This window comes from Thamnophis elegans, chromosome 6 (assembly GCF_009769535.1).
Source record: "Thamnophis elegans isolate rThaEle1 chromosome 6, rThaEle1.pri, whole genome shotgun sequence".
NCBI lineage: Eukaryota > Metazoa > Chordata > Lepidosauria > Squamata > Colubridae > Thamnophis > Thamnophis elegans.
Genome location: NC_045546.1, coordinates 7,209,684 through 7,353,862, shown reverse-complemented (window position 1 = coordinate 7,353,862; position 144,179 = coordinate 7,209,684). Strand labels below are relative to the sequence as shown.

At 41.8% G+C, this 144,179-nt stretch overlaps 3 protein-coding genes across 7 annotated transcripts in view; 1 reads left to right on the top strand and 2 right to left on the bottom strand.

Moving 5' to 3' along the window:
- Positions 1-17,790, bottom strand: part of EED (embryonic ectoderm development) — an 18,125-nt gene extending 335 nt beyond the window's left edge. Inside the window, exons 1-12 of one of the 2 annotated variants that reach the window (XM_032220274.1) lie at positions 17,583-17,790; positions 15,820-15,972; positions 13,639-13,731; positions 12,428-12,493; positions 11,113-11,238; positions 10,390-10,471; positions 8,878-8,969; positions 8,533-8,666; positions 7,653-7,758; positions 6,741-6,899; positions 3,887-3,960; positions 1-875 (exon numbers count right to left, since the gene is read on the bottom strand). The exon at positions 1-875 is cut by the window's left edge and continues 335 nt beyond it. In XM_032220274.1, coding sequence (XP_032076165.1) covers positions 749-875; positions 3,887-3,960; positions 6,741-6,899; positions 7,653-7,758; positions 8,533-8,666; positions 8,878-8,969; positions 10,390-10,471; positions 11,113-11,238; positions 12,428-12,493; positions 13,639-13,731; positions 15,820-15,972; positions 17,583-17,738 — 1,368 coding nt within the window. In that variant the 5' untranslated portion in view covers positions 17,739-17,790 and the 3' untranslated portion in view covers positions 1-748. Of the gene's footprint in view, positions 876-3,886; positions 3,984-6,740; positions 6,900-7,652; positions 7,759-8,532; positions 8,667-8,877; positions 8,970-10,389; positions 10,472-11,112; positions 11,239-12,427; positions 12,494-13,638; positions 13,732-15,819; positions 15,973-17,582 lie in introns of both variants that reach the window. The other variant, XR_004255663.1, reaches the window with a different exon arrangement.
- Positions 17,791-39,337: 21,547 nt separating this feature from the next.
- Positions 39,338-112,219, top strand: PICALM (phosphatidylinositol binding clathrin assembly protein). Of its 4 annotated transcripts, none has more exons than XM_032219266.1 (20): positions 39,338-39,604; positions 62,932-63,074; positions 65,479-65,554; positions 66,207-66,309; positions 68,400-68,493; positions 71,026-71,137; positions 72,460-72,566; positions 72,974-73,015; positions 74,481-74,566; positions 76,662-76,785; positions 78,461-78,597; positions 79,145-79,245; positions 94,604-94,711; positions 95,776-95,907; positions 95,995-96,025; positions 96,767-96,866; positions 98,285-98,308; positions 101,447-101,506; positions 102,441-102,545; positions 111,031-112,219. In XM_032219266.1, exons 1-20 carry the CDS (start codon positions 39,475-39,477, stop codon positions 111,043-111,045), a joined length of 1,830 nt encoding a protein of 609 aa, XP_032075157.1. In that variant the 5' UTR covers positions 39,338-39,474; the 3' UTR covers positions 111,046-112,219. The 4 variants fall into 4 exon arrangements, with proteins under 4 accessions (XP_032075157.1, XP_032075156.1, XP_032075159.1 ...); XM_032219265.1 differs by having other exon boundaries at positions 98,282-98,308; XM_032219267.1 differs by lacking the exon at positions 98,285-98,308 and having other exon boundaries at positions 39,340-39,604.
- Positions 112,220-114,815: 2,596 nt separating this feature from the next.
- CCDC83 (coiled-coil domain containing 83) lies at positions 114,816-143,974 on the bottom strand. The gene is made up of 10 exons (XM_032220251.1): positions 143,854-143,974; positions 137,993-138,077; positions 135,018-135,186; positions 133,738-133,905; positions 132,263-132,354; positions 128,900-128,968; positions 123,943-124,064; positions 121,431-121,495; positions 116,044-116,222; positions 114,816-115,180 (listed from the first exon to the last, which is right to left on the bottom strand). The coding sequence occupies exons 1-10, from the start codon at positions 143,949-143,951 to the stop codon at positions 115,004-115,006; spliced, it is 1,224 nt and encodes a 407-aa protein (XP_032076142.1). The 5' UTR covers positions 143,952-143,974; the 3' UTR covers positions 114,816-115,003.
- Between the last annotated feature and the right edge of the window lie 205 nt (positions 143,975-144,179).

Here is a 144,179-nt window from a genome sequence, read left to right as displayed (position 1 = left end):
TTCAAAACATTTTAAATTGCTTTCATTAAAATGTTGCATATCTGTAAAGTACTTATCCCTGCTTCCTAATAATTTTTGACTGAATGCACAACTTTCAGAAAAACAAGGGGAGAGTGGGGGGAGTGAAATAAAAGGAGGGGCTTGTAAGAGAGGAATGAAATAAAATTGACCAGTCAATTAGTTTGTTTCTACATGCCAATTCACATTAAAATAAAAAACTGTATCCTTCACATTTATTTGCAACCTTGCTTGAATTATGGTAAACCTGTTTCAGTCAAGATATCTGACTTTTCAAATAACACAATGCTTTCAAGCAGGTTTTCATTGTTCAAAATTAGCTGCTTAAAAATAATGAAGCCCACATTTGAAGGAACTAGAATCCTGCATAACATGTTCTTTCTTTATCTTATCAAAGCTGTCTCTCTCACACGCACAAACTTTTTATCTGCTTGTCTTTTAGTTCACAAACATACAAAATGGCAAATATCTATTCAATACAGAGTAAGTCCTCCAGCTTTCAAACACCAAAAACTAAAATATTTTTTTTCAAATGTACAAAAATATTTTATTTAAAAAAGAGGGTTTTTTTTTTTTAAAAAAAAGGACACTGCTACCAAATCAAATGTAAACATCTCTAAGTTCAGCTGTTGATAGAGGCAAGAAAGATTACTTTGAAAGCGTTTACGGTATCGGCAGGTGAAAAATTATTATGGCAAAAAAGCAGTATAAGTCTCAGGGAGCCATTAATTTATCGAAGTCGGTCCCAGCGCCAGATGCTGGCATCATCACACACAGCTATAAGGATACTGCTATCTCTGCTAAAGCTGGTTTGTCGAATAGCAGCAGCACACTTTGGATGAGTAAGAGTTGTGCACCTATTAAAGAGATTAAGTATTAAGTTTCTTTGAAAGAAAGGAAAGCATCTTGCACAATGCAGAAAAGGAGCTAAGTGTTTTAAACTTCATTTTAGATGTCATCTTCTCACAAGCTCACTGAATACTATGCCCAAACATAAAAATAAATCAAAATTTAATGAATTTGAAAAAAAGGAATCCTGGTTTAATAGATTCAGATTAAAGACATGGATTTGTTCAAAAAGAAATATTTATCTAGACTAAAAAAAAAAGCTGATGCAAGAAAGAAGGGGAAAAATACTTCTACTCTGCTGTTGCATGTATGCTGTAAACTAGGTTTAAATTTTTGGAATTGTGATAAAGGTATGCTCTGGTAAATGGCTATGAGGGGGGTTATATCAGGTAAATCTATGCTGTCTATAAAGGTTCAGGTCCTGGAAATCCTTAATTTGTTACAGGGATATTAGAAAATCATGAAGTGCTGATTTTTACATCAGATGCTTGTTTAGAAATTCAGATGCAGTAGCCAAAATGTGTCAATATACTGTATGCTCCCATGCATTCATGAAGCCCATTCACGAATTTAAACACATATATAAAAGGTGAAAAATCACATGGACAAAATCCCATTCCCATTTTACATATGCATAAAATGGTAACCCTGCTTGAAATCAAAGTTAATGGTACCCTGATTTAAGAGACAGAGTTTCCCACCGTCAACTCGTTACAACAGGGGTGACAAACTCGATTTCATTTGAGGATCACATCAGGGTTGTGTTTGACCTCGGGGGTGGGTCCAGCTTGACGTGACTCATGTCAGAAATGGCTGTGGTGGCTTGAGCACTATGCCAGCGAAAATAGGCTCCTGAGCTCCATTTTCAGCTGCGACAGCCTCCTGCAACCTCTGCCAGGGAAAATGGAGCTCAGGAGGGCCGCAGGCAGCCCTCCCGAGCTCCATTTTTGCTGGCAGAGGCACCGCTGGCCGGTCCTTTGCTGTTTCCAGGGTGGCCCCCGGACCAGCTCTAAGCATCCCACGGGCCAGATCCAGCCCTTGAGCCTTGAGTTGACACCCCTGCATTAAGGTGAGGGTTTACTATACATTCTTAATTGGAAATAAAAGGGAGATCATACATAAGTTATTAAGGAGTGCAAATAGATACCTATATCCCAGTTATTTTATAGTGGCAACCCCCTTCATTATTAAATAAAAGGCATACTAATCAATTTTTCCAACTACAATTTTAAACATTACAATTTAAGAGTATACATGCATGTTTCAGTGCTTACAAGAACCAAAAATTTATACATACCGTATTTTTCAGAGTATAAGACACACCATTTGCCCTCAAAAAAAAGGCTGAAAATCTGGGTGCGTCTTATACATCGAATACAGCATTTTATGCCTCCAAAACCCCCGCCCCCTTCACAAAAATGACTCTGCATATCCTTATGGCGGCTTTCAGAGAGCTCCTGGGGGCTGGGGAGAGCAGAAATGAGCAAACAACGGGCCGTTTTTTGCCCCCCCCCCCCAGCCCCCAGCAGCACTCTATAAGCCTCCATAAGGCTATGCATGCAATTTTTTTGACCAAAACCGGGTCCATTTTCAAGAAATACGGGCCGTTTTTGGGAGGTGTATAGAGTGCAAAAACTCCCCCCCACCCACCCTTTGGAAAGCTCTTTGATTGATGAGAATCGGGCACGACAAAACCACGCTCATCAAAATAGCAGTGATAAAATCGCGTCGCTAAAGCCGCAACATCATCACCGCGCGTCATCACCGCCGCGACAACAGCGCGGCGACAGAAGGGCGCTTTAAAACAGCGCGGCGGCAGAAAGCGGATTTAAATTAAGGTAAGGGTTAGGATTAGGTATAGGGGTTTGTTTTAGGTTTAGGTTAGGTTTAGGGTTAGGTTTAGGATGCTGAGTACTTGGGAATGCGCGGATTTGCCCTCCGCGATTATGTCATTGTGGTAGGGTCGCGTTTTTCCTTAGCGCTTCGAACGGCGCGAATTAATCTTCACGCTTATGTCTCCGCGGATAAGGGCTTCGCGGATTTGTGGTGGAACCGATGAGAATTACATTGATCAAGTGATGTGCCAGCAGAAACACCTATCTACTGTACTCTCTATCCCTCTACCTACCTACCTACCTACCTACACACACTCTCTCTCCCTACCTACCTACTGTATTTCTCTATCTATTTTTCTTTCTCTCTATCCCTTTATCTACCTACCTACCTTCCTTCCTACCTACTCTCTCTCTAACTACTCTCTCTATCTACCATATTTCTCTCTATTTCTCTCTATCCCTCTACGTTCCTACACTCTCTCTCTCCCTACCTACTGTATTTTATCTCTCTATTTCTCTCTCTATCCCTTTATCCCTTTATCTACCTACCTAACTACTCTATCCCTACCCATCTACTGTATTTTCTCTCTCTCTCTCTCTCTGTGTTTATGTATGTAGTATATATATATATATATATATGTGTGTGTGTGTGTGTGTGTGTATATGTATGTATGCCTTTGTTACATTTGTGTGTTTATGTATATATGTATGTATGTATGTATGTATGTATGTGTGTATATATATATATATATATATATATATATATATATATATATATATATATATTCCCTCTCCCTACCTACATACACTCTCTCCCTACTGTATTTCTCTCTCCCTACCTAACTACTCTCTCTCCCCTATCTACTGTATTTTACTCTCTATTTCTCTATCCCTCTACCTACCAGCCTACCTACTCTATCTCTTCTCTTCCTGTCTACTATATTTATTGTATCTTTTTCTATTTCTCTCTATATATCCCTCTCCCTACCTACTTACACTCTCTGTTTCTCTCTCGCGCGCACTTTATCTACCTACCTTACTCTCTCCCTACCTACTGTATTTCTCTTTCTCACCCTGTCTATCCCTCTATCTACCTACCTACTTTTTTTTAAATTTGCCTCTTCAAAACCTTGGTGCATCTTATACTCCGACCCATCTTATACTCCAAAAAATACGGTACTTACTTTGCTTTATGTGGATCTTCTACTTCTAAGTCCCATACGTAGAGTTTGCCAACTTGATTGCCCAATGCCAGCATCTGGAAGATACATGCACTCAATCCTGTACCATAGACACAAGGATCAAAGGATCTAAATTGTATTGTTCAATATCGCAACCTACTACATTGGGTTACAGAGATGGTGTAATTCATACTTATTTCAATATATATTCAAACCCCTCCTATTCAGGCAACTCAATAAATGCCTGGAGCTTAATTCCTGCCCCAAATAAATTGTTCAAGCTGTATACTACATTTTAGTAATAGAATCAGCACTCCGCATTGGTAAGCATTTTAAAGAAATGGCTTTCTCCATGGTCCTGAACTATGGTTTAGTAATGTACAGGTAGTTCTCAACTTACAATCTTTTATTTAGTGATCAAAGTTATAGCAGCACTGAAGAAAGTGACTTATGACCATTTTTCACATAACCATTGTGGCATCTCCGTGGTCACGCGATCACAATTTGTATGTATTTATGGCAGTTGCCATGTCCTGGGGTCATGTGATCACCTTTCGCGACCTTCTGACAGAGTCAGATTCACTTAAAACTCATATTGCTAACTGAACAACTGCCGTGATTCACTGAATTGTGGCAAGAAAGACTGTAAAATGGGGCAAAACTCACTTAACAACTGTCTTGCTTAGCAACAGAAATTTTGGACTCAACTATGGTTGTTAAGTTGAGGACTACCTATACAAATGAAGTTTATCCTGGTGATGTCCCTTCTTCTCTAGTAAGGCTATAAGAATAAAATATTTTGGAGCATTGGATATTTCTAACAGAAGTCATTCATAAAACATTGTGGTTTAGATCACCCTTCCCCTGTTCAGTGATTTCCAAGTGTAGATTATTGCCTTGAAATTATAGCTTAACCCAGCTGTTAACACACCAGATTGGGCAAGAGTCTGCAAAGTGAAGAAGCCATTGTAATTAACACCACTTTTTATGGTGTGAATATACAGTTAAGTTACAGAGGCAGTTTGGTCTAGTGGTTCAGGCACTGGACTAGAAATGAGGAAGCCGAGTTCTAAATCTGCCTTGGGCATGGAAAACTGGCTGGGTGACTTTGGGTCCATCACCCTCTCTTGTCCTAACGGATGAAGCAATTGCAAACCGCTTATAAAAAATGTTGCCAAGGAAGCTGTAGAAACTTGTCAAGGCTGATTCAAAGGCTTCAACTATTTAAAACTAGGTCATCGTGTACTAATAAGGTCATCGCTTGCTACAGCCAAGCATGTTCTCTATTAAGAACATGTGTAGATTTCCAACTGCAAAAATCATTTACATTGTGTGTGTTCTTTAAAAAAAAAACTGGAAACCTCTAGCATTCTTCATTCCAGAAAAATTCCATTCCCCAGTCATGAAAATGTACCATACTAAGCTTTCTTTTCCATAGTGGAAATACTTAATAGTCATCCAAGAGACTGAATTCTTCGCTTTAGAAATACATGGGAAACACAGGATTGGCACAAGAGCAAGCATTGCTGATGAGTGAGAATGAAGTCTGACTGAATTATCTGTTGTCTTTGTCCAGCTGCCTCTTGAAAAAGCACCTTTGGGATATCCACTCTGTTGACTTAGTAGTTCTCATTCCATTGACGATATTATTTTAAACATCTGAATTGGTTTTCTTGTTTCCCAGAAAAATCATCTGAAGAGTTCTGGTGGCGCAGTGGTTAGAGTGCAGTACTACAGGTTACTTCTGCTGACTGCCTGCAATTTGGCAGTTCGAATCTCACCAGGCTCAAGGTTGACTCAGCCTCTCATCCTTCCAAGGTGGGTAATACAAGGTTGACTCAGCCTGTCATCCTTCTGAGGTGGGTAATTGTTGGGGGCATCAGGCTGACTCTGTAAACCGCTTAGAGAGGGCTGTAAAGCACTGTGAAGTGGTATATAAGTCTAAGTGCTATTGCTGTTACATCAGTGAGATTCAAACAGCCCCTCCTGCAACTCACATTTGGTCGGTGCCTGGCCTCTCATATCTTCTTGTTGCATCCCTGTGTTCCTAACCTGCAGCTCTCACTGCTTTCCTCTTAACAACCTGTGCTTCTCAGAGTTATGATGGCAACTAGGATGGGCTGGATTTCCGTAGCTATGTCAAGCGGTCATGTGACGTCCCAGTCCCAATCACCATCCTACCTTGAAGACTACCTTTAGTTCCTCATTCACCCCTATCACCCAGAGGCATTCAGTAATGAAGACCCCAGAGCACCATCCAATCATGACAGACTCAAAACAGATCTGAAATCTGAGGTATCACAGGTGTGTTACAGTTGATTGACTCAGTCACTGACCCTGAATTTGCCTGTTCAATCTTAATTCCTATACATAGAAGGGCTGTTTAATCCCGATGAATTAACACTCAAGGTGCTTCACAAGACCTTGCATTCAATTAAAGTCGTAGTTTACTCCATATACAGGTGGTCCTCGACTTACAACAGTTCGTTTAGCAACTGTTCAAAGTTACAATGGCACTGAAAATGACTTATTAATGTTTTTCACACTTAACGACCGTTGCAGCATCTCCATAGTCACATAATCGAAATTCAGATGCTTGGCAACTGACTCGTATTTATCACGGTTGCAATATCCCAGGGTCATGTGCTTTTCTGGCCAGCAGTCAATGGGGAAGCCAAATTCACATCAACTTAACAAGTGCAATTATTCACTTAACAACCGTGGCAAAAAAGATCATAAAGTGGGGCAAAACCCACAACAAATGTTTCACTTAGCAACAGACATGTTGGGTTCAATTGTGGTCGCAAGTTGAGGACTACCTGTATTATTCTACTGCCCAATCGTACATTATTTTTACCTTTTGCCAGAAATCCATAGAAAATCTCATATACCAAATATCACATTGGCTATAATCAAATCGCCCTAAAATTGTCACATTGGACTCGCTGGCCTTAATTTTATCAATGTTGTCTTCCATTTTGCCAGGTTTCCAGCACACTATGGCATTTTCACAGGACTGCAGAGAGAAATAGGGGGGGGGGGAGCAATATTAGTGACAAAAACGTTTTCACTAACCCAGACTGCAGCTAATATGGAACATTTAACATATACCAACAACTGTGTTTTTGAAAGAAATAGCAACAGGGCATAGATCCATAATCTACGATTTATTTACCTCAGAGAGTAAACTGTTTTTAAGCTGCCTTCTAGATATCAAAACTTACTATATTTTTTCTGAGTATGAGACGCACCAGAGTATAAGACGCAGCAAGGTTTTGAAGAGGAAAGTTTTTAAAAAAAAGTTTTTGCACTCTGCAAACCTCCCAAAGACGGCCCATTTCCCCCCCAAAAAAGGCATGGATAGCCTTTAGGAAGCTTGCAGAGTACTCTTGGGGGAGGAGCAAAAAAGGCCCGTTTTTCCCCAAAATGGGCCCATTTTTCATTAAAAAAAGGACATGGATAGCCTTTAGGAAGCTTATAGAGTACTCCTGGGGGCTGGGGGGTGTAATATTGAGCAAAAAACAGCCCATTTTTTGCTCATTTCTGCCCTCCCCAGCCCCCAGGACCTCTCTGAAAGCCTCCTGAAGGCTCTGCACGGCCATTTTGGTGAAGAGGACGGCGTTTCGGGAGGCAAACAATGCTGTATTCAGTCTATAAGATGCACCCAGATTTTCAGTCTCTTTTTTGAGGGAAAAAGGTTCGTCTTATACTCCGAAAAATATGGTAATAGAAACAAAAAAAACCTGTAATTTTAAAATGAAAAAAGTACCTTGGAAAGGATCAGATCACCCAGCCATCGCACACAATCTACATAATTTCTATGTATGTCTCTTGTAGAGAAGTCAGGAAAATGAATCTTTTGAGAAACAAAAGGCCTGCAGACAAAAATAGGGAGAGATGACAAAACAAGAAAAATTGGGAGAAAAAGCCTGCACTGAATGCAACAATTATTGGTATGTTTAAATACAATTATTGGTCACTGACAGGGGTGGGTTTTGGCTGCTGCTGCTGGTGGTGGTTCGCTCAGGGACGCGCTGCACGCTTTTGCTTCTGTGCATGCGCAGAAGCAAAAGAACAAGATGGCGCCACTGTAGGCACAGCTGATAGAACCGGTTCAGGGGCGTGGCAGGCTGAGTTACTACCTACTCGGCCGAACCAGTCTGAACCGGTAGGAACCAACCTCTGGTCACTGATTAAACACAACACATACAGGTAGTCAATTTACAACAGTTCATTTAATGACCGGTTACAATGGCACTATAAAAAATTGACTTATGACCGTTTTTCACCCTTACGAATGTTGCAGCATCCCCGTGATCACCTGATCAAAACTCAGATGTTGGCAACTGACTCATATTTATAACAGTTGCAGTGTCTAGTATAAATCCAGAGTCCTCCCCGTCCACCCCACAAAAAACCCTTGTAAGACAGAGAGACTGTGATTGGTCCAGATCCAACCAATGTAATTTTGTGGCTGACAATGGATAAATGTCCCTACTCCTAATTTAGGCCCGGACTCTCAGTTTTGAGATTAATCCATTTCTAAATCCAAGCACTTACCAGATTTTAGATCAGAGGATACATGATTGCATGTATCTTTAAGACTCAAAAGGGATCCCAATAACACTGGGATCAGGACTGTTTCTTACCTATTTGTTTTATTGGGGTTGTATTCATAGGATTCTTTGATGGCATTTATCATTCTCTTTGAATTGATTCGCCAAAGCTTTAGAGAGTGATCCATGCCACAGGACATTATCTTCTCACCAAGCAGGTCATAATCCTGCATGCAAAACATACAAAGGCATAGTTTTAAGTTCTGCATCCAATATTCCAATCGAAGAAAGACAACACCCTAGAAAAAGCTCTCATCTCCAAATAAACCTTATCACTGTATTTGTAACTGTTCAGGTTTTCTTTTATAAAGTTTGATTTTCAGTACAAAACTCAAAGTCAAAACAATTTCCAAATCCACAAAATAGTATTGGACTTACTGCACTTAAAACTTCATCTCTGTGTCCTTCGACCCCTCCAAATATCGCAACCAAAGTGTCTGTCTGAATATTCCACAAGCGGAGCGCATGATCTAGTAAAATCAAAGAAACCAGATTAGATTGTGTAATCCATATGTAACATAATCTTCATTTATAATTACGTATTATAGCGAACAACATCAAAGTTTAGTTGGAGATGCCAGAGAGATATAAATGCTTCATTAAAACAAATAGGCCAAGATCTCACATGAGATTTCAAACATCTAGGCTGCCTAAGAGCTTCCTTCTAACAGAGAGGAGGTTTGGGGTGTCTCTTCAGGCTTATTTAATAACCATAGCTTACTTCTAAAGAAAAAAAAACTTCAGTCGTATAAATCTTCAGTGCAGCTACAAAAAGAAAGCATCTGTTATCTCTCTGAAATAAAGCAAGCTTTTCAATAATTCCAAGTTTGACTTTGAAAAAAAAAAAGTAGCATTTGCTGTAACCACACAAGGTTCAAGGCTATAGTTCCTAAAGGACAGCAACTGACAGCTCTCTCCTGATATTGCTGAATACATATCCCCAGCATCCCTCAGCAGTGACTCTGCTTCCTAGAAAAATGTAAATAAGCAACATTTGGAGGATCCAGTGGCCTGCTGGTGGTTTTTAAAAAGTCAAGAAATTCACTGCCATCCCCAGAGATGCACCAGAGTGCCTCTAATACCTCTAGGCCCCACTACTGCCAGCTCCAGCATTATTGCCATTATCCTAGCCCCCAAACAGCTGATTGAAGTGCCAGGTATTCTTCTGTGGCTCGTTGTGATTTTTCATTTACCAATGTGGTCTTTTCTCTCTTACAAGCCGTGCAGGCCTAGAATATCATGTTTGTGTAATAAACCACAGTCTGATCATAGTTTAGAGTAGGAAACAAAATCCTAAACATTAAAGGGTGACACTGTTTTCTTGTGCCTTGCAATCCGGAAATCCCCCTTCTTTGTAAACTGATAAATTTCAAATTGTCTTTAAATGTTGCTGATCTTTGTACTGCTGATACAATTTAAGCCAGAACAAAGTAGAAGTGGGACATATCTATGTCAAATGAGAAAGAATTCCTTCAATTGTTTTATGCTTTCGGTATAAAGAGCCTGGCGGTCAATTACATTTTTAAAACCTGAGGCACCTCAATAATGTTGCAATACAATCTTTTATTGGACTAAACTAATTTCAAAGTCGTAAGAAACCTACTGTTCTTGAAAATCCTTAACCAGTGTTTTGTTTCACCTGAATATTCTGTTTTCTCACGTTCTAGCCAAAAATATATTTCTTTCTTAAAAGCACTCTTTATAAAACAATGGGTAGTATCCTTTTACTAATACAGTCTATCCAGCATTAGATTTAAATTTTATAACTTTTTAATATGATGCTTTGTTAATTTCACAGCCATCCTTGCTCTCCTTCTTGCTGGTACAAAAAAAGGCCACTAATACAGTATATTTCTCATAAAAACTGTTAATAGGAATTTATTCTCCTACCTTTGCTAACAGACAAAAGAAGATTTGGATCCCTCGGGTGAAATTTCAATTCATTTATTGCATTTCCGTGGCCCACATAATGCTGCAATAAAATTCAGAGATCAGTTTCCTCGTGGCAACACTTCCCATGCCAGAGTTCTGAGGCAACTAGTCCAGTACAGATAGTTCTGGATTTGTGACTGTTCCAGGTTATGACAGATCTCCCTGGGGATACTTACGATCTGGTTCTGACATTCCAATGGCCAGCCCTCCCACACACAGACGCACACACATTGGCCACTCAGCAACAGGCCTGAATTTACAGTAGTTTGCAGCATCCCAGTCACATGAGCACATCTTAACAAATGATTTGCCAAGAACCAACACATACTTCCAGTTTTCAGCAAAAAAATAGCCCATAGTAAACCATTGGTTCACTTAATGATTGTGGCAGTCACTTTACCAGCGCCTCAAAAAAGGGTATAAAATAGGTCAGTCATGGAGGTGACTATCACAAATTATGACTGTGACGTCTCCATTATGGTTGTAACTCAAGGACTATCTGTGGTTAATCTTGAAGAGTTTAAGGCAGGATTATTTCACAGATTTCCCCGGAGAGGCTGAACTTCAATCCCTTACATGCTAAAGGATGACCTCTCTGGTCCCCATCTCATCCTACATATTTTCTACTAAGAGGCCAGAGACAATATTCGAACCTCATATTTACCTCTGGGATCAACTCACCTTTATACACTGCATCGTAATGGGGTTAATTATTCGAATAATGCCTCGGGAGCCAGCCACTGCCAGAAGAGGATGGCTTGTATTACTGTCATAAGTCCATGCACAAGTATAGAAGTTTTCATCTGCCTGAAGTAGGTAGTTAAGTGCAATACACACAACAGCGGACTTTCCACTGACAGAGCTAGAAAAAGGCTTACACAACTCCTTTGGGAAAAGGGGCAGCTTAAAAAGTATGTTAGTGGTAGTTTATTCCTTCAACAGTTTGCACAAATGATTTGCCATTTGACATCAAAATCTGTTACAAGCCAAAGGACGATTATGTTCAATATGTGCAGCAGCCATTAAAATATTAACAGCCCACAGCTCTGCAGCAGCTTTCTCTGGCTTAGTTCTCTCCAGATGTTTTTGGAGAACAATTCCCATAAATTCCCTGCATAGTTACTGATTTGATGCAAGGACACCAGATGGAGGCGGCTAGTCCAGGGAGCTAAAAGAGGAGGCAGAGGAGTTCATATGAGGTGAAGGAGTGGATAAAATCTGGAGGCAGCAGAGGATGGAAAATGAGTGAAAGGATTCCTAGAAATTGCAAAACAGCTATTAAACTGTTCCCTGGGTGTCATTTCAATCACAGAGCCCTCATCAGAGCCTTCTGCAGACTCAAGGTCCATGTTCCTCCCCAACCTCCTCACTGTCCAAATCTGCTCCCAGCTCTGCTGGCCACTGGCCGGCCACAACACTTAGGATCATTTATAAATCACAAATATATATCAATGTTTACTTTTCCCCCCAGCAATACTCTTAATTAGGTAGATGCTTTCCTCCAAGAAGAAATGTTTTGGCAAAGCATTCAAAATACTTAAATAGCATCTTGAATATAGAACAAGTGATAGCATATTTCCCATAGTTTGTAAGCCATTATCTTATTACTACTAAAGAGCCTTATGAAGGGACCTGTTCTTCCAGGGGATTTCAGAAAATGTGATGTGCTCAAAACCACCCTAAGAAACCATAATAGAAAACTACAATTCCTTTGGAACCACAACTGATACAAAGGAAACCATCCGTCATTGAGAAATAAGAAAAGGGGACAAAAGGGGGAAAGAAAACATACATCATTATGCAGTTGGGACTAATAACAGTGAGATCCAAAATCCCACAGGACAGAGCATCATTTTATTTCACACACACACACACACAGATTTTTTTTTTGAAAAAAACAAACAGATCTTGTGATATGGCCTAATTTTTAAAAAGAGAGATAAAAATATGATGCCTCCCTGAAAACAATTCTAGAAATGTATGTAATGAAGGATACATCAGCATCCACATAGGATTGCAATAACCGTATTTCTCCTTGGGAATGGCATTCATATAAAGTTACCTGCAGATGGACAAAACACAAGAGTTTGTTAAAGCTCCTGTTTCCAAAGTGAAGCCCTTCCATACCAAAGTTGAAAACTTCGAAGTTACCTTTCCTCAGCAGCAGGAAGGAGAGAAAAAGTACACAAACAGCTTAATTTAAATAAGCCCACAATGTATTTATGCAGCCATAATCTATTTTAACCTGTTATAGATCTGCTCAGCTCTAACAATGTAACCTTGAATATCTATTTGCATGTGTTTAACCAGTGGTGGGATTCCCTACAAATGTGAGCACACATGCCTCGTCTGCACATGTGCACTTGCTTTCTGCACATGTGCAGTGTTCACACATTATGTTGGGACAGTTGGGCGGAGCCTCCTGCACCCCCACCCCCACCAGTTCACTCGAACTGGAAAGAATCGGCTGAATACCACCTCTGTGTTTAACAACAGACACAAAATAAGGCAAGCAAACTTATGATACAAAATTATATCATACAGTATAATAAAAACACACAGAAAGTTAACTAAAACAAGACAGTCAGTTTGATCCAGCAGTTAAGATACCAGATACATTTGCCACCTTGAATTACTTGTAAAAATGATTTTAAAAGATGGGATTGAAATAAATAACATGTCATAATTCAATCAGCTTCGTCTGTATTTTTAAACTCTGGTCAAATTCTCTGCTTCCCATATCCCCAGTGGAACAAGCCCGCTGCTTTTCATTCAAAAGTCTATGCTTCTGAGGCATTGCGTAGGCTGCGCTCAGAAACCACTGCCAGCTTGGTTCCCTGCTGCCTCAATTCATCACAGATTCCAAGAGTCAACTCATGAACTCAAAAGCACTGTTCAACTTTTTCAAAAGCGGCACTCTATAAGCTTCAAAGGTGGGACAGCAGACCCTCAGGAAGAAGAAAAGTTGTGGAGTTTGTTGTGCTCTCTGAGCTTGGTTGTTTGCTTGCAGGCGTTTCATTACCCAACCAGGTAACAACATTACTGCAAGAGTGGGGTTTGCTACTGACTGATCTTACCTAGTTGAATAATGAAATATCTGCAAGCAAATCATTATGCTCAGAGAGTACCAAATTCCTCCCTAAGCTACAGATAATCTATTCTTTTGGAAAGAAAGAAGCCCAAAACAAATTTTAAGAAGCTACTCACTCGGTTGCTGCCAACAGTGGCAAACACCAGGGGATCACCTTCCTTGCTGTGCCAATTAAACTGCACCCCAAATAATGGTTGACTGTGATCCTCCTGAAAAAGAAATCACAAGACAGGTTCCAACCGTAGCATTTCATCTAGCATTAAAACAAATTCAGTAGGGACAGGAATAGGCTTAACAAAATTATTGCACAGGTGGTCAAATTATGACAATTTGTTAGGAACCCTTCAAAATTATGCGGGCTGAACAAGGGGGACTTACGACCAGTCCTTGGTGATCTGGCCGTCGCAATTATGTCATTGTCGTGAGCTGCAGTCACCGGATTTCCATTTGTGTCCTTTCCTGTTGGCTTCCCACAAAGTCCTATGTCTCTTCCAAGAGGCCCCACTATGGAGTATGGGATTCAAGGGACTACATATTCCATAGTACAACTCCACCTACTCCTGCTCCATAAGTGCTCCCACCGGCCTTCCCACACTCCTTACTGCTCATCCTTGCCCTTCACGGGCCTGTTTATCCTGAGTAGAGAGTCTGCCTGCAGTACTCACTCATCCACCCTCCCCCAACTCTTACCCGCTGGCCTGCTTGTACAGGACTCCAGTCACATGAGGACCTCCCTTAATGACCTGCATGGTTTCTGGGTTATGACAGGGGAACTAGGGTTATGAACTAGGGGATACCAAGGCAGCAGCCTTTTTTGAGGCAAAGAAGAACATCCCGAAGAACAGCAGTGGTGAGCTAATTGCAAACTCTATAGATATGTTCCTGAAAGGCCCGAGAGACAAAGTCATCTTTAGGGCATTTTAATAGTATATAAAACTCTTAGGTAGCATTTGAGGAACGGGAAGAAAAGGTTTAGGAAAAAGAGGCTAAAATGAAAAGAGTAGGCAGACACTGATCTCAACAACTGAGTCTAGAAACAACTCCAGAATTTGTTTTGATTAAATATATTTTATTCAAAATAAAAACAATTGCTAAGGGTTCTCTATTGTGTATGAAGGCTAGGCTTCTACAGTCCTAAGAATATCGGAAACCCAAGTTATGTTCAGCTGCTGTTCTTATCCAATCCCCAAAAAGGACACCCTTCAATTTCCTGTCAACAGCTAAAATATAATTTCCTGTTGTTCCAGTTGTATCTAGATATGCCTCTCATAACAGTAAATGCATCTGAACTTGTAACAAAGGATTTTTTAAAAAAACCTATGAGATGGATATTCTGAAAATGAAAGTTATCTGGTATAACTAAGTTTAGTACTTGGAAGATGTATCTTGAATAATTTTATTGTCTCACAAAGAGAACACACTATGACAGTGATGGCAAACCTTCTTGGTACCGAGTGCCCAAACCGGTACCAAAGCTTGTCTTTGGGTTTCCAGCATGCACGCCGGCCAGCTGGTCTTCACAGCCCAGAATACCAGAAACCCGAAGACCACCTGGCTGCTGTGGCCTGCCTGTTTTTTGGCCGTTTTCAGGCAGTTTTCTGGGCCACTTTCAGGTCGGTTTTGGGGGGCATTTTCGGGCTGCTTTTCGGGTTAGGGTTAGGAAAACGGCCTGAAAACAGCCCAAAAAATAGCCTGAAAATGTTTTTTGGCTGTTTTTCGGGCTGTTTTCTGGCGCTCCAGTGCCTGCGACGACCAGCCAGCCAGTGTGTATGTGCGCACTGGAAATTAGAAGAGCAGATGGAGATGGTGAGCGTGCCCACAGAGAGGGCTCTATGTGCCACCTCTGGCAGCTGTGCCATAGGTTCGCCATCACGGCACTAGGAGTACACTAATAAAAATTCTTTTAATGATTGTCTTAATTTTGGGAGCATGAGAAGCTACTTTCTACCAAGTTGGGCCAGTATCCATTTTAAGGAGGTATGGGGGAATCAAAAGCCCTGTTTCGTGGTGATGGAGCTGACCCTCTGGAATGACCTTCTGTTGAAGATTCATTTGTTTCCAACATTGCCTGTCATCCGGAATAAAGATGAATATGGAACTTTGGAAGAGAGCTTTGGCAAGATCTGATGCTGTACATTACTTTTTAGCTTTTACCTGTCTTATGATTTTTGTATTTATTGTGTTTTTATACCTTGTTAACCATCAAAATATGTTGTGACATACAAATTTGATTAAAAAATAAACAATAATTAATCAAGCATCAGCAAACTCCATAAAATACTTAAGCCTGGAAATACCTTGAGGCTGTTCACACATTTAAATGAATATTTGCATTTCTTTGACTTCCATTTTCCTTTCCCCCAACTTTTCCTTCCTGGTGCATTCGGAGTGTTCGTAGGGGTATCAGGGCGTTCAGTATTAGTACCACTCTCTATACTAACAGCATCGTCCTGGAAACAAAAAAACAAGATGGATTTCATAACAAACCAAAACCAGCAACAGCAATGTCTGAAATGCAGAAATTTTCCAGAATGATTGGAAAAAAACAAGTTTCTGAATTAGCTAAGAGTATTCTACAAACACTAGATACTCCGCCTTTTATAATTCTGCTTCCTAATACTGGCACTTATAAACGAACAACTGAAAATAATAATACACCCAATAGGGACTAAGATGTTTGCAAACAGCTACTTTTTGTTTCATTTTATAAAACATTCAGTATGGCATGCTGCAAGTTTAAGCAATAGGTTCCAACATTTTTTTCAGACTCTGGGCACCAAGCTTTTGTAGAAAATAGAAACAATGGATGGCTTTGCTAGGACATATGCATCAAGAAAGAAAAACTAGGCAAGTGTTGTTTTTTTTAATGTATTTTAGGAGAAAATATTTGAGGGAGATTAGTTAAGATGATAATTTTTTTTAAAAAAATTATCAATATCCACATGGTGTGCAGTGTTTTTCAAACTAGGCAAATTTGAGACATGGGACTTCAATTCCCAGAATTCCTCAGTCAACATGAAGGCTAGGGAATGAAGGGATTACGGTTCCATCTTCTCTTTCCAGGCCTATCATTCCCAGCCAACATAACAAAACTGGGAATGATGTGATTTATAGTTCCACCTTCTCTTTCCAGCCCTATCAACCCCATCAACACAATAATGCTGGGAATGATAGGGTTATAGTTCCACCTTCTCTTCCCAGTCCAATCACCTTGCAATCCCATCACAAAGCTGGGAATAATGAAGTGGGAAGTCCCTTTTTTGTTCTCCTGGCCTATCATCCCCATATTGGCGAGGGGGGGGGGATTTATAGTTCCACCTTCTCTTTCCAACCCCATCATTCCCAGTCACCATAACAAGGCTGGGAATGATGGGATTTACAGTTCCACCTTCTCTTCTTTCCAACTCTATCCTTCCCAGTCACCATATCAAGGCTGGGAATGATGGGATTACAGTTCCACCTTCTCTTTCCAGCCCTATCATCTCCAGCCAGCATAACAAGGCTGGGAATGATGGGATTAGAGTTCCACCTTCTCTTTCCAGCCCTATCATCCCCAGCCAGCATAACAAGGCTGGGAATGATGGGATTTACAGTCCCACCTTCTTTTTCCAGCCCTATCATCCCCAATCAACATAACAAGGCTGGGAATGATGGGTTTAGAGTTTCACCTTCTCTTTTCAACTCTATCACCCCCAGCCAACACAACAAGGCTGGGAATGATGGGATTTACAGTCCCACCTTCCCTTTCCAGCCCTATGAACCCCACAATCCCATCACAAGGCTGGGGATAATGAAATTGGAAATTTTTCACTCTCCTGGCCTATCATCCCCATATCTGGGGGGGGGGGGAGTGATGGGAGTCAGTTGGCATCCCATCACTCCCCCCCCCCTCACCAGAGATAGTCTCTCTGAAGAAATATCCCCAGCATCCCCCCAACCATGGTTGCTAGGAGACGGGTTAGGCCCGGGCCCCCACCACCTTGGACCTTTCCAAGGAGGCCGGGAAAAGAAAAGCCCCGTGCGGCGGCCAGGCCAGCTCCTCAGCGGCCTTCTCGCTCACATTTTCGTCTCCCGAGAGGTCTCCGGGGTTGCTGTTCTCGTCGCTGCTGAGCTTCTGCTTCTTTGTCTGCATCTCCGTTGCCGGTGCCGGTGCCGCCGCCGCGGCTGCTTCAGGCGCCTCATTTCTCCCGCCGCCTCCACGCCTCCTCTCAGACATCTTCCCCGCCCCAAGCGCGCCGGCCGTAAAGTGCGGTCGAGGACCCGAGGCGGGAGACCTGCCGGGCGCCTTGTGGTTTTTCCCGCCGTAAACGGCTTTTCGCCTCTTCTGCTGCCGCAAAGCTCGCCCAAAAGAGAAGCCACACCGTCGGAAAAATGTCCGAGGCGGCCCCGTACGCATGCGCAGCGGCCGCGAGTTGGCGGCCCGCCTCCTGCTCGCGTCCCCTTCATTTAGATTTTGGAGGGGTTGCTTTCTAAGAAAGCGTTTATTTGGGGGCTCATAAAGAACAAATCCTGTATTTGTCAGTTCTAGGAACTGATATTTGGAAGGATTTCTTTTAAAAAACATGGAATGGAATGGAATAGAATATGGAAAGGAATAGAATAGAGTAGGAAAAGGAATATAGGATAGAAATAGAATGGAATAGGAAAAGGAATAAAGTAGAATATGAATATAGGGTAGGAGGGTAGGACAGGATAGAATTAGGATACAATAGAATATGGAAAGGGAATAGGAATATAGGAGAGAAATAGAATAGAATATGGAAAGGGAATAGAAATATAGATAGAATTAGAAGAGAATATGGAAAGGAAAGGAATAGAATAGGAATATAGGGTTGGAGGATAGGACAGGATAGAATTAGAATAGGATAGAATAGAATATGGAAAGGAATAGAATAGGAAAGGGAATAGGAATATAGGAGAGAAATGGAATAGAATATGGAAAGGGAATAGGAATATAGGAGAGAATTAGAAGAGAATATGGAAAGGAATAGAATAGAATAGGAATATAGAGTAGCAATATAGGCTAGGATAGAAATAGAATAGAAAAGAATTCTTTATTGCCCAATTGTGATTGGGCAGACAAGGAATTTGTCTTTGGTGCATATCCTCTCAGTGTACATAAAAAATTACATTCAGGACCCAGAATAATAAGATACAACACTTAGTGATAGTCATAGGATACTAAATCAGCAATCAAATTATACTAGGAACTAAATTAAACAATATATATATATCATAAAGATGCAAGCAACAAGGTTATAGTCATAAGTAGAAAAGAAGATAGGAAGGATGAGAAGAATAGTATTATAGTCTTACTAAATAGTTTGACAGTGTTGAGGGAATTATTTGTTTAGCAGAGTGATAGCAAAAATTGTCCTTGTGTCTTGTTCTGGTGTGTACTGCCCTATAGCGTCGTTTTGAGGGTAGGAGTTGAAACAATTTATGCCCAGAATATAAGGAGTCTAGATATTCTCACAGCCCTCTTTTTGACTCGTGTAGTATACAGGTCCTCAATGGAAGGCAGGTTGGTAGCAATTGTTTTTTTCTTCAGTGAATGGAGAGAAGTTCATTATGCATCTTAATTTACCAGAAAAAATAAAAAATAACCAACATCAAGGTGCAAAAGATTAGATCCAAAAAGTAGCGAATGGAGGGCATTTTCTTTCTCTGGCTCAGGAATAGATAAAGATGGACTTCCTGCTGAAGAAATTCAGAAGAGATTAATCTTGAAGAAGACTGTGATAGATTTTTAGAACATGATTAAAGCAAAGGACATTTTCAAACATAGCAAAGATCATGATAGTTCAGTCAGTGGTTTTTCACCATCCTGTATAGTCGTGAAAGCTGACATTGAAGATAATAATAACCATAAAGAACGCAAAAATGGTACTAATAGGCATCTCGGCTGCAATCTCAAAACATCTGGAGCACCACATGGACGCTATTGGCATTGACAAAATTGCCACCAATGATTAGTTGCAAAAGGTAGTTTTACTTGGAACAACTTACATCTTCCAATGATACCTTTAATGGTGTTAAACATCCACATCTGCCAAACCCACATCCTTGGGAAGGACTTGATAGGCAGACAGAAATACCAAATCCAGTCTCAACATTTGCAATTTGGCAGTTTTAATATCACCAGGCTCAAGGTTGATTCAGCCATCCATCCTTCCAAGGTCGGTAAAAGGAGGACCCAGATTGTTGGGGTCAGTATGTTGACTGTAAACTGCTTAGCGGTATATAAGTCTTAAGTGCTGTTTCTAATGCTGTTGACTCAGCCTTCCAACTTTCCGAGGTAAAATGAGGACCTGATTGCCGGCTGCCTGCAATTTGGCAGCTTGAATCTCACCAGGCTCAAGTTGACTCAGCCTTCCATCTGTCCTAGGTCGGTAAAATAGGGATCCTAAGTGTTGGGGGCAATATGCTGACTCTGTAAACCACTTAGAGAGGGCTGTAAAAGCACTATGAAGCAGTAGATAAGTCTAAATGCTATTGCCCTTCCTTCCTTCCTTCCCTCCCTCCCTCCTTCCCTCCCTCCTGTCTGTAAAATGAGGACCCAAAGTGTTGGGGGCAATATGTTGACTCTGTAAACCACTTAGAGAGGGCTGTAAAAGCACTATGAAGCAGTAGATAAGTCTAAATGCTATTTCCCTTCCTTCCTTCCTTCCCTCCCTCCCTCCTTCCCTCCCTCCTGTCTGTAAAATGAGGACCCAAAGTGTTGGGGGCAATATGTTGACTCTGTAAACCACTTAGAGAGGGCTGTAAAAGCACTATGAAGCAGTAGATAAGTCTAAATGCTATTGCCCTTCCTTCCTTCCTTCCCTCCCTCCCTCCCTCCCACCTTCCCTCCCTCCTGTCTCTAAAATGGTCTGTAAAATAGGGACCCAAAGTGTTGGGGGCAATATGCTGACTCTGTAAACCACTTAGAAACAGTTGTAAAGCACTATGAAGCGGTATATAATTCTAAGTGCTACTGCTGTTGCTATAATTTATATTCATTTAGTAGTGGTAGCTGGACTTCCAGGCACAGGCCTAGAGCAGTAGATCAAGTGATGAGTGATGCTAGATGTCCCTTAGCGAGAAAAAACTCTGAGACTTTTCTTGCCTGTGGCAAAAGACAAGATGTGCTAGAAGTTATGTACTGAAAGCAACCTGTTTGGCCTGCATTGAAAATGTGGCAGTGGTATCTTCCATTATACCTGAGGGCAGTGAGTTTTAGCCAATGGGCTTATATAGATGCCACACGTTAGCTCCCTGCTCCCCTCATCACTGACCTAAAGCCCACAGCATTCGCTATTTTTAAAAAAACATCTCAACAAGGATCGGTTCCTTCTTGCTCTGGGATTTAGCTTGCTGCAGAACCTGACAAGGCATTTGTCATGCCCCCGTCAACAGCTGACAGAGAGTGGGAAAGTGGCTCCATTGGCTGTGGAGGAAACTGGGGAAGGGCAAAGTCAAGCTGGGCAGAGCAAGGGAGAGGTAGAACAAGGGAGAGGGGGTTCAGATGAAGACCAAGGACCATCTCCTCCTCATCCTAGGGCACATAGGGAAGAACAGAGAAGAGAGCCTCCCTTACGAGGGAGGAAAGGGCCCCTGATTCCCTTCACAAGGCTCACCTGGGGGATGGAGTTTAAAGGAGAGGCAGTTGTCGGGAACAAATGCTGAGTTCATCTGGTGTTAACTGCTTATCTGAGTTCCTGGCATCCTCCCAACTGGTTTGATTTACTGCCCTGCTACTTCACTTCTGTCAAGGCTTCTTTTATAGGCACTTGGGTGAAGAGGGATATGACATCAAAACGCACGAGTAGGTCGCTGGGTTGTAGGTTTTGTTTCTTTATTGTTTCTATGAAGTGGAGTGAGTTTTGTACGTGTGAGGTGATGGATTCTGCGTAGGGTTGGAGTTGTTTGGGGAGGAATTTGGCAAGATTCTGTAGAGGTGAGCCTATGGCGCTGACTATGGGTCTGAGTGGTGTTCCTTCTTTGTGTATCTTGGGGAGGCTATAGAGTTTGGGGCATCTGGAAGATTTCTCTCTGGGGATGATTCTTTGCTGGATCTCTTCACTGATGGCAGAGGCTTTTATTTTGGATTTGGTGTTTTTTTTCCAGGTAGGTGGTGGGGTCTGTGTTTAGAGGTTTGTAAGCATGGTCTTGGAGTAGGTTGGATAGTTTGGCTTGGTAATCAGACGTATTCATCACCACTGTGGCGTTACCTTTGTCTGCTGGGAGGATGATTATGTTGTTGTTGTCTTTCCTCAGGTTGGAAATCTCCAAAACAGAACACTTCAACAAGAGAATAATTATGGAAGCTATTGAAATAGAGAAACACCCACACAACATGAATAAACGTGACGATACCTCCCGCCTACCAGACATCTGGAAACCAGCCCTAGTCAACAAACGAGCCCCATCCATCACTCAGGCCGTTACAACATGAAACAACAGTAGACACACAGCCAGCACCAATCAGCACCAATCTACCAATCATGATACAACCACACAACCAATCATTCCACTTACTGAAACAAAGGGTCTGCATCAGCCTCCTAGTGCGGGGCTTTGGGTGAAGGGTTAGGGAAGTGCCGCTGGTGGCAAAGAGCCGGAGGGCCTTGTTCCAGTAGGACTGCATCATGGCCTGGAATTGGCTAACCATCTCAGCCTGCTGAGCCTCCAGGCGCTGGTACCTGGCCTTGCAGTCCCACAAGTTTTCCCTCTGCTTGGAAAGTCTATGCTTATAGTCCTCAGTGAGGTGCTTCTGCTGAGCCTCCTTCTCGGTCAGATCCAATTTGATCTGAGCCAGCTGTTTTGCCAACTCTTTCTTGTGGTGGCTGCTTAGCTCCAACAACTGCTTCCTGTTGGGGCCCTAAGGAGCCCGGGTGGGCAGGTGAAGAGTGGTTGGGAGGGGAGGGGTGAGTAGAAGCTGGTGAAGTGCCCCTCGGCGTGAGTGACCTCGAGTTGGCCATGCCCACCCTGTCACGTGACCACCTAGCCATGCCCACCCAGCCAATCATTAGGGAGATCATATTAGTGGTCCACGGGATTTAAAATTATGAATTTAGTGGTCCCTGAGGTCCAAAAGGATAGGGGCCCCTGGTTTATAGAAGGATTCAAAGGGATCTAAAAGAAATAGGGGAGGAAACAATTATCTCTGATCAAGTGCAGTGAAGAAACTATAACTGGTGCAAAAATAAGAACAAATCTATATCTGGATTTAGATATGACATAAAGTGGTAGAGTTGCTTGGAAAGCAGCACAATACCTGAATTTTCTGATTCTTGTGTTAAAAAAACAAACTTGTACTTTCTTGGGAACATACAGAAATTGAAACTGTTATATAGACAGAAGAAGCTAGCAGGTGATTCTTTCTACTTGTGAATTTAGAATGGAGCAGGAACACTTAGATACATGGTCACGACCATAATTTGTTCCATAACTTTGGTTATGGGTTCCATAACTTCCATACCTTTGGTTCAGGGAAGCCTCCGGAGGGCGAAAAACAGCCGAAAAGGAAGGCCAAAATCAGCTGGCCAGTGCGCGCATGCGTGCTGGAGCTGACAGGGCAATGCCTCACATGCCCTAAGAAATGGCTCCATGTGCCACCCATAGGTTCGCCGCCATGGACCTATACTATATGCCTTAATTAGAATTTGTCATCTTAAGAGTAATTTTGGAATCATCTGGGGTTTTTTTTCCCCCAAAAAAAAGTCGTATTTAATACTATACCTCTTTTTTTTTCCTGCAAGGCCCACTCCAAGGCACAATTAAAACAGGATATAAATACTAAAGCTCCTGGTTTCGCCGGAAAATATTTATTGAGAGGCCTCTTTGTAAAGAATGCAAGCCGTAACATAGTAATTTAAGGTCTTGATCTCCTTCGGATGTGATTCAGAAAGAGACACATTAATTGCCCAGCTGTTCCCCAGCAATTTGTAAACTGCTGCCTTACTTCTGAAATCTTCTTCGTTGGAGGTCTGCAATGCCTTTTCAGAACCTTATCTTTTCAGGGTCTAAGTACAAAACTGATTTCTCCATAAAATTCATGAAAATCAAAAGAGGGTATCAGCTATGGGTATGTTCCGATCTAGGCTTCCCCAGCAGCACAAAGCTGAGTCCTTGTCCCGATAAACCCCTTTTATTTAATGTATAGTGAATTCCTCTCCAGCAAAGTCTCGGCCCCCAGCCTTTCAAGATAGTTCACAATTACTGACCTTTGCCAGGCTTGGAGAGTGGCCAGGTCGATATCTTTTCAGAAGCCGCGATACTTGGCAAGAATGCAGGAATGAACTAATGGTCTCCTGCAAAAACCCTTTTGCTCCTCTTTTATTCCCTATGGGAGGCATTCACTGTCTACCTGTGGTCTTACTCCCAAGTCGACCCTTGTTCTTTAGCTGTTCCCTTTGTCTGGCAACTATGCGCATGGGCACACTGGGAACAGGCTCCAGCTGTTCGTCTGCCTCACTGATGCCTGACTCCAAAGGCTGATTGTCACACAGCTGATCATTGGAACCAAACAGGCAGTACAAAGAATGGTACTGGTTCAGCCGAACTGGTAGGATTTTTTACTACTGGTTCAGACGAACTAATCCGAACCAGTAGCATTTCACCCCTGGGTCATATGTGGAAGATTATCTGTATGCAGTTGTTTAAAGATGCAAATTAAGAAAACTGAACGTATTTAGAGTGTGAGTGACATTGGCGGTCTCAAAATGTGGTATCTAATCACATTTTGAGACCGCCAATCTCACACCATAAATATAGCAGGAGAAAATGTTTTACCCTCTCCCAATTTAATCAATACTGTGTAGAATGTCCTTGGACAGAAATATAGCTTTCGTACATTTTTGGTAGCTAATAAAGAATCTTTCGGGTCTTGCATTTAGAATTATTCCTCATCGCAGTATGTATGTATGTATGTATGTATGTATGTATGTATGTATGTATGTATGGTTACAACCCCTGGTATGCCCAAATATGGGAGGAAGTCCACTGCTTCCATTCTCTGTCCATCGGCTCGTCACAAGGGACCATCCAGACAGAAACCCAATATTTTTACTGTTGCCTTTGTTACATTTGTGTTGTATTTGTGCTGATAAATAAATAAAGGGAGACTAGTATAAATCTATTTCAAACTATTTAGCTCTCATCAGCTAGCCATACCCTTACTGGGATTAGAACCTGTGCTGTATTGCCTCTTAGACAGATGTGTTAACCACTAAGCCACAGGATTCTTCTCCTTATCAGCTGAGCCAGGGAGTAGGTATGTAATTAGAGTTACAACCCCTGGTATGCCCAAATATGGGAGGAAGCCCACTGCTTCCATTCTCTGTCCATCGGCTCGTCACAAGAGACCATCCAGACAGAAACCCAATAGTTTTACTGTTGCCTTTGTTACATTTGTGTTGTATTTGTGCTGATAAATAAATAAAGGGAGACTAGTATAGATCTATTTCAAGCTATTTAGCTCTCATCAGCTAGCCATACCCTTGCTGGGAATCGAGCCTGTGCTGTATTGCCTCTAAGGCAGATGTGTTAACCACTCCCTTTATTTATTTATCAGCACAAATACTACACACACACACATATATATATTTCCATTCAAATGTTTCTGATTCTTGGAGACTGTTTGGTCAAGTCCTTGCAGTTTTCCTGGCAAAGTTTTTCAGAAGTGGTTTGCCATTGCTTCCTTCCTGGAGCTGATAGACAATGAATGGCCTATGGCCACCTCGCTGGCTTTGTCCTAAGGTGGAACTAGAACTCACGGTCTCCCTTTTTCTAGTCTGATGCCTTAATCACTAAACCAAACTGGCCGAATTCTTGATATTACCTCAATTTGGTTTTCTTCCTCTGAACATTTTACGACCTCATTCATTCAGTGTGAGTTGACTTTTTCACCGTTTCATATGTGCCTTCTATTTTATGGATATGACCAATTTTTGAGGGGGAAGCTCTGTTTGTTTGGTGGGTCTCCCAGATCTTGCTTGACTTCAATGTTTCCATGTAATTTCCGCTTCTCGCTGAAATTTCTGGCTAGAAGCACCAGCTTTTTAAAAAAAAAGAATGATAAGGGTGAATTATTTTCATTATTAAATTGTCAGGCCTGCGGTTATATCCCTTTTAGGATCTTTAGCCTGCCACACACTCTCTTATTTCATTACGCTGTTTCATTAGTGTAGTAGTTGGGAGGGGGGAATAGAAAGGAGTAGAATTGTGGAATGTGTTGTTGTCATTCTTTTCTAGAAGTCCAAGGTCATCTTTTGTCTCCGCACCTCGGCACCTGACCGGAAGCAGCTGGGCGAAGATGCCAGCGTGGAAGAAGAAGATTGGACCATGTGATAGATTTGTGGGTGTGGGGACAAGATCATGAACTTTCAACTGGGTGGGAATCCTAGTTAACTTCCAGAATTGGGATTCCACAGCTGTTGCCAACATGTCTGTCTTATTAAATTGGAACTTTTAAGGATAGATCTGCCTTGGACTCTGATTTAATTCTGCATGGTATTTGGAACGCTGACATAAATGGCCTGAAAGTAAATAAAGCCAATGCGGGAGATGCATTTTCAAATTTACTCAACATGGCCCTTTGATAGCTTAGCTTGGAAAAGCTAATTATTTCACAGGACAAGAAGCCTCAGCATAATATTTTGAGGCAAGGCATTGAGGTGAGATGAGGCCACTATGATGTAATTAAAGACCAATATTGGAGTTTTCACAGCCTTCTGGTGCCATGTAAAAACTCACTGAGGAATGAGAAGAAAATGGATGTTCTTAGGTGAATGTCTTTTTCGTAATTCTAATTCTAATGCAAGGAGGTGGTGGTAGTCCTTATAGGGTCTTCATTGCTGTCCTGTTGGATCTTAACTTGCCATAGTTGTTAAGTGAATCATTACAGTTGTTAAGGTAGCAACACGGTTCTTCAGTGAATCTGGCTTCCCCATTGATTTTGCTAATCAGAAGGTCGCAAAAACTCATCATCAGAATCCCAACACACTGCAACCGTCATAAATATGAACCAGTTGTCAAGCATCCGAATTCTGATCAGGTGACCATGGGGAGGATGCAGTGATTGTAAGTGTGAAAAACAGTCATAAGTCACTTTTTTTCAGTGCTGGAACGTTGAACGGTCGCTAAATGAACTGTTGTAAGTCGAGGACTACCTGTAAGCCATGTTTGCAATCTGTTTGACTTATATAGAAAGTGTTGTTGTTGAGTACATGCGTTGTATTCCACCACCAAAGAGTCCCAGCCAGGGTTTTGACAATTGACAATTAAAGAAGTTTTTCCAAAACACAAACAGTAGCCCTGAATTCTTGCTGCACTTTTAATTTTGCAGAGTAAACACTGGGCCCCATCTGATGGGACAAGTGTAAGGAAGGTAGCACCCACCCTTCTAGAAGAATGAAATATTCTAGGAAATATTAAAAAGTCAGAATATGATATTTCCCTGGACGAGAAATGGAGAAACATGTTTTTTAGGCAGGAAGCAGACTCTGTCAGCATTCCAAGAATCATGCAGAATTACATCAGAGTCCAAGGCAAAACAATCCTTAAAGTTCCAATTTAATAAGTCAGACATCTTAGCACTTCTGTGGAATCCCAATTCTGGAAGTTACCTAGGATTCCCACCCAGTTGAAAGTTCATGATCTTGTCCCCACACCCACAAATCCATCACATGGTCCAATCTTCTTCTTCCACACTGGCATCTCCACCCAGCTGGTTCCGGTCAGGTGCAGAGGTGCAGAGACAAAAGATGACCTTGGGCTTCTAGAAAAGAATGACAACAACACATTCCACAATTCTACTCCTTTCTATTCCCCCCTCCCAACTACTACACTAATGAAACAGCATAATGAAATAAGAGAGAGTGTGGCAGGCCAAAGATCCTAAAAGGGATATAACTGCAGGCCTAACAGACTCACTCTTAATAGCCCCCACCCTCCTCAAGAGCCCACAGCAGATGTCGCAATTAAGAGATAAAGAGATAGCTAGGTCTATTCATAGGGAAATGCCATCACCCAAGATCCCACTAAGATAGGATTAGCTCTCTACCCATCTAGCAACAGAACTCACCGCATGGCACTTGGGAAGATTACATCACCCAGCAAGGCTCAACCAAGCTTGGGACTCAGGACACTACACAGTTACCCCTGCATGGCCCCATGGGAGTCTGACAACCAATCAGAATGCATTTCTTACACAGGAACAGGAAGCTCCAAGGCAGGGCCCAAGAGAGATTATAAATCTTTCTGTCCCTCTTTCTCCCACACATGTGCTTTTTCTTTTGGCCAGGATCTCAAACTACATGGTCCTGTCCACCATTAAACCATCTTTCCAACTAGCTTCCATGTTTTCATTGTCTTTTCTTCCCACTTGGAACTGAACCCAGAGGGACAGGCCCAGTTCAACATCCTAAAATGACAGGGTTGTTTTGAGCTGAAAACAGAAACGAAGGCAACAAGATATAATCCAGGAGAGAACAGATGCTCTCTCTTTTTTTAAAATCCTGTCCTAATACCACTTGGTTTTAGGGATTTCCTAGTACATATATTTAGAACTCCTGCCTTAATTTCTTGGCATAATTCTTAGGATAAGACTGCACACGTTCTATAGAATGGCAAGGATCCAGCGGCCATCTCTAATCCTGTCCTTGGCAGAGTGATGTCGCTGTCACCCTTGCAATTCTCATTAACTTAAAAAAAAAAACCACCAGGAAACCAAGGTTATTATAAATATTTGCCAGCGCTGGAATGCAGCCCATTCTGTGGGAGGAAATATAGCAGACTTGCTTCAGATGTCAGCAATTTTGCATAGAGTGTCAAGGATTAGGAAATGGAACATCACACTTCTATAATGGCTAGGGAAACCTGGGAAAATTGCAGCCTTACTAAAAATAAGGGGCTTATTTTCACGTTAGGTAAGTGATAGAAAACAATATTAAAGCTCCAAATGTTTTGCATGTGTCAGGATGCAATATTTTGGTGCAGAATATTTCCCCTACAAGGGAGGTAGAAATCCCCCCCCCCTGCTTTGTCAATGAGTTATTAAGGCCTAAGCCACATAAAAAAGATCTACCTTCAGGCAGAGCTATAGTAGGAATTGCCCAAAGCCCTCGCCACATGGCACCTGGGAAGATTACATCACCCAGCAAGGCTCAACCAAGCCTGGGACTCAGGACAGCCTACAGAGTTTCCCCTGCATGGCCCCATGGGAGTCTGACAACCATTCAGAATACAAGCTCAAATTCAAAAGCCCAGAGAGGGTATAAAACCCAGGCATTCTTAGCATCTCCCCTCCTTTCCCCCCAGGACCTCAAACCATGTGGTCCTATCCATAATCAATAAATCTTCTTTCCAAGCAACTTCCATGAATCCAGTGTCTTTTCCCCCACTTGGAATTGAACCCAGATGGTTTCTTCCAACACTAACACCAAACTTTGGCTTCTGGAACAGGAAGCCTCAATCTTTTAAATACAGCAACTGGTTCTGCGACCTGAACGTTTTTGAAAACGGAAGCTATAACTTAAAACACTGAGGGATTGCATCATCTCTTCCCCGTAACAACTCTCTGAAGCAGGAGGAAGTCCAACTGGCATTTTAGTTACGTCTCATGTTTGCAGAACAGACAATCATGGCCTGTGGTTTCATAGTGTAGGAGGTTAGCACCCACCCCTCTCCTAGGAAAATGAGATATTTTAGGAATTATTAAAAGGGCAGAATATTTTCCCCTAAAAGAGAGGCAGAGACCCAGCTTTGTCAATGGGCCATTAAGGCCTGAGCCAGTCTATTCTACATAACAAAGATCTACCTCCTTTAAGCAGAAGCAATAATAGGAATCTCAAAGCCCTTTCATTACATCATCACCCAGCAAGAGTCAACCAAGCTTGGAACTCAGGACAGCCTACAGTTGCCCCTGCGTGTCCCCATGGGAGTATGACAACCAATCAGAATACAAGCTCAAATTCAAAAGCCCAGAGAGGGCATAAAATCCAGGCACTCAACATCTCTGCCCCTTTTTTTCTTCACCCAACATCTTCAAGGCACATGATCCTGCCCAACATTAAAACCATCTGTCCAAACACCTCCATTGTTTCCAGTATCTTTCTCCCCACTTGGAATTGAACCCAGAAGGACATTTCTTCCAACAATAGAAAAGTGCAAAGGAGGAGGGTTTGAGTTGGTCAAAAGATGGTGACACAATATCCTAACTATGTCAGAGAGAGAGAGAGAGAGGGAAGGAGGGAGGGAGGGAGAGGAAGGGAGAGGGGGAGAGAGGGAGGGAGGGAGAGAGAGAGAGTGTAAAAAAGAAAAACTAGAGAAAATTGTTTCCAATAGTTGAAAATAAAAGAAACCAGTGTCGCTTGCATGCAAGAAAATATATATATTTTCCCAAGTTGCAAATAAATCCGTTCAAAATCAGAAGGCAAATGACTCAATGATCACCAACAGTGGTCCTAAGAAAGGCAGAATGAGGGGACAAGGCAGAGCTGCTTCCAAAAGGGAGCATAAACTTACGCAGAAATGCCCTTCAGAGCTTACCACCTCTTGCACGCAAAAAGATATCCGAAGAAATTTTAGCCACATCTTATTCCTCGTGACCTAGTTTTCGGTGTCTAGAATTTCCTATGGGGGGCCATTGAATAAGAGTGAAGTTGTTCTGCCAGAGAAAGATACAGTACACTGCGAATCAACTCTAAAAGATCAACTCTAGATCAATTTTATGTCCAGAGACCAATGTTTTATTACTATATAATGAGTTTATAGCACAGGGGTCATGTTTAAGACATGGGAAGCTACTAATATTCCCCCCCCCCCTATTAGTATGATGTTATTTGGCATGATTCTCCCGGTGGTTTTTTTTTCCATGGAGGGGACCCGGAGCATATGCGTCCTCTTTTCCAAAATATAGACTTTTGGAGAGCCAGTTTGGTCCAGTGGTAAGGCCTAAGCTACAAACCAGGAGACTGTGAGTTCTAGTCCTGCACTTAGGATAAAAGCAAGCTTGCACACTCCTCTCCCGGCCACCTGTTGGAATGACCTTGGTTCCCATAGGAAATTTTTTTTGCTTTGACTGCCAGCTAAGTATTCCCCCCCCCCCCCGGTCCCCTCTACTGCCTTGTGGCAACCCTGAAGCCACAAAGATGGCCCCAGCCAGTTCAGAGGTGGGTTCCTACCAGTTCGCACCTATTCGGTAGAACCAGTTCGCCAAATCTACTGAACCGGTTAGAAGAGGTTCCACCAGTGGACCCAGAAAGCAGGCCACACCTACAGAAGAGGTTCCAAATTTTTTTGAAACCCACCACTGGTCCTTGGATATGATTATTCTACACTATCATGCTCATATTTATGAAATTCAGTGCCTCTGTGAAAGGTAAGGATGACTACTGCGTTTGTGGTAGAATCAGAACATTGCGTGTGTTGAAGTTGTTTTAACACAAACCAAAGATGCCTTTTTAAAAACAAGTTTACATCATATTCTTATGCATGCCAGTGCTGTGTGTGAGATGGTTCTGACAAGTGTCGTCGGCATCTTCATATCCGGTCACATGGGCGGCAAGCCACTCCCATCTGGTCACATGGGCGGCAAGCCACTCCCATCCGGTCACATGGGCAGCAAGCCACTCCCACAAAGGAGGCCACACCCACAGAGTAGGTTCGAACAATTTTTGAAACCCACCACTGAGCCAGTTCCACTTCAGGATTGACACTTGCCTTAGGCATGAAAGCCAGCTGGGTGATTTGAGGTCATTCACCAAGGTAATGGTGAGTTTTAATCCTGCCTTAGGCATGAAAGCTGTCTCGGTGAACCAGATGACAAGCGTCTAAATTTTGATCACGCAACCATGAGGGTGCTGCAACAGTTGTTGAGTGTGAACAATAGTCCGTGGCATTGTAGCTTCAAACTAGGGGTGAAATCCACTTACCTTTTGGTACCGGTACAGTAGCAATGTGATCACGCTTGCACGCTCCCACGTGCCACCTCCGTAAATGCACAGGAACTTCTGCGCATGCGCAGGGCATGCCTGCCAAGGTAAACAAACAGCGAGGGGGAGAATCTGCAATGCCACACAATTTATATCCTGCTTTCTACCTAATATAAATCATGCATCGCAGCTGAACGTCGGAAAAAAATGGTTCGCCCAAACCGGTAGCATTTTTTTTGACTACCGGTTCGAGGGAACCGGTCTAAACCAATAGCATTTCACCCCTGCTTCAAACGGTCGCTTTAGTGAATGGTTGTAAGTTAAGTACACCCTGTACCGTAAAACACGACTCTTTTTGTCCACGTAGCGTAGCCAGAGGTCTTTGGCCCCAAATGACGGACAGCTTCACATTTAAATTCTGAATCAGTACAGTTGAATTATGGATATGTCACTTGGGGCTGCTGACAGCATCTTTTGTTTCTGACTCAAAGCCTCTCCCAACAACTCTTGTCAAAGCAACCTTTGAAGAGTTGTTTTCCATCCGTTGTTCTGCACCATCCAGATGTTTTCCCCAAAGTTACCACTTCGGTTGCGGAGAAGTGGCATTTTCAATAACAGTGTGTTGGCAAACCTGGGGCACACGGAGCCCTCTCTGCGAGCATATGAGCCGTCGCCCCGCTCAGCTCCACCGCGTATGCGGGCGGGCCTCCTGCTGGCCAGCTTATTTTTGGGTCTCTGCTGCACATGCCGGAGACATGCGTGCACGTGTGTGGGGGGTTGCGCGCGCATGGGGTGGGTGGGGAACGGTTTTTGGTTTCAGGAGGCTTCAGGGAAGCCAACTAGGCCCAAAATGGGTGTGTGGGGGGGTTGCAGCCCCCCACGGCCCATTTTGTGTCCCAGGAGGCTTCAGGGAGGCCAGCTACACCCAAAATGGGTGTGGGAGGTGGGTGCAGTCCCCCCCCCCAGGGCCCATTTGTTGTCCCAGGAGGCTTCAGGGAAGCCAGCTAGGCCCAAAATGGGTGGTGGGGGGGTGCAGCGCCCCTCCCCCCCATGGCCCATTTTTTGTCCCGGGAGGCTTCAGGGAGACCTGCTAGGCCCAAAGTGGGGGTGGGGAATGAGTGCGCCCCCCCCCCCCACGGCCCATTTTTTGTCCCAGGAGGCTTCAGGGACATATTGTGGATTAAAGTTAAAAGATAGTCTAAAGAACTTTTACTTTTTCCCTAATTTAAATGGGACGGATTGTTCTTAAAAAAAAAAAAACTCCTACATACTACACATAATTTATGCAAAGATGATAAAGGCAATCAATCACAGCTGGATTTGCACAACAGACCAAATAATAAACCATGGTTTCAAAAGTATAGTTTATTTACACGATCTGCTTCTTTCCACTAAAAGCTAAGCTACACTTCATGGCTACACATTATCTGATCTCTTCCTAATGTTAAATTCTGCTAACATTGTCAAGTACTGTTTTTTTCAGTATAACACTGGGAGGGAAGGAACATAAGACTGCTGGACCAAAACCACCGTGGATTAGGCTGAAGCCAAAGCAAATAGGAAAAAAATGTTCTTTAGCTTTCAATACTCATATTTTTCTGCTTTCTTTTTTCCTCTTCCTCCCTCTCCCTGTCTGTCTTTTGACCAGCACAATATTGGGAAAAACATCTCATCAGAAACCTGCTTATAATAACTATAGAGTAGTCCAGTGTTTCTTAATCTTATTTTAAATTGTGTGGACTTTGGTTGCAAGATTTGAGCAAGACAATACAGGGCCCACACTAAGTTAGAAGTATTCCTCCCCAATTACCATATTTTTCGGACCATAAGACGCACCGGAGTATAAGACACACCAAGATTTTGAAGAGATAAACAAGAAAAAAAAGTTTTTTTTCTCTCCTCGGCCCCCAGGAGCACTCTGCAGGCCTCCCAAACTTTCTGTGTGTCCCATGAGAACCCGGATTGTTGGGGGCAATATGCTGACTCTGTAAACGGCTTAGAGAGGGCTGAAAGCCCTATGAAGCGGTATATAAGTCTAACTGCTATTGCTAACTGCTATTTTTCGCAAAAACAGGGCACACAGAGGGTTTAGGAGGCTTACTGAGTGCTCCCGGGGGCGGGGAGGCCCAAAACACGATGCGTGTGGGGTTTGGGAGGCAAAAAATGGGCCTGTTTTTCACCAAAATGGGGTGTGCAGAGAGTTTGGGAGGCCTGCACAGTGCTCCTGGGGGTGGGGAGGGCAAAACACCCATTTTTGCAAAAAATAGGTCTGTTTTCTGCCTCCCAAACCCCCCACGCATTGCATTTTCCCCTCCCCAGCCCCTAGGAGCACTCTGCAGGCCTCCCAAACCCCTACACGCCCCGTTTTTGCAAAAAAAACAAGACTGTTTTTTGCAAAAATGGGATCTGTGGGGCGAGTTTTCCGGAGGCCAAAAATGGTTGTATTCGGTGTATAAGACACACCAACATTTCCACCCTTTTGGGAGTGGGGAGTGCATCTTATACTCCTAAAAGTACAGTATTTTTGAAGTGAGCACAGCCCTAAAAGTAATACTTTCTTAGCTTGAAACTTAGCCAAGTCTTATCTACCCTGACTGGCAGATCCCCAGTGTTGCAGATGGGAGTTTTTCATATCATCTGCTACCTTATTTATTTTTCAACTAAAGATTCTGGGAGTTTCGTTCTGGAATCTTGCCGGAGCCAAGCAGGTGCTTTGAGCTGTTGCCAAGCTGCAAAAAATTTGAAGACTGAAAGCTGACAGATAATAGCTTGATGTGCATAAATTGGCAGGCTAAACCTAGGAATGGTTATACCCATTATTTGCATGGCATTCCAAAGACTACATATACAAAACACCCACACTGCCAAATACAACAGCAGGATATAAAATTGAAATTTGTTTCCTGTGTAAGGAGACTTCTGTTTTCCATAATATAAATGTAAATCTATGTAAATATTATGTTGGGAATTTGGGAATGGAATTAAAATTATATACAGGACACATCGCCCCCAACCAGTAGTGGGTTGTAGGCGGTAGGGCCTGGTACAGGCGTACTGGAGCCTGCCCGGAACACCGGATACCGTTCCGATACAGTGCTACGGAGGACCCACCCGCCTGCCTGAGCTCCTGACCAGTCTTTTAAGTCTTCTGTGCTTCCGCGTACCCGCATGGCACATATAGCACCTGCGTGATGCTCCAGGAACCCACCCCTGGAATCACTGCAGTGAGTCATATGGTCATTAAACAAATCCATTCTCCCACTGATTTTCCTTGTCTGAAGCTGGGTGGGAAGATTTCAAATGGCAATTACATGACCATGAGACCCAGTGGTGGGTTTCAAAAATTGTTCGAACCTACTCTGTGGGTGTGGCCTCCCTTGTGGGAGTGGCTTCTCGCCCATGTGACCGTATGGGAGTGGCTTGCCACCCATGTGACCGGATGTGAAGATGCCGACGACACTTATCAGAACTACCTTAAATTACCTCACACACAGCACTGGCATCCATAAGAATATGATGTAAACTTGTTTTTTAAAAGGCATTTTTGGTTTGCGTTAAAACAACTTCAACACACCCAATATTCTGATTGCACCACAAACGCAGTATCATCCTTACCTTTCACAGAGGCCCTGAGTTTTATAAATATGAGCATGATAGTGTAGAATAATCATATCCAAGGACCAGTGGTGGGTTTCAAAAAATTTTGGAACCTCTTCTGTAGGTGTGGCCTGCTTTCCGGGTCCACTGGTGGAACCTCTTCTAACCGGTTCAGTAGATTTGACGAACCGGTTCTACCGAATAGGTGCGAACTGGTAGGAACCCACCTCTGATGGGACCCTGGAAAACATTATAGACACATGCCGTGGTGAAGGGCCCACATTTTGATCACATGACCAGCGGGATGCCATGACAGCTACAAGTCTGAGGACTGGTTGCAATTCACTTTTTTTTTCAGTAACTTCAATCAGCTGCTAAACAGACGGTAATAAGTGAAGGACTACAGCTAGTCCTCAACTTACACCAACAGTTCATTTAGTGACCATTTGAAGTTACAGTGGCACTGAAAAAAGTGACGTGATCCTTTTTCAGACTTACGACCTTTGTAGCATCCCCACGGTCACGTGATCAAAATTCAGACAATTGGCAACTGATTCATAATTACGACGGTTGCAGTCACGTGCATGGACACGTGATCCCCTTTTGCAACTTTCTGATGAGCAATGTCAACGGGGAAATCAGATTCACTTAACAACCATGTTACTAACTTAACAACTGCAGTGATTAATTCAACAAATGCGGTGAGCAAGATCGTAAAATGAGGCAAAACTCACTTAACTGTCTCAATTAGCAACAGACATATTGGGCTCAATTGTGGTCGTAAGTTGAAGACTCCCTCTACTACATTTAGTAGCGACTGGAAATCCTTCTGAACTTTTTGCTGAAAAATATGGAATTTATAATTTATGAGTTTCCTGATTAAAAGGGTAGATTATGGAAAGAAAGAAACTTACATGGAACCTTAAAGAGATAGATTAAAATAAAAATGTACGTATTATTGTTGTTAAGATTAGAAGCTACTTATTTATTATTCTTTTCTCCTTTTTTCTTTCTCCTTTTTGCTGTACCTATACATTTAATGAAATCTATATCAGGGGTGGGTTCCTGCCAGTTCTAACCTCTTCTATAGAAGGTTCCACAAATCTACCGTGCCGTTTAGAACCAGTTCCAGCTCCCTCCCCCCGCCTGTCCGCACCAAGCTTACCCGGCCCGCCACTCACTGATTGGCTGGCTCCCCAATCGCCCCGCCCACCTGTAAGAGTCCTATCTAAACCTTAAAGTCTTAAAGCTGTCAAGTTTGAACACCCCTGGGTTTTTTTTCTTTTTCTAAATGGCTAGGGGTGGAAGGGTCTTGTAACATGACAGCTTTAAGACTTGCGTGCTTCAAATGCCAGAGTTTCTGAGCCAAAATTTTGGTTGCTAAGCAAAAGCGTTGTTAAGTGAGTTTCACCACATTTTACAAGTTGGCCACACCCACCTAGTCACATGACTGCCAAGCCACTCCCACTCAGTCACATGGCCAGCAAGCCACTCCCACAAAGCAGGCCACATCCACAGACGAGTTTCTAAAGAGTGTTGAAACCCACCACTGACATATATATGTATGTCTTTGGTTATTCGGGTTTTATCCCGCGTAAAATTGGAATTGTCTTGACGACGTTTCGACGAAATCTCACTCATCATCTTCAGGCTAGTTTGCTCCTGGAAGCACGAAGCCAAGCAAACCAGCCTGAAGATGACGAATGAGATTTCATCGAAATGTCGCCAAGACAATTCCAATTTTACTCGCGAGAAAACCCAAATAACCAAAGACCTACATACAAACACCCGCGAAAATCTCAGAAAACATATATATATATCATATATCATTTATATATATATATATATATATATATATATATATATATATATATATATATATATATATATAATATATATATATATAAATCTCATATATACATATATACATACATATGGCTCTGTGTGTGTGTATGTGTGTATGTATCTATGTATGTATGTGTGTGTCTGTGTGTTCCAGCATAACTCTGGAATGCCTCGAGCAATTTCAACCAAACTTGATACACAGATGACTTACTCTCTAGAAAAAAAAATACTGTGGGAGTAAGACACCTCTTACACCCCTCGGTGTGTGTTTGTGTGTGAGAGGTGGTTTTCAGCAGGTTCTGACCTGTTCTAGAGAACCGGTAACGGAAATTTTGAGTAGTTCAGAGAATCCGTAAATACCACCTCTCACTGGCCCACTGACTGTTTCGGTGACTCCATCCAGCCACCTCATTCTCTGCCATCCCCTTCTTTTGCCCTCCATCATTCCCAACATTAGGCCCTTCTCCACTGAGTCCTTCCTTCTCTAAAGTCTTTGAGGTTCCTCTTCAGGATCTGGCCTTCTAAAGAGCAGTCAGGGTTGATCTCCTCTAGGACTGACCGGATGGATGGCCTTGCAGTCCAAGGGACTCGCAGGAGTCTTCTCCAGCACCAGAGTTCAAAGGCCTCCATTCTTTGGCGCTCAGCCTTCCTTATGGTCCAACTTTCCCAGCCATACATTGCAACTGGGAAAACCATAGCCTTGACTATACGCACAATACAGGATTAGAAAAAATAAATACCTGGGCAATTCCGGGTATCAGCTAGTAGATCAGAGAAAGCCAGCTCTTCTTCTCTTCCTGAAGTTTACCGAGTAATGCTAAAGAAGTTATTTCCTATGTCTATTCTGGAAAAACAAGTTCTTACAATCTTTCCCTGCCTCCCTGGGATTTCCCCGTGGTCTCCCTTTCAAGTACAGAGCAGAGCAGATTCTTCTAGCGATCAACCAACTTTGTGCCAGATGCCAGAAGGCATGATTAAAGATGAATGGGAATTCTCTGAAGCAACGCTGCAGCCTGAACATCAAGTCTATATTTATCTCAGGAAACTCCCTTTAGGACTGCAGCAACTCGTGCAAAAACCACGTTAATTGGTTTACACAATGTGAACGAGGCGCTCCTGTTCACACGTTCCACCTTTCCGTCCATTTTTAAAATACAGGTAGACCTAGACTTAATTTAGTGGCCGTTCAAAATGGCACGGAAAAGTGACTTATGACTATTTTTCACACTTATGACCATTGCAGCATCCCCATGGTCAGGCAATCAAAATTCAGGTGCTTGGCCACTGACTCATATTTATGACAGTTGCAGTGTCCCCGGGATCATGTGATCCCCTTCCGACAAGCCAATGTCAACGGGGAACCCAGATTCACTGAAAAAAACGTGTTACTAACTTAGCAACCACAATGATTCACTTAACAACGGCAAGAAATGATGCAAAAATCCACTTAACCATCTCACTTACCAACATACATTTTGGGTTTTCTCCCCCTTTTCTCCGTGTGATTGATAGATGGCTTATTTAAGCTTAGGAGTTTAGGGCGCAAAGAAATGTTATTTATGTTTAAATGAATTAATGGGGAAATGCAAAAGGAATATGAAATGAGATAAATATTGTTGAAGTTGGAAGAATTTCACCTACTATTTGTATTGTTATTGTTAATGTTGCCCAAAAAAGATTTGACCCGTCCACAAATTATATATGTTTATTAATGGAAAATTTTAAAAAAAATATTTGGAAAAAAAAAACAGCCACCTAAATTTTGGCTCAACTGCGGTCGTTAAATCGAGGACTACCTATAGTGGAAAAGGCAGGAAAAAACACCCAGGGAAGGCAACGGCCCACGAGAGATTTCTCGCCCGCTCCCACCCCTCAGGAATGCCGGTGACGTCATCGTCCACGAAAGAAATGGGGGGGGGGAGACCGGGCAGAGGAGAAGGAAAAAAAAAAACCCGCAGCGCTCCTCCACGCTGCGTCACCGCATTCTTCCTTGTGACGCAGCCCCGGCGGGGCGCCGCCAGGAAAGGGGGCGGGGCGACAATGGGGTGGGGAGGAGGGATGACGGCACGTCACGTGCAGGGGCGTCGGGGGTGTGGCCCCGCCACCACCACCTCCACCCCCTCCTCTGCCTTCAAGGCGGAGCGCGTCACGTGGGCTAGCAATGTTTTTTTTTAAAAGGAGAGGGCGGGCCGAGAGAGGCCCCGTTTAAAGAGAATGGTGCCTGTCACGTGATCCGGGCGTCCCGGAAAGACCTCGGAGGCGGCTTCTTCGGCGGCCATTTTCCCGCCTGTGGTGGCGGAGTCGGGGGTGGTGCTGGGGGAAAGGAGGAAAAGGCGACGCCCACTCGGGCGGGGAGAGAGCAGAGGCGGCCTTTCTCCCGGGTGACGAGCCAGCCCGGCCCTTCAGGAAGGCGGAGCTCGCAGCTGGGGCGTCTAAAAGGGCTGGGTGGCGGCGTGAGGGCCGGTCGGCCGTGCCTGCCCGCCCTCCTTTTCCTCCTCCCTCCTCCTCCTCCTCCTCCTCCTGCTCCCTCTTTCCCATCCCCGCTTCCCCGCCAGGATCAGCCGCGGCCGCCGCGCCTGGGAGCTGGGCACCATGTCGGGGCAGAGCCTGACCGACCGCATCACGGCGGCGCAGCACAGCGTGACGGGCTCGGCCGTCTCCAAGACCGTCTGCAAGGCCACCACGCACGAGCTGATGGGCCCCAAGAAGAAGCACCTCGACTGTGAGTCCGACGCCGCTGACGCCGCCGCCTCCTCCTCCTCTCGGGGCTGCCTTCCTTTTCCCCTCAAGCCGTTTTTCCCCCCCTCAGGCCGAGCCTCCTCCGCGGCTTTTCTTTCCCCCCCGCTCGGAGTCGAGGGAGGAAGGGGCGCCTCTTCGGGGCCGTGGAGCCTAAAGGGGGGCGCTTTCCCTCAGGGCTCCTTCCGTGACGAAGGGTGGCAAAGTTTCTTAGGGCAGCTTCTTGTCAACCCCTCTGGGTTTCTTTTCCTTCTTATCCGCCGCCTCTTTTTATTCTCCCCCCCCCCAAAAAAAAAACTTGGAGGAATTTGCCTTGGAAAAAGCGCAGCGTTCCTGTTAATTTGGCCGTCAGGAATATGTGGCTCCTTCGTCCTTCGTGAGGCATTGTTTCATAATAATAATACTACTCATAATACCACTAATAATAATTTTTTGAATATTCAGTTGACTGAGTTTCATGTTTAATGAATAAGGTATATAATAATAATAATAAATATATACTTTATTCATTAAACATCAGTTGACTGAGTTTCATGTTTCATGACTAACATATACAATAATAATAATAATAATAATAATAATAATAATAAATTATTATTATTTTAAGAGGGTACTTGGTTGATACCTAGGCCGCTGGCAGCAACCCTTATCGACCATTAGCACTACTCAGTGGCATTTGACACATTCTTAAATGTTCAGTTGACCGAGTTTCATGTTTCATGAATAAAACTTTATAATAATACATTTTTAAATGTGTTCAGTTGACCGAGTTTCATGTTTCATGAATAAAAGTATAATAATTATAAAATAAAATATTTGTGATGCATTTTAAATGTTTAATGGGCTGTTTTATTCATGCTTAATGAATAAAAGAGACAAAAATAATAATAAAGGTCCTTTCAGCACCATTAGGCTGATTAAGTCCCGCTCCCCCCCTCCCTCTGATGCCACGCTGTTCCTTGGGCTTTCTGCGGTTTTCCTTCGCTGCTTGACGGGGCTGCCTTTTAATTTTGGCTTTTAAATGAATTTTTCCTGTGCTTCCCCCCCCCCCCCCTTTCTTCTCCTCCCTGATGTCTGAAATCTGCATTTTTGTGGCAGCTTCTTCCGGGAGTATTTCTAATTAAATCCTGCCCCACCATCTCTCAGGTTTTTCTGATTCGGAAGTTTCCCCTCCTTTCAACCATTCGGTTCTTTTGACTCTTGTAGGTATACAGGTGTGATCTTCAACTAGGAAACCAAAAGCAAGAATAGTAGTCCTTGACTTTCAACAGTTTGTTTAGTGACCTTTTGAAGTTTACAACAAGGCACTGAAAGAAGTGACTTATAACCTATTTTTACACTTAACAACCACTGTGGCATCCCCATGGTCACGGGATCAAAATTCAGATGCTTGACAACCGACTGCTATTTATGACGGTTGCAGTGTCCTGGAGTCATGTGATCCCCTTTTGCAGCCTTCAGACAAGCAAAGTCAGCGGGGAAGCCAGATTCACTTAACCACGATTAACTTAACTGCACTGATTCACTTAAGTGTGGCAAGAAAGGTCATAAAATTGGGTAAAATTCACTTAAGAACAGAAATTTTGGGCTTGATTGAGGTCATAGGTTGAGGACTATCTTTATAGAGTTGCCTGACGGCGAGATAGGCTACCTGTAAGTTTAATAAATAAATATTGTGGGAAATTTAACCCTTTTTCTCCTCCCTTCCATAATTTTAGTTTAGCCTTGGTTGTTTGGGAAAGTTGAGAACCTGAAACCACTTTTCTGGTTTTGCCCTGGTCCCCGCCTTCAGCACAATAGGGATAAATTTGAATTAGGTGTCTCTAACCCTAATTGCAAAGGCAAAATTGCAAAATGATAATTTAATATTTAAGGGATTAAGTAGCTGTTTAGGAAGCCAACAGTAGTAATTCTTCACTTATTAGTGAGGCTTTCCTCCGAATTGAATATTTTATTGAAATATTTAGTAGTTTTTAATGTAGTCATGTGGAAGGATATGATCTATATAGTGGGTATCCATTAACATGAGAGGAAGGATTTTTGACATCATATGATGACCCTTGCTGTTACTTGTATTGCCCCTAAAGAGTTTGAATGCAAAAATGTATTTTGTTTCCCTTTTCATCCCATTTCATAACCTAAGCTGCACTGCAACATTACAATAATTTCATTTCCTGCACTCTCAAATTAACAAGTGTTGCTAGTTAGCTTTAAGGGTTTCTTCCTGTTAATATGTGGGATCAGTCTTCAACTAAATGGTTACATGTGACAAGGAAAGTTAGCATTTAGTAAAACCACATTTTATTGACTGACTTTTCTGGCTTAAAATTGACTATCACAAACTTGTTTGAAATTGCCTTGTGGTGTTATATAAAGTAGATATTTGCATTCCGAGAACTTAATTGCAATTCAGAACCATCTCCAGCATTTTTTGCTCAATTTATAGTCTAGATCTAACTTGAAGAATGATTTCATATGATTAATTTTCCACAGATTCCATGTTTATAAAACCTCTGTTCTGGATTTATAGTTCATTGACCCCAAACATGTTATTTCCTTCACTTGGTTTTTTTTGCTCCTTATAAAATGTCTGAAAAATGAGGAGAAATAGCCTTTCTGGCAAATAAAATATTTTGACCTATGTTTCAGGGTTTTTTAAAAAAATGTTCATTATATATAATTGTCAGTAAACGCTCTTAGGTGTTGGCTTAAAGTAATGTTTCTCAACCTCAGCAACTTCAAAATGTGTGGACTTCAACTCCCAAAATTCCCTAGCCAGCAAGGCTGACAGGAATTCTGGGAATGGAAGTCTGCACATCTTTTTGCTGAGGTTGAAAAACACTGGTTTAGAGAATTCTTGGAAAAATCTCTTACTATTGGGTACTTTTGTGTGGTACCTGATAATCTCAGTTTTATGCACGGTTAAACACTAGGCACATTTTCTGAAAAGAAAGCACTCTTCTCAATATCTCTGTTGAACATAATTCTTTAGTCAAAAGGAGAGCTGAAGGGTTTTTTTCCTGCACTGCCTTCATTATTTTGAACTATAATTTAGAGCTTTTTGCATTGAGAAGAATACATTGATTGCTCTCCTCAGGATTCAGTGATAGGGAACTGAGCCTAATGTTTTGTGTTTGACTAATTCATTAAGGAAGCAAAGAAGCAAATTTGTGCTCTAGCTAGAAATAATGAAAGCAATAACTTTAGATCTCTTACATGCCACAATATTTATGAGGAAGGCTAGATTTTGTTAATGCATGTGGTCTTACAACCCTATCTAATGCCAGAAAGGAACTTTCAGCTAACTCAGATTGGCAAGCAAGTTAATAGAACAGAGTCGGGTCTTTACCATATAATTTGGCCTATTGAAGCATTGAAAGCTATTTGTACCATTTGTTCAAGATGCAGTTTCATTTATCTTCTAAATGCTGTTTTTAATCTGCCAAGTGGTTCTGTTCTTATGAAAGAGTTCAGAATACTTAGCCTCTTAATCCCCATTCAAACTGCTCCTTTTCCCCACCTATCATCCATAACTAACTGATTAACAGAATAATAGAGTTGGAAGGGATTTTCTAGTCCAACCCCTTACTCAAGCAGGAAACCCTACACCATTTCAGATAAATGGTTGTCTAATCTCTTAGAAACTTCCAGTGATGGAGCACCCACAACTTCTGGACGGAAGCCATTCCACTGGTTTATTGTTCTCACTGTCAGGAAATTTCTCTTTAGTTCTAAGTTGGTTCTCTTTTTGATTAGTTTCCACCCATTATTTCTTCAGGTGCTTTGGAGAATTTGCTCTTTGTGGTAGTCTTAACCCTTAGATATTGGAAGACTGCTATTATGTCACCCTTAGTCTTTCTTTTCATTAAACTAGACATACCCATTCCTGCAATTGGACTAATAAGGCCTTGGTTACTTTATTATATAAATAAAAGCCTGGATTCAACATTTTCTCTGCTAAAACTTTAGATGTAATTTTCAGCTTTATGCCTTATCACTTCCCAAGCTAATATATAGTTAATTACAATAGGGAAAACCTAGATTTTTTTTAAACATAGGTTAAATTTATGCTGTGTCGATAAGATTCGGGGAGAAACACCTGGAATTTTGAATGCTGCAGCCTTCAAATGCTTGATTGCATCTGTCCTTCTTGTGATTTGTCTACTTGTTTTCTGTGAGCCGCATCTGTATACTAAATCCTCTAACTGACATTTATTTGACACTAGGAACACTGCAGCTTTCCAGTAATGCTTTTACCATATGCTCTGCTGTCTTTGGAATCCCATGACTGAAAAAATCCCCTGCTATGCTATTTTATAATTCCCAACACTCGTTCTTTTTTTATAACTCATTAATACAATAAAAATAACTATACTTAATCAGTATGTGCTCACATTGTTGTAATGCCAGTTATAATTGCCTTGTGGGTTGGACTTGAACAATATCTCAATCTGGACAAGATAATCTCAGGGAGACAGGGCTGTAGGAGATGACCAGGCTGAAGCCGGAGGGAGGGGTCAAGTACATCATCAGTCTCAAGTGCCTACATGAGATCTAAATCCAGATAACCTTGAATTCTTTTGACTCTTATCTGCTGCCAATTTGTTTTTACTATTAGTTCAGATTCTTGTTGAATGTGTTACCAATAACCCAGTTTTCATTGAAGCTCCCTTGATTCCTGATTTCCTGTGCTTGAAAAAGGCTTTGACTAAGACAATTGCATTGGCAAGATCCAACCTGTTTGTTTCACAGGGCTTTTCTACAGTGAAGGCCAGATTTGAACTATGTGCAATTTGGTTGCAGCTGCTTGCTGCATGGATTGTATAAAGTGAGACCTCCAACTAAAGCATGCAGAGTGATTCTGAAGTTCTTATCATTTTCCACTTAGTGATTCTGATGCTTTCTAGAAGGCTTACAAAAACTGATGTGCACTTTTGAGTAGCTTTCAGAGTTTTGTGATGGTTTTGTACTTGAAGATGCCAGCATGTACTTTAACCAAAATGCAGCCTCATTGGTGAGATATGTCTTTAATTATTCTTTACAGGTAGTCCTTAATTTACAACCACAATTGACCCCAAAATTTCTGTAGTCTAGCAAGATTGTTGTTAAGTGCGTTTTTCCAATTTTATGACCTTTCTTGCCACAGTGATTAAGTGAATCACTGCAGTTAAGTTAGTAACATGGTCGTTAAATGAATCTGGCTTCCCCGTTGACTTTGCTGGTTAGAGGGTCACAATGGGGAATCACATCACCCTAGGACACTCCAATCGTCATAAATACATGTCAGTTGCCAAGCAAACTGACTGAATTTTAATCACACGAGCATGGAAATGCTACAAGGTGGTAAGTGTGAATATGCTCATAAGTCACTTTTTTTCAACAGGAATGGTCACTAAACAAATGATGATAAGCTGAGGACTATCTGTAGCTATGCTGTGTGAAATGATTAACTGTTCTATGGAGCCAATGTCATTTTTCAGGTCAAGAATGATCTAGGAATATCCCAGTTGGTGTATCTTTTGCATAAAATTGATGCTTTGCATATCCCCAAAATTCCATCTTCATCAGTTGCTTAAGGCAGTGTTTCTCAACCTTGACAGCTTTAAGATATGTGGACTTCAACTCCCAGAATTTCCCAGCCATGTTTTGGATTTTCTAGATACTGTTTTCTTTATTGCTTTTATAGCTTTGTGGTAATTTTGTAAACCACCCTGTTTATTCATGGCAGGTGGCATATATATCCAATTAATAAGTGAATTGTTTTTCCACGCTAGGACTATAGTTAATCAATTTCTAACCAGTATTGTACACCTACGTGCTTAGGTGCTCTATTAAGCATTTCCCTAAATGAGGTCATGTAAAAAATTTTTTTGCAAGCTTGATTTCTTTAAAATTGAAAATAGAAGTGCCTCTCAAATGAGCTCACTTGGGGATTGAAATCATTTGGAACAAAGTTGCTGCAGTTGAATCACCTTGTTTTGAAGACTTATTTACACATCTGGGTTGGAATTTGTTTTAGAAATTCTGAAACAATTCTCCACTGCTTAGCAAATTGTGCTTCATCACTTCAATTTGTGTTGACACAAAAACCAATTTATTTCATGGGGGCCTGATTTCAAGGAATATTTGGACTGTTTATTGATGCTGGACAAACAGCTGTCCACACCAGTTTCTCATCCAAAGTAGAAATAAAAATAGCCACCCGGTATTTTTATGTGTGTCTATGCAGCATTGTGGAAATCTGTTTGCCGATTAAATGTTCTGACTGAATGTTAAGTTTTAGTGACCGCACATGAACGATCGGCTGTCTGTAGAATAGTCATTCCACCTTGCCCTCATACATTATGTGGGGTGCTTCTTATTTCTAACCTTGACATTAAATTTTTTGTCTTCCTCAAAACCTCTCTTTCATCCTAAAATAGCTAGTTTTAGGACGTCTGTGTTTTTCATAAAATAGCAACTGTAATTTCAAAATGGGTTTTGTGGCATTAATAACAAGAGACTAAAATACCTTTCGCCTGTGTTTTAGATTACAACTCCTTTCATGTATTATCAGTGCTGCCTGACATTTATGGAGAATTTACTGCAATCCTGATATCTTAATTGGATGAGATTGGTATGTTGTGTTAAAAAGGAAACTCCAGTTAAAGGGACTTGCATACTACAGTTTTCCTATTATGCCAGAAATAGATGTGCTTGAGCGTAAAGAGTGACCAGCATTATTGGTCTCGCACAGAAATCTTGAGCAGAGACATTAGAATTGTATTGTTTTTATCACAGTGTACCTGCTGAATAAAGAAATACTATGATATTTTTTAAAAAGCTAATCCTTCTTTGAACTTTAGGATGACAAACTGGCTTTCACATGGATGGAAAGTCCAGCTTTGCAATCTTGAGGGAGAATTAGTATGATTTATTTATTTATACTTCTTTTATTTGTATCCTGCCTGTATTATTTTTACAAAAAACTCAAGGTTGCGAACATATCCAACCCACTTTCCTCCTATTTTCCCACAAAACAATTCTGCAAGGTGACCCGGGCTGAGAGAGTGATTGGCCCAAAGTCATTCAGCTGGCTTTTGTGGCTAAGGCAGGACTTGAACTCCTGGTCTGCCACTTTCTAGGCTGGTGCTTTAGTCGCTAGAGCAAACTGGCTCTCTGATGATGATGATGCCAGTAAAAAAAAGCATGAATGAATAATTTATGCAAAATGAAGTTGCTTGGCATCTTGCCTTGAATTCCTAACTGTTGTTCAATTTTAGATATTGTTAGAATTTTAAATTAATTTTTATTTAGTTTGAGACAGATTTCATCACAGTAATTGGCAGATATTCTTATTCTTTGTTTTATGTATGTATGTAAATAACTCGAGGTAAACATATATAATACTGTACAGTACTCCTTCCCCATATTTTCCTTACAACAGCAATCTTGTGAGGTGGGTTTATACAATATAATAGCAGAGTTGGAAGGGATCTTGGAGGTCTTCTAGCCCAACATCTTCTTAAAGACTTCCAGTGTTGGGGCATTCACAACTTCTGGAGGCAAGCTGTTCCACTGATTAATTGTTCTAGCTATCAGGAAATTTCTCCTCAGTTCTAAGCTGCTTCTCTTCTTGATTAGTTTCCACCCATTGCTTCTTGTTCTACCTTCAGGTGCCTTGGAGAATAGCTTGATTCCCTCTTCTTTGTGGCAGCCCCTCAAATATTGGAAGACTGCTATCATGTCTCTCCTAGTCCTTCTTTTCATTAAGCTGACAGAGAGTGATTGGCCCAAATTCACCCAGCTACCTTTCATGTCTAAGGCGGGTCTACAATTCATTCATTTTGTTTTTAGCCTGATTCCTTAATCACTATATCAAACTGGCTGTCAGATATCTTAGCAAAGTTTATAATGAGTATCGGGATTTCATTTGACTTTTGTTGAAGTACAAGAAGCCCACGATTTACAATTTATTTAGTGACCGTTCAAACTTAACAACAGCACTGAAAGAAAAACCTCATGACCATTTCTAACATGACTATTGTAGCATCCCCTATGGTCACATGAGCAAAATTCAGACGCTTGTAACTGATTCCTGTTTATGACAGTTGCAGTGTCCTGGGTCATGTGATCCCTTTTTGCGACCTTCTGACAAGCAGTGTCAATAGGGAAGCCAGATTCACTTAACAACTGTGTCACTAACAGTGATTCACTTAACTGTGGCAAGAAAGATCTTAAAATGCGGCAAGATTCACTTAACAACACTAACTTAGGAAAGAAATTTTAGTCTCAGTTTGTAAGTCAAGGACTATCTATAATTCAAATTATTGTTCACATAATATAGTCAGTTGCATAAGAATCCCTTAAATCTGAGTGTAAAGTGTAAAAAATTCTCAAGGTTAGAATTATGTAGTAATCCTTCAGCTAGTCACCTAATCTTGTTTAATTTTTTTAACATAATAAAGAGATGTGAATATTTATCCTCACCTTTCCAGGTATAGTAATGCTAGGTCTATTATTTAGAATTGTTGATTGAACCTTTCTTTCAAAAATATACATTTCTAATGTACATTTGCTCTCTTTTCTCAAGAACTCTTTGCTGAATATTTTTTTCCTTTACTTCTTCTACTGTGGCACTTATGTACCTAAATCTACTTTGTGATATGATTGCTCACATGATTGCTTACTGCATAATGTGTTTAATAATATCCTGTGATCAAATGTGCAGTTTCTGGTCCTCTGGGGCTATGAATCCCTTTTAAAATTGAATTAATGGATGCCAGCTAGAAATATTTTGATATTTAATTTATTCTTGCATTACAGTATTACAGCTGCAATTCTTTTTTTCCCCTTAATATCACATTTTTATTACCCCATATAATCTAGAGGCCCGGATTAGTTTTTGCTTGATCCAATAAAATTGGACAGCCTCGTATCAGTGTATGGTACCGTGTTTCCCCAAAAATAAGAGAGGGTCTTATTTTCTTTTGACCCCCGAAATAAGAGCTTGGCCTTATTTTTGGGGAGGTCTTATTATTTTTGAGATGTGGGAGGCGGCAAGCGTGGTCACCTCATGGCTGCTGCTGTGTTGCAATATTTTCGGGGAGGGCTTATTTTTAGCACATGCGTTCAAAAGCCCAATTGGATTTATTATCTGGGGAGGTCTTATTTTCAGGGGAAACAGGGTAGATTTCACTGGTACAATCAGTGGAGTTTTAGATGCCATTGCATCTAAAATTGAATCAATCATAAATATGTGGAGGTTCTAGCATTCTGTAATAGCAATGAAATTGATACTATCTAGATAGCTTCCTGTTGCTTTTACATTGATGCATGGATTGATATAAATTGCAGTCATTAAGAGTCTGCTCCGTTGTGTTCCACAGGTTAGTGTTCTTTTATTTTAAGTCATTTTTTTCTGAAATTTTAGCATTGGGATATATAATGTATGTGTAAAATGTAATTAGAACTGGGCTGAAGCTTTTAGTATGATTAAATAACACAGCTAAGGTCAGTTCAAAGCTTTAGTTTATATAAAAAAATAGTATTGTCGGCATCAGTTACTCTAATATTGCTAGACAATGCCATATTGTCTATAATACTGTTGGCCGTCTGCCCTAGGATACTTCCTGAAACTTACCCATTAGCACGCAAAATATCATTTCAGAAATTCATTCTGAATAATAATGCTTGCATTGTTCTGTACTATCATCATTTAAGTAATCATTCAATTCAGAATGGTCAATTAGCAGTTCTTTTCTCTTGTTGTAAATAGCAATTACCTGATATCAATAAATAAGGTTTATTGCACAGAAAATATACTTTCGTGTAGTAATGTTTTGCTTGGTGTATATATAGTTGTTTTAAGTATAACATACTAAGTCTTCAATTGTCTTATTACAACTTTGGTTTTTTCACTGGGAGCACTTGTTCCAAGAATAAATTGAGTTCTCTTTCAATTATTTTTCCAGCACCATTTCTATGTCACTCTTTTCAATGAGAGCTCTAGGTTTTTAAAGATGATTGATCACTGGTGCTCTCTTTGAAATTTGGAATAAAGTATTGATCAGCAGTCAGATACTATGTCCTATGATTCCTACAGTACTCCTAAATGATGCTCAAAATTAAAAAATAACATTTTAATGTCACAAATCTCAAGGTATTGCCAATACTGTTATAACATTGGATCCCAAAAATATTGAGAATGAGATGTACAAATTCTGTTGAGTTTTGCTGATGTTTTAAAAGGATGGAGAGAATAGATATGCTATCATACAGTAAGCAGCAAATGCTACTGTATGATAGCATATCTATTCCCCCCACCTTTTCTACTGGGAAAAATTGCTGAGCCTCCTAAAATATTTATTGGAAATATATGAGGCATTTATCTCCAACCAGTCACATTCACAAAGCATGTGTTCTTTTCCTTCCTTCCTTCCTTCCTTCCTTCCTTCCTTCCTTCCTCCCTCCCTCCCTCCCTCCCTCCCTCCCTCCCTCCCTCCCCTGATTGTCCCTCATACAAGCCTTTATTGATCCTACTCCTCTATATGATATGACACACACTGATATCACACTGTCTCAGTTTTTGATCTTGGCTCTGTTTTATGGAGTTAGATGCCTGTGTAGTGTTATCTATGGTATCTCTAATCTAAACCAGTTAGTGTTAGTTACAGATAGTTGTGACCTTGGTGAGGCGATACGGAATAATTTTAGCTCTGCCTATTACAAAACAAAAAAATGTTTTGTATCTTCAAAATCTACAAATAATACCTTATTTACCCTGTTTAACAAGCCTAACATAAATGTGTCGAGATTGTGTAATTGTGTGTGATACTAATGATAATGAAGCAATATCATGCAGAATATGCTGTGAATCCATACACATCTTTTAGATTATAAAGACCTTTTGTTTCAGGCTAAGCACCTTTATGATTGCCACTTTGATATAATTCCAATTCCTGTTATAGAACAAAGCAGGATAGGTTTTTTCAAAATGTATAGTCAAATTTAATCTCTTTGATTCTTTCTAATGGTTGATTCCAGTGATACTTATGGCTTGCAGCTTTATTTGCCAAATATTGTTCCAGCTAGTTAATATTTCAGTGATCCTCAAGAAAATAAAATTCTAGGATTGTGCTTCAAAACTAATAAGGGAGGGAAATATGTGGGTTTGAGTCGACATGTTACATAGCAGCCATTTAAAGAAAACCTGCTTGTTTCATAAAAAAATATAGACTATAAAAATATAGTCTGTGGTACTATTCCGGTTACCTATAATTAACTTTGAAATATGTCCACACTAGCAGAAGAGACTTAATTTTCAGTGAGCTGAATTGATACCCATGAATACTCTCTTTAAAGAGGTGGTTACCTACTATTTCTCAGAATTTATATCCTGTTTTTGGACAGTAGGTTGAGATAAACAACTTGATAGTTTGCTAGGTTTTTTTACATGTATATTCAGTCTGTGATAAAAGTTTCAGAAAGCTCAGCTCAGATGACACACATTTGAGTCTGTCTGAAAATTCATTTCTCAGGCACATGGATTGCTGACTACAGTGGGTTTTCCAATAATTATGTCTACAGCTTTTATGTTTAATGCAAATTGGGATTACTGATGAGATGCTGGTTATCTCTTGAGAGAAGGCTCAGAACACGTTGATTATCTCCAATTTCAAAAGTACTTTTTGATATTTCCATATAAAATGAAAAAGTGTAAAACTAGTTAAAACCAGTTCTTTAAGATTCTTACTTCAATACTTTATTATAATAAACTATTCAATCGTGTGCTTTCTAGTAAGCAGTTCACAATGGGAAAGATTACGTGAGAACTAACTGCAGGCAACTGAACCAATGCCTCATTCCCTTTCAAAATTGTATTTAGATTCCTTGCTAGAGAAGATGGAAGCATGAGTATATGATAATCAGGAGGAGCGGTCACTGCAAATATGGTTTCACAACTTTGCTTATAAGACTATTGAGTGCAAAAAAGTGTCATTCACTAGGACTTCTACATAATTGTGCATAATACTATAGAAAACATGAAATGGTGAGTTTGTTAAGTTCATATTTTTCAGTGGTGATTTATTAAGCTATTCCTGTAAAAATAACATACGAACTTAATACAGGATATTGCATCAGTGAGAGGGTCATTTATCACATTCTTTTCAGTTGTACTAAAGCTCTTGAATGAGAGCTTGGCTAATATTCTTCTATCGTTGACCCTTGGCTCCACAGGATATTTAAAGAACAAATGGAATTTTTTTTAAAAAAAAAGACAAAAAACAAAATTAGATTTTTCCAGATAAGGACATGAATCTGAAGTGGAAATGTCAGGAGATCTCAAACAGTAGCCTACAAGATATATTGCTGTTGCAGCTTAACTTTCTCTCAGTTTCAGAGCTTCATACTTTTAAGTTGGTCTCTATAGTTAATCCTAGGAAGCATTATAGTCCCATTACAATTTATGTCAATAAAATTGTACAGTTAATGTGTTTATTTTATGATATTGGATACTATCTGAAGACCAAAAACAGACTTGTGAGCCTTCACTTCAGTTTATATGACATTTGAGTTATTTCAGTAATGAGGTAGTATTTAACCCTTGACAATTTCTTGGATGACTGGACCCTATGCCATGAGGGCTTTATGGATGACAACCAGTAAATCAGTTTCTTGAATTACATCAGGGAACTTATTGCTAACCGTGCAGCTTGCAGACTGGAGGTTGTTACATGGGCACAATGAGACTTGCCCATAACTGCTTGTATTGGCATATGAAATAGTGTAGAGTAGGTTATTGCCTGCTTTGGATAAACCTATACAAGAAACCTTGGAAAACATGGTGTAGTATATTATCACTGAAAAGGGAAAGTTTTTAATAGAGGCATTTGGGTTGCCTTGGATTTATGGATCACAACTCTTATCAGTGAATTAATTACAAGAGGTAAATAGAGTCTCTTACATTCAGAGATGGTGTGTGTACCTGGGAAAAGTAAGTGTAGTAAACAAATCAAGGTTGGCAACTGGCCACTTAGCGAAAGAGAATAGGGATGTGGTTCTTGCTTTAATGCATTCAGAGCATCTGCAGTAGAGATGAGCAACCTTAAGTCAGTTGGGACATGCTTCTAAATAAGATTTTTGGCCAGATGAAGACCACAAGATTTCCACCCGCAGTAGTAAACTAGAGATAATTGCTTTCTGAATGGCTGAAGTCAACAGAGTCACAATCCTCTATGCCAGGGATGTCAAACTCGATTTCATTGAGGGCTGCATCAGGGTTGTGTTTCACCTTGGGGGGGACATGGGGGCGTGGCTAGCTCAATGTCACTCGTGTCGGGGGCGCCTGTGGTGGCCTGAGTGCTCTGCCAGGTAAAACCTGAGCTCCATTTTTGCTGACAGAAGCACTACAGGCCAATCCTTCACTGTTTCCAGGGCAGCCCCACAGGTCAAATCTAAGTACCTCGCAGGCTGGATCCAGCCCCAGGGCCTTGAGTTTGACACCCCTGCTCTATGCTGTCCATATTTTATTTCCCTGTAAATTCATAATTGAGCTTCCCCTCCCCTCTGATCCCCATCTGCTGAATGCTTGCATTTAAGAAAGTTCATGCTGTAATAAATGCATTCTTTAAGCCGCTTTGCAATTTTGCTGCAGTACATCAAACTGGCTGAAAAGTCCAGTGGAATGAGTAAAGTACACACTTAGTTCTTTTAAAGCCCACTGGTTCTCCGTGAGGCTCTTATAATATCCTCCTGTTGCTCTCAGTTACAGCTGGGTTTCATTGCAGTGATGGGAATTTGAATCCAGGCTTGGCGGATCCTGGTATGGTACAGTGCCCATTGTGCACTTAGAGGGGCATTGCATGCCCCTCCTCCATGAGGTTCTGCCCCTTGGGCACATACATATTTAAAGCAAGAAATCAAACTGCGAAGTAAATTGAAGGAGATCAGAGGCAGTAGCATTCTTAGGAATAGGAATAGCTTTGCCCCCCATCAAGGCTTCCAGCGTTGGCTTTGCAATAATTAGCAAAAGCAGCTTTGTTTTAGAAGGCCTTTGGTTCTTGATGGATGGAAATGATTGATGCCAGATATGTAGATCTGTTACAATATTCATGTAAGTGAATCAGTTTCCCCATTGACTTTGTTTGTCAGAAGGTTGCAAAATGTAATCATGTGACCCCAGGACACTGCAGCCATCATTAATATATGCCAGTGGCTGAGCATCTGAATTTTGATTGCATGACTACCACCTGAACGGTCACTGAATGAATGGTTGTAAATTGGGGACTACCTACATTTCTGTATTGACCTTATTGTCTAGGTCCCACCTACAGTCTGTTTAAGACTTGGACTGTTTAGAAATTTTTTAGCAATAAGTAATATATAAAAGCAAACATCAGATCTTGTGCTCGATACAGTGAAGACTGCTTAACATGCCTGCTGAGAATATGCAGGATGATAATTAGCAGAAAGGTTATAATTACAACTAAGGCCTTTCTTTATCCCCTCCTTTTTTAATAACAGGAAGAAAATGTAACTTTGATCAGCTGCATGCTTTGCCATCTTAAGCTTCTGGTGCTTTTAGAACTTTTGATTTCCAAACATGTATTTTCTCTTAATACTTCACTTGTGAAAATATTTTTGTCATCTATAAAATTTAACCTGAGCTTATATCTGGTGACATATCATTATAGGGAATGTGTATTGTTGTATACCTGCAACAGGCTGCTGAAATACTAAACTGTTAGGTTTCCTTTCTTTTTTCCTTTACATTTCTGTTTGGGGATTATTTTTCTTACTACTGGTCTTGTTGAAGGGATTGGAGTACAGTGACACAGTTGATAAATCACATAAATCACAACTTTGTATTATATTAATAACAGGGAAATGCCTTCCCAAGGGCCATTATTCCTTTTATGTGTCTCAAAGACAGAATTAGCTACACTACATAATTTTATTTTAGGATGCTTTGAACTTCTAAGATCCCTGGTTCATGCAAAAATGACATTGTGGTTTAAATTCTAATTTACTAAACAAATCCATATTTAAGACTGGTTTCTTTTGTATTTTATTATACTTTTGCTTTAAATGATAATTCCTGCTTCCTACCTAATGACAAATAGGAATCTCAAGAAAATGTATATTATAATTTGAGGATAGAAAGATCATCACATGGCCTGTTGCCATTTTATTTTAAAAGGAAAAAAAATATTCTTACACACAGCACAACAAATCTAGTGATTTTGAACTAATGCATATTATCTTTTGTTCAGTTACCTTTGCTGGAATAGAAATCTGATCCAGATCCAAGGTGGGCAAAAAGACTGGTAATAAAATGGAAGCTGGCTGCCGGAAAGAAGGCCTCTGTTTATTTGGTTTTCCAGAAACTTGTGACAGCAGCATGTTTCTGGGGTGGCTGACCAAATGGGGTTGGGATAGGTGAGCTTTTGTACATTCTTTGGAGCTTTGTGATTGAGATCTTGTGTAAGAAGAGTGTCCTTTGATATTTTAATGGCTGTTGTCACATTCCTATGGGGTCATGTAGGGGTCATGGCTGGCTCATCAGGCAGAAGGGGAAATGCAAATCCTAGGTGTTTTGTTTGTCTGAGCTAATCTTGTCAGCTTACCTAATTGTGTTGCTTATTTGGAGTCTCTTTGCTTATGACTAGATTGGCCCAGTCTTTCTGAATGGATACAAAATCTCCATTCCATAAAGACCAGCCTCTAACACAGGGGTCCCCAAGCTATGCTGCCTGGAGAATTCTGGGAGTTGAAGTCCACAAGTCTTAGAGTTGCCAATTTTGAAGACCTCTGCTCTAACATTCTGCCTTTTTTAAAATTCCCCCCAAATATTTCATTGGGGGTGAGGGGCTTCCCATACCCTTGAGTGAAAAGAATGGTAACTAAAAGTTTCCTTTAAGTTGAGCTGACTGATAACTTAATGGACATGTGAATGTCATTATCCTGGCAATAATATAAAAGTAGTTACTGTCCTTTTTTAGGGGCATTATTTGATTTCCCTCCCCCCGCCAGGATATGATATTTCTAGTGGCATAAAGTCCAATTGTACGTGTATTTTTCTATTTTGAAAATGGTTGCTGTACTTTATGGAGTTGTTACTCTTGAGCAGCTTGCAAATATTTGTACTACTTCATGTAATTCAAATATTAACTACATTTCTTTATGAGTAATTGCTTTCATTTGATGCACAATGTGCTCTTTGTTAACGCATCTCCATTTAGTATTGTATCACATCCTTTTAAAAAAACATTAGAAACCTTTATAAAAGGATATCACTTTCCATTACTACGTACTTTCCAACTTTTATTGGTTGTCTGATGAATAGTGGGAATTAAAGATTGAATATTTGAGACTTTTCTGCCGAATTACAGTTAAAACACAACAGTAATTTATTGCTAGATTAAAAAAGCAAGACTTAAAAGTTGCAACACAAATATTCCGGTTCACAGGACAATTGCTGTTACCCATGTTGTGTGACCTTTGTACATTTCATCTTGCTCCCAACTCATTCTGCTGGATACCTATTTACAAGTCTAGTGAATCCTGTTCAAATTGGATTTTTATTGCTATATTCGCCTCAGGTGGACCCAGACTACTACGGTAGAAAATCAGTATGTGTTTCATGTAGACTGAAAATTTACTTAGTTTCGTCTTAATGCTTATCAGCAAGAGTGCACGGGGAAAAAAAAAACCCTGCTGAATCAGACTGACATTCCTCCAAATCACAATTTTGATTTCTAATGCCCAGTCAGAAATGGTTTTAAGAAATGGAGAGGCATTTTGTGAAACTAGTATTCGGAAGCACATGGCCTCACAGTAAGGAATATTTAATCCAGCCATGATAATAATGTTGATGGCAAGTATATGCTTAGAAGGATCTTCTGAAATTCTAAAAGGAGGCGGTGGCTCAGTGGCTAAGATGCTAAGCTTATCGATCAGAAGGTTCGGCAGTTTGAATCTTTAGTGCCGTGTAACTGAGTGAACTCCTGTTATTTGTCCCAGCTTCTGCCAACCTAGCAGTTCAAAAGCACGTTAAAAATGCAAGTTGGAAAAAAAGGAGCCACCTTTGGTGGGAAGGTAACAGCATTCCGTGTGCCTTCGGCATTTAGTCATGCCAGCCACATGACCACGGAGACATCTTCGGACAGTGCTGGCTCTTCGGCTTTGAAACGGAGATGAGTACCTAGAGTCTGGAATGACTAGCACATATGTGTGAGGCAAAACTTTTACCTTTACCTTATTGAAATTCTAGCTAAAAGTATGTCTTAGAAAATGTGCAGTAAGATAAACGTGCTGTATATGACAAAAAAAAAAAAACTGTTATAAACTTACAATAGACTCCCCGAATAGACTCCCCGAGAAAGATACTTATACCCCAGTTCCGTTGTTCCTACTGCATTTCAGGTAACTGGCTCACTTTTAAGACCGGTCACAGCATTCTGTGGTCATATGATGCAATTTATGATTTTATTTTTAGTGGAAACTGGCCCTTTTAGCTGGAGTCAGCAAAAAAAAATCATAGGGATGCATTATCTTGTTTAATAACCATGGAATTCACTTAACAACCAAAGCCAAAGAGATTATGAACCAGGAGTTAAGAAATTGGGGTAAAAACCAGGCGTTCTAGAGGCTCCATAAACACAAAAAACACCCCCAGATGGGTGACTTTGGGCCAGTCATTTTCTCTTTGTTCCCATCTTTCCTCACAGAACTCTTGTTATGGGAAAATTAAGAGGAAGGAGAAGTATTAGGTGTGTTTGCTGCCTTGAGTTACTTCTAAAAATAATAACAGCAGGGTATGAATGAATACAGTTGGTCATGTGGGTGCTGAACTTAATGTTTCTCTCATGACATGATGGAAATTCTGGGCTCCTTTAAGGTCAGGATTACCTGTAATAATAAAGCATCTATTCTATTCATATGGAAAAGTTGGAAATTTGTGTGGTTTTGACCACTTTTTGCATCTACCCTTTGAACAATTGGAATGTAAACTTGTACCGTGTTGCCTGGCTTAATGATTACCCTCGGATGATTAAATGTTCAGATAAACTTTAAGGTGTAAGCAGATTATTAGGAGTCATGAAGTTCCACAGAGAAAAAGGCAGTGATAAGTGAAATGGGTCATCTCAGTTTCCTTCCCTTGTTCTAGATTATTCTGTTGTCACTCTGTTGGGTTAAGAAGAAGGAACAGACTATTCCTTTCATGCCGAATGTTTCTGTGTGCAGAAACATTTTGAATTTGTACTATTTCAAATGCGCAGAGCTTCATTTTGAGTTTGAAGCAGCTGTTTTGCATCTGGAGGGGTGTGCTTTGGTCAGCTTGGAAATATATTGAATTATTTCATCATTCCACTCATTTTTGTTCATTAGTATAAATCCACACTCTTTCATGGCCCCATGGCCCCTTTCTACTGCATTCAAAGCAACATTGACACACTCTATGTCCATTTTCCATCCATTCCAATGGAAGGTTAATTTTATCTTCTAACTTCTTACAGAAGACCCTTGTTCCAAACCATTTAGCATGATCTTTCCCTGTATTTCATTTTGAATTTGGCAGTTCAAATCTCACCGGCTCAAGGTTAACTCAGCCTTCCATCCTTCCTAGGTGGGTAAAATGAGAACCCAAATTGTTGGGGCAATATGCTGACTCTGTAAACCACTTAGAGAGAGCTGTAAAGTACCATATAAGTCTTAAGTGCTATTGCTATATGCAGAAAGCATAACCACAGCTTGGTTTTATCCCAAGCGTGGCCATGCTTTTTTTTAGCAAGCTTGAGTTCTAAACTAGAGACTATCTTAAAAACCAACATATACTGTTGCTTAAGAACAAACCCATGAATTGCTTTGTCCGGATGGTGCCTTGACAGAGAAACAAATGCAGGTTGAGTTTGAGATGTTCATTTTAGTTTTGAATTATTGTAAGACCTTACATTGCAAGCTAAAGAATTTCAGTTTGGTTTAATTGAAATTAGAAATGTAGTTCATAATCACTTTTTTTATAATCTAGCCCAGTGATGAGCCAAGTGCTCAAAGTGTGTGCGCGCACCCCCAAAACGCAATGTGCCCACCCACACATGTTCCCTGCCCCCCACGCATGCCCGCGTGACAGCCCCTGCATGTGCCGCACACCCCTGCATATGCAATCACCTCACATGTGCCCCGCCTCCCTGTGTGTGCCCCTCCCCTGTGTGTCCCCCACGCATGCGCGTCAGAGACCCGAAAACTAGCTGGCCAGTGGGAGGCACATGCGCATGTGCGGCAGAGCTGAACAGGGGCGACGGCTCACATGCCATCAGAGAGTGCGCTGCATGACACCTCTGGCACACATGCATTAAGTTCCCCATCACGGACCTAGCCTAAACCAGAGAAGATAGGAAACCGAAAAGCCCAGTTTAAATTACTCTTTGGAAACTAATTGCATATTAAAGGGTTTTTCTTTAAGCAAGTCTTTGCTGGAAGCAGACATGGATGCTAAAGTTCTGAGGCATACTGGATATAATGCTTTTTATTCATTGTGTTTTAATATGTTTATGTATCTAATTGTGTTTAATAATAGAGCTCCATTGTTTGGTTAGTCTTTGAACATATTTGGAAAAAAGGCAGGATATAAATTCCATAAATGAACAAAGCCAGTCTTTTCAATGAATTGTGTGGTTGACCATATCGAAAGCTAGCATTTAGTCATGAGAATCAAGAGGCAGGAAGCAATTTGGTCTCATTCAGGAAGTGGGGACAATATATATTTCCAATACTTCATTTGTGGAAACAAAAATCCTCCACATAAAGAAATTTCATCCAAATAAGATATTAATAATAAGGTTTTCCTCTAAATAGTTGCATATGCATATTTCCTCCTTTTCCTATTAAGTTGCCTTCTTTCTACTCCTCCCCCCTCCCTTTTTTTTCTCTGACATTAAAACCATTAAACTAAATTTGGCAGTGAAACTGTCTTAAATGTTTGTAATGCTTTTTAAACATTTTTAACCAGCTCAATCACTTAAGTGGATCGGTGGCTGTAAGTCTCTAACCTTGTTATATGGCAACTTAATTCTTCCTAATGGTCTTGGCATAAACCAGCTTAATTATTCCTAATTGTCAAGACTGCTTTTTCTCTACTGGTCTACTTTGTGAAGGCAGGTTCTAGTAGAGCCACAATACCAGTGGTAGGTTGCAGGCGGTACGCCCCGGTACCAGCGTACTGGAACCTGCCCGGAGCACCGGATTCCGTTCCGGTATGGTGCTCCGGAGGACCCACCCACCCGCCTGAGCTCCTTACCTGTCTTTTAAGGCTTCTGCGCACATGCGCATGGCGCATACAGTTCCTGCACGATGCTCTGCGGAACAGCCGGAGCATCGCGAAGGTGCTAAGACGCATGCGCGCATCCATGACACAGCTGGGCCCGTTCAGCTGTGGAATGGTTGGAATGGGATCCAGAACCCACCACTGCCCAATACCCATGGATAATGCCGAGCAATTTCATAAACTAGAAGTTACTAATACTGAGAACATTAGTATTAGGGTCTGAAGCAAAAAAGCACTTTGGAGCGGGTGTGAATGTGTGATTTGCTGCATTTGTCTGCACATCCTTAAGGTAGCCATGACTTTCTCCATAGTGAGGGGAGGAGTATCCAGGATGGGTTGACCTTATCTTCTCGTTGATTGGACTGAGTCAGGTAAGCTCTTGGTATACATCCCTGATCCACCAGGCACCGCCCAGTTATCGACTCAGTCCCTCAACTGGATGGTTTGCCATTCTGGATCTCTGATAATTTGGAAATAATTTTAAAGAAAGAAATAGAATTAATTCTTCTCCCTAGAGCAGTAGCCGCAAGTGAGCTGGACAGCTCCCCGAGTGGCAAGAAAGCCTGCCAAAACCCCCCTTGGGGCGGCATGCTGCCCAGTGAGACAAGTTTCACTCAGAAAAAGAAATCTGCTGGGCAAGCAGGAAACAAATGGCACAAGCCTTCCAAAGGCAAGCCTTGCTGCGGAGGCTACAGCGGTACCGGAGTGCTCCGCCGCTCCCCACACTTCTCTGTGTCTCATTCCAACCGGGGTCTCTGGGCAAGAAGGTGACCTCCACCACCATAGGCAGGTGGTTGAGAACCTGCATTGCTACGGCCTACCAGTCCCAGGGCACACAGTCACCGAGCCCCATCACAGCACACGCCACACGAAGTGCGGCCACCACTGCGGCCTGGGCAACACAGGCCTCATTGACAGAGATATGTAGGGCAGCCACGTGGTCTTCCCCCTCACCCTTCGTGAGGAACTACAAGTTGTATACCTTTGCCTCGTTTGGTCGCAGGGTATTACGGGTGGTTCACAGGACGGGGGACACACCCCACCAGGCGTAGTTTGGCCATGGGCCCTCAGTATGTTACCCTCCCTAGGAACGTGTTAGATTTGGTACGTCCCATCCTGGATACTCCTCCCCTCACTAGGGAGAAAGGGTGTTGATACTTAACTGATACACCTCTTCTCATAGTGGGGGAGGAGTATCCAGACCCTCCCTGTCATGGTAATGTAACATGTGTTATGATGGATGTTGCATTAATATGTTCAAGTTATAATTCAATAAAGAACTTGAAACCTTAACAAAAGTCTGGAGTGGATGGCACAACAGGTTGGATAGAGTTTCGCCAATAACTGGGTGGTGCCTGGTGGACCAGGGACGTATACCAAGAGCTTATCTGACTCAGTCCAATCAACGAGAGGATAAGGTCAACCCATCCTGGATATTCCTCCCCCACTATGAGAAGAGGCGTATCAGGTAAATACCAACGCCCTTTTTCTGGCCTTGCGTGGGAGCTATATGGAACCAGAATGGCAGATATTTAAATTAAAAATTAAGTGCTGACAGAGGGCCAGAAACCTGTTTTTTTAACTATAAGTTGCTAACAAGGCACTAAAAGGTGATTGCCTCCTTAGACCTACAGTTAGCCAAAGGAAGATAGTTCCACAATGGATCAAAAACTCTTAATTCTTCTTCTACCTTCTTGTAAATGTAATTCTCTGTTTTCAGCCACAAATTTTTCTAAGCAGATGCCTGAGTGAATAATTCACTTTTACAAGCAGTAGCATGATAGATGTTATCATAATAGATGTTAAGATGTCTAAAAAGCTGTCTTTTGGTGATATAAATTCAAAATAGTCTTTTAGGAAGGTGTTGAGAAATTATGTGAAGATAATGATCTTCACATAATGAAGATAATGTTGAGCTTCCTGTTTGAAACCTATTTTCTCCCTGTGAATTTCATCAGTAGTTTAATTTAGCAGTAAAAAATTAAGAGTAGTACATGATTTTACATAATTTTTGTTTTCCTACTATTGCAGGCAGAGCTCGATTTACAGCAGTTCATTTAGTGACTTTTTGAAGTTACAGCAGCACTGAAAAAAGTGGCTTATGATCATTTTTCACACTTGCAACCTCTGCAGCATCCCCCATGGTCACATGATTTACATTCGGGTGCTTGACAATTATCATATTTTTCAGAGTATAACACACACCTTTTTCTGTCAAAAAAGAGGGTGAAAATCTGGGTGCGTCTTATACACTGAAGACAGCATTTTTGGCTTACTGAAACCATGCCTCCTTTGAAAAAATGGCCATGCATAGCCTTTAGGAGGCTTATAAAGTGCTCCTGGGGGCTGGGAAGGGCAAAAATGAGAGAAAAATGAGCCATTTTTTGCTTGTTTGTGCCCCCCCCCCCGCCCCCAGGAGCACTCTAAAAGCCTCCTAAAGGCTATGCCTGCCCCTTTTTTTACGAAAACAGGCCCACTTTCACAAAAAACCAAGCCATTTTGGGGTGGTCTGCAGAGGGCAAAAACTTCTTTTTTTAATTTGCCTCTTCAAAATCTTGGGGCGTTTTATACTCCGAAAAATACATTAACTCGCATTTATGACGGTTGCAGTGTCCCACAGTCATGTGAGTCCCTTTTGCCACCTTCTGACAAGCAAAGTCAATGGGAGAAACCAGATTCGCTTAACAACTGTGTTATTAATTTAATAACTGCGGTGATTCACTTAACAACTGTGGCCAGAAAAGTTGTAAATGGAGTAAAATTCACTTAACACACTTCGCCACAGAAAAGTTGGGTTCTATTGTTGGTCCGTAAGTCGAGGTCTACCTGTAGAGGAATTCTTTGGTGTGGGATCTAGAATGTATTCTATGGAAGAGGCATGGTTTAAATCCAGATGTGCTCTTCTTTCAGTGGCTCATGGGACCCTGGAGGAATAAGAAGCTTTTCCTAATGGAATGCAGCTTGTTTGGCTTGAAATATCAATATGCATTTTCCTTCTTTTTCAGATTTAATACTGTGTACGAATGACATGAACGTAAACATCCCACAGTTGGCAGACAGCCTATTTGAAAGGACAACTAACAGTAGCTGGGTAGTAGTCTTCAAATCTCTCATCACAACTCACCATCTCATTGTTCATGGAAATGAGGTAACACCTGCTTCTCTTATAACTCTAATTAATGCCTGTGAAACATGTTAGATCCCCCTTTCCTATAATTACCAGCAATTGTGGCCGGTTGCTAGGCTGGGGAATATTGTTTTGGAAATACATATGGGTCTTTTTTTCTCTCTCTCCCCGGTGGCTTTCTTTTTGATCAGGGAGGGGAAAAAGATAGTTAAAAAAGAATAAAAAGATAAAGGACTAGCAAATACATGTTGAAGAGCAAAATACCAGAATATATCTCACAATCCAATTTACATACAAAGGAAGACTGGTGTATTTTGGTGTCACAAGTGTATTTGCACCTCAGCTTAAAAGTGCTAAGTCTGCTAGTTTCAAAACAAAACGCAGTCTGAAGGACATTGTATTTTAAATGATACTTGTTAGTTATTGTATGATAAACAAAAGAGGGAACAGGGTTCCGGGGGTGGGGAATTCTATACAAATTCATCTGAGAAAAAGATGTGTGTTACACTCCTTGGCTTGAAGTATTTCTGCAGGCTGCATATTTGTGTCCATGTACAACATGCATCTGTGGTTCTTGGTAAGAGGTCCCTTGTCTCTTTATCTCTAAAGGAGATACTTAAATATACCCTAATTTTGAAAGCCAAACTGGTAAAACTTTATCATGGGTGCTTTAGGTTAATTCCTACTTCCATTCAGTTTTTATATTTAGTTCATATGCTGTAAATATACGTGTGTGTAAATGTAAAGGTTCCCCTCGCACATATGTGCTAGTGGTTCCTGATTCTAGGGGGCGGTGCTCATCTCCATTTCAAAACCGAAGAGCCAGCACTGTCTGAAGAAATCTCCATGGTCATGTGGCTGGCATGATTAAATGCCGAAGGGTCATGGAACACTTACCTTCCCACCAAAGTGGTTCCTATTTTTCTATTAGCATTTATACATGCTTTCAAGCTGCTAGATTGGAAGAAGTAATGAGTATCGGGAGCTCACTCTGTTATGTGGCGCTAGGGATTCAAACCACCGAACTGCCAACCTTTCTGATCGACAAGCTCAGCGTCTTAGCCACTGAGCCACCATGTCCCTCTGTGTGTGTGTGTGTGTGTGTGTGTGTGTGTGTTCTGAAATTTCTTAATGCTACTATAGATAGTCCTCAACTTACGAATGTTTGCTTAGTGACTGGTTATCATTATAACCTACCTGAAAAAAGGGAATTATAACTTGGTCCTGAAGTTGCAATGGTCATGTCACACACACCCCGTACAGTCATGTTACTACATGTTTGGCAACACGGCCACATTTGCAGCATCCTATAATTGCATGACTTGTGTTTTATGATGGTTTTGCTGAAAATTGACAGCTGTTTTTGGTTTTTAGCAGAACCATGCCATAGAAAACTCTGGGTTTCACATAATGACTGCCATGTTCACTTAATGGTTTCACAAAGAAGGTCATAAAATAGAGTTGATCACGTTACTGATCTGTTTTAGGGTCATCATGGCATACCATCTTAATGGGCAGGCTCCGTTATGATTGTATGTTGAGTACTATCTGTATTTAGAATCTCTTCTGAAGTGTAATGTGAATTGTGCCTTTCCCTGAGTTTTGGCTTCCATTCTCCTAAAGAATAATGTTTTCTTAAACCCTTTTAGCTAAAAACAATTTCCAATTGTCCCAATTAAAAGTAGAACAATACTCCAATTATAATCCTCCGCTGTGAGCAGAAACAATGCTTTTCGGTTTGCCTATTTAATGTTGCCTGTACTAACGTGTCTCAGGTATATAATTGTCCTCGCAAAAAGGGTGGGGCAGACCAGTGTATTTACAGAACAATGATGCTATATCATTCTGACAAACATATCCGGAGTATTAAACTAGCTCCTCATCTCATACTTCTATACTACAATACTTTTATTTATACCGTGCAATTCATGTCTTTGGCATTAGTGAGAACTTTATCAGTAAAGAAACAGGAAGCTGTGGGCTAGACAAGACTGAGAAATTAATGGGCTAGATATGAGTCATCCCAAATGAGCATCATTAACCATATGGTTAAATCGTGACTGATTAAATGACTGAAGTGCCTTGCCATACAGTTGTCTGCATTGTTCTAAGTAGGCCAATGGTGAACCGATCCAAGTTTTTAAAGCAAATTAGCCGTATCTCTTTAACTTTCAGATAAGGTTTTAGTTCCTCTGACAAGATTTGCAATCAATGTCACTTTTTATGGGATGATAGGCTAGTAATTTTTCTCGTAATAATTCATTTCCAGAGAAATCTGTTGGCTCACAATGGTTTTCTTTAACCTGGTGAACAGACTATATTTATATACTCGATTCTCGGAATTTTAAACTCCATTTCGCTATGTGAAATATATTGAGCCATGTACAATTCCAGTTGAATAACTGAGTCATTTTCTTCCTTCCAGCGTTTTACCCAGTACTTGGCTTCCAGAAACACATTGTTTAACTTGAGCAATTTCTTGGACAAAAGTGGATTGCAAGGTAAATTCTTCGATCTGTGTCAAATAATCCCTAACTTTTTCTTAATAGTGTTTTGCAGTTTTATGTCCAATGAAATAGTGCCTCTGCGACGCTCCGGCTGTTCCACGGAGCATCGTGCAGGCACTGTACGCACCATGCACATGTGCGCAGTCTTATGTCCAATGAAATACTCTAACAAGAAAAGCTAAATTGCACTATGATAAAAACTAAAAGCCCCCCTTTTGCCCCCCCTGAAGAACACATGTACATGTTTACAAATATGTTTACTTCATTAGTTGCATTGAGTGCTTGTAAAAAATGGGTTGGTTACATGGGTGACCCACTTTACAAGTGTTACAACTTATGACCGTAATGGGCAAGTCTATTACAATTATAAGTTGAGGACTATGTATATTGCAGTTTTATTCAAGCTGATCAATAAACCACTACTCGCACTCCCAGCTTTGACGTTAATAAGCAAAATGGGGATGGAGTGGGGGAGCCCAAGGCATAATATCTGACGTGATTCATAGCAAAACATATATGCTGCTGATAATTAACAAACTGATTCAAATACATAAATTTGCCAGTGGGCAATCCTTTGAATGTCACCTCTTTAATATTAATCTGGTTTCACATAAGAAATAACTTGCTCTCTCTTTGCTTCCTTTAGGATATGATATGTCCACATTTATTAGGAGATATAGCAGATATTTGAATGAGAAAGCAGTTTCCTACAGACAAGTAGCTTTTGACTTTACAAAAGTAAAAAGAGGGTAAGTATTTCACACAGGTGAACCCATCACTTGTTTGCAGCGTCCGCTTTAATCATGCAAAAAAAATTTAGGATCTAAAAATTCAAAGAAAAATTCATTTTCAAACCTTCAAGGATCTGATCCTTTCTGGAAACTCATATAGAATTTGCTTAAACTATTTAAACATTAGTACTATTGTAGATAACTGTTATATTACCCCTGCTAAATCCACCCTGATAATATGCAACTATTCGAAAACAAAGCAATAACAGCATACAAGCAATGAAAATCAACAACAAAATTAACCTCCTAAAATTAATATACAATGAAACGTATAATTCTTGCTAAAATGGGAAATGGAGACAAACAAATAAATGGACCAGGAATTTTGGGCATATTGTTGTAATGGGAAAAAAAAGTAAAATTATAATAATTATTGTATTTTTAAGAGTATAAGACTCACCTTTTTCCCTCAAAAAAAAAAAAGGCTAAAAATCTGGGTGCATATTATATGTTGAATACAGAATTTTTTGCCTCCTGAAACCCTGTCCCCTTCACCAAAATGGCCTTGCATAGTTTGTAGGAGGCTTTCAGAGAGCTCCTGGGGCTGGGGAGGGCAGAAATGAGCAGGAAATGGCCTGTTTTTTGCTCAATTTTGCCCCCCCCAACCTCCAGAAACACTCTATAAGCTTCCTAATGCCCCCCCCCTTTTTTTTTTGACAAAAAACAGGCCTGTTTTCACGAAAAATGGGCCATCTTTGCTTGTTTTTTTGAGGGGGGGGGCGCGTCCCTGCCAGGAACACTCTACAAGCCTCCTAAGGGTTATTCATGCCCTTTTTTGGGGAAAAAGGGGGGGGGGGCATTTTCACGAAAAATGGGCTGTTTTGGGAGGTTTGCAGAGTGCAAAAACTTTTTTTTTTTTTTTTATTTGCCTCTTCAAAACCTGGGTGCGTCTTATACTCCGAAAAATACGGTAAGTGGCTTTATGACTTTCTTATAAGCATAGTCAATGGGGAAGCCAAATACACTTCACAGTCATGTTATTAACTTAACTACTACAGTGATTCACTTAGCATCTCTGGCAAGAAAGGTCATAAAGAAGGGCAAAATTCATTTTAAAAATGTCTCAATTAGCAACAGAAATTTTGAGCTCAGTTGTGGCTGTAAGTTGAAGACTTCCTGTACTACATTTAGTAGCGACTGGAAATCCTTCTGAATTTTTTGCTGAAAAACATGGAATTTATGATTTATGAATTTTCTGATTAAACGAATAGATTATGGAAAGACAGTAACTTATATGGAGCCAAAGAGATTAAAGAAAAAATAAAAATGTACATATTATTGCTGTTAAGATTAGAAGCCACTTAATTATTATTTCTTTTTTTTTTCTTTTTTCTTTTTTGGTCTCTATTTCTTTTTTCAGCTTTCTATTTTTTTCTTTGTTTCACTTTAGCTTAAAAACTATTGCTTTTGCTCTGTGGATAAATTTATTTCATGAAAATTTTAAATGCACATACCCAACAAATCAATATAGAATGAATACAGAGACTTTCTTTTTAAAGTTGTGGTGTATTCTATTAAGCAGTGACTCAGTTGTCAAGCACTTTCATTTTTCTTGTGATTGCTTCAAGGAAAGTAAACACTTGTTTCAGAGAAAGTAAAAAAAACCCACCGTTGATGATTAGGTTCATTATGTACTGATCCAGGTAGTTGGCACAATTGATCTGAAAATAAGTGGCATCAGGCAACATGCATGTGCAAACTTTAGACTATTGCAGACTAACAGCCAGAACTTCTAATTGGATGGAAGTTGAAGAATGTGGGGGATAATTCTTGAAAATCTACTAGCCTATCTGGTTCTTAAAACCCCAAACTAGCTCCCAGTTTGTGTATTTTAGAAATTCCAAACTACATAACTAAATAGTTTTAATGGGGATAAAAGGGTAGTTCAGGAATTACTCCCAGTCCAAATCATTACTTTGATGTGCATACCTGAGAAAAAGGAAGTGGAAAAAAAACATAGCAGTCTTAAACCTCTGGAAACATCTGTGGCAGGTATTATACCAAATCCAATTACTTATCTTAACAAGTTTTCTTTTATTGTTTAATAGAGCTGATGGAGTCATGAGGACAATGAATACTGAAAAACTGGTAAAAACTGTACCAATTATACAAAACCAAATGGATGCACTGCTTGATTTCAATGTAAGTCATTTTAGCTACTCATAAAGGAATATTAGAGAGGAGCTTTTACATGATCAGAATTAATCTTGTGGCATTGGTTTCAGCTTACTGAATTAATCTTGATTTAATTTATGTCTCATTAATGACATCTAAAAACCTTGTTAAATTTGCATAAGGTAGTAAAAACCTATGTTTGCCTACAAGTAGCGTATTGTCTTTTATATTCTTTCACTTGTTCTTCCTATATATATCTATCCTATCTTATCCCATTCCATCCATCCATCCATCCATCCATCATAGAACGTACATATTTCATGACATAAAAATATGTATATAGCTAAATATATTCGTGAAGTATTTAAAATACACTGTTGTGTTAGAGAAAATAGATTTTGCATCGACAGTAGTTCAGAACTAATAGCTGGGTTGAAATGTACTCAAACGTGGTTTGTGTTACCACTGTTTAGAATCCATACCCTGGTTTGAAGTTCAAAATGTAAGGTGTGGATCATTCTTACAATTCCTTCATACCTAAAATGAAGTAGAAATCCAGAACTGTTAGTAGGCCAATGTAGCAAGACCAGACTTTGTCCCACTGAGTTCTTCTGTTAATCGTACAGATGAAAACAATCAAAGCTGGGGAATGTGATTACTCTGGGCCCGTGTTTTTCAAGCATGACAACTTTTAAGTTGCGTGAACTTCAACTTCCAGAATTCTAGGGGTTGAAGTCCACTTATGTTAAAGTTGACAAGTTGAACACCGCTCTGGAAACATTGGAGGCCCTTTAGCAGTTAGCTGCTATGCCTGCCTTTTGTTCATTAGAACCAGATTTGAAATTGGGGAATGAAACTCACTTCAATTTTCTCTTGGCAAAATAGTCATTTCTAACCTCTAACCCAAAAGAAATGCCCTCGTTAGTTGGTGTTAGATAGCAGTCAATCCGCCTGGCTAAACGATACAGAAAACAAAACCAGATGGGCTAAATCTACTTTATTGTAAGACTTCATCAAACAGAATCTTGCAAGTCTGAAAGTACGAACTTCCTGCCACCAACTTTTAAACCGCCTGATCAATTAGGGTGGGTCCTTCCTCAGTTTCTTCCTCTAAGCATTAAGTCTTTGGCAGCTTCCCCTTCTCTTGTCTGATTGATTCCAAGGCAACATCTCTTTCTCTCAGATTTGTTTGTATCTCGCCTTTATTGTTTTTACAAACAAGCCATGGCAGCAAACATACGCAACAACTTCCTCCTCTTATTTCCCCACAATAACCACCCCATTAGATAAGTTGGGCTGAGAGAGGATAACTGATCTAAAGTCACTCTACTGGCTTTCATGACTAAGGCTGGCCGTAAACTCACAATCTCCCATTTGTTATCCTCGTGCCTTAACCATTAGACCAAAATGGCTCTAGCCCAAGGTCCCCACACACTCCATTACTACAGTAGAATGTTGACAGAACCACACACATTTATGAGAAAGGGATAGACTTTTTTCCCCCTCTCTCTTTCTCCATACATTGTACATAGTTGCATTACTCTGGATGAATAACTGCAAATCAGTTTCCCAATGTGGGATAATATTTATGAAAGGATATTTTAATGTGATTTTTGTTGAATTGCAAAGTTTGGGAAGGGCTACAAGTAGGAATGCAAGTTTGCTGTTTTATTTTCATCAGTAAAGTAAAGGTTCCCCTTGCACATATGTGCTAGTCGTCCCTAACTCTAGGGGGCGGTGCTCATCTTAGTTTCAAAACCGAAGAGCCAGCACTGTTCAAAGACATCTCTGTGGTTATGTAGCCAGGATGACTAAATGCTGAAGGCGCATGGAGCTCTGTTAACAATTTATCTTGCTAAGTGAGCAATTTGTTAAGTGAGTTTTGCCCCACTTTATGACCTTTTTTTTGTGCTACATTTGTTAAGTGAATCACTTTGGTTTTTAGCACAGTTGTTAAGTGAATCTGGCTTCCCCGTTAACTTTGCTTGTCAGAAGGTTGCAAAAGGGGATCGTATGAGCAGTTGTAGTGCAGGGGTTAGAATGCAGTATTGCAGGCAAATTCTGCCCATTGCCAGGACGTTCGATTCTGACCGGCTCAAGGTTGACTCAGCCTTCCATCCTTTCGAGGTCGGTAAAACACAGATTGTTGGGGGCGATACGCTGACTCTGTAAACCGCTTAGAGAGGGTTGTAAAGCACTGCGAAGCGATACTTAAGTCTAAGTGCTATTATTATATTGGGGACATTGCAACCGTCATGAATACATACCATGGTCAAGTATCCGAATGTAAATCACATGACCATGAGGAAGTTGCAACAGTCACTAAGTGTGAAAAGGGTCGTGTCCCTTTTATTCAGTGCTATTGTAACTTCAAATGGTCACTGACTGAACTGTTGTAAATCAAGGACTACCTGAATGAGTTTATATGCAATGTCAAAGGAAGAAATCTGTATCCGCAATATGAAGTAGAAGATAGTTTGGATGTTTTTTTTCCCCTCAGTTTGCTTAACTTCCCTCTTTCTCCCTCTCTCTCCTTCTCCTCTCCTTTTTTTTTAACAGGTCAACAGCAATGAACTCACAAATGGTGTAATTAATGCAGCCTTCATGCTCCTTTTCAAAGATGCCATTAGACTTTTTGCAGCATATAATGAAGGGATTATTAATTTGCTGGGTAAGAACTTTCTCAGTCACTTACTCCTTATACTTAGTAAGGTTGTGAATTTCATTTTCATTGTTTTTCAAGATAATTTCAGATCAGACTTTAAGAGCGGCTTTCTTTACATATAAACAGAAATAATCCTGAATACAAGCTGATTCAGAATAATTTTGACACAGTTGGTTCTTTAAATTATAATTTTTCTGTAAAACCATTCACCACACATCAAATTTTTTCTTTGTTCCTTCTTTATGGAATGTGGCAATGTTGGCAATAGATTTCATGTTAACTCAAGTTTTGTTGTCATAACTTATGTTGTTAGAGTTTTTTAAGGATAGATACCAAGACCCTGAGTAGAGTAAGCAGGTTACACATTTCCATTAATAGATAATACCCTCTACACACTGTATTAAATGTAATGTTATAATCAAAAATTCATACTTCACTAGTCACTGTGAATCAACTCCATGTAAAGACGAAATGAAGGCTAGAAAATATGACAATTTGTAGTTTGTCTCATTCTTGATAAGTTGAATTTCTAATTTCTGCTTTTTAGGCTACAGGTAATTGACTTACTGTAATTGTGCCTGCCGTAAATTGGGGCATCCCTATTTACGGTGGTAGAATGGGATGCCCCATGACCTGACCTGTTCTTGCAACGTTTTTTGCAATGATCAAAACCATTGTTAAACAAACCTATTATTCACATATGGCTGAACACCACCAGTTCTGGCTAAAATGTCGTAAATCATGATCATGTAACTGCAGGGCACTGCAGATGCCATAAATACAGACCAATTGCCGAGTTTCCAAATTGCAGTCACAATTGACAATTAGCAGGGTGCAACTTGCAACTTCAAAACTGGGTTGTAAGGGGGGAAATGTCTTGGCCAAGACACTTCCAATTTTACACAGGAGAAAACCCAAATAACCAAAGACACACAACACACACACACACACACACCACTTTATATATAACAAGGGTAACCTTCGTGATATTTTTAGAGCAGCTCAAATATACATTTATGCTGTGGGATTTCATTTTAGTATTTAGTATAAACACAGGCTTTTTTAGAATTCTAATTTTAAGTAATTACCTGTTTGAATTTAATTCCAGCTGGCATCCCACTCGTTCTTATTTTGGAACTGTTGTTGGTGTATCAGACCTTCATAATACATTGACAGGTTGCAAGGAAATGTTTGTGATGTTTAAGATTTAATAATGTGAACAGTTGTGAACATCTCTGACCTTTGTAACTGTGTAATACACAGATTTTTTTTCTGTAAACAAGATGATTATCATGACTGTTGTCATTTAAAAAAATTTCCTTCTGCAGAAAAATACTTTGACATGAAAAAGAACCAATGCAAGGAAGCCCTTGACATATATAAGAAGTTTCTAACTAGAATGGCAAGAATTTCTGAGTTTCTCAAAGTTGCAGAGGTAAAAATTGCTTAGTCCCTAAAGAATATTCTTACTGTTTTATTATCTACTATATTTTGACTGGATATTATTGTCAAGAATTTATGGAATGTTTAGACATTTCATTGAAAGCTTACTTCAGTGCTTTTGAATCTTGGCCATTTTAAGATAGGTTGACTTCAATTCCCAGAATTCCCTAGCCACGGCTGGCTGGGGAATTCTGGGAATTGAAGTCCATCTATCTTCAAATGGCCAAGATTGAGAAACACAGGCGTAGATTAAACCACACTGAAGAGAAGTCCAATGGGAGGATTAATATTGGTGCAGATATAGATTTTGTGAACATTTCATTCAAGTTGGCTGCTTTCCAACACTGTTGATACACAATACTGAGGCCTTTATCTCATTAAATCTCTTTGTTCTTACAGCAAGTGGGGATAGATAGAGGAGACATACCAGATCTTTCTCAGGTAAATTCATTATGATTAATTATTATCTTGGTTTACATGCCATCTTCAGTTGTCAAAAAGACAATTTTGATGGAATTTCATCATACTTACAGAATGGATTTTTTTTTTGTATAAAAACCATAAATTTAAAATCTGCAGTTTTCCCCATGGTTCAACTTTTGCACAGACAATTTTTAAATTCTTCAGGATTGATCCTTGATAAGCTTGAAAGTTTTTATTCTTGTCTTTTCCCTCTTTAGGTTTATATTTTGAGGCTTTAAGCTGTTGATATTTTTGTTTCATTTTAAACCTTTGTTGCCACATAGAGTTACTATAGTGAGAGAGATGGGGATATATTTATTTATTTTAGAATTTTCCCTTAAAGTGCTGTGTTCTTGAATGGAAATCATATTTTGAATTTTCGTATCAAGCTAAAAAAAAGTACCTCAGTATAGCACATGATTGCCAAGAGCCAAGAAAGGATGACAAAGATTTATAGTAATTAATACACTGATTTGGCTTATAGTAACTGCTTTAAAATTGTATTCCTTGGAATGTGGAATCAATGCCAGCTCTTAAATGTACCAAGGTATCTGCTTTTTCCTTAAATTTATGATCGTTTTTTAATCTGTGTCTGACAATATAATGGAACCCCATATGCTACTTAATACATTTTAATCACTGGAGAATGATAACTTTATATTGCTGCCAATCTTGCAATTACAATTAGGCAGCAAGTATAGGGTTACAAACTAATAATCCTGAAGATTATGTTTTATGTTTTTTTAATGGTTTTTAATGCTTTTGATTTTTTTCATTATTTTTGCTAGGTTTTTGGTCATTTCTGTACCATAAAAAAGTATACAATCATAACTGGCTTGTCATTTCCCAGGGAACAACCCAGATCTCCAAGGACTTAAATAGCAATAGCACTCAAACTTATATACCGCTTCAAAGTGCTTTACAGCCCTCTCTAAGCGGTTTACAGAGACAGCATATTGCCCCCAACAATCTGGGTCCTCATTTTCATTGACCTCAGAAAGATGGAGGGTTGAGTCAATCTTGAGCCAGTCAAGATTGAACTCCTGGCAGTGGGCAGGGTTAGCCTGTAATACTGCATTCTAACCACTGTGCCACCATGCCTGCCTGCCTTCCTTCCTTCCTTCCTTCCGTCCCACCCTCCCAATAACACCTAGACTTATACTGCTTCACACTTCGATACAGCCTCCCGCTAAATAGTTTACAGAGTCAGCCTATTGCCCCCAACAATCTGGGTCCTCATTTTACCAACCTTGGAAGGATGGAAGGCTGAGTCAACCTTAAGCCGGTCAGGATCAAACTCCTGACAGTCTGCAGAATTAGCCTGTAATAACTGCATTCTAACCCCTGCACCACCACAACTTACAAAATATCCACAGACTTGAGGCTGGGAAGGTTAACATTAAATATTTTGGATTTTCTAACCAATTGATGAATTGTCTTGTAGGCACCAAGTAGTCTCCTGGATGCTTTAGAGCAGCACCTGGCCTCCTTGGAAGGAAAGAAAATCAAAGATTCCACTGCTGCTAGCAGGTATGTGTCGGAGGCTTTTTGTAGCAAGCTGGGCATTGGGTAGCATGCAAGCTTCTTTGGATATGCTTTGCATATTTTGATGATTTTTGTAGCCAGTTCCTTTGCCTGACAAAATTTCATACCAGCTGATCTGCTTTGTGAGAACAAATGGAAAATTATATGTGACGCTCTCTTAGAGGGCAAAACCAGTCTTGGTCCTTCTGTGTTTGTAAATATAAAGAGGTTTTGTGGACCTCTTAAACATGAAACTCTGAAATGGTGTCTTGGGGAGGTTTACTCTAGGAAAAAGTGGCTCAATTTTGTTCCCAACAGCAGAAAATCTGTGGGACAGGTTTGACAACTGGTCGAAGTGCACCCTGTGAATATTTATATCTCAGGGTGGGCAAAAAACTGGTTTCCCCAGGTTAGTCCAACACCATAATGCCGTGATGGCAAACCTATGGCACGCATGCCACTGGTGGCATGTGGAGCTCTCTCTCTCGGCATATGAGCCGCCGCCCCAGCTCAGCTCCACCACGCATGTGCATGCCTCCCACCAGCCAGCTGATTTTCATGTCTCTGCTGTGCATGCAGGGAGAGAGGGGCACTTGTGGAAGACATGTGCCCATATGTGGAGGGGTCATGTGTGCATGCGTGAGGGCAGAGGGGAACGCGTTGCGATGTGGTGCACCCACCACCACCCGTTTTTGGTCCCAGGAGGTTTTAGAGAGGCCTGCTAGGCCCAAAACGGGGTGCAAGGGGGATAATGCATGCATGTGCAGGGGGTGTGGGGCGCTCACATGCACAGGAGGATGGTGCGCACATGGAGTGTGTCATGCACGCATTACATGTGTGGGCAGGTGCTTTTGGTACACAACAAAAAGGTTAACCATCACTGCCATAATGGCTACTAAATCTTTCATAATTTATTGCATATAAACAGACCCTACTCATGGTCACTTATGCCCTAGTCACTTCCTGTCTTGAATATTGCAGCAGGCTCTACATGGGACTGCCCTAGAAGAGCATCTGGAAGCTCCAGTTGGTGCAAAATGCAGCAGCCCACATGGTTTTGTGCAGGCACCGGTGCACACATGTATAGCCTCTCTTGCAGGAGCTGCATTGGTTGCCAATTTGCTTCTGGGTGCAATTTAAGGTGCTGGTTGTCACCTTTCAAGCCCTTCATCACTTGGGACCAGTTGATCTGAGGGACCGTCTCTTGCTGGTCACATCTACCTGGCCCATCAGAGCAGGGAGGCAGGGAATGTTGCGAGTCCCAACTCTGAGGGAGATATACTTGGTGGGACTGAGAAGAAGGGCCTTCCCCGTGGTGGCTCCCTCTCTCTGGAACATCATTCCCCCAGAGATTAGAATAGCCCCCACTAATACTCTTCCAGAAGGCGCTGAAGACCTGGTTCTGGCAGCTGAGCCTGGGGAACCCAGAGCGGGATGAAGCCCATTAAATGGCTCATGTGATTGGCTGTCATTGGGGCAGGAGATGGGGGGGGGGTGATTTTGTTATATTGTACTATATTAATTTATTTGATTCTTTTTGTTCATTTTTATTGTTGTAAGTGGTTTTACATTCTGTAAGCCGCCTTAAGTCGCCAAGGGCGAATAGGTGGCAATATAAATAAAATAAATAAGTAAGTAAGTAAATAAAACCCAAACAAAACAAGATACATAAAGTTCTCAAAGCTGGACTGATGATTTTGCTGTTTTATCCCCCCGAAGCCTCGTGTTATTTTGAATAGCTTAAAAGTCACGCCTGTGAGGCACATAATTGGGAATGAACAAAGCCTAAATCAATAACCAGTCAATCTAGTATAAAATGTAATAAAAACTTCAGTCCCAGCATTGTGTTGAAGGAATTATTAATAAATGCATTGTTTGTTGCTTCTCTCGTCATCTTTGTAAAAATTAAGATCTCCAGGAGTATATAAATCTGTTGGGATTCAGGCAGAAAAGCCACTCAATTCTAGGCCACAGTAGGTCCATCTGGTCAGAAAAGGGGAGGAGTTTCCATTTGGAATGCTGAATAAATGGAAGTACAGCAGAATCCCTTTTCCTATCTACACTGTATAACAGTCGGTTTCCTGTTGTCCTGTTTTCCTAGGGCTACCACGCTTTCCAATGCCGTTTCTTCCCTCGCAAGTACTGGCCTCTCGCTCACCAAAGTCGATGAAAGGGAAAAACAAGCTGCATTAGAGGAAGAGCAGGCCCGCTTAAAAGCTCTAAAGGTTGGTGTTTTTTTTCCCCTTCCTTTAGACCAGGGGTGTCAAACTCGATTTCATTGAGGGATGCATCAGGGTTGTGTTTGACCTTGGAGAAGGAGGCGGGGGGCGAGGCCAGCTTGACATCACTCATGTCAGGGGCACCTGTGGTGGCCAAGTACTAAGGACTTCCCTCAGACCCTTTCTCTCATTATAATCTTCCTTCCTTCCTTCCTTCTCTTCTTTTCCCTTCCCTGTTCATTCTCCTTTCTTCTTCCTTCCCCTCTTTCCTTATTTTCCCTTCCTTGATATCTTCCAAATCTTTCCTTTGTCTTTGTCTTTCCTCTTTCCCTTTCTCCTTTACTGCCTCTTCTTGCATGCTCAAATGTAAAAGGGGAAATATTTCTCTTTTTGATTTGCTTTTAGTTTGTTTTGCTAGTCCTCTGCCAATAAAAATGGTGCTTCGGGGGCGGGGGCTCCTGCAGCCACCCCAGGTCCATTTTCACCTTCTGCAACCCTTGACCCTCCCGAGCTCTGTTTTCACCAGCAGAGGCATGCGGGCCAGTCCTTTGCTGTTTCCAGGGCAGCCGCACGGGGCAGATCCAAGCACCCGCGTTACATTTGACACCCCTGCTTTAGACCAATGTGTCTCAACCTTGGCAAATTTAAGATGTGGGGACTTGAGTAACTCATGCTGGGGAATTCTGGGAACTGAAGTCCGTGTAATTAAAGTTGCCTTGATTGAGAAACACTGCTTTTTAAATCAGTTTCTGTATGTTCGATGCCCCTTGGATTGCAGATCATAAACAGGTTGCTTGGGCCTTGGTTTATTTCATGTGTTATTGAAGCCAAAAATGACTTGTTCTTGGGCATCAAGACAATAATAATATAATAATACAATAGCAGAGTTGGAAGGACCTTGGAGGTCTTCTAGTCCAACCCCCTGCCTAGCCAGGAAACCCTATACCGTTTCAGACAAATGGTATCCATCTTCTTCTTAAAGACTTCCAGTGTTGAGCCATTCATAACTTCTGGAGGCAAGTTGTTCCCCTGATTAATTGTTCTAACAGTCAGGAAATGTATCCTTAGTTCTAAGTTGCTTCTCTCCTTGATTAGTTTCCACCCATTGCTTCTTGTTCTACACTCAGGTGCCTTGGAGAATAGTTTGACTCCTTCTTCTTTGTGGCAACCCCTGAGATATTGGAAGACTGCTATCATGTCTCCCCTAGTCCTTCTTTTCATTAAAGTAGACATATCCAGTTCCTGCAATCGTTCTTCATATGTTTTAGCCTCCAGTCCCCTAATCGTCTTTGTGGCTCTTCTCTGCACTCTTTCTAGAGTCTCCACATCTTTTCTACATCGTGGTGACCAAAACTGAATGCAGTATTCCAAGTGTGGCCTTACCAAGGCCTTATAAAGTGGTATTAACACTTCACGTTATCTTGATTCAATCCCTCTGTTTATGTAGCCTAGAACTGTCTTGACTTTTTTGGCAGCTGCTGCACACGGCTGGCTCATATTTAAATGGTTGTCCACTAGGACTCCCAAGATCCCTCTCAGTTACTACTATTGAGCAAGGTACCACCTATACTGTACCTGTGCATTTTGCTTTTCTTGCCTAAATGTAGAACCTTACTCTTTTCACCATTGAATTTCATTTTAATCACCTGATTTTTTAATTCTGGTTTTACTTTTCCACTAGGAACAGCGTCTAAAAGAGCTTGCCAAGAAACCCCACTCGTCTTTAACCACAGCCTCTTCGCCCGTGTCTAATGCTGCAGGAAGTATAATGACCACCCCAGCTATCGATATTTTTTCCACCCCCAGCTCTTCAAACAGGTAAGATTCAGAAGAGGTGGGTTTTTTTCTTTTTGCCAGGTGTTACTTTGAGAGAAATGCCACTCTCTTTCTAACGTCAGAGCAACTTGACAGACAAACTGAAAGCTCTCAGCCCAATTCACCTCACAGGGTTGCTGTGGTAGAGACAATAGGACGGGGAAGGTGCATTGGATATGTTTGTAGATTGTAAAAAAATAAAAATGGGGTATGAATACATAATAAATAAAAAGAGGTCATAATGGCCCTGTTAATACTCCAGCATCATTCCTCACCCTGAAGTACATTGCAGGAAGAGGTTTTTGGTCCAGAGGGGGATACTAAGATGAGGTTCTGTAACATAGAGCTACTTTGGGCATGGCAGCCTCCTTTGAATTGGATGAACTGCCTCTTTTAAGTTCCAGCTTTGGTTTCTCAAGAAGTAAATTCTGAATCCCTGCTTCAGTCTGGGTATGTTCCCAGGGGCTGTTCTGAAGGGGTTCTTAAATGGAACAATGGCGCTCTTGTTTAAATATTTACGATGCTCTTCTGTGTGTTATTGTTTCTGTAGTTCATCAAAGCTGCCAAATGACTTGCTTGATTTACAGCCAGCTTTTCACCCAGGTGTGAATCCGATATCCTCCGCACCACAAGTGGGAGGGACCTGGGCAGGTAAGAGGACTTGTTGTGATTATTACTTGGCCACTTTCACTCTTGATAAAAATGCACAATTCCTCTCTGTATTTGGTTGATAAAAGTCATTATTTTAATACTTCTAAATATGTGGGTCACATATTTCTTTAAAGCCTTAAAATTTTCATGGACCAGAACAAGTTTTTTGTTTTGAATTCCCATCACAATTATTGAATTGCTATTCATTTTATTGGGCTGCGGTGTTGTGTAAGTTACGAACAATGTCCATAATCGGTTGATTTGCCTCTGTTCTTTGAGCCATATTTGCAAACACAGGTGGGATTTCAATAGCAGGACAAAATATATGGCTAATAAGAAAAAGAAAAACAAACTAGCATCATGTCAGCTTATTTCCCGTCTCCAAACTGTGGGCTCTGAGTTGAGCTGTACTGATGCTTTAGGGCAGAGGTCTTCAAACTTGGTAACTTTAAGACTTGTGGACTTCAACTCCCAGAATTCTCCAGCCAGCTGGCTGGAGAATTCTGGGAGTTGAAGTCCACAAATCTTAAAGTTGCCAAGTTTGGGGACCCCTGCTTTAGGAAGTGATAGATAAGACGCTGAGATTGTCAATCAGAAAGTTTGGCAATTTGGCAGTTCGAATCCTTAGCACCGTGTAACAGAGTGAGCTCCCGTTACTTGTCCCAACTTCTGCCAACCTAGCAGTTTGAAAGCATGTAAAAATGCAAGTAGAAAAATAGGGACCACCTTTGGTGGGAAGGTAACAGCGTTCCATGTGCCTTCGGCATTTAGTCATGCCGGCTACATGACCCCGGAGACATCTTCGGACAGCGCTGGCTCTTTAGCTGTGAAACAGAGATGAGCACCGGCCCCTAGAGTCAGGAACTAGCACATATGTGCGAGGGGAACCTTTATCTTTACCTAAGCAGAGACTGGAATACGTATGTAGGTGTTTAGATACCTAAATTTATAGATTAAAATTTGAGAAAGCGTCTCTCAGACTTGAATAAAACAATTTTAAACTAATTCAAGGGAATGGCACATAAGATGCAGGTTATGCATCACTGTTAAGGAAGTTACGCTTAGCTCATTACAATTCTATTCTAAGACATAAATGTGTTACTGGTATCTTCCCCATTTCCATTTCCCAGTAATGATTAGTCTTCATTTTTGCATCAAACCAGAGGGAGTAGGGCTTGAACTGTTAGATTGGCTTTAACAAGAGTAATAAGTAGGTTTCAGTCTGGTTTCAGTCTATGAATAGAAAAAAGATTATTTGTAGAAACACTTTGAAGTACGGCAAAAACAGGAAAATTCCCTATTACTATATAAGGGTTGATCCTTTCAAAATCCAATTTTAGGATACTAAACTTAGGTTCTTTGTGGGCTGTTATTTCATATAAAACTTTTTTCAGCCATATAGTCTATTATTCATGAAACCATTTGATGTTAACATATTATGTCCCATATTTATGTATTTGTTGCATTTGCCTTTCCATCAGGAACTCAAAGTGACATTCGTACTGTTTCTCAACTAGTAAAGGAATTAGATGTAGCTCTTCCACCATGCTTTTCCAGGAAAATTTTTAAAATTTTTGCCTCATTAAAATTCAGTCAACAGTTACAGTATTTGGCTACTGCATTTTAAATGTCTATTTTTTCTTAATAAAACGTGCATTTCAGTGTATAAACACAATTATTAAACTTCTGTAAACTAAATTTAAAAAAATGCAGTCAACAGACTAAGCCACTGTTTTTTTTAAAAAAAGCAGAATTCTCTGCAAGAATAAAATCTTGAATATGAACTTGATATTGTAGCTTTCCAGAATTTAAGAATTTTTTTAAAACAACCGTAAACATCATGATTCTGTTTTGTATTTGCTGCTTTGCTGTTTGAAGGGAATCGTGGAAGGTAGAGAGAATATTAAAAGCTCTTTACGTTAGGATTTCATTTCCTCTTTCATCTGTGTTCTTTTTCCCCCTAGATAACAATGCAGATCTTTATCCTGCTTGCTTTTGTTATCTGATCTGCCTTTCACATTGCAACGAGATTGTTATGTGCTTTCTTTTAAGCACTAGTGTATTATGTGATCTGAATCAGAGTAACCATGTTTATATGGTAGCTGTTCATTAAGACGGGAGGGGGCTGAAGCAACCCCCCCTTTTTTTTATTGTGATAGCCAAAGTAGCATCCTATCTAAAATTGTTAAATACATGGAAGAAAATCTGTATGAAGGCCATAATTATAGTTCTGAATGTTTTCCTTGAGAAAATGATAAGCCATTGTAAGGTTTCTACTCAATCTATCATTTGATGCACATGTTCAGCTTTGTCTTCTATTACCTACCCCATAATCCTGTGCTAGAATGGAGCTAGGATTATGCTCACTGAAAATTATGGAAGTTGAAGTCTAACTCACCTGGAGAGAACAAAAAATTTGGAGAAAGCTGTGTAGCTTTTTGACAGAAAGCTGCTTTTGGCCTTGAAGAAATGGAGAAGCTCTGGATGAAAATAGATTTTATTTCATTTAATTTTAATTTTAAAAATTGTTCAACGCATTTAATAGGATTATTCCACTTTTTTTGTTTCTATCATGCTGAAAGTATAATTCAATAGCGACCCCAGGGGTCCCGAGCCCCCATTTTGGAAGAGGCACAGGCCTCTTTGAAAAGTTCATTTCTGCTCTGAGATTGTGATTGGAAGCTGAACCAAAGGTGCATTTTCAAGGGGCAACTGGACTTCCTTTGCTTTTCGTTGAAGGCGTTTTGCTTCTCATCCAAGAAGCTTCTTCAGTTCTGACTTGTGAATAGAGTCAGATTGAGTCAGAACTGAAGAAGCTTCTTGGATGAGAAGGAAAATGTTTTCAAGGAAAATCAAAGAAAGTCCAGTTGCCTCTTGAAAAAGCACCTTAGGAACAACTATGACCTGGATGACTGAGAATCTCCATAGACTAGGGAGTCAGCAACCCACGGCTATGGAGCTGCATGTGTCTCTTTCATCCCTCTGCTGCGGCTCCCTGTCAGCGGTTGGCTCCACAATTGATAGGGCTTTCGGTTAGGACAGGTAGAGGAGAAAGGATGCTGCACTAGAAGAAGACTCTATGGTGGGGAAACCAGACCCAGTCGGCTCCAGAATTGAACCAGGGTGGGGTGAGGCTTCTGGTTAGGACCTTTGTGACTCTGAGTGTTTAAGGTTGCCAACTCCTACAATAGACATTGGAAGTTGAAATTAGAAATACTTACTAGATGGCATTAGAGGGTTCCTGTTTGCAATTTTGTTCATAGAGGAGAAAGCTAAAAGATAAAATCTCCCAATTTTAGGCTTGCTTTTTCCGTTACCTGCATTTAGTCTCCATATTGAACCGAGAAAACTGATCTCTAACCTGTAAAAAAGACTAGAAAGAGGCTTTTAATTTTTACAGGCTCTTATTATGCTTTGATGATTTTTTTTTTTGATCAACCATCAAAGTTTTTAAGCCAACAGTGTAAAATAATACAATACAATAGCAGAGTTGGAAGGGACCTTGGAGGTCTTCTAGTCCAACCCCCTGCCTAGGCAGGAAACCCTATACCGTTTCAGACAAATGGTATCCAACATCTTCTTAAAGACTTGCAGTGTTGGGGCATTCACAACTTCTGGAGGCAAGCTGTTCCACTGATTAATTGTTCTATCAGGAAATTTCTCCTCAGTTCTAAGTTGCTTCTCTCCTTGATTAGTTTCCACCCATTGCTTCTTGTCCTGCCCTCAGGTGCTTTGTAGAATAGCTTGACTCCCTCTTCTTTGTGGCAACCCCTGAGATATTGGAAGACTGCTATCATGTCTCCTCTAGTCCTTCTTTCTATTAAATAGACATACCCAGTTCCTGCAACCATTCTTCATATATTTTAGCCTCCAGTCCCCTAATAGCAATAGCAATAGCAGTAGACTTATATACCGCTTCATAGGGCTTTCAGCCCTCTCTAAGCGGTTTACAGAGAGTCAGCATATTGCCCCCAACAATCTGGGTCCTCATTGTACCCACCTCGGAAGGATGGAAGGCTGAGTCAACCCTGAGCCGGTGAGATTTGAACCACTGAACTGCTGATCTAGCAGTAGCCTGCAGTGCTGCATTTAACCACTGCGCCACCTCGGCTCATCTTTGTTGCTCTTCTCTGCACTCTTTCTAGAGTCTCCACATCTTTTCTACATCTTGATGACCAAAACTGAATGCATTATTCCAAGTGTGGCCTTACCAAGGCCTTATAAAGTGGTATTAACACTTCACGTGATCTTGATTCTATCCCTCTGTTTATGCAGCCTAGAACTGTGTTGGCTTTTTTGGCAGCTGCTGCACACTGCTGGCTCATATTTAAATGGTTGTCCACTAGGACTCCAAGATCCCTTTCACAGTTACTACTGTTGAGCAAGGTACCACCTATACTGTACCTGTGCATTTTGTTTTTGTTGCCTAAATGTAGAACCTTACTCTTTTCACCATTGAATTTCATTTTATTAGATAGTGCCCAATGTTCAAGTTTGTCAAGATCCTTCTGTATCTTAAGCCTGTCTTCTGGAGTGTTGGCTATTCCTGCCAGCTTGGTGTCATCTGCAAATTTGATGAGTTCCCCATTTATTCCCTCATCCAAATCATTGATGAAGATGTTGAAGAGTACTGGGCCCAAAACAGAGCCTTGGGGTACTCCACTGCATACTTCCCTCCATGAAGATGCAGTTCTATTGAGGACTACACATGGAGTGCGGTTGGTCAGCCAGCTACGAATCCATCTGGTAGTGATGCTGTCCATCCCCCATTCTTCTACTTTATCTAGTAGTAGGTTATGGTCTACCTTAACAAATGCCTTACTGAAGTCCAAGTTAACTATGAAACATTGTACTGTGAGCCACTCAGAATGTTAGGAAGTGAAGGAACAAAAAATCACTGAATGAACGAATGAGCTCTATGGAATTCATATCCTCAATTCATAACCATTTCCGTTGTATACATGATGTACAATGTCAATAAAGGCTATGCTATATCCAAAATCCTTAAGGATCAGAATGAGCTACTGATTTATTTGCCTTTGATCTCAAATAGGGTTCTCTGATAATTGCTGTATAAAGTGTTTGAAAGAGGTAAAAATAAAAAAAATAAATGGTGATGCCTGTGATGGAGAGAAAATTGCAAGTTCAACCAGCAACTGAGAAGAATATTTCATAGAGTTCATAAAATGGGCCCTAATCTTCAGAGTGATTCATACTCTAATACATTTGTCAATCTTTAAGGAGATACAAGACTCGAATCAGTGTTCTATTTGACAATAGAAGCTGGTTGTACAATGAACGACGACAGTACCATTATACAGTTTCAAACAAAAGGTGCTTGTGTTGGACATACCAGTTCAGTATCTAACCCACTGATAGGAGAGTTGGCAAAGATTAATTGCATGCACAGATGGTAAAAGTCCAAAGTGAAAGTTGACTCCGGGACTTTCCTTCCAACAGTGATGGAAGTACACAAACCTCCACCTTGAAGAACTGGCATTTCCTTTCCATTTATTGATTGACTCGGTAATCCAGTCCCATCAAGTCACTGTTGACTCTTAGAAACCACATAGATAGATTCCATTTCTTACTTCATTTTTGAAGCTTTTTGAGATTTGCTTGGGTATTAGTAAATGTCTAGATTAAATAGATAACTCTATATAGCAATGAAAGGAAACTTTTGCAGTGTTCTAGCTCAACTTGGAGATAACATCTAGCCAATCTCAATCAACTTTGAAAAACTAAGCCTGGTCAGACCTGATTAGTGCTTGAGTGATAGGCTGTCAGGAAATCCCTAGGCTATAAACTAGACTGGAAAATTTGGAAGAAAAAAAAATCCACGGAAAGAGCAAATCACTTCAATATTGTTGTCACGAAAATCACAAAAATATGTTCATGAAGTCATCACCGGAGTTGAGCCGGACTCTGAAGGGACCTGTATATACACTGAACAAATTAACTAATTTAGCTTGATCAAGCTAGCTATTTTGATTTGAAGACAAAAGACATGATTCAGAGCACATGGGGTTATGAACACAGCATCCGTTTGCAGCTCTTAAAATCATTTCCCAGAATTGCTGAACAGCGATGGGGGCTAGTCACGCAATCTCAGGAAAAAAAGCATAGCTGTTTATCTGTTTGGAAAAAAAAACCCAGATAAAATAGCAACTTGTTAAGATGTTGCTTTCCTTTTGTAGACAATGCTTGGGTATTGTCTACGGGTAGTCCTCGATTTATGACCACAATGGAGCCCAGAATTGATGGCGCTAAGTGAGAAATTTTTAGTTTTGCCCCATTTTATCACTTCCCTTGCCATGTTTGTTAAACGAATCCCTGCAGTTGTTAAATTAGTAACGTGGTTGTTAAGTGAATCTGGCTTCCCCATTGACTTTGCTTGTCAGGAGGTCACAAAAGGGGACTCTGTAACCATCATAAATGTGAACCAGTTGTCAAAGCATCCAAATGTAAATCATCTGACCATGGAGATGCTGCCGTGGTCGTAAATGTGAAAAATGATCATAAGTTGCTTTTTCCAGTGCTGTTGTAACTTCAAATGGTCACTGAACGAACTGTTGTAAGTCGAGGACTACCTGTACAGTGCTCTGAGTTTGATGAATGCATGCACCATCTCCTTGTAAGTGTAATTAGTAGTTCTTTTCCAGCTAAGGATAGTATGCAAACAACTGAGTGGTCACATCTTCTATTAATCAGTGTTCGAAATTCATAATTGTAGCTTGACAGTCCACTTAACTAGACATAGCAGCCATTCTGCCCGTTATAAAAGAGTGGCTGATCTTTATTCAGGCCACAAAGTAGAACGAGGACACAGACTTATAGCATGCATTAACCAGAATAATTTAATCTATCAAATGTGCCCCCAGGTTTTATCTAGATGCAAGCTTGTTAGTGGATATTGAGAGTTCATGACTGGAGGAGACATGGCAACAGGGTCAGCCAACGAGGGCTGTAGGGAAACCGAAACAGTATTTGGTCTGTGAACAACAAGGAGGCGGCAAGGAGCCTGGGCGTGGCTTAGTTAAACTGTTCTGTATTAAAGCTCTGAGTCTGCTGAGCTCTAAACGAGTCAGCTGCTCTGAACTGAAACTGAAACTGTTCTCTGCCTGTGTTTGCTTGTATTTATTGCCACATTGGAAAATCCTGTTTGGGTATTGTCTATTTACTTCATGCGTTATATTGTATATAAAGAGAAGTTAATGAATCCTGCTGAATCAGTTACCTGTGTGTGCTTTCTGGGTGTGATTGCTGCTGCAAACTCTGAAGTCATATCTGCTTATGTTCTTCCTGAATACTAATGCACCGCTAATTTGGTTCCCCTTCCTTTTCCTTCTTGCTCCACCTGGATTGTTGCAGATCCTTTCGCATCCACTCCCGATGCCGTTGACGATGCCCTTCCCAACTTAAATCCTTTTCTCACAAAATCTAGCGATCACCTCTCTGTCTCCTCTGATGTACACCCTTCTTTCACTTCTAGGACACCAACCCATGAGATGTTTGTTGGTAAAGTACTGGCTGGCTAGCTGGCTTTTCTTTTTCTCCGATGAGACCGGTCAATCTTAGACCAATCTGAGGTCTTTCAGTAGGAGGGGGGCAAAAAAGAATCCATTTCTGAACATCTTTCTTAATATCTGCCAAAGATTTAATTCAGAGGTCTCCAAACCTGGCAACTTTAAAGACTGGTGGACTTCAACTCCCAGAATTCCTTGGCTGAGTCTTAAAAAAAAGTTGCCAAATTTAGAGACCCCTGATTTAGTTTAACTGCAGGTAGTCCTCGACTTGTGACCACCATTGGGACCGGCATTTCTGTCACCAAGCAATACGGTCTTTCGGCAAGGCATCACCTGTGATGGCTGTTTTTGCCATGTTTATTAAGTGAATCACATTGTTGTTAAGGGAATTGTACTGTCGTTAGCCAGATTCAGCTTCCCCAATTGATTTTGCTTAGCCCGCTGGGGAGATTGCAAATTATGCAGCAACCACCTTGACAAACACTTGAATTGCAATCACATGATGGCCTCTGGAGTGGTACGACAGTGTAACTTTGAACAATTGTTAGCAAAGACTTGTAAGTTGAGGGCTACCTGTATGATCGAGTTTTGAAGAGGAGTGAGTGATGGGCAGAGGTTACGTTACATTCCTTTCCACCTATCTGTCTGTCTTCTCTCTGATTGACTCCGTATCAATTAGTCTTTTTCATTGATTTTTCCCTGTGGAAGATGTTAATCTTTGCTTCAGTCAGTCATTAATATTGTGGTGCCAGACACATAAATGGTCCTACCATAGGGAGTGTCCCAGTGATCTGTACCAGTTCATACTCTGCTTGGGTATGAGTTCTCATAGATCCCCAAAACGTCTTGTGACTTTGGTCAGTAAATTAAGGAAGGCGCAGTGCTATCTGATCTCAGAAATGTAACCCCTAAATCTTTTGTGCCCAAACCTGTGACTTTCAGTTTAATTGTTCTGGTTGTCTAGAATGACTTCAATCTGATTTTTTAATCTGAACCCCCTGGAAACACCCATTATAACCATCCACTACAGGTAGCCCTCGACTTATGACCACAATTGAGCCCCAAATTTTTGTTGTTAAGTCAGACATTTGTTAAGTGAGTTTTGCTACAGTTGTCAAGTGAATAATTGCAGTTGGTAAGTTAGTAACCTGGTTGCTAAGTGAATCTGATTTCCTCATTGACTTTGCTTGTCAGAAGGTTGCAAACATGACCTAGGGACACAGCCACGGTCATAAATATGAACCAGTTGCTAAAACATCTGAATTTTGATCACATGATCATAGGGATGCGTCAAAGGTCATAAATGCGAAAAACGGCCGTAAGTCACATTTTTCAGTGCCGTTGTAACTGTGAACGGTCATTAAACAAACTATTGTAAGTTGAGGATTACTTGTAATCAGCTCTCCCACTTTACTTTTTCCCATTTTTGAGATATAAAATGTAACAATGTTCTGTCTTGTCTTTGGATAGAATAAAACCTTTACTATTTAAGAAGATCCTATGTTTCTCTGTCTGTGTGTTGGATGTCTTGTAGTTATAGTCTTAACTTAAGGTCTGAATGTTTGGTTAACCATATAATAGTGTGCACTGTATTTTTTATTCTTTTCTTTTTCCATAACATTCCTTCTTTGCTCTTCTGCTTCATATGCTTCTATCAGATTCTTTTTGTGGCCCACAAGCTTATCCTAATGCTTCCCATTTCTGCAATGAACCCTCAACTGTAGCTGGTCTATTTGGAGGTAGGTAAAAATTTTTAGCGCACAGGACTTTGATTCCTCATGCAGACGGAGGAATATAGCTGTATCACTTTCAGAATTCCTACATTTTTAAACCGTCGGGGAATAAATTGTGAGTTCTAGTCCTGCCTTAGTCACAAAGCCAGCTGGGTAACCTTGGACCAGTCACACACTCTCAGCACTAGGAAGGAGGCAATGGCAAATCACTTCTGAAATCTTGTCAAAAAAAACCCAAAACACAGGGACAGGTTCAGGCAGTTGGCAAGAGTCAGCGCTGACTCAAAGACATTTAAAGAAAGGGAAAAAATAATTGATGTTCTTTAAGCATCAAAGGGCATTTTCATTCTCTTTTTTGAAAAGCAATAAATCATCCAAAATGTTATAAATTCTGTTTTTTCCTATTAGTTTCCGCTGTTGTTGAGTCATAGATCATAATTGTATGTCTTCTGGTGATATTCCAAAGGTGCTTTTTAAAAAAAAACAACTTGGACTTTCTTTGATTTGCTTGAAGACGTTTTGCTTCTCATCCAAGGAGCTTCATCAGTTCTTCTTCAGAACTAAAGAAGCTTCTTGGGAGCGAAGGGAAATGTCTTAAAGCAAAGCAAAGAAAATTCCAAGTTGTCTTTTGAAAAAAAGCACCCTTGGGACAAGCATGACTTGCATGACTGAGAATCTCCATAGATATTCTTCTGGTGATGGTTTTCCTAAGTAAGCCTTTATAAATTTTTATTTATTTTATAACCTTGAGATAAAAGTTCAGCAAGTATAAAAAGGCATTCTGGTTGGTGTTTTCTTAAATAGGAAAACTGACATGCAGTTGATATCAGTTTTGGTTTTATAGCAGCTTTAAAATGGAGAATGTGGGAAACAGTCTGCACTATTTAAGTAATGCTGAGGAAAAGTGTGATGGTTTTTTCCCCCAGACTGATGCCAGTTGTGTTAGAAGCTGCTTAGTACAATGTCCTTATCCCATTTGGAAGAGAGTACATATAGCAATAGCTCTTAGACTTATATACCGCTCACAGTATTTTACAGCCCTCTCTAAGCAATTTACAGAGTCAGCATATTGCCCCCAACAATTTGGGTCCTCATTTTACCCACCTCAGAAGAATGGAAAGCCGAGTCAACCTGTATATAGTTATGTTTTGAGTTGTTATCAGCAATGATAACGTATGGATCACACGGTTCTGTGGAAAAACATTCTTTCTTTGGATTTTTGGATTGTCTGCCGACCTAAACCTCTTAAAAACGTAACAGGGATTGAAATGAGCAGCTCATGCTAGTAAACCTCAGTTAAGGATGTGAAATAATTTGCCATGTACCGTAGGAATGGACCAGAATTCTTTACACAATCAGAAATTAATCCTCAATTACAGAAAGCATTGGATGCAATTACCGTATTGTAGCTAGAGGTGGTGAATTACTAGAGTTTCTGGATCTAAAGGGGTGACGACTTCCTATTACTCAACAAGGGTGTTACATGTTCTGTTGGATTCTTCTTATGTATTAGTAACACAAGGATTAGTAAATTTAACATTCCATACAAAGATGTAGAAAAATTAGGAAAATTCAAAGCGGAGCAAATGTGTTTTGTTTTCTTCATAGAAGTGTATCAGGATTCAGGAACATTGTCAGTGTTCCAAGTAATAGACCCGTAGCAAGCAAAACGCCAAGGCGGGTGGATTCCTCAAAGAATAGCTTTATTGGATATATCATATTGGCACAGATTTGGTGAAAACTGACTCTGAAGGTTCCAGTGGTTTTCACCTACTATACTTTTCGGAGTATAAGACGCACCAAGATTTTGAAGAGCCACTCTACAGACCTCCCAAAATGGCCCATTTTTTGTGAAAACGGCCCCATTTCCGCCCCCCCAAAAAAGGGCATGTATGGCCTTTAGGAGGCTTGTAGGGTGCTCCTAGGAGGTGCCCCCCAAAACGAGCAAAAAACAACCCGTTTTTTGCCAAAATGGGCCCACTTTTTTTTTTAATTTAAAAAATGGCATGCATAGCCTTTAGGAGGCTTATAGAGTGCTGCTGGGGGGGCAACATTTCTGCCCTCCCCAGGAGCATTGTGAAAGCCTCCTAATGGCTATGCACGAACATTTTGGTGAAGGGGGCGGGGTTTCTGGAGTGGGAGGGAATGCTGTATTCAGTGTATAAGAGAGACCCAGATTTTCATCCTCTTTTTTGAGGGAAAAGGGTGCGTCTTATACTCCAAAAAATAAGATAATTAAAAGTAAAAGTTTTCCCTCAACCCCAAGCAGTGACATGGTCCAATCAAGACACTATCTGATTGCCTGGTGACCTCACTCTTCCTTCCTCTGGCCAGGTGTGAGGATGTCCTTGGTTCCCAAGAGAAAGTATTTTGTTTTGGCTACAAAACCCCAGCTATCTCTAATCCCCCCTCCCTATCTCTCAGCTCCAGTCTGGCAGCACTGAAGCTCCAAGATGGCTTCGGCCAGGCCAGCTTCAGGGTTGACAAAAGTTAAGAGCCACTTTAATCAGCTCAACAATTCATCTTGTCCTCCTGGATTTGCTGGAAACGCCCTTCATTATTTTGTTTATAGAATCTTACTCAACATCCTTTTACAGTTACTACCGTTTCTGATTAACAGCAAGCAAATTTTATCTTGGTAAGTGAATAACTGGGAATATCAATCATTCGTTATTATGGCCATAAACTAGCATAATGGGATGATTTACAGTCATAATAAAAGAAGCATAAAATGTATGCCAGACATAAAAGTGAAAAATCTGAATAATACATGCACATATACACACACAGAGGGTATAAAAGCAATAAGGTAAGACTCCAAAAAGGTATGGGAGCCTTAGATAGATACAGGAGAGAAAAAGGAGTTACAATGAGGAAATCTATAAAACACCCCCAACATAAAACACAAAACACCCCCAACATAATAAATTTGGTGCTTATTGATTTAAATTTATAATGTAGGCTGCTACAAAGAAGAGGGGGGTCAACGTATTCTCCAAAGCACCTGAAGGCAGGACAAGAAGCAATGGATGGAAACTAATCAAGGAGAGAAGCAGCCTGAAACTGAGGAGAAAATTCCTGACAGGGAGAACAATTAATCAGTGGAACCACTTGCCTTCGGAGACTGTGGGTGAAGGCGCACCCACAGGTTTTTAAGGAGGGGTTGGACCACCATTTGTCTGAAATGGTATAGGGTCCCCCGTTTGTGGAAGGGGTTGGACTAGAAGACCTCTTAAGGTTCCAATTTTGTTATCTTGATCCCTAACATATGCCAGAAGTCTGAATTTTGATCAGTGCTGTACAATTTATCTCCAATTGCAATGTGGTATAAGAAGCCCAGTTAGGAACTTGAAGCTCTTCTATGATTGGGAGTAGAAGAGTATTAAAAAGTTTTTTTCAACAGAGGCAAACCTTTAGATGGAATTGAAACTGATTGGTTAATTAGTTAAGTTAAGGAAATACTTGGAAGAAAGATTCTGATTCCCCCCCCCCCTTGTTTTCTGTGTTCGCTTTTCTGCCTATCTGGTCTTCCTAAAAATAGCAAGCGGTCATATTTTGAGTTCAGGAGCTTGTAATAAAATTCTGAATTCAGAATCTGTTTTTTTTCTGAAGTTCTGTTTCCTGAATTTATTGCTATGTTTTCATTTAATGATTTCAGATTTTGGATCAAATACATTTGCCTTTTTTGACATTTTGGCACTCTATGGCATACTATTATGACTATAAATAACTATCCGTCTATCTATTTTCTAACCCCAAAAAAGGGTCACCACCTCAAACTTCTTTTCCAAATAAAATGATTATGTGTAAAGTTTTAGTTCTTGTATGCCACTTCCAGGTCTACAAAAACAATAATACTTTTGAGGGTTATACCTACAATACAAGCTGTCTGTTTCCATGCTGGAATTGTATTTTCTTTTCTGCTTTCGGTCCCTTGCTTTGCTATTTCCAATAACACATTTATTGTTGTCACTATTGCAAAATTTGCCTGGCAAAATTTCTTTACATTCAAGCTTTACCAAAACTGTACTTGCAACAAAAGGAAACAAGTTTCAATTTACATGACATTGTATATACAGACAGTCCTCGACTTACAACAGTTCATTTAGTGACTGTTCAACGTTACAACAGCACTGAAAAACGTGACTTAGGGCTGTTTTTTTTTTCTCACGACCATTGCAGCATTCCCAAGGTCACATTTTCAAAGTACAGACGCTTGTCAACTGTCTCGTATTTATGACGGTTGCAGTGTCCTGGAGCCATGCGATCCTCTTTTGTGACCTTCTGACAAGCAAAGTGAATGGGGAAGCCAGATTCCATTAACAACCGTGTTGCTAACTTAGCAACTGTAGTGATTCATTTAACAACTGTTGCAAAAAGGGTCATAAAATGGGACAAAATTCACTTAACCAGTGTCTCACTTAGCAACAGTTAAGTTACAATTAACAATTTCTGGGCTCAATTATGGTCGTAAAGTGGAGGGCTACCTGTATTTCTCTCTTAATATTGTCAGCAAACTCATAGCACTTCTATTTCACATTACGGTCTTGATTTATCAGTTGAAATATCAGTAGATTCATCAGTAGATCCAGCATACAATAGCAATAGCAATAGCAATAGCAGTAGACTTATATACCGCTTCATAGGCCTTTCAGGCCTCTCTAAGCGGTTTACAGAGAGTCAGCATATTGCCCCCAACAATCTGGGTCCTCAAAAAGTGGCATAGTTATTTCTTTAAAAATTGGTCCTTGATCCCACCCAATTTTTTGGGTGGTGGTTGTTGCAAGAGGCTTAATAAAAGACAAGTCATATGTGGATAGGCGGATATCTGTGGAAGATGTAGCATGACTGCTTGATGGAAACGGAGTGTAAAACATGCGCGGCTTCAATGGCTGATAAATATTTGTGGGACATTAATTTAAAAACCCAAGGTTGAGGTAGCTATAATGTAGATTCTATATGTCATTTAAATGTTTGTGATTCAAATATAGGAATCTTTATGGATCGGCCAGCGGTAGAGTAGAAATAAGTCAGGAATCCTATTCAGAGGAATTCTTGAAAACTGTTTTACAATCGTGACCCGTCAAAACCACGGACGACAAAATCGCGCTCGACGAAAGCGCGTATTTGACGTCATCACAGTGCGACGAAAAAAATTAAAAATTGAAATAAAATTAAAATTAAAGCAAGCCGATTCACATAAAGGTAAGGGTTAGGGTTAGGGTTAGGTTAAGGGTTAGGGTTAGGTTTAGAGCGTTAGGGTTACGTTTAGCGTTAGGTTAAGGGTTAGCGTTAGGTTTAGCGTTAGGTTAAGGGTTACGTTTAGGGTTAGGTTTAGGGTTAGGTTTGGGGGGGTTAGGGTAAGGTTTTTGCTTTATTTTTACATTTTTCGATCACAGCGCAATGTTTTCGTCGCGCTGTGATGACGTCAAATGCGCGCTTTCGTCGAGCGCGATTTTGTCCTCCGCGGTTTTGTGGTGGAACCTTTTACAATAACACCAGCTCAGTAGTAATGCTAAAATTATTTAAATCACGGGTCTCCAACCTTGGCAACTTTGAGACTTGTGGACTTCAACTCCCAGAAGTCCCACAAGTCTTAAAGTTGCCAAGGTTGGAGACCCTTGCTCTAAAGTACATAAAGTACATAAAAATATATTTTAGTATGACAGACAGATAGACAGGCATGGAAAGGAGGGTGGGAGGGAGATTACCTCAGGTCATCTGGTTTCGGGAATACATGTCAAACAATAAACAAACGTATTCCTTCTGTACTTCTCTAGATACGAAAAATGAACCTTGCAATATTTCCATATTATTTTTGCTGTCAAGCAGAAGTTGAATGGCCATCTGTTAAGGATACTTTAATTTGCATTTCTGAAATGGGCAAAGTGTTGACTCAGTGACCTCTAGGGCTGCTTCCTGTTCTATGATTTTTCTGAATCATGGAACTGCCCTCCAGTTCCTGATTTCTCATCCAGCATCTGAATGTCTCAACCATCACAATAATTTATGGCAATATTTCTCGTCTGCAAATTGAGGCAAATTGAGGATATGTGTGTATACACACACAGACAATCTATCCCATTTTTTTTTTGGCAGGGTTTACACCATCTTCTGTTGCTCCATCGCAGCCATCAGCAGGCCTTAACGTCGACTTTGAGTCTGTGTTTGGAAACAAAACTTCAAATGCATCAGTGGATTCTGGTGGTAAGTCTTTTAAGTAGCCCTTATTTAACCCTGTTGTGATAAAGGAGAATATTTTTAGATCGGGGTTGAAATTAGGGGTTTTGGTGCTTTCTGAGTGGGGTTGTTTTCTTGCAGACGTTTCATTACCCACCTAGGTAACATCATCAGTGCAGTGGTGTGCATTAGCATTGATCATGTTACCTAGTTTGGGTAATGAAACGTCTGCAAGAAAACAACCCACCTCAAGAGAGGACCAAGGGCCCCTTAATTCAGAGAGTAAAGAAAAATGGCACACAGCTGTATGAAGATCTCTCTTGAGTTTTCCGAACAGGAGTCTTTTAAATGCCGTGTTTCCCAAGGATGAGCAGATTGAATTTTCTCACCCTCGGTGAAGCAATTTTTTGTTGTTGTTCACCAAGGCTAATTCTGGAAGAGCTTGTAAGGTATAATCAACTTTTTCGGCTGCAAGATTCCTTTTACTCTTGTTTCAGGTTTGATCCCAGACTTTCTGGAATTGTCAAGTTTATTTTACAGAAAAAAGATGGCAGTATTCTAGTTACCTTTCTTTTTGTCCTTTGAAGGATAGCAGCAGAATTCCTGAAGTGTTTTTAGCTATACAGATAGTCCTCAACTTCATTTAGTGACTATTTGAAGTTACAACAGCACTCAAAAAAGTGACTTTATGACCATTTTTCACACTTAATGACCATTGCGGCATCCCCATGGTCATATGAGCAAAATTCAGATGCCTGTCAAATGCCTCATACTTGCAACAGTCACAGTGTCCTGGAATTATGTGATTACCTTTTGCAGCTTTCTGAAAAGCAAAGGGAGCGGGGGAGCCCAATTCACTTAACAACCCTGTGACCAACTTCAGTGAATCACTTAATAAATGTGGCAAAAAGGGTTGTAAAATGGACAAAATTCACTTAACAAATGTCTCAGCAACAGAAATTTGGGGCTCAATTGTGGGAATAAGTCGAGAACTACCTGTATTGTGCTAAGGTTTTACAATACTTGTGTTGTTATCTGCTAAGATAATTGAAAAAGTTCTGTGACATTTAATAATGTGTCTTATTTTTAAGGCTTTGATGAATTAGGTGGACTTCTAAAACCAACAGTGGCTTTTCAGAACCAGAATCTTCCATCTTGCAAAGCGCCACCCAATAAGTTAGTATTAGATGACTTGGATTCATCTCTAGCCAACCTTGTAGGCAGTAAGTATTTGTACGGGACTTATATAAAAATCAAAATTTAAAAGGAATGAACTTTTTTTCTTAACAATTTTCTTGTTTTGTTTATAGATTTGGGCATTGGAAATGGGACAACGAAAAAGTGAGTTTTTTTAATAGGTTATTTTCCCTTCTAAATATATGTTCACAGCAGCTTTACATGACTTACCAAATTCATATTTTAATGGTATGGATAAGGATAGTGTTGCTGATTGGGCGAGTACTGTAAATAAGCCAGTTGTGACAGAGCAATATTTAGCATCTTCCATCTACCCCAATAATATCCATGCTGTGGATGGCTACTCGTTCTCTGCTCTCTACCAATCCTCCTCCTCCTCCTCCTCCTCCTCCTCCTCCTCCTCCTCCTCCTCCTCCTCCTCCTCATATACAGGTAGTCCTTGACTTAATTGAACCACAAATTTCTGTTGCTAACTGAAACAATTAAGTGAGTTTTGCCCCATTTTGTAAGCTTTCTTGCCATAGTTGTTAAGTGAATCACTGCGGCTGTTAAGTCAGTAACAAAGTTGTTAAGTGAAGCTGTCTTTGCGTGCCAAAAGGTCGCAAAAGCTGATTCATATAATGCTCCCAACTGTTGCAAATATGAACCAGTGGCCAAGCGCCTGAATTTTGATCACTTGACTATGGGGAGGGTGAAGTGGTGATAAGTGAAAAACGATCATAAGTCACTTTTTTCAGTGCCATTGTAACTTCGAACCGTCACTGAACAAATGGTTGTAAGTCAAGGACTCCCTGTAGAGACGAAGGATGCAAAATCTCATTCTTTGGGGTGGCTTTTCTAACATGCATACATGTGAGTTTTAATACCTTGAACATTTATTTATAGTGATGTAAACTGGACCCAGCCAGGAGAAAAGAAATTAACAGGCGGTTCCAACTGGCAGCCCAAAATCGCACCCACCACTGCTTGGAATGCTTCAACCATGGTAAGCAGTTGTCATAAGGCAGGAGTACCCAACCCCTCGGCCGCAACCCACTATCAGGCCATGGCCTATTTGAAACTCAGCCGTGCAACTGGCAGGCCGGCGCGCATGCATGTCCGTGCAGCTTGACTTGCGTGAATGTTGTGTGAGTGTGTGCCAGCCTGCCACCCATGCAGCCCAGTTCACTCCCCCCTGCCCTCCAGTTAGGCCACCAAGCGCAAAAGTTAGGGACCACTGTCATGCGCAGAGCATCAAAAACGGGATGTGATTGTCGTCCGGGTGGGTGGGTGTGCACCCGAACCGGATAGAACCGGCTGAATTGCATCACTGCATGGGGTTGTTGGAATGGCTGGTTGTAAGTACCACTGGTTCAGCACTGTCAGAAGTTCAAATGCTCACTGAAAGAGTGGCCGTTAAGCAAGGACCAGCTGTTTCTGAATATTCTTAAGGCAGTTTTTGTTCTAAGAATACAATATAGTATTTAATGAGTAGAACAAGGAAAGAGGAGTCAGAAAAAACACAAGGCATCAAGAGAATCATGAAAGAACACACAATTGTCATACTTCTGTTTTAATGTGAAGGCTAAACTAAACAAAAAACAAAAAACACCCCACCTTCCAGGCATGTTTTGCTAAAAAAAATATGAGGCTGAGGTTTGCGGAAATCTGTTTCCCTTGACCTCCCTAACTCTTGGTCAAGAAATATTTCTAAATCATTTCAGAGAAAATTAGCTGTGGAAGCAGTCGTGATACACCCTTCCAACTTCTCTGAGTCAGGATCCAGTTCTTATAGGACTTCATACAACAAAGAAATCCTTGTGACCATTACAACATCTATCACTACCCTAATTTTTCATACCTGAGTGAAGACTAAGGCTTCCAAATAAATTGTGCAATAACTTTAAATTTAAAAACCAGACTTTTTCTATAAAAAAAGTCCCCAATATTCTTACAAATCTCATATATGGGAATGACAATTTTGAAATGGGTGTCTAGGAAGCATGGGTGTAATCAGGAGATTTTGGTTTTGTGTTATACCGTATGCAAAGTTTTTGAGTTTTTGTGATCTATTGGAATCTGAAAAAGTAGTGTTTTGCTTTAATCTTCTGCTTTAACACTAAATGTTGTCTCATTTTCTCGTCAGTGTTTTGTCATAAATTACTGAAGTCCAGTATGTCAGAAATACATGAAGTGTGACAAATGTGCCTACAGTAGATTACGTTATATGTTTTGTCACAGACTTAATGAAATCTTGTTAATTTTCTTTGTCGCTCAACGTCTTACTGGTTTACAAGAATGTGTCCTCGTGGTCGTTAAGCACACTTGTAACCAAAATGCTTTTGTGTATATTCTGTTGTGTAAGCAATCATTTCTAATCCAGTGTTATTGCATTGTGTAATTGTTCTTCCGGGGGAAAAGCAGAATGGCATGCATTTTCCACAATACGTAAGTGAACAAAACTTGCAGCCTCTATTTTTTATTTTATTTTTTTGCAATCAGATTGGCATGCTGATATTAACCACTACAGCAGAATCTCATAATCCCGCTACTCCACACTTCTGTTAAGATCTTTTGGGCATGATGGAAATTTTGAACAGCTTCTAATACGTCCAGATTTTAAGGACGCCCTTTTGAAGCCACGAATGGCATGAAGAAATATTCACAATTATTTTCCTGCTTTCACTCTTGTCGTTTGCTGCCCAATTAGCTGGCGTGTCGCGTCTGCATTGCCTTTTCAAATGCATTTGAATTTGAATAAATGAAATGAAAAAAGGCGTCCGTGCGTACAAATAATTGCATGAAATCTCACAAGCTTCTTTCCGCTCCCACTTACCATAGAGTTGATTTCAAAGAGGGAGAGACCAATACATTCTAAAATATTACTGAATGGAGTGATATTTCTCATGTTGGGTCAGTTGATTAAAAAAATGTCTGAACTGCAGTGCTATCTCATTCCACTAAAATAATAATATTTTTTTAAAAAATCCGCAAATGGCCTAATTGTTCATAATTATTGATAAGAGCTAAAGAATGAAGTCTCCAAATACTTTATATTCTTAAATACCTACAGGTAGTCCTCAACTTACGATCACAATTGCGCCAAAAATTTATGTAGCTAAGCAAGACAATTGCTAAGTGATTTTTGCCCCCATTTTGCGACCTTTCTTGCCACGGTTGTTAAGTGAATCACTGCAGTTGTTAAGTTAGTGCCACGGTTGTTAAGCAAATCCGGCTTCCCCATTGACTTTGCTTGTCAGAAGGTTGTGAAAGGGGATCACATCACCCTGGGACACTGCAATCGTCATAAATATGAATCAGTTGCCAAATGTCTGAATTTTTGATCCCATGACCAAAATGCTACAAAGGGTGAAAACCGGTCTTAAGTTGCTTTGTTCAAGAATAAGGATATAAGCAATAAGGAAATAGTAAATCACTTCCTTATTATTGCCAAGAAAATTATGAGGTTGTCCATGAAATCCCCAGAGATTGAGATTTGACAGAAGGGAGAATTTATAATGTTATTTACCAAATTTTGATGACATGACCATGGGAATGCTGCCACAGTTGTAAAAAATGCCTATCAGTCACTTTTTTTGATGCTGTTTGGGCACCTCACAAATGGTTGTAAGTTGAGCACTACCTATTTTTGATGTAAGTTCAACTGATAGAAGTCTTTATCTTTAGATTATCTTCTCGTTTATTCAATCTGCTCTATAAGTGACGCTTATGACTGAATTTCCATGCATCAAAAATCATAGTAACTTTAATTCTTCAGCTCTTTTGGTTTTACTTTCCCTATTATTGGTCTTTCCCTATAATCTCTTCATGGAGAAGAAAACCTTAAACCACCTTAAACAGTTAAAAAATGAGCAAACCTATAGCCATGTATATGCTTATATATACCGTATTTTGCTATGTTAAGCACTGCCATTTCATCAATCATAGTAAACAATAGCCAATTGGATTCCGTCGTCCTGTGTAACAGTGTAGTCCATAGGAAAAACACTGTGGGTTTTCCTTCATTCACTTTTATGTTGTTGGAAAATCTTTTTCAGACAGTTGAATTTCTTATAAAATTATGGGTATTACCTGCACGTCCTTTAAATTCAAAAAACTGCATAGCAGAATGACTAGTCTCTATACTACACACGCGTTTTTCTGCTTTCCATTTTAAGGAGCAATTGGCCTCTTTCTTTGATTTTTGCATTAAAGTTCATTAAGGCTAATTAACCAGCAGCTTGCCTGCAGAAATCCTGGGCACTCCATCACTCGAATTTTTAAAAAGAGACCTGACAGTCACTTGTCAGCGATGGTCTAGATTCTCCTGCTTGAGCAGGGAGCTGGACTAGAAGACCTCCAAGGTCCCTTCCAGCTCATTCCTTCTATTCTATTCTAAAGCTCTCGTTTCCAATAATTGACCAAAATTACATTATTATTATTGCTGATCAGAAGGAGGAGGAAGTGGTACATGTTAAGTTACTCTTAAGTACAATTGCTTGCAAAGAGAAATATATACAAGGCTTTGACTATTGGGAATTTTGTGGCATTTGGGATTTTGGTTTGAAAATACTTCTATTTTTGATGTATTATGAAACCTTGTTAAAATGAACCATGAAGGAGGAAGGGAATTCCCAATCTTCCTGAATGTCAGTTAAATATGAAAATTTGTTGCTGCAGAGGATGATTTCAAGAAGCAGATGATATATAGAATGTACAGATGTCACAAAATTAATATAAAATTAAGGATATCCATACCTAAGCTATGTAGGTTAAAATGCTAATTGACGTAAAGGCATGCGTCTTACAAAACACTTTGTCAATATTAACTGGCAATGATGTGGAGAAAAAACTTAAGAATTTATATGTGCTAGCATATAGTTGTTGAACTTTATGTAAATACCTAGCACAATCATCTAATAATTGTCTAAAGTCCAGCAAACTTGGAGTTCATTTTCATGCAGTTTTGGGGATTCATTGAGCGATTGTTAATGTTTTGGTAAACTTCCTACCTAAAATATAACAATTTAAAGTAGTAAGTTGGAGTTGCCAGCTCTGTGAAGATCCCCATATTAACCTGGACCAGTTCTAACCTGTAGATATCTCAGGTATCTGCAACTCTGCTTTGGTGTTTAAAAAGAGCAGCAGTTCCCAAACTGTTTGTTTTAATCAGTAATTGGTTATTCTAATAAATTATGTAGTTGCCAGTTGTGGTTCAGCTGATAATGGAGATCATACAAGAGTATTATCAGTTAAATAATTCAGTAATTGTGTTAATTCTTTTATCTTGTCCCAGTTAAGAGACTTTGGTGATCTCCCTTCAAAAATATCAGACCCAAAGTTAACAAAAACCAACATAAAATCAACTGTGTCTTTTATCGTTTCTTCTTTGGGGAATTGATTGATTTATCCACTCATTCATCAAATTTATACAGTTTATGTTGCTGCCTATCTCACGAACAAACGATTTTAGGTGTATATTCTTAAGATATACAGAACAATTATTATCATTAAAAAATGTAAAAATCGATTAAAAAAAACATGGTTAACAAAGAGAACAAAGCAATGGTGTGCTTTTCCCATTAGGCACCCCCTGTCATGGCCTATCCTGCTACAACGCCAACAGGAATGATGGGATATGGAATGGTCAGTAAAGTTTGTATTTTAAGTCCTTTGTGGAGCATTGATTTGTTAGACATCCCCTTCCAATATATTTATTGTGCTTGTCTGTGTTTATGGGAGAAGGCTGTTGTTTGACAAGATGCCACATACCCAATGGGCAAGATGAATCTGTTTCAATTCTAGTTTTTTTGTTTCCTGGTTTGTGATCTCAGTTTGCTAGGAAAATCTCTCATGGTAAACTACTCTGAGCACATTATGGGGGGGGGGGGAGTGGGAGACAAACCCCGAAGAATAATACACTCTTTTGCTTCCAGTCTTCTAATAACTTCCAGATGTGCTCCAGAATTTGTACAAATGTACAGTTAAATTTAGAGTTAACTTAAAACAGATGTTTGATATAAGACGCATTAACAATCAGGCTCAGTTATTACAACTGAAAAGAAAGGGGTGCTTTCTGAATACGAATACCTTAAAATGATGCAAGAACAGACGTGAAAGAATTTTGTATGTATTCTCTGGGCTGGAGCTTTTTTTTGGGGGGGGGTGTCTTTTTGGAAAAACAAAGCAGATTCTTGTTGGCCATTCCTAAAATCAGATGTCTCTAAACTTAGCAACTTTAAAACTCGTGGACTTCAACTCCCAGAATTATCTAGCCAGCATGGGAATTCTGGGAGTTGAACTTCACGAGTCTTAAAGTAGCCAAGTTTGGAGACCCCTGCCTAAAAGCACAGAGAGGTTATATAGAGAAAGTCCCTCCAGCAAAAATGACAGCAAAGTGTCTCCAGTGAGTTCTTTGTGGTAGCTGTGATGGCTAACCCATCCTGCTATTCCATAAATATTCTACTGTCTTGTTAACAGAAGATGATGGTTGAAAGCATACTCTTAATGGCGTGGGCATTTCACCATTTTAATTTACTTAATTTCATAACATTAATTCTGTGCTATTCTGGATTTTTAGCCATCCCAAATGGGAGGAGTACCAGTAATGACGCAGCCAACTTTAATATACAGCCAACCTGTCATGAGACCTCCAAATCCTTTTGGTCCTATATCAGGAGCACAGGTAGGTTTTAATTTCTACTCTGCAAGGAAGGCCCTCTGTTGAGAATGACGAAATCGGTTAAAATATTTGTAATCGTTAGTGGCAAGCAGACGTATTTGATTCAGATGTTAAACTAGTTTCACATCCAAGGCAGTTTTCATTCTGAGCCAGATGGATTTGCCCAAATGGGTCTCAAGAAAGCTTATTATACACGAGAAGACTCCAAAGATCTGAGACGAGAGTTGTTCAAAAGAGGTCTTTTTAAATATATTTTTATTATTTTTACATTTAAAACAATGCAATACCGCGAAGTCGAAGTGACCATACATTCACATTATATACAGCTAGTATCAAGCCATTAACAATTACCCTACTTAATACATTGTCTATCCTTCTGTCCAATCACAATATATACATTCTGTTCCAGTCTTGTCACCTTGTCTTATACCAATCATAAAATCTGTTCCAGACTTCAAAATATTCTGATTCCCCTTTGTTTTTAAGTTCAAGAGTGAACCTATCTGCTTCCGCACAGGCCAACACTTTTCTGATTATATCTAGCTCTGATGGTGTATTTTCTTTTTTTCCAGTATTGTGCATAAGTTATGCGCGCCGCAGTTAGTGTATATATATATAATTAAAGTGTATCTTTTTTAATAAAAAATATATTTTTTGAAAAAAGAGGTTTTGAGGTGACAATCAAATTATTGGAGAGGTTACAGTCAGAGTGGTACAAGAAAGATAGAATAACTATTCACAAATGAATTCATAAATTTAAAAAATAGTATTTTTCTTCTGTCAGAGAAGTTGAAGCTGAGGAGGCACCAGAAGAGTTATTAAAATGAATGAATAATACATGTTTTCAGGGGGTGCATTAGAAGGAAAGTTATAAAGAAATGTGTCTCACTATCCAGATGAAGTAGAAAGTTTGTACTTCTGAGACTTAAAAGTATTACGCTGGTTTGGAGGCCTACAAGCGTGCTCTCGTTGTACCGATGCCATTTGGCCTTTCCTTTTTATTTATAATGAAGGAAATGTTCCATTTTTGTTCTTCCCTTACACAAGAATGTGAAAATCGTCCCCTTGGGTGCATTCTGAAATCAAGATGGCACTGAATTCTGTGGTGTCTCTATGTCCACAAACTTGCTTTCTTAAGCATTTGGAAAACACGTGGAAGGTGCCCAAACCCGAGAATTGATTTTGTAAGATAAGAGATCCCGATGCACATTGAAAAGGCTTGTGTCTATTTAGATCTTCAGAAGGAATTAAATAATGTAGAACTTTATAGCAGGGGTGTCCATCCTTGACAACCTTAAAACGTGTGGACTTCACCTGGCAACCTGGGGAATTCTGGGAGTTGAAGTCCACAGGTCTGAGGTGAGGTCCACACGTCTTAAAGTTGCCAAGGCTGGACACCCCCTGCTTTAAAGTATCAAACCAAAACTGTCCTTAGGCTATCCAAAAAACAAAAACAAAAAAATGAGGCCAGCAGTATTTTCACAGATAGGACATATTATGGGAGACTTCAACCATGAGCTATTCCTTCCCCTCTACTCCTGAATGAGACAGCAGCAGAAGAATTTGTAACCCGAATGCTTGGGATTGATCCTGGCCGTGTACTTAAGAATGAGGAAATCAACATCCTCAGTGGAAACACTTTCTGGGTTTGCCCTGGAATTAAACCATTTGTGGTTCCTCGCTGATCTTGGCTTGGCTTTACCAATGTCAGATTTATGAGAGTTTTCTTGCTGAGGGAACAAAGGCTTGTTGTGAAGGTCTATTTGCTAGCCGGGAGTCCCCTCTACTTGACCTGCCTTAGCGTTTCGAAGGAGGAGTTGTTCCTTTTGGTTCACCTGTGCGCGTTGGCGATTCCTTTGTTAGTCAAGCTGCACGAATGTGAACTCAATATATCAACCAGAGCAACTAGAGTGAATGAGCCTGGACTTTTCACCATTTTCCATGGAACTGAAAGAGGCCATTCATGTCCCTTTCTCTTCCTTCATTAAACCTCCCCATGGTTTCCTCATTCTTTTCTCTTCCACATCCACCTGCTTCTCCCCAGCCACAAAAGCACACTTCCTATTCTGTGTGTGGTCCTGACCTACGGATAGGTTTTTTGCATTTAAGGGTGCTTGTAAGAGGCTATCAACGTGACCAGTTTTAGTAACTGCTACAGTCAGAGCTTTGCCCAGAGCACAACAGAAAATATCTCAACCATCGCTCAGCGGGCAAGAGCAGAAAAGTCAAAACGTAGACGTTTTACTCAAAGAAGCTCTTATAATACAGAAGCTCAGATACAGCACACTTATCGTATTTTTTGGACTATAAGACGCACCTTTTTCCCTCAAAAAAGAGGCTGAAAGTCTAGGTGCGTCTTATACACTGAATAGAGCATTTTTGGCCTCCCGAAACCTTGCCCCCTTTGCAAAAATGGCCGTGCATAGCCTTTAGGAGGCTTCCAGAGTGCTCCTGGGGGCTGGGGAGGGCAGAAATGAGCGGAAAATGGACCAATTTTTGCTCATTTCCCCCCCCCTCCCCCAGCCTCCAGGACCACTCTATAAGCCTCCTAAAGGCTATATATGTCCTTTTTTTGTTTTTTTGTTTTTTTGTTTTTTTTTTACAAAAGGGCCGTTTTGGGGAGGTCTTTTTTTTATTTGCCTCTTCAAAATCTTGGTGCGTCTTATATTCTGAAAAATATGGTAGGCAGTCAGGTCCTCTATTTAAAACATCCCCAAGGTTTAATGCCTAATGGCTCTTTTGACCCTGCCTTCTTGCCACTTGTTTTATTGTCTTGCATTGTGTTTGGCTAAAGGTCTCGTCTTCCCTCAGTCCCTTTGCTTCCAAGCCTTCCCTGCATCGGCTTTCACAGCAAGAGCCATTTACGAATAACTGATGGCTTCCTAACAGCAAAAGGTTCACCTTTTTCCGTTCAGGCTAAGTGTCTATGGAGATTCTCAGTTTCTGGAGTTCAGAGTGACCAGTTGCCTCTTGAAAAAAGCATCTTTGGGATGTTCAGGCTATAAGGAAATTTATGCGATGGAGAGGAGAAGAGAGGAAAGGAATGCAGCAGAGCATGTAAGAAATAGACTGTACACTACACTATAAGACAGTGATGATTAACCTTTTCAGTACCGAATGCTGCAACTGGAGCACACGTATGCTGGAGCACCAGAACCTGGAAGAGAGCAGCTGGCCGGTGCTCATGTGCATGGCGGCCAGCTGCACTTCCAGGTGCTGTCACGCGCATGCGCACTGGATAGGTGGTCCAGAGCACATGCACACTGGCCAGCTGCTCTCTTCCAGCTGCCGTCGTGCACATGCGCCAGAATCCAGAAGAGGGCAGCTGACCTGTGCCCATGCTCATGACGGAACCCAGAAGAGCAGATGGCGAAGGCTCTGTGTGCCACCTCTGGCACACATGCCATAGGTTCACCATCACGGCTGTAGGAAGTTGACACAACAAGGAAGTTGTGTCAATTACTGAACACTAAGCAAGTAATTTTGGATAACATAAGCTTGTTTATTCATTTGACAAACTTCTAAGGCTGCGCAACTCCCTAAAGACTCTGGATGGTATAGAATATTAAAAGCAGTCAAAACCATTATAACCGAGAGAAAAGAACCATAACCCTCCAGGCTAGGATGGGTTCTCAAGGGAATTTCCAGGACTTCAATTCCCAGAATTCCAAAGCCAGAAGGATCATTGATGAGAATTCTAGAAGCTGAAGTCCACACTCCTGGAAATTCCCAAGGTTGCTCCAGACAGAAATAAAACCCATTATCTTTAACGCTGGCTTTCCGCCCAAATGGGTCTCCTCCATTCCCTTAGCCCAGGGCACGGGGTCAGAGCCAGGGTTTTCATGGCTAACTTAAACCAGGTTGAGGTACGTTGACGTGCTTTCGTTTCCTTTGAGCCGTTTCCTCAACTGAGGGAAATGCCTGGATGAAAGAGACTCCATGCAAGCATTAATACTATCAAAGGCAGAGGAACAAATGCGTTTCGTTTTATTTAACTCCCCTGATGAAGTTGATATCCTGTGCTGGAAACCAGAACATGGAAGGAATTAAAATCCCATGGGGAAGCTTGGATCAGAGTGATATTTTAGGCATTTGTGGGAATCTTGGGTGCTTTTAATAGGATTTTGTTCTACCTTCCCACATTCAGTGCGACTGAACTGTTGTGTATATACGAAAGACTGAAATATTTACTTTTTTAAAAATGCCAATTTGCGGCTGTTGTTTGGAAGACCGTTTCCATGGTAGGAAGAATTAGCTAAGCTTTTTAAGTATCCTGGACCCACTTGTAGATTATATTCTAAACATAACTAGTCTATTTTTAGCAGGAAGCAAATTCTATCGTGACAGTTGACATGGAGCAGGCAGCCACTTTCACATATTGATAATATTTATTTACTTACAGTTTTGAACAGAATTTAAACACAAGGGGAATTATCTTAAAAAGGGCCCAGAACAGTAACGGGGAGAAAAATTCCTTTCCCTTCACCTAATTTGTACAGCCAATCTAATAACATGCCAAGGTGAGAAATACAGAGGTATCTTAGAATATAGCATAACATAGAATAAGAGGCTTGGAAGGGACCTTAGAAGGTCTTCTAGTCCAACCCCACTTGGATTAGTCTCCAGTGTTGTGTTGTCTGTAGTAGACTAACATTGAAAGTGTCTCTCAGAATATCTCTGAGTGAGCCGTATGTAGGCTTAAATCTGGAAACAAGGGTTTTAATTTTAATTTTAATTTCCTCAAGGTTCAGAAATTGCAGTAAAACCAATAGGTAGAATTGCTTATCTATTAGCCAGTATCGCCTGCTCTTGGGAAAAGAGTGTTTCCTCTGGGCTGTCTGTGTTCCTTAACATCCCTATTTGTGGCCTTTGAATTCTTACTAATAAAGTGATAAGAACTAATGAAAACTCTAAAATACGCATATATCAGTGGATGCAGGGAATCCTCAACTTACCACCCATTGCTTAGTGACCGTTTCAGGTTAAAAATGGACCTCCTGGGGAGGGCGGTGCTTACGGCCCAAATTCAAAGTTCTGATACTTCCAAACACACATCCGCCATGGTCACATGATCTTTAAGCACTGGGCAGCCAGCCGGGGTACACAGCCATTTTGCAACATCCTGTAAGTCACATGACTGCGTTTTACGACACTTTTGTCGAAAGCTCAGCATTTGCTTCCAGTTTTACGACCATGGCGTTGGCTTAACAACTACGACAAAAAAGGCTTGTAAAATCGGACATGTCGTTGTGGCGCAGCGGTCAGAATGCAGTACTGCAGGCAAACTCTGCCCACTGCCAGCAGTTCGATCTTGACCGGCTCGAGGTGGATTCAGCCTTCCATCCTTTTGAGGTCGGTAAAATGAGGACCCAGATTGTTAGGGAGCAACGCGCTGGCTCTGTAAGCCGCTTTAGAGAAAGCTGTAAAGCACTGTGAAGCAGTATATAAGTCTTAAGTGCTATTGCTGGGTCACATAGATAGTTATGACCATCAGGAGTTACCACCATAATGGGCAGGCTCCACTACGGTCATAACTCAAGGACTCCCTGCAGTGCAGCTCTACCCTCCTTTTCCTGAGTTGTATCCTTTGGCAATGAAAATGTTGTCCAATGCAACTCATTCTGTCTGGCAGCAAAACTTTCAGACACATTTATTCCTTTTAACATGATTTGCCAAATGCTGAGCCTGGAAACCATCCAAATGAGGGGAAGGCACTCTGCCACTTTGCTGTAATCCTCGCTCCATTTTTAAAGAAAAGTTCTTCCCTTCCAGAATTCTATAACTGACCTCTTTTTTAAAAAAATTCTCCCTTCCCTGTACAAACACACACGCACACATGTAGACCCAACAGTTTAGGCTACGGTGAAAGGTGAGAAGTGATTGTAAAGGCCTTTTGGTTGAAACGCTGACTCTGCCTGTAATTTAAATAGAGAATTTTACCCACTGGACGTGAAGTATCTTCAATATAAAATAAAAAAAGCAAGAGTAGTGAAAAGAAATGGTTGCAGATAGCCCCCTAGAGGGGACAAAAGCAAAATAAGCAATGCTTTATTGTGAACTCCATTGCATAAGAGGAGTGGTGGCGCAGTGGTTAGAGTGCGGTAGTGCAGGCTACTTCAGCTGACTGCTAGCTGCAGTTTGGCAGTTCGAATCTCAACAGGCTCAAGGTTGACTCAGCCTTCCATCCTTCCGAGGTGGGTAAAATGAGGACCCGGATTGTTGGGGGCAAGAGGCTGACTCTGTAAACTGCTCAGAAAGGGCTGTAAAAGCACCATGAAGCGGTATATAAGTCTGCTATCTTTACTTTTTGACATCTACCATACCATTGGAGCACAAATGGTATTTTTCATGCCACGATTCTTTTTTTTTTCTCCTTCCCCTTTTAACCAGTCCACTTCAGCTGTAACTTACCTTTTCTCCTAACTGCTTTCTCCATCATTACATTTCCTGCCTTTCTGGTTCTGTCATTGAGGCCTTCTTTTTCTCTCTCTCTCCCCGTCTCCCTTTCCGCCATCTTCTCCCCCAGCTGTCTGCCGCTTCCAGCCCATCCTCTCAGAGTCCACACAGACCTTCAGGAAACGACCCCTTTGCAGAGGTCTCCTTGCAGGATTTCTTATAGGATCCTTTAGGTATTGCATGTTCACTTTGTGGGTGGGGTGGGGTGGGGTGGGAGAAAGTTGGCCAGCTGGATGCTGCCTCCTCCTAGGAACAACCCCTTCGTCCTCACAGAAGGCTCCCTCCTTGCCACGAGCGCATCAAAATGTCGTTCCCGTTGGAGAGGTCTCTACAAAAAGTTGCATGTTTGGATGGTCTGATTGGATGAGCTCCAGCAAACTTTCCCAATGGTGCGAAATTTTATCGCTGCCACCAAAACTCCGAAAACAACGTCATGTTGGTTGAAAATAATGAAATACGCAGGGTGTGCCTGTTGGATGTGGAGGGAACCTCTGAATCGGATCAGCAACTGGTATCTTGAGATGCCTCTCTTGCTACGTTCCTGGGTGTCGTAAGTGAGCCCCAGGTCCCACAGATCCGAATTTCTCCAGTTTCTCCACTATATTGAGTGCATATCAAACAGATCTACATGGAGATTGTAAATCACTGTAATTTTCGCTCCATAAGACACTCCTGAGCATAAGATGCACCTAGGTTTAGAGGAGAAAACAAGGGGAAAAAATATGTCTGCCTCTGCCTCCCAGCTATTCATCTGGCTAGGGTCCTTGCAGCAAACAGCAAACCCCGCCTGCTGGGGAACGCAGGAGTCTTCACTTGCGAGCAGCTGATCAGCACTTGGATCAGCTCCTGGAATGCCACCGATCAGCTGTTCCAGGATTGCTGCCACTGTTCGCCACTGCTGCCTGCCGCCCATATTCGCTCCGTAAGATGCACATTTTCACCCACTTTTGGGAGGGGAAAAAAGAGTGTCTTTGGAGCAAAAAATATGGCAAATCTTTTTCTAGTCTTATTGTGATCCCATAATAACTTTTTTTTCCTTTTTTTGTCCTTCCATCACATTTTTTGGATTTGTTTTGCATTAGGTTTTTGGCCTAAAAATCCTCTCAACCATGGCCTTCGAAAGAATAATTACTACTTTTGGAGACCCAGTTTGTGTTGTAATTGCCATAAAGCCATTTTGCAGTTATTCTGTTGTCCTCTCTAGCGCTGCTGTGATGAGTTGCCCTGTTTTGACTGTGATTCCATTTCTCCCATCTTCTTGGTTGCCACCTGTATTTTAAATTCCATATTGGGCTTAAAGGTGGCACAAATAAAACAGTTGTGATGACTATGCCACATCCTCCATCTCGGTTGAATGGAAACCAATTGTACATTTGTGTGTCATAGGGCAGTTCTCTCCAATAATTTATCCTTCATTATAGAGTGACGTTGGAGTGGTGCAGTGGCCTAGAGGTGGTGCTCCCGCCTCACAATCAGGAGGCTGTGAGTTTGATCCTAGGTAGAGACAGATATTTCTCTCTCTGGGCACACTGAGAATATATCTGCTGAACAAAACTCCGCATTGGCGACAGGAAGGGCATCCGGCCATTAAACACCCTGCTAGCTCTATTCAGTTGACCAGACTGCACCCCTCATGGGATTATAGAGTCATTAATAGGAGATGATGATGATGATTGTAGAATGATGTTAAGTACATCAGAGATACTTTGGAGGCTTCCTTTAGGTTTTAAACAGGTGGCTAGCGAAGGGCTGAGATCAGAAGAAATTAAGACAGAGTTGTGTGCTGACATTGTTAAGGTGATCTGTGACCTTCCTTGGTGCGCTCTGAGCATTGCTTTCTTGCAGATGTTTCGTCACTCAACTAGGTAACATCAGTGCAGCGCTGCTGATGTTACCTAGCTGGGTAATGAAACGTTTGCAACAAGAAAACGAACCACGCTCAGTGAGCACCGAGGAACCCTCCCACGGTTCACAAGCTCCAGATATCCTCTTCTACCGACAAGCTAATCTTGATTTCCTCTTATTTTCTCAGATCCAGTTTATGTAATCCAGTCTGTATGCCAGGCGGAGTGGATGGAGCGAGGGGGGAAAAAATCCCAGAAAGACCCGTGTGCTCAAGTGACCAACCCTTTTTTTGCAGCTCGGTCCAAACGGAGGTTCTCTCCCAGCTCTCCAGTAGAAGAGACTCAAATCATGCAGAAGCCCACGACAAAGCCCTCTCGGCCAACTTAAGGAAATCTCAGCACCTTCGGCGTGGTATAAAGCCAAGAATTGCCACAAATTTGGTGTGGGATCTTTTTTCTATTCCTCTCCCCTTCCCGCGGTAACTTAACATGTTAGTAACTCCTGCCCCCCCCCCCCCTATTTTATAACATTGATTTGGTAACCTATGAAAGAAGCTACCTATTCTGCTAATTGGTGTTCTGGAAAGCGCTCTTGGGAATGAAGAGCTGGGCGCCTGGTTTTTCCTTAACTTCAGTGGCTTTTCTCTCTAGAGGATCAAATCCTAACACTTTTTATTCTACAGCCCCCTCTCTCCATTTCGTCACCAACGTTAGACTCCCTTACCGAAAAAGTTTTAACTTAAAAAGGAGAACAGGAAAAAAAAACCAACCCAACCCACCGATTTATATATTCCGTTTGCATAGACATTCCTTTATGTATTATTGTTTGTATTTATTTATGATTATCCGTTTAAAATGACAAAATGTATCACAAATCCTCCTCCTCCTCCTCCCCGGAGAAACAAACGCCGATGTATACTATGGGTCTCCCGTTAAAAGAGTTCGTCTCCTTTTATTATTATTATTATTTTAATCCACCGGAAGAATTTCTAGACAATTCTCAATCCACAACTCCTGCCCCGCGGAATATTGGGGCACGTTTCCAGCAGGTTGAAAAATGCCCCCTTTGTGGAATACCCTCCAGGAATTAAAAGAGCAATCGATCGACCCGACAAGACGGAGTTGCCAGTTCTGCTAAAGATTTGGGGAAGAGGGAGGGGGGAACAGCTGACTGGTGGGAGCATGGTTGTCGTTTCCCCCCCCCCCCCCCCCCCCGACCAGGAGTTCTCCTCCGGTGCTTTGAGAAAAAGCTTTTCCTTGCTTTGTGCTTGGCATGCCATTTATCTTACACTTGACATAACAGCCTTTTCCAAATGAATGTGAGGAATTGCTTTCACTTTCAAAGACTTTCCTTCTCTGTATAAAAGAAAAAAAAAACACAAAACGAGGAAGCAACGAGGGAGGGTTCTGGTGTATTACGTGAAGGGGGGAGGGAGGGAGGGAGGGAGGGCGTGGGGAAAAAAAAGACTTCTTTTCTGCGTTTGAATCATGTACCAAGAAACCAAACGAACATCTCAGAAGAGAAGTCAGGCCTTTTTTTGCTATGGGCAATCCAAACCATGAAGTTCTCCAGGGGAAAAGCGCCATGGCATCTTTTGTGTTCGGGATGAGTTCCTGGTGCCCTGGATCCTTGGCGCATAGGAATCCTTTTTGTTCTTTGGTGAAATTTGAAAACAGCACTGTGGATCGGTGCTATGTGTAAATATATCCTATCGGTTTTAGGTGGCATTTGGGGCCTTAACAGGAGGGGATAGTCTGGGGGCATGAAAGCAATTCTGTACATGAATTAAGCATATTTGCTGCGTTGTCTCTGCAGATTCTATTTTTGTTTAAAATGTTATAAAAATGTATGTTAGCAAAAAAGGTGGATTTTCAAATAAAATGCAGCTTCCACAAACCTCTTTTTTTTTTTTTTTTTTTTTGAGTCGTGGTATGAATCTGTTGAGGGTGTGAAATGTATTTCTGTAAGGGTTTCTGGACCAAAATAGCAATGTTTACTTATTGTATAAATCCAGTAAGCGAGAAGAAAAATTATCAACAGCTGCTGCAGGTAATATTATATCCTGTGGTTTTTGGACTGAGGTCTTCGTGAATAGTCCTACACCAGGGCTCTGCAATCCTGAACACTCTTAAGAGTCATTTGGACCCATTTCCCACAGAAAAGAAAACATCGGGAGCCACAAAACCTGGTGGGCGTGGTCAACTCAACGTCACTCCCACCAAGTCACATGACGCACACACCCCAGTCACGCCTACCCAGTCAGTCATTAGGGCATGGAACCAATTGTGAAAAACCGCCAGGAACCACAAAACTCTCTTGACATTCATTCATTTCATTCATTTATTCGATTTTTAGGCCGCCCAATCCCGGAGGACTCCGGGCGGCTTACACAGAACAAGAAAAGAAAAGCTGGACATCTCTCTTTCTTTCCCCCCCCCCCGTGTGTCTCCCTCTTCCCTTCTCTCTGTCTCTATCTCCTGTCTCCCCCCCCCTCTTCTGTATATATATCTGGCTGGCTGGCTGTGTGTCCCGTCCCCCGTCCCCCCGTGTGTGTCTCAGTTGGGGGCTCTTTTCATGTCCCCCTTAAGTTGTTCACCAAAGTGGTACTCGTCTATTTACATGTGGCGGCTGCTTTTGAACAGCTGGGTTGGCAGAAGCTGGAGTGAGTGACAGGAGCTCGCCCCAATGCATGGCAGCAAGCCTGCCGATCGTCAACCCAACCAGATGTTCTCTTTAGAAACAGCTACTTTCTGCCTTGAACACTATTCCATTACCTTCCAATATGAGAGAGATTTTGCCCGATCTTTCTAAGCTGTCGTAAATTCAAATGGTTGTAAGCTGAAGATTGCCTGTACTTGGGAGTTGCAAATGCTGAGTCCAGTTCATTTAATTCAAAACTCTTTAAAATGGGGTTTTAAGTACTTAGTACTTCTACTGATTCTGTTGAGTGTTGTGACTTATCAAATCAAGTTTGATCACTTCCTATTTTTCTGTTAGAAATCATTTTCCGTAAGAAAATATTTAAAAGTACCACTTCCCCTTTCCAGAGAATTTTTATTTATGCAAGTGTGTATGCCAAGCATAGTTACTCATTTCTCAAAAACTACTGAAAAGTAGGAATATGGGACAACAACTGCAAGCAGAAATCCAACCCTTTTTTATTTCATCTTCTAGAAAACGACAGAATTTTCTTAATATTTGAAAGCTGAGAACTGTAGCTTTTGAGGGAAGATGGAAAAAGCTTTCCTCTTTTTGCAGGCCACCCAGAGATAAGGCTTCATTGGAAATTTTTCATCTGCTAGACTTTTGTGGCCTGCCGGTGGCCAGCAAAGCTGGCAGCAGAGTCGGACAGTGAGGAGGTTGGGGAGGAACATGGGCAGTCCTGGGGGCTGAGGAAAGCTCAGACGAGGGCTCTACGTAGGAGGCAGAGAGGGAGCTAGAGAGCAGTGAGGCAGAGGAACAGCTGGAGCCTGTTCCCAGTGTGCGCATGCTATGAACAACTAAGAAATCGGGGTCGACGGGAGCAAAGCCAAACCTTGGAAGCGATTGGCCCCTCCCACAGGAAACAAAAGAAAGAATGGGGGAGTGGGCTTTTGCAGGAAACAATTTGTTCATTTGGTTGGTTCAAAAGTGGAAAGTTCTGTGTGTGACTTTAAGAGACTGCCAAGTTTGCCTTGCCCTGCGTTTAGTTATCTGGGAGCTCTCCAAACGAGATAAGGTGCGTGTAGATAAATATTCCTCGGAAAGACTGTTTGCTAAGCCTTGCTGACTGTGAATGAAAGGAATTCACAGTCGTGTAAATAAAAGAGGTTTTGCAGGGGCCGAGAGTTTGCTTCTCGCTTTCTAAGGAAGCCTGGGTCAGAACACAGACATAAACAATTCATACACTTCGTTTCCGTAACAAGCAAGTTTATAATCTGATGGGAACAAATGACAGGAATTCGGCAATACAACATATATTCTTTCCCGGTGAGTCCAACGCAAATCTCTTTTAATTTGTAGATCAGTTGCAAAAAAAACCCCATCAACAATTGACAACCAATACTTTTTAATAATTCTTCCTCTTTCTCCATATACACAACAGCCCCTAGCACCAAAAGGAAATTTTAAGAGGCTCCGAAGTATCTGAAAGGACCTTTTCCCCTTTGCCTTCCTCAATTTTAAGGAAATACAGATTTGATCATACGGTAAGTGATGTGCTGTGAAGCCTTATTTGGGTCATACCGCTCTTCCAATTGACTTTTGCTGGGCATTTCTTTGAGGTCTTCATGAATTGGCATCTTCTGGCCCACGGCGCACATTAATTTCATATCCAAAGGACCCAGCTCCTTATAATCCTTGATTCAGAGCAAAAGACGATGGTATTAGGCAAAGGTCAAGGTTCCCCTCGCACATATGTGCTAGTCATTCCTGACTAGGAGACGGTGCTCATCTCCGTTTCAAAGCCGAAGAGCCAGCACTGCCCAAAGACGTCTCCGTGGTCATGTGGGCGGCATGACAAAACACGGAAGGCGTACGGAACGCTGTTCCCTTCCTACCAAAGGTGGTTCCTATTTTTCTACTTGCATTTTTACAAGCTTTTGAACTGCTCGGTTGGCAGAAGCTGGGGCAAGTAACGGGAGCTCACTCCATTACGCGGCGCTAGGGATTCAAACCACTGAACTGCCGACCTTTCTGACTGACAATCTCAGCGTCTTAGCCACTGAGCCACCATGTACCTTTTAGGATGGTATTATTTGGTGGTAAATTTGATTGAATAACTCCAATTTCCTCTAAACCATGGGTGTCAAACTCAAGGCCCTGGGGCCGGATCTGATCCACCGGGTGCTTAGATCTGGCCCATAGGGTGCACCCTCAAAACAACAAAAGAGTGGCCCGCATTGCCTCTGCCAGTGAAAACTGAGCTGAAGAGGGGCGCGGACAGCCCTCCCGAGCTCTGTTTTCACTAGCATTGGGTTGCAGGAGGCCGTCGCAGCCGAAAACGGAGCTCGGGAGCCCATTTTCGCTGGCAGAGTGCTCAGGCTACCACAGGCGCCCCCAAAATGAGTGATGCCATGCCCACCCTGGCCTCGTCCACCCCAGCTTCTGGAGGCAAGACTATCCAAAAGGGATCGACTGAACTTCCATAATTCTCAACCCATCGAGTTCTCCCACTCCACCACCACCACCGAATCTTAGAGGGGGAAGATAAATCTTTTACCTTGAAGTCGTTTGTATCTTCGTACAGCAGAGGAGGTAGAAACTGATTGGTGGACATTCCCCGCAAATAAACCACTTCGAAGTCGTCCACCAACTGCTCCTCCGGTTCTCTTATCTCCTCACTTGATTCTGGGTCTGCAGAAAGGACTAGATCCTTTGCGGACTGCACACGTTCCTCTTCTTTTATGAAATAAATAACAAATTATTTTTTTTCATTTTTATTCCCTGCGATCAATTTGACATTTCATTGCAGAAGACAGACAGAGAACATAGAAGTAAAGTATTGGAAGGGACCTTGGAGGTCTTCTAGTCCAGCCCATTGCACAAGCAGGAGACCATAAACCATTTCAGACAAATGGATGTCCAATCTCTTCTTTAAAAACCTCCAGGGATGAAGCGACCACAACTTCTGGAGGCAAGTCATTCTACGAAATAATTATTTCATCAGGAAATTTCTCCTCAGTCCTAGGTTGCTTCTCTCCTTGATTAGTTTCCACCCATTGCTGCTTGTTCTATTCTCAGGTGCTTTGGAGAATAGCTTGACTCCCTCTTCTTTGTGGCAACCCCTGAGATTTTAGGAACACTGATATCATGTCTCCTCTAGTCCTTCTTTTCATTAAACTAGACATACCCAGTTCCTGCAATGGTTCTTTATATGTTTTAGCCTCCAGTCCCCTAATCATCTTTGTTGCTCTTCTCTGCGCTCTTTCTAGTCTCCACATCTTTTCTACATCGTGGCGACCAAAACTGAATGCCGTATTCCAAGTGTGGCCTTACCAAGGCATCATAAAGTGATATTAACCCTTCATGTGATCTTGATACTATCCTTCTATTAATGCAGCTTAGGACTACATTGGCTTTTTTGGCTGCTGCCGCACACTGTTGGCTCATATTTAAGTGATTGTCCACTAGGGCAGTGGTCCCCAGCCTTTGTGGCTTGGCTGCATGGCTGGGGGGGGGGGATAGGAGAAGGGTACCTGACCGCATGAGAGGTGGCCTCGTGCGCGTGCATGCAGCTCCACTCACACGAAGAGAAGCACAACATTCTCAGCTAAAGTCAATCAGGTACTATGAAAGGTTTTACAGCTCAGTCAGAATAACTATGCACCTTTCCCCACTGCTGAGCTTAAATAATTCTCCATTCTTGAGTTGGCAGAAAACTGCACCAGTGGCAAATGTACTGTACTGTCCCTCTTGCCAGTTCTTACCCTGTCTCTCTCTAAAGTCATTGCAGTTACCTATTTTCTTCTAAGGTAATGGATGCTGTTGTGGCCCAGCAGGAGCCGTTGGAGCTGCCACCAGACTCCGACAGCGAGGGGCCCTATGAGTCGGCTCTGGAGGATATGGAGGATCCTGGACAGGGTTCCGACTCTGAGCAGGGCGCAGAGAGGCTGGTTGGCCACCAGGAGGCACCTGAGCCTTGGACCAGTGGGGAGGAGACAAAGAAGAGTGAGCCGGAAGCCAGTAGTGAGTTGTTCCTGGATGCATGCCATCGAAGAGCTACTAGGCGTCAGGAACAATTACGCAATTACAGGTAATTGCACTCAGCTGGTGGTCATTAGGCTCCTCTCCAGACTATAAAAAGCTACTTGTGCACACGCCCCTCTTTGCAGAAGTCAACACAGAATCGAATGTCCGAGAACTTTGTATGAGCTTGGCAAACTGGATTGCTGCCAAGCCTTATCTGTGTTTATTGCTGCCCAAGCTTGTCTCTGCTGGGTTGCTGCCAAGGACCTGTTTGTCTGTTAATTAAATGCTGTAATTTATCTCTGGCTCAGAGTGTGCTTTGGTGTGGAACGAGGGGGGTCAGAACAGATGCCAAAGTCTAATAGATTTTGCACACCTTGAAGCTGTTCTTGTTGGAATAAGTGGAAATAGGCTACTTTAATACTGGTACAGCTAACGATGGAGCTGCCTCATTCATCAGTTGGGGAAGAGATGGAGGCAATGTCATGGAGATACTGAAGAAAAATGTTTCCAGACATGTTTGTGCTGCGCTTAAATACAAGTAAGAAAAATAATATGAGGTTGTAGTAAAAATCCTGCGTCTAGGGTTTGATTCCCCCTGGCCTTAGAAGCTTTCCACCCTAAAGTTTCTCCTTAGTCAGCTGGTACCTCCACCATATGTTTGAATGGTGTCATTTTGTCAAGAGGAGCAAAGTCAACTTGTAGAGATAGAGGAAAGGTGACGAAGAGGCCATGTGCAGCACACTGCCAGGACTCAGTAACTGTTTACCTCAGATGCTTATGCGCTCACCTAATTAGCAGCACCAGGCACCGCCAGGAACTATGAAGATATGTGAGACTCTACCCTGGCTGGGATGTTCTTAAAGATTGACAAGGAGAACACACCAATTACGATGCTGTTGCTATAGGCTCTTTGCTCTGCTTGTTAAAACGGTATAAAAAGTAATAAACTCTGTGAAGGCAGAACCCTGCTATGACCGGTTTCTGAATCCATCACCAACTCATATGTGTTTGCTATTAATGAATTTTAATATTAATGGGTTTTCGTGCCCCTTCTGGCTTCTGTGTGCGCATCGGTCTGCCTCTCGCGTGGCCCAGTTCCAAAGAGGCCACAGCCCGGGCGTTAGGCCCCCCCCTGCATTAGGACTCCAAGATCCCGCTCACCATTACTACTATTGAGCCAAGTCACAAGCCTATGTCGCAATTCTCAAAATAGCAATAGCAATAGCAGTTAGACTTATATACCGCTTCATAGGGCTTTCAGCCCTCTCTAAGTGGTTTACAGAGTCAGCATATTGCCCCCAACAACAATCCGGGTCCTCATTTTACCCACCTCGGAAGGATGGAAGGCTGAGTCAACCCTGAGCCGGTGAGATGTGAACCGCCGAACTGCAGATAACAGTCAGCTGAAGTGGCCTGCAGTACTGCACCCTAACTACTGCGCCACCTCGGCTCTCCCCCTTCAGTTTTGAAAACTGGGGACGAGAGGTTTGTTTGCAAGTTTAGCCATCAGGGCTGACCTTTAGATTTTGCAAACATATAGATCAGGGCAGAGGTAGGTTGCTGATGGCATTACTGCCAGCTCAGTGCATGCAAACATTTTGCGCCTGCGTGCTTATTTGCGAATAAAAAGGTCTGTGCATGTGCAAAACCTTAAAAACTGGGAGGGGGGAATACATTTGTGCAATGAAAAGTATTCTGCGCATGCGCATAAACAAAAAACAAGATGGCGGTGCCATAGGAGAACCAGTTCAGGGCGTGGCAGGCCTGGGTTGCTGCCAGTTCCCAGCGACCCAGGCCGCCAAGTTACTACCGGTTTGGCCAAACCCGGTCCAAACTGGTAGGAACCCACCTCTGAATCAGAGTTTCACAAACTTGCCAACTTTAAGAGTTGTGGACTTCAACTCCCAGAATTCTCCAGCCGGCTGGAGAACTCTGGGAGTTGAAGTCCACAAGTCTTAAAGTTGCCAAGTTTGAAGACCTCTGATTTAGATATTGCAAGCAAGAAAAGAAGGAACGGTGTTCAATCTAGCGTACAAGTTGCCAAAATGTCCTTTCTTCTGCCAGAAAAAGTGAGAGTGCGGGTAAAAAAATGCATCTCAATCAATAAATCTTTCGTTACAGTTAAAAATTAAAACATGGGAATAAAACAGCGCAGTATATTGCATGTATGATAGCATACTGTATTACAATCACTGATGAAATAATTGAGGGGCAGCCAAAGACTGTCTAATTTTGCAGACAGTATAGAGACAGTATGGATAGATTCAAAGAAACAGTATTATTGTACTGAGCCAATAGTAACAGCTGTACATTAAAAGAGACCAGAATTTTCTGGCTATTTTGTCAGCTAAAAAGTCCGAAAACGGGGTACAATATAACAGGACATGAACTCTGGTTTCAATGCCCCCTTGCCTACACCTATGAGACAGACAAACAGCTGCAACCTGTTCCCAGTGTGCACATGTGCAGAATTGCCAGACGAAGGGAACAGCTAAAGAACAGGGGTCGACTTGGGAGGTGGACGATGAATGGCCTCTCCCAGAGGAAATAAAAGAGGAGCGAAAGGGGAGTGGAGTTTGCAGGAGACAATTAGTTCGCTTCATTGGTTTGTGACTCTCCAAGACTCCTTGCCAAGTTTTGCAGATATCGGCCTGGCCGCTCTCCAAGCCAGATAAGGTCTGTGACTGTAAATCCTCCCTGGAAAGACTTTGCCGGATGTGAATGAGCAGAATTCACAGTCAATTAATAAAAAGGATTTTTGTCGGGACCAGAAATTTGCTTCATGCTCTTGGGAAGCCCAGATCAGAACAGTTTCAGACCGTTCAGCAACTCCCAAACATTTATTATATGAAAATAATTCAATAAATACTACTATTAACTAATGATACCAAGAATGATATTAATAACGAGCACAAGAAATAGATTGTCCTGTCAACCCTTGCAGGTCAATGTTGACCATTTAGGAACACACACACACACACACACACACACACACACACACACACACACACACACACACACACACTACTTTCAAGCTAAGAATGTGAATTCTGTAACTATCTGGAAGCTACCGAATCAGTTAGGTCTAGGGAAGGGGTGTTAAACTCAAGGCTGGTGGGCCAGATCTGGCCCGCGGGGTGCTTAGATCCAGCCCACAGCACCATCCTGGAAACAACAAAGGACCAGCCCACGTTGCCTCTGCCAGTGAAAACGGCATGGCCCTCCCGAGTTCCGTTTTTGCTGGCAGACGGTTGCAGGAGGCCATCGCAGCCAAAAACGGAGCTCGGGAGCCCATTTTCATTGGCACAGCGCTTGGGCCACAGGTGTCCCCGACATAAGTGACATCAAGCTGGCCATGCCCCCCTGAGGTCAAACACAACCCTGATGTGGCCCTCAATGAAATCGAGTTTGACGCCCCTGATCTAGAAGTTAAAGCACCTGATTAGAAATCAGGAGATTGTGAATTCTAGTTCTACCTTATGCATGAAAGCCAGTTGGAGGAGTAGGGGCCAATCTCCTGGAGACTGTGAGTTCTAGTCCCACCTTAGGTATGGAATTCTGCTGGGTGAATTTAGGTCAATCACCAGGAGATGGTGAATTCTAGTCCCATCTTAGACACGAATGCCAGCTGGGTGACTTTTGAGCCAGTCTCAGCCCAAATCACCTCACGAGGTTGTTATTGCGAGGAAAAGAGAAGAAGAAAGGAGGATTAGTATGTTTGCTGTCTCGAGTTACTTATAAAAACAACAAAGGTGGCATATAAATAAATAAAATATGGCTGAAGACAGGATAGCAGCTTCATTCCTCAAATTCACCACTACTGCTTCAAGTGCCCTTCTTTCATAATTCACAGCTGCAAGACTTAGGCACATCAATCTGATTCAGACAACAACAACGACAAAATAATGAGGTAACTACCTTCTTCTTGATCCATGCTTTCTCCGGGAAACTTCAAGCCAGCTCCTTGAGTAAGAAACAGCTTCCTGGAAAATGCAAAACGTAGCAAAATGTAGGATGAAAATCAGTGGTGGGTTTCAAAAATTGTTCGAACCTACTCTGTGGGTGTGGCCTCCTTTGTGGGAGTGGCTTGCCGGCCATGTGACCGGATGGGAGTGGCTTGCTGCCCATGTGACCAGATATGAAGATGCCGACGACATTTGTCAGAACCACCTTAAATTACCTCACACACAGCACTGGCACGCATAAGAATAGGATGTAAACTTGTTTTTTAAAAGGCATCTTTGGTTTGCTTTAAAACAACTTCAACACACGCCATGTTCTGATTGCACCACAAACGCAGTAGTCATCCTTGCCTTTCACAGAGGCCCTGAGTTTTATAAATAGGAGCATGATAGTGTAGAATAATCATATCCAAGGACCAGTGGTGGGTTTCAAAAAATTTTGGAAACTCTTCTGTAGGTGTGGCCTGCTTTCCGGGTCCACTGGTGGAACCTCTTCTAACCGGTTCGGTAGATTTGACGAACCGGTTCTACCGAAAAGGTGCGAACTGGAAAATAGTAACCCACCAGAAAACAATGGCGAAAGCCAGTTTGTGGTGAAAGTATCTGGCTAGAAACTGGAAGACCAAGTTCCAGTTCCACTTGAGGCACCAAATCAGTTAGATGGTCTTGGGCCAGTCCCTCTCTTTCAGCCCTAGGATACAAGCAATGGCGAACCACTTTCAAAATAAACCTTGCCAAGAAAACTGCCAGGACTAGTTCAGCGATGGCTAAACTTTTTGTTCCTCGTCTGACAAAAGCCTGCATGTGCGACTGTGGCGTGTGGCACACATCCCACGCGCACGCCGCCCCCCCTGCACATGCGTGCATGACCTAGCTTTGGGTCTAGCAGGCCTCCCTGAAGCCTCCTGAAACCAAAAATGGGGTGCAGGGGTGCCCCACCCCTCCCCCCTGTGCATGCATGGGCATCTCCCGCATGAGCGACAGAGACCCAAAAATTAGCTGGCTGGTGGGAGGTGCACGCGCATACACGGTGGAGCTGAGCTGGGCGACGACTCGCGTGCCCGCATAGAGAGCTCCGCATGCCACCTGTGCCATGCGTTGCCCTGGGTTCGCCATCACGGGACTAGTTCAAGAAATCCCCAGGAGGTTAAAACAACAACAGAACAAAGCCCCTTGACTCCTAAGTGCCAAAAAAGAATACAAATAAAAATCTAGATTAAACTTCAACTCTGGGGAATTCTGGGTTTGAAAAACACTGGCCTATAGCGGAGGTCTCCAAATTTGGCAACTTTGAAGACTTGTGGACTTCAACTCCCAGAATTCCTTAGCCAGCCATATGGGTTGGGGAATTCTGGGAGTTGAGGGAAGGAAGAAGCAGAGATTGCATTGCCCAGGCTCATAGATACATTATCTCACATTTTGTCAGTGTTAAAGAATTTATGAACGGGAACAGCCATAACAACAAGTCAGCCAATGGGAACTGTTTGGTGACTGAGACACAGGATTCGCTGTGAGCCATACGAGACAGCTTGGAGCCTGGGCGTGGCTTAGCTTAACTGGTCTGTGTATATAAGAGTTTGTTTGTCTTGACTTAAGGGTCCTTGCTTCTACTTCTTGTCCTTGTCCTTGCTACATCTTCTTCTGTCTACCATGTTGCAAGAGCTGCATGGGTAGTGTATACATGCACCATGTTTTATATTATAGTATATAAAGAAGATTCTTCTATAAATGAATCCTGTGTATATAAGAGTTTGTTTGTCCTTGCATAATTGTTCTAGCTTCTGGCTTCTTGTCCAGAGGTGGTATTCAGCGGGTTCTGACCAGTTCTGGAGAACCGGTAAATACCACCTCTGACTGGCCCCGTCCCCATCTATTCTCTGCCTCCCGAGTCCCAGCTGATTGGGAGGGAATGGGGATTTTGCAGTAACCTTCCCCTGGAGTGGGGAGGGAATAGAGATTTTACAGTATCCTTCCCCTGCCACGCCCACCAAGCCCGCCCACCAAGCCAAGCCACGCCCACCAAGCCACAGAACTGGTAGTAAAATAAAATTGAATCCCACCACTTGTCTTGTCCTTGTACTTGCTACCATGTTGCAAGAGCTGCATGGGTATTGTATACATACATCATATTTTACATTATTGTATATAAAGAAGTTTCTTCTATAAATGAATCTCCTGCTGAATTATTTGCATGTGCACCGGCTGGATAGCTACAAACTAACACATTTTCTATGTTCAGATCACACATTTTTTAAACCTGCTTACACAATTAGTCACATTTCTTCATTCCCACCCCATGCTGAACAACTAAGTGGACTGGGTTTGTCCAGCATGCTGTGCTTAAAAAGGAAAAAAAAAATGAATCAAAAATGTATAAAAGAATCACCACGACTCATTGCATTCAACGGCTGTCAACAACTCGGTTAAGCGAGCTAAAGTTATATCATAACTTTTTTAGCCTTTTTTACCTGGGTACTTTAAGAAATTGTAGTCTCCGTTCAAAGAGTTTGTTGATGAGATAGATATTTTCTTTCTCAATTTCATGGACAGCTTGTTCTAAACCATCCACTTCCTTTCGATAAGCTTCAACCTGCCATAAAATAGGAAACCGAATTCTGAAGTTCTAAGACGTTACACGCATAACTTAACAAAGCCGTTCCCGCATTTCTCTCTCTCCAAAATGAGTCACAATGCGGAATGCTCTGTTCAAGAATGGAGTTGAAGGTGGCTTGCTGAATGTAGAAAAAGCAGGAAGAAAGCAAGAAAAACAAGGGAAGGTTGTCTGAACTCTTGGCTGAATGCTCCAATACTAAAGGAGGAGGAAAACAAGGATGTGGGATGTCTCCGAGGAATGAATATTTGTCAAAAGAAGCCAAAACAGCTGAATAAAACAACAAACATCTGCTCACCTTGTTATAGGGAAGTGAAAGTTAGATGCAGTGGGAATATATTACTTAAAAACTACATAAACAGTACAGTTTTTGCCAATACAGGTAATGCGGTCCTAACCAAGGGTGAATGCTACCGGTACGGGCCGGTTCACCAGAACCGGTAGTAAAAAAATGCTACCGTTCGCACCAACAGGTAGTAAAAAAAATGCTTTAAAAAGAAATAAAAATTTCCGACGATCAGCTGTGCGAGAATCAGCTGTGCCTGATTGTCTGTGAGGCTCCTGCTTGTTGCAGGGGCCGTTTTGGGTGAAGTCCAGCCGCTTTTACATTGTGTGTGAGTCAGTCGTGCAGCTTTTATATTATTTTTATGTAAAGTGTGATAGTTGGTTTTTGAGCTCTCTGTGACTCTGTGAGGTTCCTGCTTGTTGCAGAGGCCATTTTGCGTGAAGTCCGGCTACTTTTAAATTGTGTGTGTGTCAGTTGTGCAGCCACATCCACCCGGTCATATGACCACCAAGCATGCGCACCAGAGGTGGGTTCTGGGGTGGTACGGCCCAGTACGGGCGTACCGGTGGTAGCTGGGAGCAGTAGCCACCGTACCGGAACTGTGGCTCGTTGGGCCCACTGACCTGCCCGGGTTCCTTACTGCTTTTTGAGGGAAACCAAGCCAATTGTGCACGCATGCACAGCATACGCTGCCTGTGTAACCTCCGCGAAGCAGTTGTGGCGTCGCAGGGCAGTGGCATGCACATGCGCATGCGTACGCAGTGCGCGTGCCTGAGGACGGCCAGCCCCGTTGCAGCATACAGGTTGCAATGGGATCCAGAACCCGCCACTGATGCCTACCTGGTCACATGACCACCAAGCCACGCCCACCTGGTCATATGACCACCAATATGGCAGAGCCAATTGACCAACTAAGACAAGTTGGATCATTTCAAAAATGAAGGGATGGAAACAGTGGTGGATTTCAAAAAATTTTAGAACCTCTTCTGTAGGTGTGGCCTGCTTGGTGAGAGTGGCTTGCCGGCCATGTGACTGGATGGGAGTGGCTTGCCAGCCATGTGACTGAGTGGGAGTGGCTTGCCAGCCATGTGACTGAGTGGGAGTGCCTTGGCAGTCATGTGACTGGGTGGGCGTGGCCCACCTGGTCACGTTACCGCCAAGCCAGGCCCACAGAACCAGTCGGGAAAATTTTTGCATTTTACCACTGGTCCTAACCCATATTTTTCAGTGCCATTTTAACTTTGAGTGGTCAGTAAGGTGAGGGCTACCCGTAGTGAGAAATTTAATGAACAAAAGAGACCATATTAAAAGGCTGATGGATTTAGAAGAAATCAGACCAGCTTTCAAGGAGAGGAAGAAGATCCAGACAGATAGACGGCCTTGGAGTCATTTTGATTTTAGTTTGCTAATTGAGTTTTTCTCTTTCTTGTTGTCTGCCTCCTGCCTCAATTACTTTTGGCTCTCCTTTTTCTTCTGCACTCCGCATTAACGTTGCTTCTCCCCCCATGATGGGAAGATTATGTACAGTAAGTAGCGCTGCCAAAACTCTTTTAGCTGGAAATGCTGGGATCTCGGCCAGGCCTGCCATCAGTAGGAGGGAGGTGGGTGCCTCAGGTGATGGATGCTGGGGGGAAAGGGGAGGCGGTAGGCCTCCCTCCTCCTATTTTTTTACTCTTAGGAGCCAAAACCACAGCACTGATTATGTTTACATGTTGCTGGACTGAACATTCAACAATCCAGATGGTGCCATTGGAATGGCCCCCTAGCAGAGCCATCAGGCAGGACCAGAATCCAGGGGTGAAATCAACTTACTTTCGCTACCGGTTTGCAAATGTGAGCGCATGCACCACCTCCACGCATGTGCAGGACCTTATGTGCATGCGCAGAGCGTCAAAAACAGGATGTGATGACGTCTGGGTGGGTGAGCGGAGCCTGCTACCATGTGCGTCTGCAAAGGTAAGTTTGCGCGGAGCATCAAAAACAGGAAGTGATGACGTCTGGGTGGGTGGGCGGTGCCTGCTACCATACCCGGGGGGGGAGCGCCATGCGACGCCATTTAGATTAGCTAGAAAGCAGGAAATCTGACGACTCTAGCTAATATAAATCATGCGTCGGAGCTGATCGTTGGAAATACAGTTTTGCTCGAACCAGTAGCATTTTTTTACTACAGGTTCGGGCGAACCGGTCCGAACTGGTAGCATTTAACCTCTGCCAGAATCTATACAACGGTTCCAAAGGAAAAGACTCCCATGGGTTAATTTCTTGGTAACTCCATAAACACATCCACATGCACCGTAGTCCTCAACTTACGACCACAATTGAGCCCAAAATTTATGCTACTAAGTGAGAAATGTGTTGAGGGAGTTTTGCTTGACTTTTCGTGCCACATTTGTTAAGTGAATCACCGCAGTAGTTAAATAAGTCAACCGGTTGTGAAGTGAATCTGATTTGCCCATTGGCTTTGCTTGTCAGAAGGTCAGAAAAAGGGGAATCGCGTGAGCCAGGGACACTGCCGCCGTCATAAATGTGAGACAGCAGTCAAGCATCTGAATGTCAGTCAGGTGACTGATGGGGATGCTCAATGGTCCTTAATCTGAAAAATGGTCGTAAGTCACTTTTTTTGAATGTTGTTGCAACTTTGAATGGTCACTAAGTGAACTGCTATAAGTCGAGGACTATCTGTAAGCTTCTTGAGGAAGCCAATGAAAGCCCTGAGATCTTTTGATGGACTTCCACGTAAGTACAGTTACTGTATTTTTCAGAGTATAAGACGCACCTTCCCCCCCTAAAAGAGTGTGGAAATGTTGGTGCGTCTTATACACCGAATACAGCCATTTTTTGCCTCCTGAAGCCCCGCCCCCGCTTCCCATTTTTGCGAAAAACAGGCCGCTTTTCACAAAAATTGAGGCGTTTGTGCCTTCCCCCAGCCCCCATGAGCACTCTGCAGGCTTCAGCAGGATTGGGGAAAGACAAAAATGCCTCCGTTTTTGCAAGAATTGACCCGTTTTTCGCAAAAACGGAGGCATTTTTGCCTTCCCTCAGCCCCCATGAGCACTCTGCACGCTTCAGCAAGGCTGGGGAAAGACAAAAACGCCTCCGTTTTTGCAAGAAATGACCCGTTTTTTGCAAAAACTGAGGCATTTTTGCCTTCCCTCAGCCCTCCTGAAGCCTGCAGAGTGCTCATGGGGGCTGGGGGAAGGCAAAAATGCCTCTGTTTTTGTGAAAAACAGCCCATTTTCTGCAAAAAAGAGCCGAGGTGGCGCAGTGGTTAAATGCAGCACTGCAGGCTACTTCAGCTGACTGCAGTTCTGCAGTTTGGCTGTTCAAATCTCACGGGCTCAAGGTTGACTCAGCTTTCCATCCTTCCGAGGTGGGTGAAATGAGGACCCAGACTGTGGGGGTGATATGCTGACTCTGTAAACCGCTTAGAGAGGACTGAAAGCCCTATGAAACGGTATATAAGTCTAACTGCTATTGCTATTGACTTTGCTTGTTCAAAGATGGCTGGGAAGGTTAGTGATTACACAACCCTGGGACAGAACAATCATCATAAAATATATGCCACTTGTCAAGCATCCGATTTTTGGTTACGTGACCATTGGGATGGTCGTTAAATGTGAGAACCGGTCATAAGTCTCATTTTTCAGTGCTGTTGTAACTTTGAACAGTCACTAAATAAATGGTTGTAAGTTGAGGATTATCTGTACTAATAAGTTTTTCTCCTAATTGGATGGTTTTTTTTCAAACCAATGAGAACCAGAGAAACGCGCACTCAAATAACATTTTGAAGCACTGTGGTTCAGGTAGCAACAGCAATGAATACCGCTTCACAGTGCTTTACAGCCCTCTCTAAGTGGTTTATAAGGTAAAGGTAAAGGTTCCCCTCGCACATATGTGCTAGTCATTCCCAACTCTAGGGGGCGTTGCTCATCTCCGTTTCAAAGCCGAAGAGCCAGCGCTGTCTGAAGACATCTCCGTGGTCATGTGACCGGCATGACTAAATGCCAAAGGCACACGGAGCGCTGTTATCTTCCCACCAAAGGTGGTTCCTATTTTTCTACTTACATTTTTACATGTTTTCGAACTGCTAGGCTGGCAGAAGCTGGGACAAGTAACGGGAGCTCACGCCGTTACACGGCGCCAGGGATTCGAACCACCGAACTGCAGCCTATTTCCCCTAACGATCTGGCTCCTCATTTTAACGACCTCGGAAACGATGGAAGGCTGAGTCAACCTTGAGCCGGTGAGGATCGAACTCCCGACAGTAGGCAGAGTCAGCCTGCAATATTGGATTTGAATTTCTGGCAGTCAGCAGAGTTAGCCTGCAATACTGCATTCTAACCACCATGGCTCTAACTGTGTGATAGTAAATTTGCTACCCTTCATTTCGGTCTTGCAAAACGTAATAGTCAAAATATGGGCCCCAATGCTCAGTGGATCCCTTATCTTCTTTCTGTAACCATTCGACCTCCTGTCGACCAGTGGATCTGCTCTCCATTCGTTTTCGGTCCTGCCAAAATCAACTTACTTCTTCTTTTAGCCATTCGTATTCTTTAATCTCCCTGCGGCTGATCTTGTCAATGTGCTTAACAGCATTCTGGGAAAACAATCCAAATACCCCAGAATTAAAATTGTAATCTTTACATTGAAGGATGCAAGAAAACAAAGTTTTAGACACAGGATGCCAAGACATATATCAGAAAAATGTCACCCGATACCAAGTCAGTTTTATGTTTTTCTACTCCCATTAATTTTCCAGAAGATCCTCTTAACAGATAATGACATGTTACACAGGTAATCCTCAATTTATGACCATCATGGTCATAAAAGCATGATGGTCATAAATTGGGTTACCCAATTTAAATTTTAAAACCTTTTTTTCCAGCTGTTGTTAAGTAAACACTGTGGTTGTAAGGTGACTTCTGCAATCATTAAATAATTAAATAAATGCCACATTCATTAATTGGTCTGGTGCACCAATTGTGGCCCTATTTGGACCGGGAGGCGCTTCTAACGGTCACTCATGCCCTTCTCACCTTGAGGCTGGATTGTTGTAATGCGCTCTACATGGGGCTACCCTTGAAAAGCGTTCGGAGACTGCAGTTAGTTCAGAATGTGGCCGCGCAGGCGATATTGGGTGTGCCGAGGTACACCCACGTTACACCTATCCTCCGTGAGCTGCACTGGCTACCTATTGGTCTCCGGACTCAATAGGTTGGTTATTACCTTTAAAGCCGTACATGGCTTAGGGCCAGGATACCTTCGAGACCGCCTGCTGACAAATACCTCCCAGCGGCCAGTAAGATCCCACAGATTGGGCCTCCTTCAGATGCCGTCGGCCAAACAATGTCGGCTGGCGGGCTCTCGGAGGAGAGCCTTCTCGGTGGCTGCTCCGACTCTTTGGAACCAGCTCCCCCCCGGAAATCCGGAACATACCCACTCTGATGGCTTTCAGGAAAGCTGTAAAAACTAGGCTGTTCCGGCAGGCCTGGGGCTGTTGACCTCGCTGTTGAGGTCCAGCCCCGACTAGAATGAATGTATGAGGGGTGTCTGTTGTTTTAAATTGTTTTGTCGTTATGTGTTTTTTATATTTCTTGTAAGCCGCCCAGAGTCCTTTGGGATTGGGCGGCATATAAGAACTCATAAATAAATAAATAAATAAATAAATAAATAAATAAATAAATAATAATAATAAATTGAATTAATGGTTCACTATGGACTGGTTTTGATGTAAATCCAAAAGAAAATGCCAGTTTCTGGCGAAACAGTCATAAAATGTGGTTGCTGAGCATCAGGAATATGATCACACAAGCGTGCGAAGGTCAGCTGTTGAAACTTTGGAACTGGAGTGGGCCCGTCATAATTCGAACAGCCGTAAGTCCAGAACTATTTCTATAAAAGCATCATAGCGTTCTAGAATAAAGTATCAATATTATCCATAGTACATTAAACCACATGGCAATAGGAATAGCATGTAGACTTATACACCGCTTTACAGTGCTTTACAGCCCTCTCTAAGCGGTTTAGAGAGTCAGCCTATTGCCCCCCTAACAATCTGGGTCCTCATTTTACCGACCACGGAAGGCTGGAAGGCTGAGCCAACCTTGAGCCTGGTGAGACTCGAACTGCCGAATTGTAGGCAGGCAGCAGGCAGCAGAAGTAGCCTGCAGTACTGCACTCTAACCACTGCACCACCCTGGCACATCAGCTGCTGAAAAGCTCAAAGGAATTTGGTAGTACCTTTTCCAGGTAACAAATGTTCTTAAAAGACATAATCTTCTATGTTGCCTCTTTTTTCTTATACACCTATGAATAAAATTTTATTAAATGGTACTACTGGATTCGTTCTGATTTTCGCCACCATAGTTAAACACGCCCGTCCCGCCCCAGATTTACCGAAGTTAAACGTAACGTGTAAACTAAAGAACTGCAGTGAAGAGTTGTCTTGCTAAGTGGCTGAAATGTGATTGTGTGACTGCAGGGGTGGTGAGGTAATTGTAACTTTGAGGACTGGGCATAAATTATTGTGGTCCGCCAGTGGCTTGAAGTAAGGAGATTGGGGAGCAACATGGGCCAGTCCTGGAGTCTGGGGAAGGCTCAGATGAGGGGTCTGCGTCGGAGGCAGAAAGGGGGCCAGGACCTTCTGGGAATTATGTGCTGCCTCCAGAGCCTCCGGAGTCGGACATCAACGAGGCAGAGGAACAGGGGCAGCCTGTTCCCAGTGCGCGCATGTGCAGAGCTGCCAGAAGGCAAGTTAAGACAAAACCATTAAGATAAAAGGGGTGACTTGGGAGTAAGGCAGGGGTGGGTTTCAACCGGTTCGCGGCGGTCCCCGCAAACCGGTTGGTCGGCGAACCTGGAAGTAAGTAACTTCCGGGAACGGCGAAGGGCCCACCCGCCCGCCCGTGCTCCTTACTGGTCTTTGAAGGCTTCTGCGCTTCCACGCAGGCGCATGGCACATACAGCGCCTGCGCGATTCTCCGCGAGCAGCTGGATGGCACATACAGCGCCTGCGCGAGTCTCCGCGAGCAGCTGGAGCATCGCGCAGGCGCTAAGACGCATGCATGAACTGTGCGCGTGCACGAGGACACCGCCGGCCCCATTCCAACCGAACCGGTTGGAACGGGATTAGCAACCCACCCCTGGAGTAAGGCTTGGAAATGATTGGCCCATAAGATATAAAAGAGGAGCAAATAGATGTGAGCCTTTGCAGGAAACAACTTTGTTCGTTAGTTTAAACTCTGAAGCTCTGTTTGTGCTCTGTTTGACCTGGCAAAACTAATTGGCAATTAGGTCTCTGGCAGCTTTTCAAGGGAGATAAAGGTGGGTACTTATCGGCCTTACCCTGAAAGACTGTGACAGACTTCAGTCGGACTCTTAACAGACTGTTTGTGAATCATTACAGGCTGTGAATGCACATAATTACAGCCATTTAAATAAAAAGGGTTTCTGGGACTAAGCGTGTGGTTTTTATTGTCTCAGGAAGCCTAAGTCAGAACATAAATATCTTTTTTTGAGTCCCTTATAACCTTGAATGGTTGTCAAGTGATCGATCATAAGTTGAAGCTACTGTATGCCATCCTTTTCAACTTAATTTCTCCCAGCCGGGTCAAGACTTCAAGTCCCAGAATTCATCAGTTTGACAGGAGTATTTTGGGAAATTTCTAATGCAGTATTTCTCAACCTTGGCAACTTGAAGATGTCAGGACTTCAACTCCCAGAATTCCCCAGCCAGCGAATGCTGGCTGGGGAATTCTGGGAGTTGAAGTCCGGACATCTTCAAGTTCCCAAGGTTGAGAAACACTGTTCTAATGTATCCGGCAACAGCTAACTCTGAAAAACCAGACAAGGAGATGCAGCTGAGCATCTGAATTAGCAAAATCAAACACACCTCAGTGGCCCATTCTTTCTTTAACTCCAGCTGTCTCAAAGTGGTTTTGTCAATTCTTTCTTTTGCTTCTTCCAAAGAAATTCTAAAAAATTCTAAAAAGGAGAAGGGGGTTTTGAGGAGACAGAACATACAGAAAAGAGATCTATGGTTTTTTTTTTTTTTAAGATGCCATCCAGAATGTAAATTACAGGCCGTCCTCAACTTACGACCACAATTGAGCCCAAAGCTTATGTTGCTAAGTGAAAAATGTGAGTTTTGTCCCATTTCTCCTGCCACATTTGCTAAGTGAATCGCTGCAGTTGTTAAATTAGTAACACGGTTGTTAAGTGAATCCGGTTTCCCCTTTGAGTTTGGTTGTCAGAAGGTCGCAAAAGGGGATCAAACGACCCCAGGACATTGCAATTGTCATAAATGTGAGTCAGCTGTCAAGAATCCAAATGTAAATCATGTGACCCCCCCGGGGATGTCGCAAAGGTCCTAAGTGTGAAAAATGGTCATAAGTCACTTTTTCAGTGCTGTTCCAAGTTTGAAAAGTCATGAAGTTGTAAGTTGAGGACTACCTATATTCCAGAATTAACGACAGCAATTCTGGTTTGCCTCAAGTTTGGGTTGCCATATAATTCAGCGTTACTTGAGCAACAATTGAACTGTCTCTCTATTAAAAACGAAGCGCCAATTTTTGCTCTTTTTGGCCACTACACAAAGCTTTCTTCAACTTAGTCTAGTGTTTCCAGATGTTTTCTTTCCGTTGTTCCCAGAGTTTCCCACCAGCGTGGCCAAGAGGCATACAGGCTCCTGAAACATCTGGAAGACGCTATGTTGATTCAGCCCTGCGGTTCTATCTGTCCCGAGTTCCTCCAAACTTAAAATCTGGAAATAATTAAGAAGGGGAACTTCTTGAGTCCACACTTGACGTTGCACTGAATCGGCCAACTGGCAATAGAGAAACAAGGAGGATGAAGTTCTGATAGGATGTTAAATTTAATAGCTGGAACAGTAACGGGTACAATGAGCCAGAACACACACTTGTAGCTGATTGGTTGGAGAGAGCTGCTTCCTGAGGCAATCTATGCTGTGATTGGTTGCTTTGGGTGCAAAGGGGGAGCGTTGTTGCCTGTTGTCCTCCGGCCCCTCCAGGAGCTGAATCGGAGGAGGAGGAGGAGGAGGAGGAGGAGGAGGCGTGGGAGTCAGCGCCAGCATCAAGGCAATCTGAGAGCTCCGAGGGGGAAGAGGGAATGGAGGTGGCAGAGAAAGAGAGACAGAGGCAGAGTCTGGACCATCCATCAGCCTTCAGATAGAGAGTCAACAGCCCCCAGGTCTGGAGTTGGCTGATGAGGAAGAGGAGGAACAGCTGGATCCAGTGCCTGACGCGCGGATGCCCAGAAGGCAGAGGAGAGGAGAGCAGTGGAAATCTATGGGCCGATAATTAGGATAGAAGAAACCAAGTTCTCCATAGGCCTCTAACAAACCCTTACCTTTCATTTCTTCAAGATCTTCCTTCAACTTTTTAATATCCTGTTCCAAGAACTGAATCTGACTTCCGTGTTCGGTGCATCCCACATTTTTGTAGGCGGTCCAGTAGTCAATCTCAGTTTGTTTTTGGACAAGTTTCTGTTCAACGTAATGTATCTGGAAACGCATATCTAGGGCAAGGCAACAAGGCATCGTTTTCAGTACGGTTATAGTAAAAATAACAGTGGTTGCGTCACAAAAAAGGATGGACAGTGTTCTGACCTAGTCTTCCTAGTCTCCGTGGAGCCGTCGCAAGAGGTAAGGATGCATGGGCGCGTGTGCGTGCATGCTGCGCAAGTTCATGTAGTGGATGCCAGGCCTCATTGCAACCGTACCGGTTGCAACGAGATCCAGAACCCACCACTGGGCTGAAGGTAGACTAAAAATTGAAGATTCTCCTCTTAACCGCTTCATCCTACCAACTTTCCTAGTTCTTAAATTCATGCTTGCCTCTCATTCAGCTGCTCAAGATGGAATAGCTGCAGATAATCTTTGACTTACGACCACAATTCAGCTCATTTCTGTTACTAAGCAAGACAGTTAAGTACATTTTGCTTCAATTTACGGCCTTTCTTGCCACAATTATTAAGTGAATCACCACAGTCGTTAAGTTAGTAGCATGGCCGTTAAGTGAATCTGGCTTCCCCATCGATTTTTCTTGTCGGAAGGTCGCAAAAGGGGATCGCGTGACCCCAGGACATTGCGACCACCATAAATACTAGCCAGTTGCCCAGCATCTGAATTTTGATCAGCAAAATTGCACCATGGGAATGCTGCAACCATCATAAGTGTGAAAAATGATCATAACTCCCTTTTTTCAGCGTCGCCGTAACTTTCATCAGTCAATAAATGAATGGTTGTAAGTCAAGGACCACCTGTACATCTGTTCCATTTTTTCCCACCAGCATCAAAGCAGCCACTGAGGAACATCCTGTGAACAAAAATTCCTTAAAGCCCTCCAGAAATGATAGCAATAGCTTCTAAGACTTATACACCGCTTCACAGTGCTTTCCAGCCTTCTCTAAGCTGTTTACAGAGTCGGCCTCTTGCCCCAACAACATGGGTCCTTATTTTACCCACCTCGGAAGGATGGAAGGCTGAGTCAACCTTGAGCCTGGTGGGATCCGAGCTGCCAAATTGCAGGCAGCCGGCAGTCAGCAGAAGTAGCCTGCAGTACCACACTCTAACCTCTGCGCCACCGCAGCTCATCCTTGTTCTTAGTCCCTCGAGAAGCATAGCTCACCTCTGATAAGTTTCTCCTGGTCCTTGATGTACTGCCATTTGGACATCATGGCTTTCTCAACATCATCCCGAGTAACAATTTCTATGTTCTCGAGCTCCTTCTCCTGTTCTTTCAGGGCTGCCAGGAGGGCTCGGATGTGTTCAATCTGTTCAGATTTGAGTTGCTGATTCTGGTGGCAAGAATAGAGAAGAAGGCATACTTTTAATGTCTACAGAGATTCTTAGTCACCCAGGTCAGTGGTGGGATTCAAATTTTTTTACTACCGGTTCTGTGGGCATGGCGGGGCTTGGTGGGCCATACCACAGGGAAGGATACTGTAAAATCCCCATTCCGTCCAGATGTGGTATTCAGCAGGTTCTGACCAGTTGTGGAGAACCAGAAGCAGAAATTTTGAGTAGTTCGGAAAACCGGTAAATACCACCTCTAATTGGCCCCTCCCCCTTCTATTCTCTGTCTCCCAAGTCCCAGCTGATTGGGAGGAAATGGGGATTTTGCAGTAACTTTCCCCTGCCATGCCCACCAAGCCACACCCACAGAACTGGTAGTAAAAAAATTTGAATCCCGCCACTGATTCCCTCATCACTCCAGGCAGAGGTGGGTTCCTACCAGTTCGCACCTATTCGGTAGAACCAATTCGTCAAATCTACCGAACCGGTTAGAAGGGGTTCCACCAGTGGACCCAGAAAGCAGGCCACACCTACAGAAGAGGTTCCAAATTTTTTTGAAACCCACCACTGGTCCTTGGATATGATTATTCTACACTATCATGCTCATATTTATAAAACTCAGTGCCTCTGTGAAAGGGAAGGATGACTACTGCGTTTGTGGTGCAATCAGAACATTGCGTGTGCTGAAGTTGTTTTAACGCAAACCAAAGATGCCTTTAAAAAAACAAGTTTACATCATATTCTTATGCAGGCCAGTGCTGTGTGTGAGGTAATTTAAGGTGGTTCTGACAAGTGTTGTCGGCATCTTCATATCCGGTCACATGGGTGGCAAGCCACTCCCATCCGGTCACATGGGCGGCAAGCCACTCCCACAAAGGAGGCCACACCCGCAGAGTAGGCTCGAACAATTTTTGAATCCCGCCACTGATTCCCTCATCACTCCAGGGCAAGGATCCTGTAAAATACCCATTTCCTCCCCACCCCAGTAACTGTGCAGAAACAATGGAAGAAGACCCAGACGATCAGCTGGGATGCCGATCAGCTGGGACTCGGGAGAAAGCAAATAGATGGGGGCAGAGCCAGACAGAGGTGGTATTTGCTGGTTCTCCGAACTACACAATATTCCCGCTGAAGAAGCAGCTTCTTTGGATGAGAAGCGAAGCGTTTTCAAAGAAAAAAATAGAAAGTCCAGTCGCTTCTTGAAAAAAGCACCTTTGGGAAGAACTTTTGATGGTTTGAAAAAGTGAAGGATTGTGCAACTTAACTGAGGCACGAGCGTGCAAAACCATCCAACATCAAAAAGCTATTTTAGAGCAACGTTTGCTGTCCTCTGGTGATTCTGGTGGAAATAATGGATTCCCTTGGTGCTTTATTTATTTATTTAGCATACATTATTTATGCGGCCATCCTTTCTCACAAATGGGGCATCAAGCACTATAGTTAAACATTCCACAACTATCTAAAATCAATTAAAAATAAATAAAGGGAGAAAGTAAAGAGATAAAACCCAAGAACATGGGACAATGGAGTCCTGTAAGAGCAAACTCCACTCCCTTCTGGCCCTGATGATGTTACCTGGTTCGGTAATGAAACATCTACAAGAAAACCACCAACTTCAGAGACCATCAAGGACCCCAACACAAAAGCTGCACAACTAACTCACACACAATGCAAAGGCAGCTGGACTTCACATAAAATGCTCCCTGCAACAAGCAGGAACCTCACAGAGAGCTCAAAAACAAACTATCACTCTTTACACACACACAAACAAAACCCCACAAAAGCTGCACAACTGACTCACACACAATACAAAAGCAGCTGGACTTCACACAAAATGCCCCCTGCAACAAGCAGAAACGTCACAGACAATCAGGCAGAGCTGATTGTAGCACAGCTGATTGTGGGAACTTTTTAAAAAAACTTTTTAAAAGATTTTTTTTTTACTACCGGTTCAGGTGAATAGGTAGTAAAAAAAATGCTTTAAAAAAGTAAAAAAAAAAGTTTTGTGGCACAGCTGATTGTTGAAACTGTAAAAAAAATTAAACCATTTTTTTACTACTGATTTGGGGGAATAGATAGTAGAAAAATGCTAAAAAATAGTTTAAAAAACCCAGCTGATTGTCACACAGCTGATTGTTGAAAGTAAAAAATATTTAAACCATTTTTTTACTACTGATTTGGGGGAATAGGTAGTAGAAAAACGCTAAAAATAGTTTTAAAAACATGGCTGATTGTTGCATAGCTGATTGTTGAAACTAAAAAAAAATTAAACCATTTTTTTACTACTGAATTGGGGGAATAGGTAGTAGAAAAACGCTAAAAATAGTTTAAAAAACACAGCTGATTGTTGCATAGCTGATTGTTGAAACTGTAAAAAAAATTAAAACCATTTTTTTACTACTGATTTGGGGGAATAGGTAGTAGAAAAACGCTAAAAATAGTTTTAAAAACATGGCTGATTGTCGCACAGCTGATAGTTGAAACTAAAAAAAAATTAAACCATTTTTTTACTACTGAATTGGGGGAATAGGTAGTAGAAAAACGCTAAAAAATAGTTTAAAAAACACAGCTGATTGCCGCACAGCTGATCGTCAGAACTTTTTTTAAAACTTTTTTTTTACTACCGGTTCGGGCGAATGGTAGCATTTTTAAACCTGGATCCACTGCTGCCTCTCAGAAGCAATTATTAGACATTTAAAAGCAGGTATGTGAGGAACGTATCCTCAGTTCTTCTACGTTACAAACAGGTGCTCCACAACGAAGACGGCGTCCCTCCTGAACCTCAAGGAAGTCCATTTGCTTGCTTACTCTTTCTTTGCTTCTCTCATTCTCAGCTTCCAGTTGCCTGATTTCACCCAGTAGCTGATCAATGACGTCTTCCTTAATCTGAATTCTGAAGGTAATTCAAGACAAAAATCAGCTGTCACACTTTCAGAAAACACAAGCTCTTTTTGCAAGGAAAGATAGAACACAAGTGGAAGAAACGGGTTGAACATTTGAATTCTTTGCTTCAGGTTTTATCAACAGGAATACAGTCAGAGGTGGTATTCAGCCGGTTTGGACCGGTTCACCAGAACCGGTAGCAGAACCCACCTGCCACAGCTCTATGCTGTCCTATTTGGACACGTTTTTGAGGCTAGGTCAGTGGTGGGTTACAATTGGTACGCCCCGGCATGGGCGTACCGGTGCCTGTTGGGAGCACCTGGTACCATTCCAGTACGGTGCTCGGGAGGGCCCACCTGCCCGCCCGCCCTCCTTACCTGTATTTGACTCAACTGGGCCATTTGCACACCTACACGGAGCGCATGCCGCCTGCGCGACACTCTGTTGAGTAGCTAGAGCATCGTGGGCAGTGGGTACGCATGCAGGCACTGTGCATGTGCACGTGGTGGATTCCTGGCCCCGTTGCAGCAGGATCCAGAACCCACCACTGGGTCGGGCTAATATGCAGAAGGCGCGCATCTATGGAAAGTGTATTTGCGGAAGTCCTGGGAAAAGCGCGGAAGGGGTAAAGCAAAGTAAGCGGGCGCACACCTGATGAACTGGTGGTAAAAACCCACCGCTGAATACAGTGAAAGCTTGAGTCAATGAATGTTGATGCAACAGAGCAAAATCCCAATTTTTGTGGTTATTTTACTGCAATATTTATCATTTCCATAATGCAAATGAAGGTAAGTGATAAAAATGAGGTAATTTGCATTGAAACAGATGACATCTAGAGGTGGGTTGCTCCCAGTTCGGCCAAACTGGTAATGGTGATTTGGGTCTGGGTCGCAGAATCGGCAGCAATCCAGGCTGGCCACCCCCCCCAAACTGGTTTGCTGGTCTCTTCTGCCATTGCTGGCATGTTTCTGTGCATGCACAGAACAATTTACAATTAACTGCACATGCGCGAGCACCGTGCAGCGGGTGCATGCGCAAAGCACGCACGCAGCAAACCAGTACCAACCGGTACAGGAACTCACCCCTGATGACATCCTCTCTGGCTGAAATGGGCAACTGAGAGTAAGGGCTAATCTCTCTTCCCAACTGGTCTACTACCCAATTTTTTTCGGCAACTGATTAATCAACCTGAGCTGGGAGCACACATTTAGTGGTGATTTAATCAAGCATTTAAAGAATTGTTTTTACAATTTTCCCCATTATTGTATCCCAAAGAAGATGACGGCTACCGTTTCCTATCCCATTTCTTGGTAGTTTTATGTAGAATGGGGGAGGGGGGATAAGAGTTTGCAAGTTTAATAACATTTATATGCTGCCCAATCCCGTAGGACTCCGGGCGGCTTACAGTACAGAAATAAATCAAAAAATAAAATACAGAGAAAGAAAAGATAGATTTTAAAAAAAAACATGCACTCCGTTCTAAATGGGGCTGGACCATATTCTGGGGTCATCAGCCCCAGGCCTGCCACAACAGCCAGGTTTTAATGGCTTTCCGGAAGGCCGAGAGAGTGGGAAGGGTCCGGATCTCTGCAGGTAGATCATTCCACAAGGCCGGGGCAGCTACCGAGAAAGACTTCCCCCGAGTAGTCACCAACTGGCATTGCCCGGTCGACGGTACCCGAAGGAGGCCCAGCCTGTGAGATCTTATGGGTCGTTGGGAAGTATGTGGCAGGAGGCGGTCCCGCAGATAGCCAGGTCCCAAGCCCTAAGATAAATCAGCAATGCGCTTCCACAGTAGACATAATCTTGGGAAGAACCTTTTTCTGCCCCTTTTTCACTTCTCAGTGTGGGGTCCCCTAACTTGACAACTTTAAGACTTATGGGCTTTAACTATAACTCCCAGAATGGCTGGCTGAGGAATTCTGGAAATTGAAGTCCACAAGTGGCAACTGAGATGTAATTCCTTGTTTTGTGTGTACCATCTAGGACTCGGAGCGATCATGAAGTTTGAGTTTGACCATGGACTTTGAGTTTCATCACAGAGGGGACAGCATTAATTAATCCAGTGGCCAGCAACGGCAATTGAGATGTCATTCCTAGCAGGGCCTTGTTTTGTGTGTACCATCTAGGATTTGGAGGGATCATGGAAGGGTGAGGATTAAGCGGTGTGGTGGTCTAGAGGTGGAGTTCTTGCCCCACGATCAAGAGGTTGTGAGTTTGATTCTAGGTAGAGGCAGATATTTCTCTCTCTGGGCATGAGGAAAATATATCTGCTGAACAAACCCCCGCATTGGCGACAGGGAAGGGCATCCGGCCACTAAACACTCTGCTAGCTCCATTCGGTTGCCCAGACACCACCCCGCAAGGAATTATGAGGTCATTAAAAGATGATGATGATGATGATGATGATGATGATGATGATGATGATGATGATGGAGGGGCAGTTGGGTGAGCTGGGGAATTATTTTAACCCAGTCCATACTGGGGCTAAATCTAACCAGGTTCAACGGTTGGATCTTTGACTCTGCTTATTTGTTTACAGATCAATACTCCGTGCCTGTTGGGTCTCTTGGCTAGTGGGACAAAAATACCATAGAAAAACAATTTTCAAACTTTTTCAGGCTGCGAAAACAATCAGAAAAAAACCATAATCACAGAATCCTCGACCAAGAGGTAAAGTTCTAGGAAAAAAATGGGCTGTGTTTGGAGTGAACTTTCTCTCTCTCTCGGTCTCTTATAGCAAGAGCAATAGCAGTTAGACTTATATACCGCTTCATAGGGCTTTCAGCCCTCTCTAAGCGGTTTACAGAGTCAGCATATTGCCCCCAACAACAATCCGGGTCCTCATTTCACCCACCTCGGAAGGATGGAAGGCTGAGTCAACCCTGAGATTAGAACCGCTGAACTGCAGATAACAGTCAGCTGAAGTGGCCTGCAGTATTGCACCCTAACCACTGCGCCACCTTGGCTCTTATGAAATTCCATGTGAAACCTGTAAGTTCCCTGCTGTAGAATATATTTCCCAGAACATGGGTTGACTTATTTGTAACCAAACAATAAAGTCATTATGAAAAAATGCCAGTGACTTCTGTATATCAAGTGGAAGCTCTACTTTTAACTCTCAGTGTTTAAATTTTGTGCATTTATTTCCTCCTGCCTGTCCTACGTAAAGCCTACCAGCGATTTTGGATAGGAGAAACAATTTCCATCACTGTGTATGAATCACATTTTATAATTCCCCTTTTCCCTTTAACGCTCCCCTCTTAAGTGTTGCATACACATTGGCTCTCTAAATTAAAATATTTACTCCAACTTCAAAGCCCTTTAGTATCTTCATGTATATTCTGCTGATTTGTAATTTGGCTTTCCTGAGATTAGATTTCCGCTCTGTTCCGTGGGTTGAAAAAGCAGTCTTAAGTCTAAACTTTGCATAATAAAGATGGTTATGAATTGTCCTTCTTAGTTTTGACTGGAAGCTTACATAACGCTATTCCAGGGATCAGCAATCTGTGGCTCTGGAGCCACATGTGGCTCTTTCATCCCTCTGCTGTGGCTCCCTGTCGTCATTAGTAAAAGGAAAAAGGACACCGCACTAGGAGGAGACTCTATGGTGGAGGAAGTGGACTTCCAGTTGGCTGATGGGAAAGGAAGCAGCGCTAGGAGGAGACTCTATGGTGGGGGAATTGGACTTCCGGTCGGCAGACGAAAAAGGACGCAGCGCTAGGAGGAGACTCTATGGTGGGGGAATTGGACTTCCGGTCGGCAAACGAAAAAGGATGCAGCGCTAGGAGGAGACTCTATGGTGGGGAATCAGACTTCCGGTCGGCTCCAGAATTGAACGGGGGGCTTCCAGTTAGAACCTTTGTGGGTCTTTAAGGTTGCTGACCCCCTGAGCTATTCCTTCTACCCATAGGTCTGAGCTCTTGGAGAAAATGTGAGATATAAACCTAACGGATAAATAATGGAAAAACATCGAGAGATAACTAGGGGAATTTACACTAACAGCTCAAGGAAAGCTTAGCGTGATTGTTGGGCATAGAAATTTAATTGACGATCAAACAATAAAATAACCCTGAAAAATGGCAGATGGGAGAAGACAAAATTTAATGAGGGCATGAATAGGAACATGTTACAACTGTCATCCTAATAACCAATCACTGAAAAAAGTATAGGTAATCCTTGACTTACGACCGGTAGCATAGCAACTACAGGTAATCTTCGACTTACAAGAGTTCATTTAGTGACCATTCAAAGTTACAACGGCATTGGGAAAAAGTGACTTATGACCATTTTTCACACTTACGACCGTGGCAGCATCCCCATGGTCACGTCATTTACATTCGGATGCTTGACAACTGTCTCACTTTTATGACGGCTGCAGCGTCCCGGGGTCACGTGATCCCCTTTTGCGACCTTCTGACAAGCAAAGTCAATGGGGAAGCCAGGTTCACTTAGCAACCGTGTTACTCATTTAACAACTGCAGTGATTCACTTAACAACCGCGGCAAGAAAAATCGTAAAATGGGGCAAAACTCACTTAACATGTTTCTCACTTAGTAACAAACCCTGGGCTCAATTGGAGTCGAGGACTACCTGCATTCAAAGTTATGACGGTCCCCGAAAAACCTACTTATGACTCGGATTCAAAGTTCTCATAGCCGCTCCCCCCTCCCTGGAGTTACATGACCACATATGACCACACAGCATCCCACAATCTTGTGGCATCTCGCCGTAGGATTGGACTAGAAGACCTCAAAGGTCCCCTCCAACTCTTGTATACTGATAGTGTTTTAAAATGTGATGTTTTTGATGACATTTGATCATTGCAAATCCTGTGATTTAGTATTTTTCCCCCAGCAAAAAATGAATTTTTAAAAAATTATGTAAAAGTAAATAATTGGTATTTACTTATAGTTTCTGGCAAAAAAAACAACCCTGCCCATTGGATAGAATTTGTTAGGAATATAATCTAACGGTTGGGTTGGCAATATATAAATCATGTAACAATGCTGTACCTGTTTCTTTAAATCATACTGTAAAATGTGATTGGTTGCTGTTTTTCCTCAATCAGCCATAAGAGGGAGCCAGAATGACTGTTAGCTCTCTGTTTGTTAGATGCTGGGCTGATCTGATCTGAGTGTTTTGGAAGCTGGCTGTTAGAAAGTGCCGTGAGCTATTGTAAGTTTTGCAATTGCTAGCAAACTTTGAGTACTGAACTGATTATATGATACTGGACTATGTTATTTGGATTATCCCTTAACTGAAAGATGTTGATGACTGACTGTCTTATCTGTGTATGACTTGGACTGTTTGATGGACTCTGATAACCTCTATTTCCACGAAAGTAAAAGCCTATTTAAACTGCAGTGTCTCTGTATGCTGGTTTGTGTGTTCTCCAACACAACTCTCACAACGCTTCTCTGAATGTACTCGCTCTCCCAATGGGGAGCTTACCTAACAGAATTGGTTCACTACACAACCATCATGTTCATTTAAGGACTGTTGCATTTGTTTAATAACTATGGCATTTGTTTAATGACCAAAGTGTTTGTTTAATGACCACTGGCAAAAAAAGGTAAAAACATGACTTAACTGCAATTCCAGCCTCGATTACAGTTTATAAGTCAAGGACTTCCTCTATAGGTGTACTCCTGCCATTCTATAAGCTCGAGTAGATAGAGAATATTTGTAGTATTGCTACACCCCTCCTGCTCCCCAAAATAGGTAACCAGTTCACTGAATAGAGCTAAAGTAAAAATTTTGAATTTTCTACAATTTATACATACTGAAATGCCAATAGGGCTTCTGGAAAATAAGTCCTAGGCTCTTTGGATATCTGTGAAGTCCCTTTCTTCTTCTTCTCTTTCTTCTTTTCCTTTGCCATGGCTTATGTCTTTATAAGGTTCAAACAAATCTAGAGGTCAAGAAAGAGAATAAATTAAGACAGCACATAAGCAGTAGGACTGATGATTCCAATACTACCCAGATTTCTTAGAAATCTGTTCTATTAGGTTCCTTAATATTGATTTCCTGAGGATGTGGTATAGAAAGCATCCTAAATAACAATATTTATCTAGCTTTCCTCATTATCTTTATCGCAGTTCTAGGAGAA

Excerpts from the sequence above, each read along its gene's own strand:
- PICALM (XM_032219265.1), top strand. The coding sequence starts at position 39,475 with ATGTCGGGGCAGAGCCTGACCGACCGCATCACGGCGGCGCAGCACAGC. Across the intron at positions 63,075-65,478 it reads TCATTGTTCATGGAAATGAG|CGTTTTACCCAGTACTTGGC; the intron begins GTAACACCTGCT and ends TCTTCCTTCCAG. Across the intron at positions 65,555-66,206 it reads GGACAAAAGTGGATTGCAAG|GATATGATATGTCCACATTT; the intron begins GTAAATTCTTCG and ends TGCTTCCTTTAG.
- CCDC83 (XM_032220251.1), bottom strand. The coding sequence starts at position 143,951 with ATGGCAAAGGAAAAGAAGAAAGAGAAGAAGAAGAAAGGGACTTCACAG. Across the intron at positions 133,906-135,017 it reads CCAGGAGAAACTTATCAGAG|ATATGCGTTTCCAGATACAT; the intron begins GTGAGCTATGCT and ends GCCTTGCCCTAG. Across the intron at positions 115,181-116,043 it reads AAGATACAAACGACTTCAAG|GATTATAAGGAGCTGGGTCC; the intron begins GTAAAAGATTTA and ends CTCTGAATCAAG.